Source organism: Podarcis raffonei, chromosome 5 (assembly GCF_027172205.1).
Source record: "Podarcis raffonei isolate rPodRaf1 chromosome 5, rPodRaf1.pri, whole genome shotgun sequence".
NCBI lineage: Eukaryota > Metazoa > Chordata > Lepidosauria > Squamata > Lacertidae > Podarcis > Podarcis raffonei.
This window is the reverse complement of record NC_070606.1, coordinates 75,803,211-75,929,791: the sequence shown is the minus strand read 5'-3', so window position 1 is coordinate 75,929,791 and position 126,581 is coordinate 75,803,211. Positions and strand designations below refer to the sequence as shown.

The following is a 126,581-nucleotide window of genomic DNA, read 5'->3' as shown; positions in this document are numbered from 1 at the left end:
TAACTAATGGGGCCTCCCGCTGCTACTTTGCCGCTGCCGCACGATTTCTGTTCTCATCCTGAGGTGAAGTTCTTAACCCGAGGTACTACTTCCGGGTTAGCGGAGTCTGTAACCCGAAGTGTTTGTAACCCAAGGTACCACTGTGCCTTACATTTACAGAGCAAAATAACCTCTTGAATTATATACCCAGCACATGGAACCTTACAAAAGGTCAAAATGAGTGGACTCTCGGTGCCCTTACCACAGCAAAAAGACTGATACTGATGAACTGGAAAAATAAAAACGAGGCTCCCTTCTACGATCAGATTGAAGACTTATACAAACTCGCAACATATGAACAACTTGCATATAAACACAGACTTGCCATGGACAAATTCAATGATATGTGGAATTCCATTATTACAAATACTGTAATAGGTTAAGATCTGGTGAAGTACAATAACAACTTTGTAAAATATACAGTTTTGGGTCATCCCCCCCCCATATTTTCCCTTCTCTTTTTCTCTTTTATTTACATCTCACCATGTTTAGTGCACATATAATTAGGAACTTTTTGAATTTTCAATAAAGATGCTAAATAATAATAATAGCCTTATGTCTGTTTCGACCAGGAATGGTTGATTCTATCACCATGCTTTTAATTTTATTTTTTGCTAGAGCTGTCATCTGGACAAAGCTAAGGTTGCAATACTCTACACACACATCTGAAGTCCAAATGATTGATTGATTGATTTTTTTTGGCCTATATTACCCTTCATCCAAGCAGCACAGGGAGGTTTACAATATAAAACACCAAGATGCATAACATAGTAGATCACAGAACCAAAGAGTTGGAAAGGGACCACAAGGATCATCTAGTCCAACCCCCTGCAATGCAGGAATCTTTTGCCCAATGTGGGGCTCAAACCCATGGCCCTGAGATTAAGTCTCATGCTCTGCCAACTGTAACAAGGAAAAACAGCAGCCTGCTAGAGACCTCCAGGAAACCTATAAGCAGGGCATGAAGATAGGGGCTCCTCGCTTCTGTTCACTTTGCCTGAAATTGGTATTCACTGGCCTACCATCTCTGAGCAAGGAGGTTCTATTTAGTTTCCAAGGCTGATAGAGTTTTTTTGCAGGTTTTTCGTATTCTGACAGCTATATTAACTATTCCATGTTGGACAACACATCTGCCATTGTGTAATCATGTGGCAGGGAGCCATAGCAATCTTGGCCCCATGGTGCTTGGGGCAGTATGATGCACAGAGCCAAAAACCTCTGCCATGTGCACATGTTATGGTTTTGTATTTAATCTGATACAATTATGCAAAATAAGCATTTATATCGAAAGATGCTGCCAGAAAGCAAAGCACAGCTTCTTTTCATGCCCACCAGCCAAATTCTGCAATGGTTTATATTCTGGAGGAGCAATAGTCGTCCTGATGTGGGAAAGCAAGAGAAGAAGGAGAAAGAAAAGCATGCAATGTGTTTATTCTTTTAAAATAGACAATAAGGTTCTGGACATTGTGCACCATGCCATAACCTATTAGGACACCAGTGCTTGTTTTGAGAGAAAACAACAACAAAATAAAACTCTGGGCTGCATTCTGAAATCAGTTAAATAAATGTCATCATCACATCATTCAGAAGCACAAAATTAATACAATTATATGTCACAATGAAAAGCAGATGGAAGCTAAACAGAAGCAGTTGCATTCAGATGTAAAGCCTACATTGTAAAAACAATACAAAAAGCCAACAGCAACCACCAGCCTTAATTTGTGTTGGATTTTTATGAAATTTTCCAAGATGCCACGAAGCAAATTTCAGACTATATATTGTGTAAATATTTTTGCACTATGAAATATTTAACATAAAGTAATGTATATCATGGGGACGTGGCAAGCAGACACAGGTGATTAATATCATTTTTCACAAGTAACATTAACCAAAAAATAAATAAATTCTGGAATGCGCTGCTCTATAGATGAACAGTTTTACAAATGAGCACTGTGGCAGCCTATCTTGTTATATGTATGGCACCGTATTTTTCACTCCATAAGACACTTTTTTCCACAGTTCAATCTCTCAATATCTTTCACTTCCACAAAAAGTCATTTTTATTAGGGCCATGGCACAAGGAGAGACTGTTTAACCCTTCCCCCTTGGATCATTTGCTCCATTTAAGTCCTAGCTCAATGTTGCTATTACCAGAGGGCCATAATATGGTACCCCAGTCTCTGTCTCTCTCTCTCTCTCTCTCTCTCTCTCTCACACACACACACACACACACACACACACACAGGCTCTGGCGCACTGAGTGGGACAATAGGGGGTCCAACAACTGATCATGAAGGTGGTTTCTGCATGTGCTGTAGAGGGAAGTGAGGGGTAGATGGGGCTTGTCAACTTGGGAAGGGAGCCCATCTAGGAGAAGGAAAACTCTGATCCTAAACCACCACTGTCTTGCAGGATATATTTGTTAGAAGAAAAGGCTAAATAGCAAACCATTCACAAATCTGCAGTGGAGTCCCTAAGACAGTTGGGTGGCGCCTTGTACACCTCATGCGGGCAACTCCAGCAGCCAAGCTGGTGCCAAACATATTGCTCTGCTTTCCTTTGACAGAGCAAGACTGAGAGTGGGGTCCTGTTGTCTGGGCAGCCCAGGACCTCCATATACACTACCCAAGTTTCCACCATGGGGAGGTCACTTCAGTGCTGCAAACACGGCCGTTTGGATTTCCCCCCAGAAGCACACTCCATTGTCTCCTAATACCAGGCTTCCTCAAACTCGACCCTCCAGAGGTTTTTGGCCTACAACTCCCATGATCCCTAGCTAGCAGGACCAGTGGTCAGGGATGATGGGAATTGTAGTCTCAAAAACATCTGGAGGGCCGAGTCTCAGGAAGCCTGCTCAAGACAGACAGATGTCAAAAACAGAGGGGGAATCTATGTCTCCTATCCAAATCAGGAGCCCCACATTTGCTTTGAGTGGTCATAGATTTCTCATGCCATGTGAAAACAGTAAACATGTGATTCACTGCTGAACAGAATAGGAGTGAGTAATTTGAAGTCATTTGTACAGTTTTATTCAGGTACAATTGCACATGGGCTCTGCCCTGGGGATTTTACTGAAGGACATCGTAAAAAGTGATCCCTCAAATAAGCAAATTAACGCACAAGACAAACTTACCGCACAAAAAAACTCAAGTATGCCCCACAGTCCCAGTTCAGCTTTATTGAGAAAGCTAGCCAAAGGCTTGCAAATTCAGACACCGCTATTCACACTATGAGAATGTGTGTTCTACCCAACAGGTTTTCATTCCATTTTCAGATATGGAAAATGCAAAAAAGCATACAAGCAAACAGAAACTGCCCTGAGCATCACTTGTAAAATGGGATTAATGTTGGAAGTGGCTGTTCTGTGGAGTGCTAGGCTGTAAGAATTTTCTGAAATTGAGGGACTGTGCACAGATATCATAATGTTTGGATTTGCAAGCCTTTGGTAAACTGTAACTGCTTTTAAATGTTTTAATTATACATGTTTTTAGAATGTTTCAACTGTTTTGGAATGTTTTTAAATTCTGGCGGAAGGGCGGGGTATCAACCCGACAAATAAATAAATGCATTGGCAACAGTAACAATTAACGCCAGGAAATCCCTAAACAAATATTGAAACTCTTTACAGGAAGAGACTTGGGGGTGGTATCTAAAACCCCGTGTACACTGTACATTTAAAGCACACCCCCTACGCCAAAAGAATTCTTGGAATTCACAGAGCTACTATTCCCAGCACCCTTAAACTACAGTTCCCAGGATTCTAGTGTGTGCTTTAAATGTATAATGCATGGTGTGCACACAGGTCATACTGTATTAGAACCAATGAAACCAACGCACTGATTTCAATGGGTCTACTCTTAGTATTTTTGAATTATGGTGCTGGAGGAGACTCTTGAGAGTCCCATGGACTGCAAAAAGATCAAACCTATCCATTCTTAAGGAAATCAGCCCTGAGTGCTCACTGGAAGGACAGGTCCTGAAGCTGAGACTCCAATACCTCATGAGAAGAGAAGATTCCCTGGAAAAGACCCTGATGTTGGGAAAGATGGAGGGCATAAGGAGAAGGAGACGACAGAGGACGAGATGGTTGGACAGTGTTCTCAAAGCTACCAGCATGAGTTTGACCAAACTGCGTGAGGCAGTGGAAGACAGGAGTGTCTGGTGTGCTCTGGTCCATGGGGTCACGAAGAGTTGGACATGACTAAACGACAACAACTCTTAGTATGACTAACGTTGGAGATCTTTGGCACTGTTAGAAGTGGGGGGGGGGGGAGGCAACAATAACTAGTAACAACTGCTTATCATTTGCAACACATTTTACATGAATAGTATTATTCTGCAACGCAGGCACATCCTACTCGGATAGCTCATTTGGTTAGAGCATGGTGTTGATAATGCCAAGGTTGCGGGTTCGATTCTCCTACGGGGCAACCGCAAATTCCTGCATTGCACTAGATTATCCTCAGGGTCCCTTCCAATTCTGCAATTCTATTATTCTACTCCACGCGCTACTTTGCCCCTCTAAAGTAACACCAACGTAACTGCATCAACCGACGGTTAAAGCATCCCACGACAACCAGTTCCGTCCCAACGCCGTCCTAGGCAGCAGCTGTCACGTGTTAGCTCGCCGCCATTCGTGTCCCCTTAAAGCTGCAGAGCCCGAGAGGAGCACCTCTTAGGATGCGGAAAGCAGCCCGGCGCCAGAGGACAGGGTCTGGGCAAGGGCTTCACGTCTCTACCGAGCATGTGCGGAGGCTTCCCATTTGCTCCTGCGAGGGCGCCAGAGGATATCCTCGCACCGGCAGGGTCCAGGCGCGCCTGGGGGACGCGCAAGGCGGGAGACACCCCTTTCCCCACCCCACCCACCCCTCGGGCTTGCTCCCCCTCCCCTGCCAGCCCCCCGGCCAATAGCTGGGAGGACCCGGCAGCACTTTGGGTAGAAGCTCTCCTCTGGCCGCGCCCGGGGCTCCCCGACGGCCACCCCTCCCGCCCGCCTTATAAAGGCTCCAGCGCGCACCGACGGCTCCCTTTGCCTGGTGCCCTTAAGCGAGGGCCAGACGGCGGCGGGATCCGCGGCGCTGCCTCCACCTGATCGCATCTTCCGGAACGCTTCCCCGCTGCTCCTTCGGCGAGTGGATCGAGCGGATCTTTTTCTTTATTTCCCCTCCCGGCCCTTTTTCATTACGACCCTTCTTCTGGAGGATCTCCACCCCCGCGAAGCAATTCCCTTCTGGAGTTCACGGCGGCCCCACGCGCTTCGAACAAGGGAACGGAGAAGCCGGCCGGCCGAGCGCCTCGCAGGACTCTTGTCGCGGGTAGGAGAAGGGAAAGAGCCACTCCGGGTCTTCTGCTTGGCTCTGCTTCGTTTCCCGGCTTGGCTGGAGCGCCGAAGATGGCCAGCAGCGGCAGCAGCAGCGCTGGACCCCTCGCCCTCCTCTTGGCTTTCGCTATCCATCTCCTGCAGCCGACCCACCCCGCCGAGCCCGAGGCCGAGAGATCGCCCATTCCCACCGGTAACTTGACGCACCCGCTCCTGCTTCCCCGACGCCCCCACGTTTTCATTTGAGCCGGGCCTCCTCCATTTTTTTTTGCGAAGCTTAACCTTAGCGCGCGTGCGGTGAGCAGGGCAGAAGGCGAGAGGGTTCCTTGCCATGTGCAGAGTTGTTGCATAGACCAAGCTGATTTCACTTCTAGAAGAGAGGGGCTGGGGTATGGATTTGCGCCCTGGTACTTTTATATGAAATCCACCCTTCCCCCCCCCCAAAACCCCCCCACACTTTAACATTTGATTAGGTCCACGTTATGACCGAGTAAATGAATGGATTGCTGGTGAAAATCCTTATTTTCTTACATTAAAATTAAAAGGTGACGCTACCCCCACCCCTTTAATCTGAAAGTGGATTCTCTTCAGCTTGGGTTCGTGAAGAAGAGGGGAAATAAGTTTCTTTTGCTGCAAGGCGGGTTTTGCCAGTCCGTTACTTTCTGAGAGACGGGGAGTGAGACCCTGTCCCCCCCCCCCCCGAAAAAAATACCTTCTCATTCAGACCCCGCTTCGGGATCTTCAGACAAAAGCCCCGTTGTTCAAACTGCAGCTGATTTCTCCAGCTCTCAGGCGGGTCTGGCTTGCCTCTTGAGTGCTGAATTTGTTGCACATGCTTTGTGTGTGTTTCTTTCTTTCCCTTCTCCCTGTCACTTTCCTTGTAACATTCATGTGGAACATAAACGTCTGGCGAAGGTTTTCTTGGCCGCCCACCCAGACACAAGCTACAGGCAGCAAGCAGCGTTCCACGTTGGGAAGCTGAGTCTTTTAAAAGGAGTCAGTTTGAGATACAGTAACGTCAAAAACAAAGTTTCCAAGTTTCAAGAGGAAAACAGTTTCTCCGAGATGCTTAGGTCCATTTTCACTAGGTGTGCATTCTCATGTAGGTTGGCAATTTCCTTAACATGGAAAATGCAGAGAGAGTTAGCAAAGGGAGATGGGTGAGGTTTGCGCTCCTCATTTCTTTCTTTGCAGCATTCACACACAATGCTGTTGCCATCAGAATTCCAGCTTGTACCCCCTTAATTTAATCCGAATTTACTGGAGGTGGGCGGGCGATAAGCTTGAAAAACCTGTTCCCAACAATCCTTGTGATATCTCAACAATCCTTTAAAAGAGTCCTTACTTCTAAGCACCTTGTAACCTTATGAGCCGTCTTTTCCTGGCTGTGGTGAAGAGTTGAATCATGACTTTCATACTGGCGATGATCAATATTTAGGATGCATTTGAGAAGGCAAGCGATATAGAAATGCAAATTCTGAGCTGGGCATCGCGGGGAAACGTCTATTTCCCCGCTAAGCCTTAAATACAATCATGATTGTTTGCCCTACAAGAAACTTCTCTCATTTCCAGTACAGTGGTACCTCAGGTTACATACGCTTCAGGTTACATACTCCGCTTACCCAGAAATATTACCTCGGGTTAAGAACTTTGCTTCAGGAAGAGAACAGAAATTGTGCGGCGATATCGCGGTGGCAGTGGGGGGCCCCATTAGCTAAAGTGGTGCTTCAGGTTAAGAACAGTTTCAGGTTAAGAACGGACCTCCGGAACAAATTTAAGTACTTAACCTGAGGTACCACTGTATTTTACTGTGCAATCTTGTGCATGTTTCCCCGAAGTAAATCCCACTGTGTGTAATGGAGTTTACACCATAGGGACACCATTGCCTATTTGCCCCATCGAACATAGCAAGGTTTTACTCCTGAGTAGACAATATACAGCTGCACTGTTAGTCATGATGCTTGGCGGAAGAGACCTGGCACCTGGAAGACATGATTATTCCATTTGATAGTCTCTCAAACATGAAAGGTGTTACTTTGTGTCCCTGCCCCCTCCCCCCCTTTTTTTCTGGCCAGATTTTCAACCAGTTTCCTTCCCAGCCTTGTTCACATTCTGCTCCTTGGGTCGTGTAAAGTGCTTGTTCCAGGGAGCTGGAAGGCAGAAAGAAATTCAATCCTCAATGTGCAAAACAGAAGAGGAAGACATGCATAAAATCTGTTTAAAGAAAAGGGCCCGTAATGTGTTCTAGTGCTTCCAGTCAAAAGAGACAATTGGTTTTAAATACACATCATGTTGCTTGCCATACACTGCTTCTTGCTTGGATCCTGAGCAGGCCTTTGATTGCGTTCCCAGCTCTCGCTCGCATCAGTCCTGGGAAATCAACCATAATCTGTGATTTATAATTTTCACATGGTAATAAAAAGAGCTCAGAGTTTTGATTCACACCTTTGAGGTAGTAAATGGCTCGCTTCAAAACTCTGCCGTGATTGTTTTGCCACACAGAAGGAACATAGTTGCTTCTTTCAGTTTTTCATTTTTTCCCAATCTTAACTTTACATTTCCACATCAGTTTGTGGGTTGTTTTTTTTTTAAGTCTTCATGAAAATTCATCAGTATTTTTGTGCACATTATCTCCTATTCTACTCATGTTGATATGCAGTTTTGCCTAATATACCCATTTTTTGCAAAACAATTTCTCCTAATATGATGCATTTTCAAAATTTTATTTTCACCAGTATATGACTTTTTTGGCACACTTTACTTCAGCATATGCATTTTTTGTACCCATTGCTTGGTTGAAGAAGCTCTTCCCAATGCAACATTTGCACTCAAGGCTGTGCTGCTCTGCATGGCGCCTCCCAATGCTGTGTTGCCTGGGGTGATTTTCACCAGGCTGTGCTGCACCTCCTGATGATATACGGCATGGGACGACTTCCCACCAGGTCTCCTCTGTGCCCCCAAGATTGGGACTGAGCCCCATCCCTGTGGAATTGGGGGGTGGGGGCTGTAGAGGCCCCATCCCCATAGAATTGGTGTGCCTGATTGCATGTAATGTAGTTTGTCTGATTCCTCACTTATTGGTTAGTGTCTTATAAGGAATAATAGCACTTGTAAGCTTTATTTCTTCTTCTTTAAAATACTTTTAGGGCAATCACTTCTCTGCTCAACTACATAACTTGTATAAGGGCTTATATAAGTACAGTGGTACCCTGGTTCTCAAACGCCTTGGTACTCAAACAACTTGGAACCCAAACACTGCATACCTGGAGGTAAATGTTCTGGTTTGTGAACTTTTTTTGGAAGCTGAACGTGCTCTGTTTTGTGTGTTATGCTTCCGATTTGAGTGCCACACTTCCGTTTTGAGTGCTACACTGAGGTCTGTCTGTTTTTGCTATTTATTTAGCGGTTTTTGTTTTTGCGGCTTTTTTGTTTTGTTTTTTGCAGCTTTTTTGTGTGAGACTGTGTGGAACCCAGTTCAACTACTGATTGATTGATTGATTGATTGTGTGACTGCAGTACATTATTGCTTTCATTTTATGGATCAATGGTCTTGTTAGATAGTAAAATTCATGTTAAATTGCTGTTTTAGGGGTTGTTTTTAAAAGTCTGGAACAGATTAATCCATTTTGCATTACTTTCTATGGGAAAGCGCACCTTGGTTTTGGAACGCTTTGGTTTTGGAACGGACTTCTGGAACGGATTAAATTTGAGAACCAAGGTACCCGCATATCATAAAAGCCACATCACATCACTTCCTCAACTTGAAATGTGACCCTTAGTGAAAACTTATTGGTTCACACAGTCCCCTTTGTGGAAGACAATACAGAACAGTGACTCTTGTGCGCAGCTTCTATCTCCTTATCTCTGCAGGCACAGATGTGCAACATGGCTTGCAATCTGCCTTCTATGTGCAGATATCCAGATGTCTCATGGATGCATCATTTGCCCATTCCCTTTACTGAAGTTTACAGATTTTAGGGCTGTACACATATACAGGCAGATTCTGTATGTGGGGGGAGTTGTGCATGAGATTTGTTAATACCCCCCCCCCCGCAAACACATGTCCCCCCCATGGCAGAAGGAACTGTTGTGTGAACAGGACATTGTTTTGTAACTCCCTGGAGTCCATCCCAGGCTAATAAACAGAACAGGAGTAAAAAACTTAATCCCAAATAAGTTTATTATTTGTAAATTATTATGGAATAGCACTGTTCAAGCCAACTTAATGAAGAGACAATGGTCTAGAATGCTGAAGCAGTGCTAATAAAATGCATGTTACAGAGTAAAAATAATAATAGTGGATTCTGGTTAACATAAACAGTAAGAAAATCTTCACTGATGTATAGCAGACTCTCCTGATGTGCAAACTCCACTTCTGCCAGGACCCCAGACATTGCAGGGATTGTTAACAACAGACTCCAGTTTTAATCCTTGTTTAATTTTCTGAGTTGTTTTACATACACTTCTTTGCCATTGATCAGACGTTTCAAAATCTAATGAGACTGACATTGATGTAGGTTCTGTTTTATTCTGCATAATTTATATCCTATTCATACTTAATAAAATGCCTCTAAGTCTGATTTGAGCAGCGTTTAAGCTACAAAGAACTTTCCTTATACACCCCCCCTAATTGTATGGTTGAGGAGAAACGCATTGTGAGGTGAATCCCAAATTGACAAGGTCCTTCAATGTTGATAACCATAATAATAAAGGTTTCTGTCCAAGCCATCTTATAGCAATTAAAACAATTGAGCATGTTTGATTGATGTGAAAACCTACAGGAAGTGTGTTATTCATTAAAAAGAGATACGTAACATTCAGGGATTACTGTGTAACTTTTGATTTATGTGACAAATGTTCTATTGAGTCTATGAAAGCTAGAGTTTGTTAGAAGAGACCTTATTGGTCCTGAAAAGCTACTCAGAAACAGAGCAAAAACTGAGTTACAAAGTCTCCTTTGTAAACTTCACATCTATTTCTGACATGGAATAATTTGTGGTTATTGATAAAACCGCACTTATATGCATAGCTACACCTCCTTCTCTCTTGCTGTCTCTTATACCTGTCTCTCGACATGATCAAAATTGAGTGGAACTTGAAAGCTGGTGTGTCTTCAGTAGATTTGCATTCTGCCTCTTTGAAATGGCAAAATTCAGTCATCTATTCTAGTTGCTTGCACAAGTGCCAATCTGACCCACAAAAAGTTTTGCTGAAGCATGTGAACCTAAACTAACAGTCCTATTATATTCCAGAGACTTAGATTCTTGACTGGATGCACACCAGGCTCTTAGTTTTCCTTCTTCTTCCAGAAAACTATAATTGCCACTTCTATAAAATACCTACATTGGTTTTTTGTGTTCATTGCATTTTAAATGGATTTGAATATTCATAATAGAGTTGGAACAAGTATAGAATATGTGTGCAGCTCTCTCTTTTTTAAAAAAGTAGAATTTGTTAGGTAAATGTTTAATACTGGACACTTTAAAAGTCAGCAGAACATGAGCCAATTTAATATGACTAAGAATGTCTTATTTTGTTTTGCAACTGTGGGTAATGTGGCAGTTTGTAACTGAAAACAGCCCATTTTCATTTAGATAACTATTAATTAAAGTATTTTGTAGCTTACTTTGTTAGGATATTTCCGTTCCACCTTAAAAGGGAGCAGGATGTTTGTGTCACAGTCTGCGTATTTCCTGTTCACAGGATGTTTATGTTTTCTATTGCTTTCATTTTCTCTAAACCTGTACTCAAGGTGGCTAACAACAACAGTGAGACAATATACCAAAATATAAGCAAAGAGCACAGCATACAATTAAACCATGTAGATTCACCAGAACTTTGACAATATGAGTGGCATGAATAAGTCATAGGAAGGGCCTATTGCCCTACAAATGGCAGTAGTTGGCAGACAGATTGGTTAGTGTGATTTTATTATTTTACATCTATACCTTAACTTTCCTCCAAGTAGCTGTCTCTCTCCCTTTTATATTTACAACAACTCTGTGAGGTAGGTTTGGCTGATAGACAGTGATTGGTCCAAGCTTCATAGATGAGTGGGGTTTTGAACTCTGGTCCAAAAGCATGTACAAAGAGCATGGATGGCATGGATTGGGCCATAACACATTGCCAATCCCACTTACGTAGGTGTTTTATTAATGCACATTTGTGAATGTTATACCACAGTATTTTAATTGTTAGATGCAGATTTTGCGGAGTGACTTTATCGTACTGAACCTTTTGGAATTTTGTCTATATGCCAATAAAGGTTTGAAATTGAGATTGAATTAATATATAACACTCCTGGAGCTCAGAAGTGGTTTCCAAGCTGCAGGGAGCATGCAAGAAGAGACCCCTTTTATGTCATCTACTATAGGAAGAAAAAACCTTTGCACTTCTAATACACCACCGACACACTGTAGTGCTTTTGTATTCTTCAAAAGTTACTGCTTCCATAGATCTGCATCTATAATAACTCAGTGGTAGGTCCCGGGTTCTCCAGGGGAAAGACTCCTGAAACTGTGAAGGGGTGCTGCCAGTCTGTGTAGACAATACTGGGCTCAATGGATCAATGTTCTGACTAAGGTCTGAGGTGGCTTCTTATGCATCTGGTTGCTGCATGATTCTGTGAGTGCTCCATTCATATCTTAACTATGATTTAGCCAATATGTGTGACATTAGAGTGAAGTGAGAGCGACGAGGAAGAGAGTGAAAAGGAAAAAGTCTGGCTGGGTGAGTGATCAAGTATCAATGTGAAAGCAGACAAAAATACTCCCGGTCAAAAGTCAATAAACTGGATGCTAAAAGAGTAATTTGAAGTGTTCTGGGGATCTTGCTTCACAGCTGCTGTTTAAACAGCTGGCCCTGTAAAAAGGAGAAGAAAATACCTTGAGGGCACGAAGCTTTCTGTGCCAGTAAACTCTTCTCACTTTGTAAAAGTGATGCCAGTTGCTGAAACTGTAGTCATATTGATTGTTTAAAAAACAAACACAGAACAATATGTTAAACTAAGAATGCAGCAGCGATGTTAGTCTTGTTCTGTTGGCTTCTGAGCAGAGGCGGCAAAGTTGAAGTCAAGGTCTTTGTACCTCACTAGGCCAAACAAACCATGTGTTGGTACTGGAACCAGTTGTCTGACAGTTTCAGTCTTATCCACCCCCTCCAGACCCGAACAGACACTTGGGCCAAACCAGTAATTTCCTGGTGGTTCATTTTTCTGTGCTTGGAAATGTTACTGAAATATCTGGCTTCGGATTTAGTTATGGGAGCTCACAAGGTAAAATATAAGGCTTGCATGTAGAAGGTCACAGGTCCAGTCCTGGCATCTTCAGTTAAAAGGAGCACTTATTCACAGAGCTTAGTCCTTGGAAACCCACTGCCAGTCAGGGCACCCAACACTGGCTAGATGGGTCAGTAGTCTGACTCCATATAACAGCCTTACATTCGTATGGTATTTTTGCGACTTTACGGATGTAGCTTTCGAAAGCACAAAAGGTTATGAAAACACGCATTTGGCTATTGCATACATGGATTTATTCAATTTCCTGTCGGGGTAGTATGTACCCGGCTTATGATGCAATATATGTGGGCTCTAAATTGCCAGTGTGTAATTGCAGTGTTCACCAGAGAACTGTAGCTTATTTACTTTAACTCAGCACCATGACTTCAGCATGCCTAAGCGGGGAAAGGGAAGGCAAGACGTGGTTTGGCAAGGCCTCTCGCTCCTTTTGGAGCTATTTGTCTCCAATTCTAGCTGCAGAATATAATTGATGCTAAGTGCCTGACACTGATAATTTTGGGTGTTTCCGGTCATGCTTCTGATCAATGCAGAGCCAATACAAAGAACTGTTGTGCCAATGCTGGCATGTGCGTGGTATTTGAGCTAGCTTTGGAAGCTATATCAGGGATAACCATTAATCATATCAACCCACATTTCAAGGATGTTCACCACTTACACTGTAACTAAAAGGTGGGAAACCTTTTTCAGCCGGAGGTCTCCATTTCCTCGTGGCAAACTTTGCGGTCGTGGCAGTGGTAGCAGGACAGTGGTCAGCAAACCCAGAGGCAGAAGTGGGTGGCACAACAGATGTGCCTCATTACCTCTTTTCTTTTTCTAGTAGGCTACATTACAGCCACACAAAAGTCAAACTGAATTTTCAGGCATCCAGGAAAATAAGAGGCATGATCTCAGTTCAAAGACTTATTCCAGCTAGGGAAAAGCATTCAAAAAGAGCGCAGAGCAAGGCTGGAAAAGGATGTGACATGGGGAGAGTTCCAAGGGCCAGATAATGATTTTTGGAGGGCCACTTTCAGCACCCGGGATTGAACTTTCTCAGCCGTACAGTAGATGTTTCATTGATACAATGTGGAGCTGCAACTGCATAAGCAGTAGCAGCAAATGACGTACTTACCTAAAATTATCTGTCGCCTCAGACATTGCACCCTAGAAGAATTAAGATTAGTGCTTGAGCATATGTGTAATTGAGGGTTATTCCAGGCATAGCTTGTAATGCTGGTGCTGCCTTGGCCCTGAGTAGAGCAGAAGCTGTTTGATTGGTTTCTTGAAATGTTCATTGTGTGTGAAGACCCCCCAAGACCTCCCAAAGAAAGACACAGTTGTCACCAATATTAGTTTAAGGTTATTGGCATAATTTTGGCCACAACTTTATTGATTACAGAATGTGAGTGGTTTGCTGAGGCATTGGTTCGACTAGCTGCACCTACACCTTCAGCAGAGCAGCACTGACAACTGGACACTGGCAGAAGTCAGTAAGGGTAAACATACTGGGGGAGCATTGGTCCTACCACAGACACAACCTCACCCCAAAATGCTCCCAGGTGCTCTGGCGTGGCCCTAACCCCTGGAAGGGGATCGGACAAAAGCATGGTGAGCACCTGGATTCCTTTAACGGAATACCCTATCACACATTGGGAGTGGCAGGTGTGACAACCTCCCCTCCACCACACCTTGAACCAATGTCTAACCACCAAACCTTACAAAGTTGTGACAGTTTGCTCCACAGCAGGAGAAACCCAAGTGGCACCAGCCAATCAACCAAATGGGAAAATTTCTACCGGGCCGCTGCCCCAAAATCAGATGACCCACAACGGCATAGCAAGATCATAGCAAGACCCTAAATATAGGGAGGGTGGGCAGGTGATCCGATGCACGAGGCGCTAAGAGGCAACATGCAGCGGTATAAGTAGATCCCCCAGCTGCAAATTCTCTCAACCCCATTGGCCAGAATTACCTCAGCAACCGAGGGACCCAATTGGGTTGTTGTGGCTATCCAAACGATCCCACCCACACAAACGGTGAGGTCAGTCTTGGTGATCTCACTGCAACACGTGCCCTCCATGATGAGGACATGATTTGTCCTCTAGGTATGCAAATGGAATGAGTTCTTAGCATTGCTTTACAGATGTAAACGCATGCCCCACAGACGTTTCTCTTTTGGATGGCAGTTCACATGCACAATACTATGGCCTTTTAAATGTGTCTGTGCAGTGTATTGGCTTGTATTTTTTGTTTTGTTGTTATGTAGTTTGTGTTTGTGATCTTTGGATGCAGGCCGATCTATAAATGTGATAAATAAATAAACAATTTCTGGCAGAGGATCTGCATTGCATGGAAATGGTATGGGTGTGCATGTGCCTTGACTATTATATTTGCTTAGGTCTAATTCATAAAATCCCCGCTTTTCCCCAAATAGGCTTTAGTGTCTATGATTGTGGTCCCTGCATCACATCTTGCTTGCTTTGAAAAGGGCGAAGGAACTGTTCCTTCAATTCTTATCCTAGATCTGGGCCCCAGCAAAATACACGAACTGGGTAGGAGTGTGTTTATTCTGTATGTTACTTATTATTAATGATCAAAGGTTGTATCCATTGGTTGTACAATTGGAAGCCAACTCATTCAATCCATCTTTTTCTTCCTCCTGTACCCCTTCCCAAAAGAAAACCTGTCTGAGGTGGGAGAGAGGAATCACCTGAATATGGTTGAAAGGATTTTGCTGCAAACCTCTCCAGTCAATTGTCCCCTTCCATTGACACAACCCATTATTCTCAGGGGGAACCGCTCATCAACCCTCTGAAGATCTTGGGATAGTGCCATGGTGATAGGGAGAGACGGGGAAAAGAGAAATCAGTTGTGTGAGCTGTATCCCATGCACACAACCCATTGGGTACAAACCCAAATGAATTTCTTGCCCACCTTTTTGGACTCACTCTTCACAAGGCAGTTCTGTAAACATGGGAGTGGGTAGGAAACTGAAGGTCATATTTTAATATTTGGAATGCAGCTGTATGCCAGCAATTTATTTCCAACCCAGTAAGCTGCTAAAATGTACATTTTTCAGATAATATGCTCCTTGTTAAGCTGGCTTGATTTAAAATCCTGAAAGATTTAAAGCTTGTCTAACGTCAGTGATCCACATGTTTAACACGAAACAAAATAGTTAAATCATTGTACTGCAGAGACGTGGCCTTCCTTGTGTAAATCTAAGAAAGACTAACTTAGAGGTCTCCCACAACTGAGGCCATCTGTGCACCATAAGTTTAAAGCACTGTGGCACCAGTCATGGCTCCCCACAAAAAATTAAAAGGAACTGCAGTTTGTTAAGAATGCTGGGAGTTTTTAGGAGACCCCTACTTTCCTCACGGAGCTACTGTTTCCACAGTTTCCTGGGAAGAGGAATTGATTGTTAAACCAGGAACTGTAGCTCTGTGAATGGGATAGGGGTCGCCAAACAACTCCCAGCACTCTGAACATCCCAGGATTATTTTGTGGCAAGCTCTGTTTGTTCAAAGTGGTATAATGGTGCTTTAAATGCAAGATAGACCTAGTGGTCACTATAATTCTGTCCTAAAATAAAACACAGCCACATTTTATGTTATGTTATAACAAATTTGAATTGTAATGTAATATTCATTCATTTTTACAATACAGTGGTACCTCGGGTTACATACGCTTCAGGTTACAGACTCCACTAACCCAGAAATAGTGCTTCAGGTTAAGAACTTTGCTTCAGGATAAGAACAGAAATTGTGCTCTGGCGGTACGGCAGCAGCAGGAGGCCCCATTAGCTAAAGTGGTGCTTCAGGTTATGAACAGACCTCTGGAACGAATTAAATACTTAACCCGAGGTACCACTGTATATCCCACTTTTCCTCAAAGAAGCTCAAGGTAATGAACCTGATTTCCCCTTTCCATTTTATCTATATGTTGGATTCCAAGGCATTATAAACAGCCTTGTCTCTTTTCTAATGTATTCATATCCAAAGGTATAGTCCTGAATAAGCTATCACCACTCCATACTAGATATGTGGGATGAGTTATAGGATTCTAGGCAGGTTTCAGGACAGAGAAGGAAGAAGGCACCATATTTGGCCGTTGATAACTTAGGAGCATAAATATATACACCGTTGGCTTCAGATTCCTGCCAGGGAAAGAATATGTTCTGGTAGAGTGTTTTTCGATGCTCAGCCTTATGAGCCCTGCATTTGATTTGAACATTTTCTGTTTCATTTGTTAGTCAGTGCAGAAGTAGCTCACATTCATCAGTCTTGCTATATACGCGTAGACAGATCTGAGTAAACAACTTGCATGTTTATGAACACATAAACCCATGATAGTACTGACTGCAGAATGACCATGTAAGGTCTGTTTTGCATTCCTTCCCATTTTCTCCAGTAAAAGACATGGCGTGTCTGTTGGTTCTTAATAGGTGTGTGCACTTTTGGGCAAATCCGTAAGCACCTTGCTCAGTATGTGATTTGCAAAAATTACCCAAATTTAGGCTTGCTCTGCATTGGTGGCTGGAACCCCTTTTCAACGGGAGCCTCATTATCTTCCAGTGTGGCCTCATGCCAGAGGTGCATAGTGGGTTACTTTGCATCCATACAAATGCCTGGTGTTTCCACACACACACACCTGCATACACAAAACTCTCACTCTGAGCAGCTTCCAACAAAATATTAAAAACAGAATAAAACATCAAACATTAAAAGCTTCCCTAAACAGGGCTGCCTTCAGATGTCTTCTAAAAGTCAGATAGTTGTTTATTTCTTTGACATCTGATGGGAGGGCGTTCCACAGGGCGGGCGCCACTACCTAGATGGCCCTCTGCCTGGTTCCCTGTAACTTTGCTTCTTGCAGTGAGGGAACCACCAGAAGGCCCTCAGTGCTGGACCTCAGTGTCCGGGCAGAACGATGGGGGTGGAGACACTTCTTCATGTATACTGGGCCAAGGCCATTTAGGGCTTTAAAGGTCAGCACCAACACTTTGAATTGTGCTCAGAAACATACTGGGAGCCAATGTAGGCACTCAAGGAGGGCACAGAGCTGGCCATTGAGGACTGTGGCCTGGAGAGTGGCATGGCAGAAGTGCCAAATCGTGTCACGCAGACGCAGTGCTGCAGGTTACGAACGCTGCGGGTTGTGGACGTGCTTCCGTCACAAATTATATCCGCAACCTAAGGTTCCACTGTACAAATATGTAACAGATATTCCATGAAATGCACAGGCAAAGGTGAACCTAGATGGGATTCATGTTAAAGAAAAAGCAAATCTTCACTCCCCACCCCCTTTAAATAGTAAGAAAAGCAATACCCAGGATATATTAAATCTGTCCTTTATTAAAATCCTGATTATTTAGCTTGATATATATGAAATACCATGAGGCATATTGGCTTTCCTGGTTGCGTTCCAAAAAGTGACCTCACATTGCATGCAGATATGGAGTGTGATCCTAACTTATGAACTTTAAATTCAGTTTAGCCGCTGCACCATTCAAGAATCAGTACTTGGTTGCCTGCCAGAATTGCTCTGGATTTAACGGCACATAAAATTAAAATCCTGAGCCAGACTTGAAGCGGAATCCTCTCTTTGCATCCACAGAGGAATGTAGAAAGATATATTTCACAGCTCTGCTACCAGAGGGCCTTTTAACTGGAAATGGCAGGGAATGAAACAAAGACTTTATGCAAGCCAGACCATGCAGTGTATGCATTGCTGTTAAACCATTAGCCTTCCCCTGCTACAGATGAATTTATGGCCATCTTTTAGGCCTGGTTAAGCCTTTAGGAGCAGCATCTGGGCAGAAATTGCTTAAATGTCCAGGAAAATCCAGACCTATGGCAACCCATAGCTCAGCAACTTTTGTGTCTGGATTTTCACTTTCTGAAATATGGCAACTTTCCTCCTCTTCTGGTCATTCTGCTGTTACACTGTCCTGCACTAAACCATAGCTTGACTTAGCACGCTGCCTGAACCTATGGTTTGCAGTTCATGGTTTGTCTGGGAGAGCTGCATTCTGAAGACTTGCTAAATCAAACCATGGTTTAGCACCTCACAGCAGCAGAATGGCCTGAGAATAATAATAATAATAATAATAATAATAATAATAATAATAATAATAAAAATAATAATAATTTATACCCTGCCCATCTGGCTGGGCTTCCTCAGCCATTCTGGGCGGCTTCCAAAAAAATATTAAAATACCATAATACATCAATCATTAAACGCTTCCCTAAACAGGGCTGCCTTCAGATGCCTTCTAAAAGTCTGGTTGTTGTTGTTCTCTTTGACGTTTGGTGGGAGGGCATTCCACAGGGAGGGCGCCACTACTGAGAAGGCCCTCTGCCTGGTTCCCTGTAACTTGGCTTCTCGCAGTGAGGGAACCGCCAGAAGGCCCTCGGTGCTGGACCTCAGTGTCTGGGTAGAATGATGGAGGTGGAGACGCTCCTTCAGGTATACTGGACCGAGGCAAAGCAGCAACGATTTCTTCTTCCAGAGCTTGTGAGGGCATGTTAAGCCATAGTTTGATTTAGTGTGATGTGTCAACCAGGCTTAATCTGTATGAACCAAATTTTAATGATAGGGTGCACCCAAGTTTCAAGCTAAGTACAATTGAACCTTCAGAGCTGAGAAAGATGTCGTGTAATTTGTGATCATACTGCTTTGTGGATGGGGTAAAGCTAAAAGACCCCTGGATGGTTAAGTCCAGTCAAAGACAACTATGGGGTGTGGCGCTCATCTCACTTTCAGGCTGAAGGAGCCAGCGTTTGTCCGCAGACAGCTTTCCGGGGCATGTGGCCAGCATGACTAAACTGCTTCTGGCACATGGAACACCATGACTGAAGCCAGAGCACACAGAAATGCCATTTATCTTCCTGCCGCAAGGGTACCTATTTATTTACTTGCACTGGTATACTTTTGAACTGCTAGGTTGGCAGAAGCTGGGACAGAGCAATGGGAACTCACCCGGATTCGAACTGCCGACCTTCTGATCAGCAAGCCCAAGAGGCTCGGTGGTTTAGACCACAGTGCTACCTGCGTCCCTTTTGTGGGTGGGACTGAAATACAAACAGCATACCAGGCTCAAAGGATCTTTTAGGCAGAAATGAATGCAACAGACCAGAACAATCTGCAAATTCAAGCAGCACCTCAGTGAAATAAATCAAGCAAATAAGGCATAGTACAAAGGAAAATTAAATCAATAGTACAATGAACATGAATCCTTGGGGTTGTCAGTTCCTTCCTACCTCAAGCATTTAAATCCGCAGCAGTGAATTCAAATGAGCAGTAAATACATATGGATATAGTACAACCATTACAGACATGTGTCATCTCAGAGTGCAAGTGTGTTTCCCTGGGAGAGATGCTTTTCCATGACAATATCAGTCTTCCTGTTTCTAGAAAGTGAATATGTTGGGGGGTAGGGAATGCAAAAGCAAAGCCTCTGGCTAATCTTCTCTCATCCCTAAATCTGCAGTAGGGAGAGCTTTGTAATTCGAAGTTCTGTGGGCACACAAATTGCCGGTTCTAAACAGAATAAATGAGTCACATCTTGTATTTATTTCAGGGGCATGCTTCTGCTTTCAGCTTCCATGTCAGTGGAAATGTCATCAAAGGGACGGATAAAGGTCTTCCTTTGAACAAGCCATAATTAAGGAAAATGTTGCCAGTTGTCTGTCTGTCTTAAATAAAATGAAAATTAGATTGGAATAAATCAGTCAGATTTTATCATTGTTTTTTCCATTTAGATTATCATTTTTTAAAAAAATGGATTTGGGATGCCAATGTACAGAACCACATAAAACTTCTTTAAACATTTTGAGAAATGGACTATTAGGGAAGAATCTGTTTTCTTTAGAATTTGGCTGTGTCTGGGGGAAGCCCTTACAGGGGTCACCAATGTGGTGCCCACCAGTACCAGTCTACAGCACCTGTGAAAGGCCTAAGTACCGTATTTTTCGCTCTATAAGACGCACCAGACCACAAGACGCATCTAGTTTTTGGAGGAGGAAAACAAGAAAAAAAATATTCTGAATCTCAGAAGCCAGAACAGCAAGAGGGGTCGCTGTGCAGTGAAAGCAGCAATCCCTCTTGCTGTTCTGGCTTCTGGGATAGCTGCGCAGCCTGCATTCGCTCCATAAGACACACAGACATTTCCCCTTACTTTTTAGGAGGGAAAAAGTGAGTCTTATAGAGCAAAAAATACGGTAAATATGCCTTAAAAATGCACAATATGTGAGAGATTGCTTGATAATCCTCTCATCTTCTCTCCTTTTTCTCTGGATTCTCAGCACCTGCATGAAATTAGGCCAATGGTCTCATGCAACCTTCACCCATAGGCTCCCCATCTCTCCCTTATGTGATGGAAGAGTGTTGCATATGGAACAATGCTTTGTTAGCCCCAAGGACCGTGTGGTGGTACATTAGAATCAAATGTTGGAAGAGCCTTGTTTTCGTTAGGCACAGAAGCAGGAGTTTTTTCAGTAAAGGTATAGAGTTTTGCTGTGCCCAAATCAGGCAAAATGGTTGATTATTTGTTAAATTATGGCTCTTCTGCTTGGTATAGTTCCTGTCTACACACACATGGTAAATATTTGGAAAAAGCTACAGGGATGCCATTGTGATTTATCAAATTCCAGGCTGGGAGAAAACTGTAAATATCAGCTTGCTTCCATATTTGTAAAGAAAAGCACACTCTATATTTTGCTCTGCCTTTAATGGTATTAGTTGCAGTTAGAATTGTGTGCTGGAAAATCAGTATGAAAGTAAAGGAAGTCCATGGATGAGGAACATGAAATTTGCAAAGTGTTTTTTCTACAGCTTATTTGGAGAACCAGTTCCCTGTTTCAGAGAGTCAGTAATGCACTCTGGGGGAGAGAATGTAACTGCAACTTAATTCTTTATTACAGTGTTATTCCAGACACATAATAGACGGGATGACGGCATTTTCTGTCTGCTCTGTATCTGTCTAAGGAGAGAGTTCCTGTAAACTCATTCAGTTTTTAAGCACCCTCAGAATAATTTCTTCCAAAGTTTAGAACTGTGTATTCATGAACATTCTCTGCTACTTAATAGAGCTGATCGATGACAGCTGAAGTACTGTAACACAAACATTTTATTAGTTTTAAAGCTGAAATGAACCTACTGAGAGGTAATAACCTTCACACAAATATGAAATTGTACAAAATGCCTTCCTTCTGATGCGAGATTCCTTGGGTTTTGTGAGCTTTCCATAACCATGAAGAGATGAATTCTATCACTAAGCACCAGTGATCTCTCAGAAAGATTTGTTAAAATGTTATATTTTAAAATTGTCTGGTTTCACAACGTGCCTTCAAAATGCAGATTGTATATACAGCAGGTCATGGGAGTGACCCTTGAACTTGTAAATAATCCCTCACTGCACGGTTTCTGGGATGAACTAGGTCTCATGTGAGGGTGTGTCTGATTCTGTCCATCTAGCAATACAGTGGTACCTCGGGTTACATACGCTGCAGGTTACATACGCTTCAGGTTACACACTCCGCTAACCCAGAAATAGTGCTTCAGGTTAAGAACTTTGCTTCAGGATAAGAACAGAAATCGGGGTCTGGCGGCGCTGTGGCAGCAGGAGGCTCCATTAGCTAAAGTGGTGCTTCAGGTTAAGAACAGTTTCAGGTTAAGAACGAACCTCCAGAACGAATTAAGTACTTAACCCAAGGTACCACTGTATCTGGAAGGCCACAGTTTCCCCATCTCTGTCACAAGAGGTGCCTACTGAGTGTTTATGTGTTGGCTGCTATGCCTCTGATCGTTTCCTTTGGAGTGATTATAAAGTGTCTTGACATTTGTTCCAACTTGCTGGCAAGTGTAGCTGTAAAATACGGTATAGCTTCCCAAATCCAAACCTGAAATTGCTCTCAAATCAAAATAGTTCACACAGGGAAATGTAATAAGGAATTCATTTGGCTCACTTAGTCTTCTATGATCACATTTTCCAGTATACTCTATGGCTGGTGCTTTCTTTCCAAAAGCTCCATAAATCAAAGTAGGGTGGTGGTCTGGTTGCAAGTTTGTTTCTCATAGTTGCTACTTTTTTTTTGCTCAGCCTTCTCAGAGCCAAGAGGACAAGGGAAAGATAGGGGGAAACTGCCAATATCTGCTTTGTAACTTCCAGCCATACCTGTTAGACAGAATACCGATTTTTCTTATCATGTTTATAGGATGCTGTTGTGAACCTAATTTGTTCCTGCTGCTGAAATATACCCACTATTAGTAGCAATCCTATTTTAAAATACTGCTTGAAAACAGAGATGCATTTTTAACCAACTAATCCCCAATAATGTTCAAGCTGGTGACATAAGAGCTTGAAACAACAGACTTTTATTGCACAAACTGGATTTTCTTTTTTGCACTATAAAATCTAGCTTATTGAAAATGTATAATATTCTATGAGTTTGAAGGGTTTCCAAATGGCTTCATTTCCAAGTCTTTATGTCAGTAGTGGCACATTAGGGATAGCAAATTAATGATTTTGGCCTGGGGTTGTGACTCCTTGCATCCTGAATAATAGGACACAGACATTCATTTAGGCAACTTTATTTCCAAAACCATCATTCAGGGGCCTCAGGGCCTCTTCTTGCCATGTGATTTTGACAACTTGCTTTTCAGTACAGTATTTAAAGGGAAAGTTGTTCATGAGCTTGAATGGTTGCACTTTCTCTTGTGAGCTGTTGAAATGCTTAGTTCTATTGTATCCAGTTTGAATCAAAGAGAAAGTACGGTAAATGGTGTAACACAGAGCCAATGTGGTGCAGTGGTTAGTAGGCAATTCAATTTCAAACTCCTGTTCAGCTGAGCTTCCTGAGTGGCCAAGGGTTTATCTGTCAGCCTAACCTACCACACAAGGTGGTAGTGATTAGGTTTCTGCACTGCTCTGAGCTCCCCAGTGAATTTCCCTCTATAATTCCTAGTGTTTATATGCCACTTTACAGGGCAAAAGAAAGACACAAGCTTGGCTTCCTCGACTGCTTTGAATAGGTTTAATTTGGAACACAGAAAGCTACCTTATCCCAAATCAGATTGTTGCCCCAAGTAGCTCAGTGCTGCCTACACTGACTGGCAGCAGCTGTCCGGAGTTTCAGGCAGGGAACTCTCAGCGCCACCTGCGGATGCCAGGGATTGAACATGGTACTTTCTGCAAAGCCAGATAGTGTACCACAGGGTTGCGGCCGTTCTCACAAAATGGAAATATGGTAGTCACTGGTAAATAGCTACCTTGCTCATTGCCTATGGCAATAACTGCCTCCAGGTGAGAAGGGAAGATTTATTTATTTATTTATTTGTAAATCAGAAGAAAATTAGCTCTACTTTTTATGCATGCCATATGCATGCCATGTATGAAGCTGCCGTATATTGAATTGGGCAGTCCAATGTTTCCAATATGTCATATCCTAATAAGGCAGGCTAGAAATCCATTAATTGTTGTTGTTGTTATTTCATCTGTGAAGAACTCACACCTCTCTCTCTCTCTCTTTCCCCCTTTTTTTCTAGATAAGCTACTAATTCTAACTGTTGCAACAAAGGAAACGGATGGCTTTCACAGATTCATGCAATCAGCAAAGCATTTCAACTACACTGTAAAGGTATTGTGTACCCTCCTCCTCTTTCAAAATATGGAAAATAGTTTCTCTCTGTGTGTGAATTCACACACACACACACACACACACACACTCATAAAATAAACCACTGTAGAATGAAGTCATGGAAAATACCACTTCGGTCATTTGCTGCATACCTTTGCCAATTCAGAATTATTCCCTACTGTAGGCTTAGTAATCTTTCACCTAGTCTAGCTCTTAATATTCCAGATGGTGGAGTTTTCTACTTAGCTCAGGAGGCTATTCCACAGGCATATAGATTTAAGGGCTGGCAAGGTTTTATCCACAGTCTGTGTAAATATTATCTCTTTTCCTTTCCAGTTAACTTATGCTTATGCTTGGTAACTATTTTCATCCGAAAGCATCTCCCTAATATTCTGCATCTTCAGAATAAAATGCATCCATTTCTTGGAATTTATATCTCCTCCTTATTTTTGGCCTTATCCCAACTGCTGCTTTAAAAAAGTTACTTCTGCGAGGAATGTGTGCTCCTCCACTTGGTTCTGTAGGAAAACACTGATAACTGAAATAGGCTGTAAAGGACTTAGCACTTCAACTTTAAAGGGAATTTCCTATCAGAGAGGTACAGAGCAATGGAGGTCAATAAAAAATATTTTGCTTCGCGGATTCCCACAGGCCTGACTGCAAGGCATAGAGATATGACATGTACTGAGTCAGATTACTGGCTAATCTAAGTTTAGTTTTGCTACACTGACCAGTAGCAGCTCTCAGGGGTTTTGGACAGGAGATTTTCTCACTCCTACTTGGAGACATTAGTGACTGAACTTTGAACTTTCTGCATGCAATGCCTGTACTCTGCCAGTGAATGTAGGAAATTTAGGAAACTGCATTTCACCGTGTCAGTCCTATGGTCCATCTAATTCAATGCAGTCTACACTGACTGGCAACAGCTATAGGATTTTAATCCCAGCCCAACCAGAGATTTAACCTGGGACTTATTGTACCACTGAGCTATGGCCCTGCCTCCTTTTAAAAGCCCTTTTTAAAACCATCAGTATTTGCTTGCTACTTAATATGTGACAAAGAAGCTGGGTCATGCCTGCCATCACAATCAGGCTCCGCATGCTGTTTTGTGAGCAGGGCTAAGAACTTTTGTGTATGTAAGGTCTTTCCACATAATCAGGATTCAGCAACCCCCAAAAAGGTAATTTCCAGTTGTGTGGACATTTCCTATACATGCACAATTTATTTTGTGCTTGGAAGGAAGAGGCTGGTGTAGGCAACACGCAGTTCTCTTAATTCAGTTCTCAGAGCCTTTATCCCTTTTCTTCAGCTAAAATAGATTAAAAAGAAATCCCGGCCAACCAACTAAACAAATACTATTCCATCCTGAATGCACCATCTGTTCTGGCACCTCAACACTATGAAGGTGCTTTAGCTGTGATAGCATGAATGTTTATCCCACTGTGATGGCCAGGAATGAAACACAAGCAGTGCAGGATTCCTTTTTGCAAATGAGGCAAAACTTTACAATTACCACTGCCTAATGAAACTCCTCCAACATGTGGATTAGTGGTGTTTGTCTCCATTGTCCACAGTGTCCTAGTCCAGTTGTGCTTTATCCTTGGAAATACTCTACTTACCTAGTTTAAGAATCAAAAGCTTTCCCCTCTCTTTCTCAGCAAGTTGGTGCTTTGAGCGACTTATGTGGTGGAAAGTAATTGCTGGGTTACTGTTTGGTTAGGAATCGCCTCTCATATTTCTAGAGTGATGTCATAGTGCTCAGGACTGCTTGGGACATGGAAAATTTATGGGCAGTGAAATGCTGTCTTTAATATGCCTAAACTGTTGGAAGGCATGGGAGGTGTGCGTTGAGCTTTGTTGTAACTTGTTTTCAGTCTAAACATTTTCACTTCAAAATAAGTTTCTTTTCTACTCACTGATGTACAGAAAATGCACTGGAAATTAAAATGTGATAGGGAAACAGTGTTTATGCTTTGGAAGTGGATTGAGGATTCCCCACCCCCCCTAATCCACTAGATAGGACAACAGTAATCATATTTAAGAAAAAGTCTGATTCAGAAAGGGTTGAGCATTTGACAGGCCCCATAAGACCTGAGAAACTGGCTGATAAAATGATAGCTGTCTTTTTACTAACCCTCCATAATCCACTTGCAGCTCTGTCTTGTGCAGTTTATTGATTGATTGTGTTTGTACCTCACTCTTTTTCCCAAAGGAGGCCAGGGTGGCAAACAATTCAATTTAAAATAAAAACCCCTATTTAAATCCAATTAAATACCACCTTAAAACATCTAAGGGGGACGCGGGTGGTGCTGTGGTCTAAACCACTGGGCCTCTTGGGCTTGCCCATCGGAAAGTCGGCGGTTCGAATCCCCACGACGGGGTGAGCTCCCATTGCTCAGTCCCAGCTCCTGCCAACCTAGCAGTTAAAAATCACATCAAAGTGCAAGCAGATAAATAGGTACCACTCTGGCGGAAAGGTAAACGGTATTTCCGTGTGCTGCTCTAGTTTCACCAGAAGTGGCTTAGTCATGCTGGCCACATGACCTGGAAAAACTGTCTGCGGACAAATGCCGGCTCCCTCGGCCTGTAAAGCGAGATGAGCACCTCAACCCCAGAGTCGTTCGCGACTGGACTTAACTGTCAGGGGTCCTTTACCTTTAAAAACATCTAAAACACCTAAAAACACTAAAAAGCTACCACAGACCCTCACAGTTACTAATTTAAAGTTCCATCAGCTGTCAAATGCCTGGGTAAACAGGAATGTCTTTATATTTCTCTGGAAAGTTGATAAGGAGGGAGAAAGACATAGCTCACCAGGGAGGCATTCCACCAGTGGTGAACTACCACTAAGAAGACTCATGGGTCAGTGCCAAAAAGGCAGGAGACAGAAGCAACGCCACTAACAGCCTCCTCTGCTGACAGTAGGGCTTGTGGTGATTTACTGCAACCAGTGCCTTTAGTTCCAGCAGCAGGTATTGGTCGTCCCCCCCCGCCAAAGTCAAATCCATTGATGGACAAACAGCCAGTTCACTGGGTGAATGCATTCTCTGGTACCTGTAACAAGCAAGTTGGAGTTATGGACTGCCCTAGTCAGTGGCTTTTGCCATTGACAGTTGTTTGTGTTTTTGCTTGGAGATGTCTGCAGTTGTAGCAGATGTCCATCAGGAGAATACCAGGAGATACCAAGACCTACCGGCAGAGGAAGAAGCCCATCAGAGGACACATTAGCCATTCCCCCTGGAGCTGACACTAATTTATGGGATGAAGACCAAATACTATCTCACTGCTGATCAATAATGGTCCAGGTTGTGACAGCACACTCTGCTCAAGACCCTTCATTATGTATCTTAGGTGCTGGGTAAAGGCGAAGAGTGGAAAGGAGGAGATATTCTAAACTCTATCGGAGGAGGTCAGAAAGTACGCCTGTTGAAGTCTGCATTGGAATTGTATGCTGATCAAGAGGATTTGGTGGTTATGTATGTTGACTGGTAAGATAACTTATTTATTTTGGATCCTGTACTTTGGACTGCGGGGGAAAATCAGTTTTGTTGTGACATGCTGTTGGTTAACATGCATATATTTCCCTGTGTCCTAGTTTTTAAATGGGGAAAGCTAGTGTTTCTTTCCACTTCCAGAGATTTTAGGCTGTATAAGAAGCAGGCTTTGTTTGTTTAACAGATTTACAGATGCAGAAACTGTCAGCGGGGCATGTTGTTTTCCTTGAAGGGAGGAGGGGGGAGTGGATGTTATCTAGCTTCAAGAAGCTGTGAGACACGCAGTCTAAAATAAACATGTGGTCTTTGTGCTACAATGGTGAGTGTGGAAGGGAAAAGTCTGAATCCTGCTTGCTGGCTCACTTATTGCACCAGCCCTTCACATGTTGAAGATGACATTTGCACAAAAGTGTCTAAGCATATACATGTCAGCAGGTGTGGATTCTTAATGATGAATATCCAGTGCTATTTTTCTAGGAAAAGAGGTGCCGGAACTCACCATGAACACCTCCCTTGTTCTCTTAGAATGGCAATGGCACCCACCTGAGAGATGCCAGAAATGAGTTCCTGTGAGTTCCCTCTTCAAAAAAGCCCCTTGCGTAACCTTCATTTTTCAAGTGTGTGACATCGCCTCCAAAGCATGGAGGCTGGGCACCATGAATGAGCCAACCTAGTTGGTAATGCCCTCCCCACCCTGAATATCTAGCTCTATGGGGAATAACTGTCTGGACTCGGCTTCAGTCACTTACACATGGCCTGTGGAAGCCTGCCAATCTAACTTCCTTCCTATGGGAGAAATGGCAGGTCCTCTGGCTGAACTTAACACCACAGCACAGCATTCTCTGCTTCCCACAATTAGCTAGGAGAGCAGCTTCTCCAAGACTTCAAAACAGGTTTTAAGACATTCTCAAGGTGAGACACCCAAATAATAAGGAAGTGGAAGACTTGATGCGCAATGTAATGAGCCGCACATTTCTCCTGAAACTTGCATGCTGTTAAGAGTTTCAATTTCTGTTCATAAGAATTAGATGCATATTCTTACTTTTTAAAAACCTATTTGAGTATTGCTTATATTGTTAGGTACATTCAGGCTAAAGACCTTTATACACCGCAAGCATTTGAATGTTGATATCTGGTGGTTTTTAGCAGCTTTCTGTGTGTGTGTGTGTGTGTGTGTGTGTGTGTGAGAGAGAGAGAGAGAGAGAGAGAGAGAGAGAGAGAGAGAGAGTTGTGGCAGGAAATGTGTACTTTGTGGGGGCTGTTTGCTATAATCATTTTTAGATGTTGTTGTATATTTTCAGTATTTACTATGTATGTCACCTTGAGATCTTTGAGTATAAGGCAACACATGAATTAACAACAACAACAACAACAACAATTTATTATTTATTTTATTTAATAAAATTTATATACCCCTTGATTGTTGAAAAAACCTCAAATGACTTGCAGATTCTCCCAGTAGTTCATGACACAAAAACTATGGCCTGGTAAATTGTGTTTTGCCATGAGACAAATGTTTTCATGATAGGAAAAATACTCACTTTGGCCACTTTGGAACAGGCAGAATTTCAAAGCTATTAAACCCCATGGTTGATATAGCTATTTATAACTGATAACTGATAATCTGGAATTGGAATTTGTAAACATACTTTAAATATTTAAGCCCTTCCACTCTGTCATATGGCTGCTACTGTTACCACTTCAAAAGTTGTCTGAATGCCTTAATATGCTGCCACTCTGGGACACAGAAAAGGAAAGGAATAACATGAGGTCATTCCGTCTTGTGGTGGAAAAATGTTGTCTGGGAGATCATACTCTAGAGAGCATCTGGTTCCTGCCACTGACTGAAAGTTCCTGCTACAACTTTGCAAAAAGGGAAAATGCAGCTCTGAGCCAGGCACCACTTTCTCCACTCAGAGCATCCCCTGTTTCACTCTGTGCTTTAGGTCCAACTCTGGGGTTAGCCAGCTTGAATGGAGGGTTGTCTGGAGCACAAGCCAGCCATTTTCATTTATTCATTTTATATTTTTTGTTGAGAGCTGGAGAAACTCCAAGGCACACTTTTCACATTTCTTCTGCCAAACTTTGGGGAAAAGCAAAACAGTGGGAGTCTTCATGAACCCACTGGGTAACATTATACAGCTTACTTAATAGGCTTCCTTCCCTGCAAAGTTCCTAAATACCTGCCGTTCCGCTTGGAGCAAAAGACGAGCTTTTGCCTTTCCCCCCTTACCCCTTGTTAATCAGCAGCTTTCTGTTCCAGCTTTCTTTTGCAGCGAGATTATCTGCCTCTACGAAAAACACAGCGTGTCAGTCAACCTTACCTGTGTAATAGCTACCTATTTTCCCATGTGTTTAAGCTTTCTGAGATCTACATGAGAGACCATTTCCCCAGCCATTATATAAGAGTGGGGGAGGTAGTTACAAGGGAAAGGACCTTTTCCTTGATTGTGCCTCCACTCTAGAACATATTCTCCAGAGAGGCTCACTTGGCACCCACCTGCCAATTTATATTCTTTCTTGTGCTTTATTTTCTGTTCTGTTTTTAAGCAAGAGATGCTATTTTAAGTATATTTTGGAGCAACCAAAGGCAGGGTATACATTATAATAAATCAATGGATCAATTATTTCTGACTTTGATTCTGAAGCAAATAATCAATGTAGCCTTGTATACTTGATTGATGGGATGTCAGCTTCCTTGCTATAGAGACAGAAATAACACTTCACTTCTGAATTCTCTCTCTCTCTATAGAATTATGTATGTAATTCTGTATATGTATATATGTATATGTAATTCTGTATATGTATATGCATAAATATATATGTATGTGTCCCAAATCTCAAATCAGCATTCTTTTTTCTTTTTAATTTTTATTTTCAAATTTTCAAACAACATTTTTTTACACACACAGACACTTGTTTACATTAAAACCATAATGCATGTCAATACATTTATGGGATTCTCTGAACCCCTGTACTTCTTTCTACCCCTCCCATAGCTCCCATAATTTTCCTTCTTTTTTTGCCGCATCTAATTGCATTTATCTAACTTATTACATTTCCATTTTTATCCTTTATCGTTTTAAATCACAAGTGCTATATCAATCCTGCTAATGTTTTTAAATGTTTATAGTGATCTTTAATATATTCTATAAAGTTATGCCATTCTGTGCTGAATTTATTGTGCTCTTGGTGCCTCAAATCCGCTGATTTGAGGCACCAAGAGCACAATAAATTCAGCAAAGAATGGCATAACTTTATACCACGTTCTGGATCAATCCAATGTGTGCAGATGCAGTGCAAAAGTCAGTGTCCTCTGTCTTGAACATACCTTCTCCTTCAGAGAAGGCATTGTTGTTGTTGTTTTTCTGTGAAAAATAGCTTGCTATGGTTTCCAGCAGGGATGGGTAACCTGTTGGACTCCAGATATTGTGGACTCCAGTTCCCATCAGCCAGGAAAGCAAAAGGTCAAGGGCAATGGGAGTTGAAGTGCAATAACATTTTGAGGCACCAATCTAGACAAGACTTTTCAATACCAGGTGCTGAATTCCTCATCCCTGATTCACAGCATTTAAAACCTAAGTGTGGAGATGGTTGCTGTTGTTGTTGTTCACCTCTATAATTGTTTCAAGGTGATATATAATAAAATAGCAGGGAAAACCGTTAAAAGCTTTATCTTTCTATGTAAAAGGCTTCTGTGCATTTTCACACAGGTTTCAGTCCTCTCAGGGAAATGGAGACCGGCTACAGCAATAATTTATTTCACTACAGTAGTGAATTCTGACAGTATGGCTCTGTATAAAGGACTTCAAGTACACCATTTCAGAAACGTGTTCCTGAGTTTGCAGATGACACCAGTATCGCAGCTGAAGGAAGGATAGATTTTCAAACTAAAATATCATGCTTCAAGTCTATGAGTGAAATGAATATTGTTTTGCTAGCTAAGCTTCCCTCTTCTCCTACCAACAAAGGATTTCTTTTTTAAAAAAGAAAGCGTAAAGCCCAGAAAATACATTGCCAAATCATAACTTCTGAGCAAGGCATTCCTTTGGCAGTGGAACTTTACCATGGCCAGTGTGGCTTTTTTATATGATCCGCTACTGTCATGCTGCCAGTGGTTTTAATTCAGATTAGGTAACCCTGAAAAACTTTTCTTCACACATTGCTCTTACAGGGCTTCATTATACAGTACTTCTTTGACCTGATTGGAATGAATTTTTGGTTTCCCCCACCCTTCAGGAAATACCTTGCATTTACAGTACAGTGGTGCCTCGGGTTACAAACACTTCGGGTTACAGACTCCGCTAACCCGGAGGTAGTACCTCGGGTTAAGAACTTTACCTCAGGATAAGAACAGAAACCACACGGCAGCAGCAGGAGGCCCCATTAGCTAAAGTGGTACCTCAGGTTTAGAACGGTTTCAGGTTAAGAACGGACCTCCATAATGAATTAACTTCGTAACCAGAGGAACCACTGTATTCCATTTCTTTATATCTTTCAACTCTTCAGAGAATGCTAATGCTCCTTGGGACATTTTTTTAGGTCTGCTATGTTTTGCTAAGCATTTATCTGCTTCAACAGTTGTAAACCTTCTGAAGGATCATATTATACATTTCCTACAGGCCCAATTCTGCACCTGACTATCAGATTTTTATCCCAGTTTTCTCCAAAAGCAGAAGGCTGCATGCTTGGGTACCTTCACCCACTTCAAAACTACCTTGTTAGACAGGTTAGGGGGAAAAAATAGTGACTTGCCCAAGTTAGACTTTGTGGTTGAGTAGCCATTCAAATGAGGAAGGGACGCGGGTGGCGCTGTGGGGTAAACCACAGAGCCTAGGACTTGCCGATCAGAAGGTCGGTGGTTCGAATCCCTGCGACGGGGTGAGCTCCCATTGCTCGGTCCCTGCTCCTGCCAACCTAGCAGTTCGAAAGCACGTCAAAGTGCAAGTAGATAAATAGGTACCGCTCTGGCGGGAAGGTAAATGGCGTTTCCGTGTGCTGCTCTGGTTCGCCAGAAGCGGCTTAGTCACGCTGGCCACATGACCCGGAAGCTGTCTGCGGACAAACGCCGGCTCCCTCAGCCAATAAAGCGAGATAAGCGCCGCAACCCCAGAGTCGGTCACGACTGGACCTAATGGTCAGGGGTCCATTTACCTTTACTAGCCATTCAAATGAGGGTTTCCTTGGGTCTAGTCTGACACCCCTGCCCACATCACATTGCTTTTCTTTGTTCTTTTCAGGCCACATTAGACTTTCGGGGGAGCCATGACTGTCACAGTGGTATAATAGTCCTTTAAATGTAAGGCACAGATGTTCAGACATAGGCCCCTTGTTCTGTGATCCAAGGTCCCCCCTCCTCTTTTGAACCCATCACCATCTGATTCTATAGTAAGCAGATTTACTGCCTTGCTGTCTTGCATTGGTTCTGTCTCCTTGAATGCTCTGCTCACTTAGATGTTGTTGGACTTGTTAGATCAGCACTGTGTTAATGGCCCTCAGGTGCTGTAGCATTGCCAAGGAGAAGTAGGGCCCTTACTTTCTTAAGTGCTGCTGGAGTGTTTCTATTCCTCCAGTGGCAGTTCAATGTCCCCCACCCCCCGCCCCCAGGAGAGAGAGCTTGGCCAGAACTAGACAGAATCAGAATAACATGCAGTTGTAGCCAAAGGACAAACATAACTTGCATATGTAGCTCACAGATGTCTGAAATGTAACTCTACCTACTTTGGTACAGTGACATCATCCTTTTATGCAGCTGGGCAATGCTTCCAGCTTAAACATAAAAGGAGTTAACAAAAAGTAAGAGGACTTCATAATTTAAAAAAGCAATCTGGTAGTATGAGGAGAAAAAATAATATTTTGCAATGCAAAGTTCTGCCTGACGCTGCTGTAAAGCTTCTGTCACTGAAATGCAGCCAGACCATGATCCTGTGCCTGCTGTTTTTCACATAACCTGTCTTTAAACATAATGTGACATGCTCATTTCAAATCCTTTTCTTGCTCAGTCCTCCACTCCTGTTCTTGGGAAAGCCCCATTGAAGAGGCATTGTTTTCCTTTGTGATGCCTAGAATGTCCCATTTCCTGGAGAAATGCTTCCTGGCTCCTTCTCTACCATCAGAGCTGGTTGTGGATTCCACAAACATTGCCAGCACTTTTATATAATTTTATAATGAATTGATTTTAGAATGCTGTATTATTTTACTGAGCCCGGCTTTGGCTGGGGAGGGTGGGATATAAATGAATTATTATTATTATTATTATTATTATTATTAGTTGCTGTCCTAGAAAGTATAGGTCTCTCCCTCTCTAGGCTGAGTTGGCCCCATGGATGAGGTTTCCTTCTCTTGCCTCTGTTGGACTAGCTGTCTGGGAAGTCTATATAGAAGAAAGCAAAAAAGGAAAGCTCACCTTGTGTCCTTCAGATGTTTTGGTTTCCAACTCTCATAGTCTGTAACCAGTGGCCATGCTGACTGGGGCTGATGGGAGTTGCAGTGCAAAACATCTGGCAAGCACCAGGCTGATGATGGAGGAAACCAAGGTGTGGCAGCAGCAAGAAAATATAGGGTTGTGGAGAAGATGACAAGCAGAACATAAAATGAAGAATAGTGTACAGTGGTACCTCAGTTTTCTAAAGTCTCTGTTGATGAACATTTCAGAACTCGAACACCAAAAACCCAGAAGTAAATGTTTCCGTTTTCGAATGCGTCTTGGAAGTCGAACGGGCATTGTATTTTTCTCAGTTTTCTCTGTAAATTTGCAGACTGTCCTTTGTGCCTCGGTTTTCAAATGTTTCAGAAGTCGAATGGTCTTCTGGAACAGATTACGTTTGAAAGTTTAGTAGAGAGGAAACCTGTTTGAGTGCACATTTCATGACTGCAAAAAGAACGAAAAGAACAAGGCCTTCTTTTTCTTCCCCTCATGTGGTTTAAAACTGCCAAATGACAAGGACCTCTACAGCTTATGCATTTGTGGTAGTCACTCTCTGGAGAGAGACTGGAGGAGAAAGGGAGCTGGGGAGTCAAGGAGGGGAAGGATAGAGGCAGCCAAGATCTTGGACTGCTGAATTACCAGATGCAGGGGAATACAGTTTGGCAAGCTTGTGGTCGGGGAGAGGAAAATGAAAGGAGGCATAAGTCTTCTTTATTCCCTGGTAATGGATCCGTGTGTCCAGAAAATATTTGAAGTGCTGCATAGGGAGAACTAGAGACAACCTGGAACGATTTTTTTTTTGGAGGGGGGGCCCTGTAATAAGAGACTGCAGATGCACACATGTAACACCAAGCTGTAAAACAGTGTTATTGAAATCCAAAAGAGCAATTCTGTTCTCTTAAGCTTTCCAAAGGCCATTAAAATAGGTGCAGCTGAACATGTAATCCAGTAGCATTGGATGTAATGACTGAGCTAAGTAACTTTCAGAGAGGCAAGTAGTCTGTGTTTTATTGACTAGTCAGTTTTATTAACTGTGTTTGCAAAGAAGGTAGGCATTGGATGAAAAGGGCATGGTGATGGCTGAATAGAGATTTGCCTGAGTGGAATCAAGTCAATAATTGCTCCGGTTCCTAGACAAAGGCCTCCTTGAGTTAATGAATTTGCAGTGCAATGATTCCAACAGGGGCTCATTCATTGTTAGCCCTTTTCATGGTTTTATACAGAAAGCAGGGGTTTCTTTTTGCAAACCGTGTGTGTTGTGACAGAGCCCTGTGTCTTAAGACCTGCGGTAGCTTCTATAATAACCTTGTTCTACTGAAAGTTGGCATGCCAAAGCCAACATATCGGTTTTCTTCCAGAGAACATGCGTTGGCAAAGGAAGAACACAACAAGTGATTGTTATAAACCACCTTAATGAAAGCAGCCCATTTTGCACTCTGCTGCCCTTTTGTATTGGTATCACTCCTTGTCAAAGGACCATAGTAATGCTTTGTATATACTGAATGCTGCACTGCTAAAACATTGCTTCTCAAATATATGTCTCCAGTTAGTTGTAAAATCTCAGCAGCATCAGCAAAAATACCATAGTTTGTGATATCATGCGGTACAACATTCAGCATGTTACATCCTAAACAATCTATTTCTGCAGAGGAATCAGCAGTGAGCCTCAGTCTCTGAAAAACTGTTTGTGAACTGGTATTGCCAGCTGTGGATATTATCACTGATGTTTGGAACTGGTGTGTAAAAGTACAACCATGATAGAGCAGACAGATTTGGGAATTTGTAATCACTCACAAGGCAGTGGTGTTTTATGCAGGCACTTAAAGAGCAAGCAATCTGATACAAAAAACAAAACAAAAACCCAAACACTAGCCCAGGCTTCCTCAGCCTTGGCCCTCCAGATGTTTTGGGACTACAATTCCCATCATCCCTGGCCACTGGGCCTGCTAGCTAGGGATCATGGGAGTTGTAGGCCAAAAACATCTCAAGGTCCGAGGTTGAGGAAGCCTGCACTAGCCCCTTTCAGGCACCTCATTTGTGTACAAAACACACACGAGAGCAGGAATGAGCCTGATAAACTCTACACACTCTATCGCCATCCCCATTCAGAAGTTGGAGGGTGAATGTATGAAGGGCCCTCTTATACAGTGGTACCTCAGGTTACATATGCTTCAGGTTACATATGCTTCAGGTTACAGACTCCGGTAACCCAGAAATATTACCTCGGGTTAAGAACTTTGCTTCAGGATGAGAACAGAAATCGCACAGTGGCAGCGCGGTGGCAGCGGGAGGCCCCATTAGCTAAAGTGGTGCTTCAGGTGAAGAACAGTTTCAGGTTAAGAACAGACCTCCAGAACAAATTAAGTTCTTAACCAGAGGTACCACTGTATTAATAAAATCAACCTAGCAGCTATTGCTTTAAGACAGGGGTGGGGAACCTGAAGTCCTGAGGCTTTGCATAATTTCAATAGCTCTCTGCAAGTGATTAGTTTCAACCTCTGACCAGAATAGTTTGTACTTTCCTTGACAAGGAAGGAAGGTGGAAGAGTGGGAGGGAGCGAGACAAGGAAGGGAGAGAAGTGGCTGTTAGAAAGAAAATGGGGGGAAGTGGCAGGGGGCAGAGAAGGAGAAAGAGTGGACCTGCCCACTTCCGACTCTGGCCTCACCCACTACTGGCTTTGGCCTTTTCTGTTGAGGGCCACATTGCCTTAGCAGAAAGAAGATGCTGCCCTCAACAGAAAATAATGCTTTCCCACTCCTGAATTTAAGACAAATATGTAAAAACAAAACAATATCGTTAAATGGATGGAAAAGTTTGGTGCTAAGCTTAATCACATTAGTGACTGTTATGCTGACTCCTGAGGTTAAAATTATTGTGAAAGAACATTCTGTTAGAATGATTTTGCTTATCGGTTCTTAAAAGTTCCTTCATAAAATTTGGAAAGAGGCACACAGGGATGGCTCTCCTAAATTTGTTGCAGCTGCCTATTGCCGTCTTCTAGATTTACAAGGCATTCTTACAAGAAAACAAATGTTTTAAAATAATAATTAAAAAAACCTTACTGTTTCTGAGACAAGACCACAAATGTTTCTCAGGACTTGTCAAGTACAGGTGTGGAGAACACAGATAATTTGGCCTATTTTTATTTTTCCACTTCACCATATCTTTTGAATAGAAACCAGTTTCTAGAGTACAAAGCTCACTTAATTTAAAACAAACTTCGAAGAAGAAAAATGGCTTCTAATTGGTTCTTTCTGGCTGTCCCTGTGATTGTCCTAAATCTCATCTAGAGGACTGAGGTAATAGTTGGCTGTTACTTTTTAGGGCATAGACAAACAGCTGGTGTTCTCCACATGTTGTTGTGCTACAACTTCCAAGGACCCTGACTATTGGTGAAGCTGGCAAGGGTTAATGAGAGAGAGAGAGAGAGAGAGCGAGAGAGAGAGAGCGAGCGCACCACATTGGCTATTCCTGGTGTAGTGTATAGGTAGTAGTAGCAATAATAATTTTATTATTTATATCCCAGTATGTTGCTTCTTGTGGAGGCTCATCTGTGCTCACTGCAGGAAACTAGATTTGCATACTTCAGTGTGCCCTGTGTAAGTCGAAGCAAACTGGTTTTGTTGTGTGGTGGTGAAAGGAAGAGCTGAAAAAAGGGCATCCAGTGAGGGTATTCTGGGAAGTGATACATGACGAGAAAATTAGTTTTCTGGAAGTACATTTTATGTTGTGTGAAAAGCTCAAATATAATGCACGAAATAACATGTCAAGAAAATGGAATAAACTGCAGTATGAATGCAGCCCAAGTGAATGGTATGGTGACAATTAGCCAGATTTTCGGAGTAAATGAATTGTATGCATCTCTTTGAGGTTGCATGCATCATCTTTTCTAAATAATAAAATATGCACATGAAACAACTTTTTGAAAATGAGATTTATTCTAAGTCTCTCTCTCTCTCTCTCTCTCTCTCTCTCTCTCTCTGTGTGTGTGTGTGTATACACACTCACTCACTCCTGTTTTGAATGTCTATGTTAAGCCTAGAAATGCCCTTAATGCTCATCTTTTTATTCCTCCAAACTTCAGCTATGATGTTATATTTGCTGGGGGACCTGAAGAGTTGTTAAAGAAGTTCCAGCAAGCTAATCACAAGGTAGTGTTTGCAGCAGATGGATTGATATGGCCTGATAAACGACTAGCAGACAAGTACCCTGTTGTTCGCAGTGGAAAACGGTACCTTAATGCAGGAGGTAGGTTCGTAAAAACTGTTTGATTTATTTCACAATATTTATTTAATGCTTGATCATAATGAAACTTCAAAAACGGTTGACAAAACATCTTCTTTAGTGCTGATGGCGTTCCTACTGTTTCTGGAGAGTCTGTGGCAGCTGCCCAGCCCAGAGTTCAGTTGGTAGAGCATGAGGCTCTGGGTCATGGGTTTGAATCCCACATTGGGCAAAAAGATTCCTGCATTGCAGGAGGTTGGACTAGATGTTCTTTGTGTACCTTCCAGCTCTACAATTCTGTGATTCTATATTCCAGATATGCACCCACTTTGAAAACTAGATGTTTTCTATTTCTCCAGGGCAGGACTTATCTAGCAGCTAATGAACTCTGACTTACTCTCACACTTTGATGCCATTCTTAAAGCTCTCCATGTCATGTTGGACTAGAACTCACATCACTCCTGACTCCATGGGACATGCTGGCTGGACATAATGGGAGTTGAAGCCTAACATTATCTGGAAGACCACATATTCCACACCACTTCTTCTTTTTCTTCTTCTTTTTAATTTATTTATATTTTCAAATTTATATATTTCATTAATTTTACAATCATTTTAACATTTCAAGTTTGACTTCCTTCCCTCTCTTTCTGTGGTTCCTTAAATTATTTTTAAATACCTTCTGCATATCCAACTACATTTAATTTGCTCATTTGATTATCTACTTTAAATGGATACTCTTATGAAACTGCAGGTTATTACATTAATCCTGCCAATATTTTTATCTGCTTGCAGTTTATCTATAAATATTCAATAAACCATTTCCATTCTTTTATAAAAAGTTTGCTATCTGGATTTCTTATTCTACCAGTAAGTTTTGCCATTTCTGCATATTCCATACGTTTTTGTATCCATTCTTCCTTTTCTGGGACTTCTGCTTCTTTCCATTTGGGGCGAGTAGCATTCTTGCCGCTGTAGTAGCACATGTATAGTATGGTAGCATACATATATTTACCGTATTTTTCGCCCTATAGGACGCACCGTCCCATAAGGCACACCTAGTTTTTTGGGGGGGGCAAATAAAGGGGGGGGAAAATTATTTCCCCCCCAGGTGCGGGGCTGGGGCGGGGGAAGCCCGAGCTTCCCCCAACCCCAGTCCCCAGAACAGGCAACTCTCTGCAAGCCGTGGGAGCCCGGCGCCGGGCTCCCACGGCTTGCGGAGAACTCCGCAAAGCTTGAAGCCTGGGCGCACTGAGCTCAGCGCACCCAGGCTTTAGCATGCAGGCAACTCTCCACAAGCTGCGGGAGCCTGGAGCGGGCTCCCATGGCTTGTGGAGAGCTGCGCGAAGCCTGGAGAGCGAGAGGGGTTGGTGCGCACTGACCCCTCTTGCTCTCCAGGCTTCAGCAAAAGCCTGCATTCGCCCCATAGGACGCACACACATTTCCCCTTCATTTTTTTGGGGGAAAAAGTGTGTCCTATAGGGCAAAAAATACAGTAGGTGGTTCTGTCTCTATAGTTCCCAAAAGGAAAGCTTCTGGTGGTAGTGTTTTTTTTACAAAGGTTATTTTGAACATCCTTTTCAATTCATTATATATCATTTCCCAGTATGCTTTAACCTTAGTATAAGACATATGATAAAAAGAACCTTCTTTCTCTTTACATTTCCAACATTTGTTTGGTTTAGATTTATACATTTTTGTTAGGTTACTCAGTGTTAGATACCAATGTTATATCATTTTTATATCATTTACGTGCTGTAAATTTTATATCCATATTCCACAATTGTTCCCATGCTTCCATGTCTATATTATAACTGATATCTATTGCCCAGTGTATCATTGAGGATTTTACTTGCACAGAGATTCAGGGAAATTGTACTAAGACAAGTCTCTGGTCATAAATGGATGGGAAAACTTTATCTAGTTTCATCTACTGGGACTTCCTGAAGTTAGATGTTCGGTGCAGGCAGCTCATTTTAAAGTGGAAACAGTGATGTCTTTATTTAGTTCAATCTATGGTCTCTTTCAGGATTTATTGGATATTCTCCAGCTGTAAACAGTATTGTGAAACAATGGAACCTCCAAGATAACGATGACGATCAGCTTTTTTATACAAAAATCTATATCGACCAATTAAAGAGGGTATGTTGAACCACTTTATGAATCATTTTTATGACTCCTGGAGTACATCAGTTTTGCACACAATTGTGAAAAATTAGTGATGAACCAAGCTAAAATTCTGGCTATGTTTAGGTCACTTGAAAGAATGATTCTATCTTCTATAAATATCCTATATTAGCTCAAATGGCATCTACAAACAAGAGGGTTTGGATGCAGGGTTTTGGAAAATTTTGGAACCCCAAAATTTCAAGATTTTTCATTGGAATGGAATTCTTTTTTCCAGTGATGACTGTGCATGTTCAGTGGCCAGGTGGAATGCGGGCAGATTATGTGGGGGGGTTGCATATGGGAGTATTCTAGAAAAGGACCTGGTCAATAGGAACCTGGACAAGAAGACCCCTCACTGTAACATTTTGTTGTAGGTTCGATGTGTTTAGTTTCATGCTGTCATCCGCCTATATTAGAGGTAGTCTGCCTAAGGACTTTTGGACATCCAGGAAATAAACTCCTGCACAATTCCAGTATTACATGGGTGTTGTATTGATTTTAGTGGAGATTTTAGCAGATCTTTGGGTGAGAATTCTATTGCAGTGGTCCCTTTGAAGAACATGGTTTGCTGCTCGTTCTCTTTTTTCAAAGCAAGGCACAAACAAGAAAGTCAATATGTATAGCAGCAACAGCTGAAGTCACCCAAATTGTTCTGTATATATCCTGGTATATTTCCGAATTTTCTTTATTTCAAGCTGTTAATGTATTAGTGTCAATTGGCAGCTCTTCTCCTATACCGCTGACTCATCATTCTTTGAGAAGTCATGAACTTAATTTGCTTGGCTTACAAAACAGAAAGCAAGCCTTTGTTTGTAGGATGATAGAAACCATTGGCTAAATGAATTGTATGTTCTTGACGAGGGACAGATCTGTATGACACGCTGAACTATGAAGATATATGAGGAATTGGGAAACATCTGGCATAAGAATTAAGGATATTAAAATGAATTGTCAGCGAAAACATCCAGTCATGTTTGCAGATAGTTTACATTTGTCAAGATGGTTAGAATTCTGTTTGTAGAGTGGTACCTTGGGTTGCATACGCTTCAGGTTACAGACTCCGTTAACCCAGAAATATTGCTTCAGGTTAAGAACTTTGCTTCAGGATGAGAACAGAAATTGTGCTCCGGCAGCATGGCAGCAGCAGGAAGCCCCATTAGCTAAAGTGGTGCTTCAGGTTAAGAACAGTTTCAGGTTAAGTACGGACCTCCAGAACGAATTGAGTACTTAACCTGAGGTACCACTGTACTGCCCTTGATTTTATAATGCCTCATTTAGCATATTTTATATACTTACATTTTAGGAACACATTAATATCACGTTGGATCACAAGTGCAACATTTTCCAGACTCTCAATGGAGCAGTTGGTATGTATTCTGAAGTGTCTATTGAGTGATGAAGGATATGCCTCTCAGATTTCTTCCTTGCCATTTCTGCTTTACCTATTATATAATACAATACATCCAAGGGGCTTTCTGTACATTTATACTTCATATGGAATTAACATCAAGTGGAGATTGGTTACAGGCCCCCTGGCTTATGTAGTCTTTCATTGGCTTCCCAGTGGGAGAACTGATTGACCAACTGGAAGATCATGTAGTTATTTGAACATTGGATCACTCCTCATCCCAGAAAAATAAAACCTAGAAAGATATCCCAGCCTTTTTCTCCCCACAATAGAAGTAGGCAAAGGAGAGGGAGAGAGGTGGCAGAAGAAAGTCTGCCTCCACTGTTTCCAGAACAGCCCTGAGGGGGAAAGATTGTATCTGGACAGGCCCTGACTTACAACAAGTGTTGGGAAATAGTCACCCAGTTCTTCTGAGGAAGCAGGAGGTCCCATTGTCATAAATATGATCTTGGGATAGGAATAATAATGATATTTAAAACAAACAAACAAAATATTGTGGTTCTTATTTGGCTACTGGAAATGTTCCTAGTGAACGTAGAAATTAACAGCCTGTGGGTCGTAGGCTGAAATGACAGGAAATATGGAGATTTTTTTTTTTAAAAAAATGGATGCTCAGGGAAATGCAAAGAATGCTGTGAGAGTCTTGTTTGAGTAAACTATAGATGATGTATCTTTAACTTCCTGGTGGGCTGCAGATGAAGTGCTCCTGAAATTTGAAGATGGAAGAGCCAGAGTGAGAAATTCACTGTATGACACTTTGCCAGTCACTCTCCATGGAAACGGCCCAACCAAAGTGAGTGACGGTGACTTTGTTTCAGCTAAGTTTTTTATTTATTTAATGATACTGGGATACTAGCAGCCTACTGAGGATTAGTTGACAGTGGCAGTAGGGCAGAATTATCGCATTCTGTTTCACCCCTGGTTTCCACTCATTTAAGTTGAGTGAGCACGACAGCAGAGCCTTGTGGAACTGGCCTTTAATTGAAAGGTACAGAAACAAGATTTTATTATACTGCCAAATTAATTAGGGCTGTTTTTTCCCCCCACCTCCCAATTGTAGCTTAATCTCAATTACTTTGGAAATTATATCCCTAATGGCTGGACCCGTGAAACTGGATGTGGTGCCTGTGATGCAGATTTATTAGACTTCGCCACACTTGAGGTAAGTATCTGTTGCATGCGGCTGAATTCTTTCAATGTTGAGCTACATATTGATCGTCATGGCATTGTCTATCTCCTTGTGCACCTGGACTGTTGCTCCAGCTTCTCCCTCCTTGCTTTTATCAACCTTTCCCATCCTGCTACCACCTACCTTTCCCTCATCTTCACAGTTTTCTTCCAGGCCCTTCATGCCCATATTTAGTTTTGGTCTGAATCACTTAATGCTTCACAGTTTCCAGATGTTTATATAAAGTGTCTGGTACAGCGGTAGAAACATATTTTTTTTGTCTTTTTGGCACACGTTTGTGCAGGTTACAGTACATTCTTCGTCTTCATTGATTCAGATAATATACGAAATGTTTTTCCTGGCACTGACAGCTAGTCATGATTCAAAGTATCATTTTGGGGGGGAAATAGCTGACAAAGCTTTTTTGCACTCACTCAAAGAGAAACAACTGCCATCTGACATTTCATAGACATCATCAAATCTTACACTACATATGCAACCGTCAGGATTCTTACTGGCTAATTGGATTGTTAAGCTTATTGGCTATGCGTTTGCAGTCCACTGTAATTTCTGGCAGCAGTTCTTCCATCAGTGTCAGGGGTAAGATAACTCCTGAATGCCATCTGGGTCAGCTACTTTGGCAGGCTACCATAGTCTTCAGGGGAAAAAACCTGATCCCATAAGAACTTTAGAACTCCAGGAAACTACTTCCATTGTTCAAAATTCTCAGTGAGTTTTCCCACCCCATCCTTCACACTCTACCCCTTAGTTATTATATTATATATTCTGATTACATCATTAATACACTTATATACAGCCTGAGAAGGGCCATAGTTCAGTGGTAGAAAATCTGCTTGTTTTCAGGAATATGGGTATAGGAATGCAGCATAGAATTTACTAATTTCTCAGAAAGCATTTTGCTCACTTATTTCAGGAGGAATTTAATTGATTCTTATTGTATCATTTTATTTTAGCTATTAGTGTCTCAAAACAGCAATTAAAAGTGTATTCAGAGTTATAACTTGTGTAAAACTGGAGGTTATTTCCCAAGATATATAATATGGATCATTTTGGTTAAATGTAAGATTGTTCATACTGTTTTAAACTTTAAAGTAAAAGCTTTTCATGGTTTCTTTTATTTTTGTGCACTTTTTTTCTTAGGAGACTCCAACAGTAACAATTGGTGTTTTCATTGAACAACCAACTCCTTTCCTGCCTAAGTTTCTAGACAGATTGTTGACTCTGGACTATGCAAAGGAAAAAATTACCCTCTTCATTCACAATAATGTAAGTACTTTAGGTGGTAATTGAACAGTTACATTTGTAAATTAGTTAATGAAGTTGGTCTAGTTATGTAGATTGAGAACAAAGCTAAGTTCTTTAACATTAAAATGGATCTTTTATTACAGAAAAATAATGTTTGTGTACATATATGTATGTACATGCACACACAAGTTCAGAATACAATTTCATCAAAAGCATGTTAACTTCTCCATTCTTCCTCAATGCAGTACTGTTTATAAGACATGCAGCTATGCCACCATGACTTAAACTACTTGTTCTTTTGGTTTTTGAAAGTGGTGGCATTACACCATCTACCAATAAATATTAAATAGCTCCTCCAAATAATTTTTAAGGGCAGCTCTTAAAGCTCCTGTGTTCTGGCATCTATAAGTATAAGCAGGGAGGGGGGGGAATGTTGGTGTGTGTTGGGGGTATAGCTCCTCACTTGTGAAAGAGCATTTTATCTGGTCTGCTCCTTGTGTGGCCTCTAGATGCTTTTTCTCCAGTTTATTTTCCAGTATACCTTCAGATCTGAAAGTTTCCCTCTTTCTTTCTCTCTTCTGTGCCCCTCTTCTTTTTATACCATGGATGGGGAACCAATGGCCCACAGACCTAATTTCCCATGAGGCCATTTCCCACAAACCATGCCCACCTCTTCAACCCTTGATGTCCAGTGGGAAGGAGGTAAAGGCACAACCTTCACTTTGAAGTCCATTTCCAATTGTTTTCAGTAGAAGACAAGGATCTTTGCCCAATGGGTTAAAAAGGTTCCTCATCTCTTGCTTATCCCTTCCATTTAACTTCACTGTCACCTATTCCTCATAGAAAGTATACACAGCTCAGGCCACTGCCTCTGAATACCAGTTGTTGGAGACTACAGGAGGGGAGAATGCTCTTGTGATCAGATCGTGCTAGCAGGTTCCCTCAGACATCTACTGAGAGAACAGGATGCTGGACTAGATGGGCTATTGGCCTGGTCCAACAGGCGCATCTTACATTTTTTGCTTATTTTGTCCGAATAAGTTTAGGGTAGTCAATATTGAGAGGGGAGCAAGCAATGACTGGTGAGGCAGTTCACAATGTGATATCTGGTGGCAACTGCATGGCAATAGAGAGGGAGAAGAATTCTATTAACTTTATACAGTGGTACCTTGGGTTACATACGCTTCAGGTTATATACGCTTCAGGTTACACACTCCGCTAACCCAGAAATATTACCTCAGGTTAAGAACTTTGCTTCAGGATGAGAACAGAAATCATGCTCTGGCGGCGTAGCGGCAGCAGGAGGCCCCATTAGCTAAAGTGGTGCTTCAGGTTAAGAACAGACCTCCGGAATGAATTAAGTACTTAACCTGAGGTACTACTGTAATTGCTGAGAAGTAAAGAAATGGGTTGCTGCAGCTGCACCATTCAAGTGTATGGCTGGATAGTCACATCTGATGACTTCTGGCACCTGCACCCATGCTGGGGCAGTTTATCCACCCGGCAACAGCACATTTACATAGGGTTGACCTCAGCAATGTTCACCACCACACCCTGATGAGCAGTTAGTTCTGTGGAATTGATGTTTGCGTGCTCCCACACCTAAAAAAAGGTTGGTCCAATGAAAGACCTTGCTTAGGTTATATCCCAATTTATTCATGAGCAAATAATGAATTATGGAGAACCGTTGCTATTCATTTTTACAAATGCAAACAATTCTATATATACTGAGGCTTGCAACTCAAATAGAGTCACAAAACTGAAAACAAAGTTTTATAAATTTATGCCTGGCACAATTTCACATATTTTTTATTGGCTAACTAGTATGGATTTAGTGGTTCAGGGAAGATACTGAAATAGTTTTACACCCCCCCCCAAAAAAACCCCTAGATTTTAGAGCTTATCCAATGAAACTGAATTTCCACAAGCAATGGGTCCACCCCTTTATCGCTTTTTAACTACTCTGATTGATGTGTAAAAAGATAAGATCTCTCTAGGAATAATAAATCCCAGTTAGGGAATATTTAATATGTAGTGTCACTCTATAGTATAGAAGGTAATGCCATTGGCAAAAGATCACAACCATATATTCTACATTAATTAACAAAAACTGGTTACAACCTTCCATTTCCACCCAGCTTCTTTTAAGAGTAAGAAAATCCAATACATTAACAGCTTAATGTTAGGCATGTCTACTCAGATTTACTCCCACTGTGTTCAATGGGGCATACACCCAGGTTGAACTTTATAGGATTGAAGCCTAAGGAGTTAACGCATCTGTAAAATAGCAGGAGTGACCTAAAATAGTAGTTGATCTTGGGCTTGTTTATTCTGCTGCTAAATTTCCAGTGTTATTTTTTACTGTGACGGTTCCTGCTGGTTATCATAATATTTTTAGTAAGTGCTAACATCCAAGTTCAAAGTGGAACTTATTTGAGGCGAAATAATATTTAAAGAGGAACTCTGTAAAGGTGGACTGACTTTTTAGAATGATTGTTGCTCTTCTTATTTTTTCGCCATCATTATAAAAATGAGTAACTATATAAAATCACTTGTCAGAGATTTAGTTGTGTTATAGGCGCGTTGCAGCTAAAACAAAGTATTTTAAAATGTTATTTCCTCTAGCACCTTCTTTTTTCAGGTCTGGTATTTTCCTGTCGCTGGTCTGTGTGTTCTTCTGATTCTTTTTTTGCTTGCTAAACAAAATACCATATTTTTTCGTGTATAAGACTAGGTTGTTTTTTTTACCAAAAAGTTAGGTTTGAAATTGGGGCTCGTCTTATACACGGGTAGTGCTAACAGGTGTTTTCTTAATTTGGAGTCCCCAAAAATTATACATGGAAAAATACGGTATATCTTCCTTTCCTCTGGGTCTCTTTCTCTTACTATTCCTGATTTCTGGTGTCCCTGGTGGAAACAAGCATGTGTATGGGGAGGGGAGGCATTCCTGCCTGGGGCTCCACCACCAATCTGTGTGCAACTGTTTCAGTGTCTGAAGCAAGTTTATGCAACTAGCCTTCCTTTGGACCTTGAAACAAATGTCTGTAGGTCAAGGATGCCCTTCTGCAGGAGGTATAGTGAAGGCACCTGCTACACCACTATGGAGAACTTATACCACAGGCTAGTACTGGACTGCTCTGTTGCATGTTTAATTTTTACACGGTATTACCAATTTCTCATTTATTTATTATTTCATTACCTTTTCAGGAAGTTCACCATGAAAGACATATCAAGACATTTTGGGAAAAAGCCAAGCACATGTTCAAAATGATACAAATTGTGGGGCCTGAAGAATATCTGAGTCAAGCTGATGCCAGGAACATGGGAATGTAATTTTATTTTTAACAATTTATCTCCTCAGATCTATATATGGACAGCAATGAAATGTGTAGATTTAGATGGGAAGATGTCTAATTAAAATGAACACACAACCAAATCATTGATGCAGTGGCCCCAACAATGTATTGTGTTTATGAGCAATTCCTTCTGCTATCTTGTAGGGCTGTTGCTTGTTGGCAAAGATTTAATGATCCATCATTGAGACTTCCAACATATGTTTTTAGAGTGCTAAGACTAATAGTTCATGTTGAAACTCAGCAGATGTTGTAGATTATTCACCAGCCCCTCTGTTAAGATCATTATTTTATTTTTAGGTGTTTTTTAAAAAGAAGGTTGGCTAACTTCTTTTAAAATTCAACATCTAGCATTTACATTCAAGTAATGTAAAATAGTAATAGTAATAAAGCAATTGTAAAAGCCATTTAAAAAGCAGAAAGACTAGCAATAAAAATAGGGAAACAGCAGGTATAAAATAAATCATCCACTAGAAGTTCAGGATGATAAAACTGTCTTGATCTGGCATCAAGAAGCTAACAACGTAGGCACCAGCTGTGTGCCTCTAGGGCAGGCACCCCCAAACTCGGCCCTCCAACTGCTTTGGGACTACAGTTCCCATCATCCCTGACCTCTGGTCCTGTTAGCTAGGACGATGGGAGTGTCGGCATCTCAGTTACGACCGAGCTGATAAAGCTCATCTTCCGGAATCGCCCTCCGACGTGATTAATGACCTGAGCCTTTGATGAGGCCTCAGGCACATTCCCATCTAGCAGAGAATCAAAGCAGCACTCGGAAGGATGAGATAGTATGAGCTACATGCTATGCTTTATTTTCTAGCTACGCAGACAGCAAAGAAAAATACATCCTCTCTCTATGAAAGCAGAAAGCAACTGAAAACAAAGGAACAGGAAACCATTAACGTCATATCCGTCTCCCGTGAGACTTCCAACAGTATGGAATGTGTGGAATGTAAACAGAGTCTTGTGACTCCAAAGCACTGCTCAGTGGCAAACAGAAACTAACAGGGAGTTGTAGTCCCAAAACAACTGGAGGGCTGAGTTTTGGGATGCTTGCTCTAGGGAAACTGGTCCAGAACTGGTCCGCACCACCAACCCCCCTCCCCAAACTACTGTCTCCAATCTCTACCCATCTCTAACAGTGTTATGTGGGCTGCCCTGCTCAGATGTTCATAAGTAAGGCACCTGTTACCATGCTTGTGAGCTGTGGTTTTCTTCTTTCCAAGCATTCACTGGCCTGCACACCTTGATCCTGTGAATTCTCGCTGCCTCTCCCAAGCCCCAGACACTTCCCCTGGGACGTGAGAAACTTGTTGCAATTCTAGCAGAGGTGGACGCTGCCACAGCTCAACAGAGTGTCTTTTTGCTGTGGAGGGGGGCTGCGTCCTGGAAAAAAAATATCCCTGTGGCTTTCACTCTCAAACAACCTTTCCACTGAACAGAATAGCTCCCTCATCATTGTATGACCTGCAACATATGTTTGGGATGATAACATACAGCTGGTTCCTCTTTCATTGAAAGGTTGCACCACAGGAAAAAAAAGATGCAGCTGTTATAAATTATGAAAGTTCTGGGAGCGAAAATGTTCATAGCCTTCAAAATGATCTATGTTCCATAGCTTTTATAATCAGATCCTGGTATCACATCTCTTTGTCTCGCATACATGTGCACTGGATTGGCCATTTACTTTAACAGTGCAGCACAGCAGTTTAATATCACATTTTATTTTCCAACAGAATTCCCTGGTATTAAACCAGCCAACTATCTACGTCAGTATTTTGTTAACATCCACAGCTTAACTGCAATAGGGTCATTTAGTCTAATCCCCTGCAATTCAGGAATCATTTTGCACAAAGTGGGGCTCAAGTCCATGGCCTTCCCAACTGAGCTATTGGGTGAGGCTCCAGTCCAATAGTAAAACAGTAAACTAGGGTTATGTTTACCACTTACCTACCTGTCTGTTATGTGGGGGATAATATTGTGATCAGAAATTAGAGCTGTACATAGAGGACAATGGTTGTATTAATATGTAATTTATATTTGTGATCATGTATTCAGGAATAGGTATGAAATAGGTATGGTGGGTATCCTTAAATTGCTATTGTATCGTCAGATTTAATTTTCAACATAAAGGTGTATACTTGGATTAATTGATGGCATTGTTATTAAGAACTTTTTTTTCATTTACTGGGAAGGGACAAGTTAATGACAGTGAATGTGAATTTAGAAAATATCTGGGGTTTTGAAAATATTGGGAATACAGCTCTCCAAATCTGGGGGAAATAGAGGAATTTCACTATGCAAATCTTCCAGAAGATGGACAAATTTCCCCAAATTGGTAGTAACATCACCTTCAAAAATCCAAGACACCTGTGCAAAGAGTGAGACTGATATTTTGAAAAACTTCCTTCTGGTGGATAGATAAATCAAGCGAAACCCAGATTGTATTATTAGCCATAAAACTTGTTACTTTCAACTACTAACAGTTGCTTTAAGTAGACTTGTTTCAGGAGTCGAGTTGCCAATTCAGGTAGCTATTAAGCAAAGGAACTTCTTAAATGCACACTGCAGCTGTATGCTTAAAACTATTATCATCTCTTTGGAATGGAACATGTTTGCAATGTTAATGCCTTGTGTGTCTCTTCCTTTTCAAGGGACATCTGTCGGCAGAATGAAGGATGCGACTATTATTTCAGCATAGATGCGGATGTTGTTTTAACGAACCCCAGGACTTTAAAACTCTTGATAGAACAGAATCGGTACGCTTATGGCAGGAGGGGTTGGGGAACTTATCAATTCTAGGTTCTTTTATTGGTTTCAGTGACTACTACAGGTTTGGTTAGTAATTCCTTGAAATAGATTTCTCATGAAAGAAGACATACCGGGTGGCATCCAGTGGTGTTCATCTGCCGGTGGAGTAGATTTCCATTTGCGCAGTGGTGTTTCCCATTACTATCTCTGTACCTAAGAACTGTGGAGAGCTGCAGTGGGGGAGGAGAGGAAAATTACTTCTGCATCACTGGATATCGCCATTATGTCCGGGCAGAGGAGAATATTAATGCACTCCTTTATGTGAAAACTAGCCTTCCACTATGATTTAGGGGGCTCTTTCTTAAAAAAATAATAATACATATTTTATTGGATTTTTACAGTTTTATATTCAATCAAACAACACAATATAACATTTGTCATATAAAAGAAAAAGAAATCCCGCTCCCTCCCCGTGACTTCCCTCAACTTCCCCTTCTGGTTCTTTAAATATTTACTACTTCTGAGTATTTATTAACTTATTTTTATAATCTTATACCTTAATACTTGTATTTTCTTATCAGTTTTATATCAAATTTTCTTTCATGATTACATCTTACAGTCAATTTCATTCCATGTTGTCCTTACTTAACCGTTGATATTATTTTCTTACTTGTAAGTGTTTAATCAAACCCTGCTAGTGAGTCCATATCTTTACAGTATTTCTATAAATACATGATAAAAGGTTCCCAGTCTTTTTTAAAATTCTGATTTAGGGGGCTCTTCTTAATCATGTGAATGCTCTGTCATTGGTGGATATGTGCTGCCGGGATGGAGACCCTCTCCCCCATGCTTCTCTGCACATATTGCAGTAAAGGCACTTCCTTCAGCATGTTTGCTTTTTGATCACGTCAACTTTCTTGACTTTGACGACAGTGTGTCTACAAGAGAGACTCAGTTTCACTATGTGTCAGTTAAGGCTTTAAAGAGCTATTTTATCATTCACACCGTTAATCTATTTTATCCTGATTGGCAGCCCCTTTCCTAGACATCAGGCAGAGATCTTTCATTGCTATTCTAGCAGAAGCCTTTCAGTGGGAATGCGAATGATGGAATATAAGACTTTATGCATGCATGCATAACATATACTCTTCGCTGAGCTATGGCCCTTGAAATTTCACATTGCAGTTGTTGCTTTACAAATTCAGAATTCAGAAAGACTGGGTTTTTCTCGCTATCCCAGAGGCAGTGACTGGAGGCAAAGAGGCCTATTTAGAATAAGTGACAGCTATTAACATCCGTCTCTTCCCCAGTTATAGAGCTCCTTGTGATTGCCTCACATTTCAATCTTTTTGTTAACTTTCAATGCAATCATGTTTTTAAAACAGAAAGATGATTGCCCCTCTTGTACTGCGCCATGGGAAGCTTTGGTCAAACTTTTGGGGGGCACTGAGCCCTGATGGATATTATGCTCGATCTGAAGACTACGTGGATATTGTCCAAGGAAACAGAGTGTAAGTTAACTGTTTGCTCTTTTGCATAGGTGCCGAATATGTGGGGCCCTGGGTGCCCGGGCAGCCACAAATTTTAAATGAAGGGGCTGCTACCCCCCTCCGATTTGACTTGCTGGCATGCGCACACTCTGGAGCATGTTGATGTCACATTGACACACCCCGTGTGATGTGCAGGAGTGACATTGGCCCACCGCGAGTGTGCCAGAGTTGCACATGAGCACACCCCAGGCACATGCAATTCCACATACAGACATCATCCAACAGCTATCCCAATAGTAGTTGTTGAAAAACCACCTTGTTCATACTTTTTTTGATTTGGCACGTATGTAAGTATTGATCATGTCTATACAGTGGTACCTCTGGTTACGAACCTAATTTGTTCCGGAGGTCCGTTCTCAACCTAAAACCATTCTTAATCTGAGGTACTTTAGCTAATGGGGCCTCCTGCTGCTGCCACACGATTTCTGTTCTCATCCTGAGGTAAAGTTCTTAACCCAAGGTACTGCTTCCGGGTTAGTGGAGTCTATAACCTGGAGTGTTTGTAACCTGAGGTGTTTGTAACCTGAGGTACCACTGTATTCCAGCTTTGCTCCAAGGAGCTGCTTCGTGGCTGAGCAGAGAACTCACTGGGTAACCTTTGGCCAGTCGTAGTCCACCAAACCTACCTCACGTGGTGGTTGTGAGGATGAAATGGGGAGGAAGAGAACCATGTATGTCACCTTGAGTTTTTTGGAGGAATGGTGGGGTATAAAACATACATAACATGCCACATCAACGTATGTGTTAAATAAATTGGTTCTGGGGGACGGATGGACACAATTGTGGTGGCTGTATTGAGTATTGCTTCAGTGAACATTTCTTAAAGTGAGTTATTTTTAAGACACAGTCAGCTGTGAGTGGCTTTCAGCCCTTTTTCGGCTAACTAATCCCTGTAACGTGTTGAAATATCCTGTGGATATCCTCAAAACCCGTCTCCATGCATGCCCCACAGTCAAAGTAAAAAATAAAAACCAAAGAAGAATCCGGTAAGAAGGACTTTATTTAACGCTTGCAAAGTTCTGCATAACCCTGGGTTGTAACTTACTTTGAATTGCTTGCATTGACTGTGTATTAAATTCCTTCGGCATACCCCCAAACAATTTACTTTCCCCATACTTCCCACATGTTTCAGTTCTGGCTTTTTCCTCAGCCAGAAACCATAAAAGAAGGAATTAACTGATATTGTTATGAGCTGGCTATTATTGGGGGAATATTGGAAAACTAATAAAAATTTATTTGAAAAAAACAACCATAAAAGAAGTGACATATAAAGACGTTAGTTATTGGAAAGGCTGCTTTTTATTCTGTTTCCTTGTAATTGCCATATATTTTAATTTATAAGCTGATTTTGAAGAATATGTGCTCTGTCAATAGCTTTAATTGAATAAAAAATGGAAGGGAGATTTAAAAGTGAATGTTCTCAATTCAGCTATTTTCTGATTTTATTCTTGTATATGGGTCTGCGAGCGAGAAACCTGACCTGAAAAACAAGCAAAAAATTATTGATTTTGCTTGTTTATTGTTTGTCCAGCTTTAGAAACCTGCCACAGGGTCAAGTAGCGTTCAGGGACATGCGGTTTCTACAGCTGGGTGTTAAATATAATTTTAGAATGGTTCAGTTTGTGCCATTCTCCATGTGGTTGCATTACCAAATATTCCACAGTAACTTATTGGTCTCCTTAGTCTTGTTTACAAATGGATAATGTTCTCTCTGTTCTGTATAGTGGAGCTTTGTGGAGCTTTTCCGCAACAAGAGTACAAATGATTAAAAAAAAGAATTATGCTCCATAGTATTTTCATCCTGTTTCATGAATGGAAAATTCTCACCATAGGAAACAAATGATGAAAAAATGATGAAACTTGAATGAAATTCATCCAAGTGTATTTTACACCCAACTCATTTTACCATTTTCCCCCAGGGGTGTATGGAACATCCCTTATGTGGCTAACATATATTTGATCAAAGGACAAACCCTCAGATCTGAGATGAAAGAGAGAAATTATTTTGCAAGGGACAGATTGGATCCTGATATGGCCCTCTGCAGGAATGCCAGGGAAATGGTGAGTTGCATGAGCTTTGAAAATGTCTCGCTACACTTTGGTTGTTCTTTCTTTCCAATTTAAAGTACTAGCCAATTTTTTTGTGAGTTACAATCACTTTTCTGACTCTTTGTTACCTGTTCACAATGCCAGCAGTTAAACCAATTCACATCACAACTTTTTGGCTTTGAGTATAGTTAACACTCATAAATATTGTGTGCTGCCTGTTTCTGAATGCAAAATTACTTGTGAACTTAATCAATACCTATTTCAAATGGTAATTGTAGCTCAGCACTGATTTTCTATTTTTTCTAAATTTTGTTCTTGAGTTAATAAACCATCGCAAATGCTATATATTGTATGAAGGATACAATAGAACTTATGTCACATTATTGCATTTTAGAATTGTCTTTTTCAAGGGCAGGAATGATTGATCTTGTTATTTCAAGGCAGATTAAATTTTGCTAAACAGGACCAATGCTCCTTGTCGTTATTAGTGTTTAATGGATGCTAGCATTATGGGAACATATATGAATATCATTGCAATACAAATGTAAATCTGTATCTGTACTGATATCTACACTAGTTCCAGAGCAGAATCAAATGACAGCTATTTCCAGGCAATGTAGCATTGAAAAATAATTTTGCTGAATTGAACAAGAAAAGTTGGCAAGTATTGAAGTTTATTCCCTCCTTTAACAAGGCATGATTTTCTTTTGTTTGTACTCGTTCTGCAGAATAGTCCAATCAACATTCTCTTGTTCTCAACCTTTCCTGCATCAGTTATTGCAATCTGTGCTTACCATGTGCTCACGTTCAACTAATCTGACTTGGTGGCTCATCAGAAAAAGTCTTCTTTTTCTCATTCTTATGCTGTGAAGCAGCCTGGTACGAGCTTGTCTCTGTGTGTATGTTTTTAAAAATACATATACATATATTTGTATATATTTGTTGCAGCAGATAAGAGGCTGAGAGTTCAAGCTTTTAACCCGTATGTTTTAAGCTTTGCTTAGAGCTGCATGATGTCCGTAAATGGTATTTCAGAATACCAGCTTTTGATTAAAGGATCTTGTTTATCTAACATGGAAGCAGAAAGCGAATGCAGCTCTAACAGTGCGAAAGAGAGCAATGAAAGGTCAACTGATGTGGTCCTTCTCCTTCGTTTTAGACCTTACAAAGGGAAAAAGGCTCCCCTTCTGCGGAAACATTCCATATGCTCAGACCCCCAAAGGTTTTTCTTTCTTTTCATTTTTTTACTCATTTATTACAATGCGGTTTTACTCTCCTAGAGGGAGGTATCTCCTTCCGTTCCCTGTACCCCAGTGATAACTGGGCATTGTTTTGTCTTGAGCTTTTAGCCCCATGGATACAACTTTTGCAAAAACCAATCTGTTGGTTGGTTTTCAAAAGATTAAATCACGAATGGAAGGAAAACAGCTGTCAGTGCTGCCCCACACAAACCTATGTACAAGAATTCACACAGGGATATGTTGAGTAGGTTCTATAGATGGCGGTCAATTGGCTGCCGGTATTTACCTGACCTCCTGTCACCCACATCGCTACAGTGTATTAGGAAAGGAAAGGCTGTTGTAATGCAGACGTACTGGCAAAGCCAATCTAGCACTCTCTGCCTGGTTGGTGTGCACCAAACCAACTTCACCTCTGCCTTGTCCCTACTCTGTGGCATGCCCCAGCAATGGGGCTGTCAGGAGGTCAGGTAAGCGACCACTGCTGATCAACAGTTTTCATTATTATGCTTGCATAGGAGGTTGCCCAAGGCTTTATGAAGCCTTTTGTCCAAATGGAAGGACATACTTTTTGCTTCTTCTGTGTTCCACATAAAATAGTGAGAGAAGATGCCTTTGGCATGCAGGAGGGCAAGTTTCAGCCCAAACAGTAGCACGTTTTCCACATTGTTGAGTTTGTAAACCAATATGCTAGTGTACTTAAACATACACCCAAAATTCTGATGTGGCATAAATAATCGCCAAAAATCAACCTATCCTCATTCTTTTAATGCAAATCATTCTTGTGCTACAAGTCCCCGCTTCCTAGTTATATACATGTGAGAATCACAAATTTTGTGGTATCGTCTTAAGTAACAACACATTTTAGCATTGACCATTGCTTCTAAGATTCAGTCTCCATTAATTTCATTGCGGACATCTGCTCATGTTCCATTGAGACTAATGGAGATTGAGGATTTCATTTTTGAACTTTCTTTGTCTTTCATTTAGCTATGTCACTTTCACTTGTTTTGGATGTCAAAAGGCTGCATCCAATGGGTTTCACTCAGCTGACAGTAAAGCTTCTGCTGGCAGAATGGAGAGGGAATGGATTTTTGGAAATTCCCTTCGCACGCTGTCCCACTTTCCAAAAACCCCAGAGGGACTCTTAACCCAGATTTAGAGGGGAAGTGAGGCTGCAGGGAGAGGAATAATTGTAGGAAACTCTTTCATTCCCTGAAGCCCTTACAATCAGCTTGTAGAACCTAAATTATGTGACCCTATTAATTAATAAATGAATGAATCTATGATTGGGGCCACTCCACATCATTCGAGAGGTAGTCCCACCGTTAGCAAACAGAAGAAGCCACAGCTGTTAGCAGCATAATAAAGTCAAATTTCAGAATGAATTTTTTTATGGAAGAGTAGAAAAAATAATGAAATATAATGCCAAAATAGTCTTGAAGTCAAGAACCGAACAGTCATTCGTAAACTGCATACAGTTGCATACAAATTAATGGGCTCTTTCTAGTTAAAACTGGATGTAATTCAATGGCTTTTTGTTGTTGCTGAGACAAAGCTACCCACACTCTGTTATCTATTGTAGCTGTAGGAACCAGAAAATCCATTGCTTAATAAGGGTTGCTTGCTGTTCCCTGTTCCCCTAATGCACATTTTTCAATTTCTTGTTATGATTAAAACTGAAGCTCGCCCATGCTGTAAAAACAGAACATACTGTGGTTTCCCTACACTTCTCATGAGAAATTATGTCTTTAACGCAATGACATGGTTTTCAATACACCCACTGGCAAAAGCATGCTTTATCACTGTATTTCTACAGTTCTATGCTGACGCAACTCCATTGGAAGTAATGGAGCATAAAACTGGACAGTGGTGTGGTGTATTTTTGTAGCAGAGGGAAGTGTTACATAATCATCACTTAACTTTTTGGCAGAGCTTTTTTGATTCAGCTTTTCATATTTATTGTTTAATAAGAGCCATGGGTTGAGTACATGTTTATTATGTTCGTGTTTTAAAAAAGAACATTGCAACATTAAAAAAAAAATCCCCCCAAAAGACTTAAACCCAACCCTTATGTACTTGAGATAGTGTATCTGCCTCACTACTTATACAACATGGTCTGCGACAGAATTTGTTATGTCTACCTGGTAGCCTTCAGACGTTTTGGAATGCCAATCCCAGCAGCTCCAGGTTTGAAAGGCTGCCCTATCCTGATCACTGAGGAAACTCATAGACATCTGCTTCCTTAGAGACGGTAGCCACAGACCCAGAAGCAAACCAGGAAGTACCTCATTATAGGATAGGCCTGTATTGCCATGTAGGTTTGAAGTCACTGTCACATATTTTGTTCAGTTGGTGCTGCCCCTGGCAAGTTCTACTAGCCTGCTTGGACAGAGATCATCATCAACATGAGGACTGGTGTGGCTGATGTCTGGCTTGTAGGTGACCAGCATGCTGGCCATTCACAAAACCACAAGTGTCAGAAACAGCAAATGTCTTGAAGCACCATTATTCAAAATGGCAAGCGATTGGGCTGTGACAAACGCAACAGTATCTTTGATCAGTTTGAAAACGTGGGCCTGTTTATATTGAAAAGGAAAACAACATACCTTCCCAATTTACTTAATTTGATTTGTTCAATTTAATATGAAGTTAATTGGTCCTACAAGGATCATGTGGCTTTTGCTACTGTTCCAGTTCATTTTGCTTTTCACCCTTCTTCAAGCATTGCACAGTGGTTTGTTGTTTTCATCATATTCATCAAAATAACTATTTGAAGGGGAACATTTTCATTACAGGTCAACTCGTCAAAGGATCTGGTAGGAAATGGGCTGAAATTGGCACTCTATAGAGCTCTGACACTTGCTTCTCTATTCATGTCGTTACCTGAATTCAACAGATCAATATTAGTTAAATATTTAGGACATAAGACAACTACATAAAAATCTATAGAAGGAAATATACCCACTTTTCCTTCATAAAATTAATCTGGTCACTCATCATCAGTTATATAAATGTATAGATATTAAGAACATAACAGAGATTGCTGTGTGTGGGTCTCTGATACAGGAATAGATTGCCTTACGTTCAGGGCTTCTCCTCCCTACATTTTCATGAATTGGGAATGCTCTGTATGCATGGACTGCATACAGAAAAGAAACAAATTGCCTCAGCCCATATCAGAATCCATGCTTTGTTTACTGACTATATCTGGTCAGTTGGCAGTGCAGCTTCTTTAAATACCCCAAAGAGTGCAACATACATAGTTAGAATTTCAGATAAAGAAGACTGTAGTTTGTATATTCAGAATGGTGATGATAGTGAGTTTGGGTGATGAGTATTAATATAGACTGGATAATATAGCTTCTTCTGTATTTCTAAATATTAAATGTAAACTAACATAAGGATGTCTTTTGTCTGGTGGTAGGGTGTCTTTATGTACATCACTAACAGACATGAATTTGGAAGACTTCTATCAACTGCCAACTACAATATATCTCACTACAACAATGATCTTTGGCAGATCTTTGAAAATCCAGTGGTATGTATCAAAGAATGCAATATAATTATTTTCCTCTCTTTTAAACCCCCCCCCCAAATAACCTCTTTCTTTTGTGAGCAAACAAATCACAAAATGCTTTCTTGCATGGGGATCTTAATCCATTTAATTTTTCAACATTAACCTTCATTGCTCAATTTGAAAAAAAATAATCCTATGGGTTGTATCCAGCTAAGCCCTACTCAGACCCAACCCACTAAAATGGAACAAAGTTTGTCATGTTCATCAATTTTAGCTTTGAGTAGGACTATCCTTTGCTGAAACCCTACATTCTAAGCACTTCTGTGTGGGTTGTTCTCTCTCTCTATTTTTAATCTAACAAACAAATCTTTGTTCTCAGGATTGGAAGGAAACCTACATAAACCCCAACTATTCAAAAATTTTCACTGAGCACATAGTAGAACAGGTAAGGAAAGCCGCTATTTGGGGACTCACAAAGGGACTGAACTTCATTGATGAGCTGAACTAAAATACAAATGGGTTTTAACTTGGATTGGAGTGAGCTAATTATTTACGGGCTCTGTATGTGTTTCTGTAACTCCCACACCCACCTGAAACTTGGCAGCAGCACCACTAATAATGGAAACCACCTGGGGTTGGGGTGGCCCAATACTTCTCTGCTTTGACACTGAAAAACCATTTCTTCTTCAACAGACTTGGCTTTCCATGCCATGCTAATTTGTGCTCTCTCTCTCATGTGTATGTGGGAAGAATCAGCAGGTTAGCATCAAGAGTCCCATAAGCTTGGAGAAATGGGGTTGCTGGAAGCCTGGGCAGCTGTTCTTCACTACATTGTAGTGCCAGTCCTGCTAGGGAAACCAAATTACCACAGCCGAAAATGTTCCTTTCCTCAAATATGGGAACACTGGGTAGATCAGTACAAATGTAACCTTCTGCTGTGGGTATTTGTGGGCACATGAGAGGAAACTGCTCTACAGTGACTGACCCAAGCAGCCACTGAAATGGTTTCTCCTTTCAGATAATTAGAGATTTTGCTGTGTTTTCTCTTACGTAGCTGGCCAAGTGCATGATGCAGAGCAACTGCTGCATAACTCTTGTATCCACAACCTAAAAGACAAGAAATGACATTTAAGAAACAAAACAAAATCAAAGGGGTGAAACTAGTTGCTGTAGTGATGGACCAAGTATTCCTGCAGCCCTCCTCCTTAGATTCAGAGATGTAAAGCATAAGCTATGCAACAGCTTTATCTGGCACACAAAGGAGCACAAAATGCTAACACACAGGTTTATGTTTCCCACCTATAGCCATGTCCGGATGTGTTTTGGTTCCCCATATTTTCTGAGACAGCCTGTGATGAACTGGTCCAGGAGATGGAACATTATGGACGTTGGTCAGGTGGAAAACACCATGTAAGCATAATAGATGGAAACTTCTTTTAATTTATTTTTTATATGGGTGTTTTTGAAAATAAAGCATGGACCACTGACAAAAGGTGAGCACAATGCACATGTAGATGTCCCCTGTGGGAGGCACCCATAGGACTGTCATTGCAGGTACACACATACACTCATCTAAGGGGGAGTTCGTTGGGACAGGATTGTGCCCAATGTTTCCATCAGGACTGAAAAATTTAATTTTAGATTGGCAAATGAAGCTTAGGGCTCATTTTAATCAGTGATATTAAGAGTTTTGGGCCACCTTATAAAAAAACACTTTTGCTTTTATGTCACTATTTTTATTTATGGAAAAAATACCAAGCACAATGCAATGATGACAGTATTATAGAAATAATGGAGATACAGTTTTATTTTTGTTACAAGTCCATTTATAATACATCTACCTCAAAGTACACAATTAGTTTTAGATCTAAATCCATATGACAGTTTGACTTTGTAAATTTGATAAAGGGTTAGATTGTGATTTTTTTATTTATTCGGTTTCTTACTTAGAGTTTCTTACTCTTCAGCATGAGGTCCCAGGGTGGGTCTAGTTATGTTACTATAAAAGGTAAAGGTACCCCTGCCCGTACGGGCCAGTCTTGACAGACTCTAGGGTTGTGCGCCCATCTCACTCAAGAGGCCAGGGGCCAGCGCTGTCCGGAGACACTTCCGGGTCACGTGGCCAGCGTGACAAGCTGCATCTGGCGAGCCAGAGCCGCACACGGAAACGCCGTTTACCTTCCCGCTAATAAGCGGTCCCTATTTATCTACTTGCACCCGGGGGTGCTTTCGAACTGCTAGGTTGGCAGGCGCTGGGACCGAACAACAGGAGCGCACCCCGCCGCGGGGATTCGAACCACCGACCTTTCGATCGGCAAACCCTAGGCGCTGACGCTTTTACCCACAGCGCCACCCGCGTCCCTGCTTACTATAACAAATGATAAAAGAAAGGACATCTTTACTATTTTCTTCAACATTGTAAGGCAGTTTACACTTTCTGTATATTAAAAAGCTCCTTTTCATTAATCTAAGATGGTTTTAATAATCAGCTGTAGTTTCAAGTGCTGTTTTTTTTAAATGAAACATCTATTGATGCATTCAGCCACTACTGAATTATCTGGTGAACAAAACAATGTATTGTTGTACCAATTCCTTACACAATACATTTGATGGAAGAAGAGATTGCCATTTTGGTCCCATAAACTAAGCCGTACGACGAGTATATTTGTTCACTGGGATGTGTCTCAAGGTACCGGAGTATGAAAGCTTTAGAATTAGACAGACATGTGCTACTTTACAAAGTGTCCCATATGATTTGAAAACATAACCTTATGCCCTATGTATCTGAACATCTCTGTGATGTCTTGTTTTAGGACAGCCGCATTTCTGGAGGATATGAAAATGTTCCAACTGATGACATTCACATGAAACAAATTGGGCTGGAAAGCGTGTGGCTACATTTCATTAGAGAATACATAGCACCTGTAACACTAAAAGTGTTTGCCGGCTACTATACAAAGGTAGGTTAAAATGGTTATTAAAAAGTAAGACTTAAAGGCTCAAGCACAGGTGCAGTACCCAAACACAGAGTAGTCATGACAGACCCAGTATGTCCACCCCACAGGTCTTTCTGCCAATGTGGATGCACCAAGAACATGCAAGCAACATGAGGGGGCATTGCAGAGACTAGGAGAGCTATTCATGCCTCTCCTATCCCTACTTCAGCTTCTGCACCATGCAAATTATTTAATTTCTGAAAAGCACAGGAGACGAGAGTACTCTTTTGCTTGAGTCCTGTGTGCAGGTTTCACACAGGCATCAGGTTAGCGGCTGTGAAAAAAGGATGCTGGACTAGGATGAACTGTTGGCCTGATCCAGTAGGCTCTTCTTATGTTCTCATGCTCAGGAGCCAAAATTAGACGGCAAGTATTATTTATTCCATTTATCAGTAGTTTCCTATGAAGTATGTGCTAGGTGAACTCTGTGTCTGCAGGCTCAGAATCTTTAAAAAAGGAAGAGAGAGACAAAAGTTGAGGACATCTGGAAGTGAAGGAGTTATTATAAACAGTGGGTGGGAGGAGATCCATGACAGTAAATCACAGATATTTATCATCACAGGGAGTAGGCTTGAGGGATTCCCATGAGCTATCCTTTCTTAACTGTCCTGTTATTTCTTTATAGGGCCATGCCTTGCTGAATTTTGTTGTGAAATACACTACTGAGAGACAACGTTCCCTCAGACCTCATCACGACTCCTCAACATTTACTATCAACATAGCTCTCAACAAAGTGGGAAGAGATTTTGAAGTATGTTTGGAGCAAATCTGTTTATTCCAGCAATGGCTTTCAACTTCTCTGACTCATTTCCCACTAAGCTTGCTTAGAAGTCCCAAATAAGAAAATGACACCACAATGATAATTCTTGGTTCTTTTAAAGTATTAGAACAGCATTTCTTTCAGTGACAGTATAATTGCATCAAGCTGCGGTGATACGGCAGTTTAAGCAGACAGCTGTATTCAGTATTGAAATCAGTGATAGGATTATTTTGTATGGCTGGTGAAATATTTTCCTCTGAGGAGTGTCTTGTTGGAGGAGGAGATGGAGCAGATCCCTCACCAAAAAAATTGCTTTCTTGAAGGATCATGTTACAAATAGTTTAAGACAGTGGCCAGCAGAAGGTAGATTGCAGAATGATTTGCAGTAGCTGGCACATGGCAGCAGTAAAAACAAAGTAGATACCACATCCCTCAGTTTTGCACAGGGTGGTTTAAGGAATAGAGGCAAAGTTCCCTTGTCTCTCCAAGTGGTATGACTTGTTGCCTTGGAAACCACCCCCTCCAATCTTTTTCCTCTAGGTTGTTACCTGATTTCAGATACAGCATTTGAAGGGATGGAGTAGGCCTAGCGACCTCCCACTACTGATGCCTAGACTAGAAAAGCTATTGACCTGGTTGGCATGTAACGCTAAACCAAACAATGGCTTAGCACAGGCTTCCTCAGCCTCGGCCCTCCAGATGTTTTGAGATTACAATTCCCATCATCCCTGACCACTGGTCCTGCTAGCTAGGGATCATGGGAGTTGTAGGCCAAAAACATCTGGAGGACTGAGGTTGAGGAAGCCTGGCTTAGCATAAACAAGCACATGTGTTGATTCTTGGCATGCAGATCACAGCTGCTGCTGCTGCTGCTGTGCTATCCAGCACTAAGTCATAGTTTGTGTTAGTGCTACATCCAAAGCCGGGCTCATGATTTGTTTCACTCCGGACAAACCATGAGTTGTAACCCAAGTTTGTTCTTGGTTAACTGCTTGTGGGTTTTCTGGGATAGATAAACTACACACCCAGGTTTGAATACAACACTAAGCCAAACCATGGCTCATGCCTGGGTGGAACAACTTCAGGATCAGGTGAGTAGTAGTAGCTGCAACCTTTGCTCCTGGAACACAGATGTTAAGGCATGGTTTGACTTAGTATTTGATGCAAAGAGGGCCAGTATCATCTATCATGCAATTTCCACAATGAGGTTGACCTATATATGAATTAGAATGGGGAAATGCTAAGGTGTGTTATTGTTCAAATGCAGTATATTCCTGGTGTAAATTAATACACTTGGGATTGATTGTACTTCTGATTATTGTCTTGGGCTTTATACCAAAAAACCCTCCCAGTGTCTATCGATTTCTGCCAGATGGTGATTTAAAGACTTTTGTTTCTGATTTTTTATAGGGAGGTGGATGCAAATTTCTGAGGTACAACTGCTCCATAGAATCACCCAGGAAAGGATGGAGTTTCATGCATCCAGGAAGACTTACCCATTTACATGAAGGACTTCCCATTTTGAAAGGAACAAGATACATCGCAGTATCATTTATTGACCCTTAATCTTATTTCCCTGGCCTGTTACAGACAACGTTTGGCAATCTATGACAAACTCTTATTTATAGTTCTACTCCCAGAAGATGGTGACAAAAGAAACTTCTTCTAGATTGCTGCTTTGCTTTGGGCTAAAAGAATGAGCAGGAAAAGAAACCCAAACTGTTAAAAAATAATATAAACCTTCAAGCATCTGATCTGAGCCTTGAGTTGCAAAGTTAAATAATTATAATTTCGCTCCCTTGTGAAAAGGGAGTCTAAAAGGAAAGGGGAAAATCATTGATGCCAATGATCTATAAAACTTTTCACGTGGGTTTTCCATCCATTACAATAACTATGAATATGTCTTTTGTACATATCTTGATTAAAGAAAGAAATATTTGCATATCCAGCTATCTATGAATGTTCTTCTAAGAAAGAAGTGAATGATAGATAAATGCAAAGCATTGGCAAAAATACACATATGGGTACTTTTTTTAAAAAAAGCCTTTAAAAGAAGAAATCCTCAACTTGGAAATCTTTTCTTCTCACCAAGTGTCCTTTGATCAGGCTGGGAACTATTCTGCAACTTTCTTTTCATCAGTTCAGTGCTGGAAATCCAAGCTCTCTTTTTGCAAACTTCCTAATACCAAGATGTCTTGGGAAACCAAATTTGTCTACTCTTACTTGAATTTTGTATCAGGAGATCAAGAAGTTGAAGTTGCACTTTTATAAAACGTGCAGGGTTTTGACTTGCCTTTGTTTTTTAAGGGATCAGTTTAAAATTATTCCTGCTGTGCCTACTGTTTGTAATTTAAAGGTTACACTTGAAAAAAAAAGAATGTTGAAGCATGAAACCTGAGGTGCTAAAATGCACAGATTTTCTAAGTTTTATGGAAAATAAAGAAGTCTTAAATTAAGAAAAGTTTTTGGTGTGTCTGCTTTTAAAAATATGCAGTGTTTGGTTTCTGTTTTATAAGCAGAGTATGATAGCTTTTATTACATTTTGGAGTGTGTTCGGTAAATTGACAAATGTTTTACATCTTAACAAACGTTTTACTTTTCAGAAAAGCTGTTTGTCTTGCATCCCCCCCATCAACAGCCACCACTGTGGAAAATATGCAGTAGTCTAGCTTGCTGAAATCTACAGTAAGAAGAAACCTAACCTACTTTTCAGGGCAGCTTGGTTGTTTCCTAGTTTACAATTTCCTAGTTTACAGACTGCAAAAGAGTGCTGGTTTAGTGGATTCTCAGCTCTGGCCAGATTCCTTTAAATGTGAACTCTACCAAATGACTGGCCTCTTTTAATAAGCTTTATGCTGCAAGTTATGAAACTCAAACATCTCTGTGTGATCGTGAAAGTGATCTTTGTTTTCATGAGGTTATTTTTGGCATTACACTGTGATCTGTTGGGGTAGCGCAGCACTCTGTGGTGGCCCACCTAGCTGAGCTACCATAAAAGAACTGTATTTATTAAAACAATCTCTACTGAACTCCAGGCAAAGTGCTTCAGACTGTTTGAGCAGGCCCTAATGATTAACTGTTGGAGCTCCCAAATTAAAATGAACAATTTTATTTACATTGCACACCCCCCCCCCAGTATGAGTGATTTATGATGTATACTTTTGCTTCTGCATTTAGTCATTCAAAATACATTTGTTTTTATAATAATGGTTCCAAAGTTCAGAGCCCTATGGTCTGCATAGCCACCAAACAGCCATTTAGTCAGTACAGTGGTACCTCGGGTTAAGTACTTAATTCGTTCCAGAGGTCCATTCTTAACCTGAAACTGTTCTTAACCTGAAGCACCACTTTAGCTAATGGGGCCTCCTGCTGCCGCCGTCCCGCTGGAGCATGATTTCTGTTCTCATCCTGAAGCAAAGTTCTTAACCTGAAGCACTATTTCTGGGTTAACGGAGTCTGTAACCTGAAGCGTAGGTAACCCGAGGTACCACTGTATTATCATTTAATAATTTATTCCCTACCTTTTTCCCTGACAGGGACTCAGTCACCACTGCCAATCACCATTCCAGGCAGGGCTCCAATATATTATGTTCCACAGGTGTTATTTTGTTTTGCTCAAGAAAAATAAATGAACATTAGAACATAAGAACTTGCTGGATCAGCTTAGGTACCTTTAGTTACCATGTGAAAATGTTTCTCTATAACCAGGCCTTTGGCTGATTAACATTCTATGGCATTTTAAATGTGTTTGTGAGAGGAGGGTTTATTGGTTTTGCTTTGTTTTATCATGTATTTTGTGTTCTCATTTTGTATTTTTATGCTGTAAACCTGTACTCACAGTGACCACTCAGATTCTTGAGGGGAAGCCTCAAGAAGGACTCAAGGACAAGAATACTCCCCTCTCCTGTGGTTTCCAGCATTACTGGTATTCAGAAGCATTACTTTGGTGGAGTACAGGGTCAGGTTTAAGGTGCTGGTTTTGACCTTTAAAGCCCTATGCAGACTAGAACCCTCATACCTACGGGACTGCCTCTCCTGGTATGCCCCGCGGAGGACCTTAAGGTCCATAAATAGCAACACTTTGGAGGTCCCAAGCTTCAAGGAGTTTCAACTAGGGCCCAGGGCCTTTTCAGCACTGGCCCCGACATGGTGGAATGCTCTGTCACAAGAGACTAGGGCCCTGTGGGACATCTTTCTGCAGGGCCTGCAAGACGGAGCTGTTCCACCTGGCTTGGACTCACTCTGACCCCTTATATGGGATTTGGTATATAAATTTTCCCTTGGCTTTTTTGCTGGCCCATGTAGGACCAGCATGGATAGCTGGCTCGGGTGAATATCTGATGTTTCCTCCCTTTATGGTCTTTATTTATGGGCTACTACTAAAATGAGGCTGCATTTTAAGCTGTATTTTAATTAACTGTTTTTGTTTGTTTGTTTGTTTTCCTATTACATTTTATTGTAATTTATTTTTGGTGTTAGCCACCCTGGCCAGGGAGGGCACGATATAAATAAAAAAAAATATTATTATTATTACTGCCTCTGACCACAGTAGCAGAGCATAGCCATCATGGCAAGTAGCGATTTATAGGCCTATCCTCCATGAATTTGCCCAATCCTCTTTCAAATCCATCCAAGTTGATGTCGTTGACTGCCTCCTGTGGGACCAAGTGCCTGGGTTTAACTATGCACTGTACAGAAATCCCCCAATGTAGTCAAAAGGCGGAACTATTGGCCTGCCTGGCATCACTTCCTCACAAATGACTTTGAGGGTGCAATCTTAATACTTGGTGGGGAGGCTCAAGGCTTGGCAGAATGGCTGATCTGCTGCCACATCCAGATCCCTGCTGCTTGCACTGGCTTAGGATGGAAGGTGAGGAGCAGGAAAAGTCTTCATGTTTTCCTGGCACAGATGCCTTAGGTCTGCCACTTTTCTGGCCTTGACTCCAAATGGATGCTGTGAACCTGATTTAAAAAAATTAAAAATAAAATAAAAACAAAGTTGTAATTCCATGGTCACCACATATGACATTTTAACCTGCAGTCCTCAAGTCAAATTTATTCTGCAGCAAGCTCCTTAGAAAACCTCTTTATCTGGTCTAATCTGTTCCACAGCTTCTAGGTAAGTAGCAAACAGAAAAAGAGGGGCAGGGAGGATGGGGAATGGCTAAGCTGACCTCCTTGCTGGCTTCCAGTCCTTCATATCATTACTCAAGTCTGTGCAACTGCACCAAAACCATGCTCTAGAAAGGTTCCAGATGCAAGGATCATGGATGCCTCCACTCTCTAAACTCAAGACTTTTGTCAGTGGTGGACCTTGGCACCTCAAATTTCAGTGATGTCCTACACAAGGCCAAAATCCATTGCCCCCTGCCTCTCACCGTCCAGTGAACTTTGTAGTTGCAGCACTCGCTGCAGCACCCCAGAAGCGCTGTGCCTGATGCAACCAAACTGGTTGTGTTCCCCTAGATCAGCCTTTGCTTCTGTACTTCTTCCAGACATGATGAAAGACAAGAGGGAAACAGTGGTCAGGGATGATGGAAGTTGTAGTTCAACAACATTTGGAGGGCCACAGGTTCCCCATGGCTTATGTGAAAAATTCATTTTAATGACTGCAGTTATATTCCTAGTACATATTTATGTTTGGTACATTTCGTTTCTATTTAAATATGAGTATGTATAAAAATATGAGCAGACATTACACCTATACAGAGTTTTAAAAATATAGAGGTTGAGTTTACACAGTGTTGGTTTATCTGAGCTTTAGGAATAGGGTGAGCAAAATAAATTCTTGAATTTTTTTGTGAACTAAAAGCAAATCATTCCTCTGTATTTATTTTAAATCTAAAAGGAACCAAGCCACAGCATTGGGGAGGTGGGGCAGAATGCATTTCTATTTAGGGCTCCTGAGGAGAAGAAAATCAGAATCCTCCCATAACTTCAAAGAAGTTATTTTCTGATCCAATATGAAAGTTTCATAGTTTCCACAGGAACAGATGAATGGAACTATTGCATGACCAAATGCCCAGAAAAGGTACGGAAGGAATATAGTTGAAGAACCACATCAATTTTGCAAGGTTTATTTTTGCTACCTGCCTATTCCTGCTTGGTTTATTTTGAACAAATTCAGGGGCATGGTCCACCCACAGTAAGGGAGTTTTCAGCTCCATTGGTTTTTCAGTCTGAGAAAGTTAAATACACACTTAACTCTCTCATAAAATCAATAGTATTTAAAAGTGTGTGCCTTTGTCTGCATTGTGGTGAAGTTTTCTAAGTAAACAAGCTTAAACTTAATAGCAAGGAGTCAGGTGTTCAACCCAATAACTACAAAAAAAAAAGCTTTTCCAAACCATTTTTCCATATTTTTGTTATATTTCATGGCTTTACTGTACTGTCTGTTAAAAAGTCAGTTTTGAAAAGGGGTTTGGAAGTCTCCTTCGTTTTCAGCAGGGTTAAGAAATGTCAGACATGATGTGAAGGTAAAGTAGAACAATTTTTCAAGAAGGAACACACAACTCTACAACCTGCTACAGATTAAACCTTAATGTCTGCATTAGGATTTAGTTTTACTTACACAGCACATCCCACTTGGGCTAAGACTTGCCTTTTAATTGTTTCCAACATAATAAGCATCACTGGGTGCATCTATAACAAGTAAAACTTTTTTTATTTTTATTATTTCAAAGTGTTGTATATCACAAACAGGTCAGCTTTCCTCTTGCTGAAAATCATTCACATGCCTTTTCTTCTTTGCACAACCAGGGTCATACTTCACTTCCTCCAATTAAATCAAACTTTATTTTTAAGGAAATTGTCTAGCAATGCAAGTACAATGTTGTAAAATGCAAGTACAGGAGGAGATGAAAACCGACTGACCTTCAATTTACTGATGATCAACAAAAACAAAATCTCCAAATAAGGATTAGCTGAGGCCAGGGATCTTATGAGTTGGAAGTTGGCTGTGAAATCCAAAAAGTTGACCAATGGGATGCTCTGTTTTGTCATGCAGCTCACACACAACAAGCAACAAACTTCCTTGTTGGAGTGTGTGCTTTTTTAAATGTCAACTGTATGAAACTGGCTGCAAATATCAAACATAAATAAATGAATGAATGGCTTTGACATCTAGAAGAAGAGATACATGTAAATCAAGTCCTGTCAGCTAGTCTCTATCTTATCCTCAATATATATTTCTTGGGCATAGAGTTTCTTCATAGGCTGCCGAATTTTGCCACCGCAAAGTTCCATTGACCCCTTTCCTATATTAGACTTTTTCTTGAGAGAGCTTTCCAAGAGCAAGATTATTTATATAGGACATATTTGTATTGAAAATATTTGCCAGTTTCCCCACAGGAGAGTAATGAGTATCTGTTACTCAAATTTCTGGAGACACAAACTGGCCTCCAGTTTAAATTTCTGCATGGTCTGACTCTAAAGAAAACAATCGATGATCATATTTGTATATCCTACACTTCTTCAAGAGAAGTTATGTGAGAAAAGTTATTTTCCTTTTTTAAAAAACCAAACTCATCCTTCTGAAGGGGATTAATGGGTAACAGGTGACTCTGTGAGCTTTATGGCTGAGTGTATATTTGAATCTAGGCCTCTGCAGATCCAGTCCAACACCCTATTCCCTAAAACAAAAATTTTTTTTCCTTCCAGTAGCACCTTAAAGACCAACTAAGTTAGTTCTTGGTATGAGCTTTCGTGTGCATGCACACTTCTTCAGATACACTGTATCTGATACCCTATTCCCTGTACAACATTGCCTGTCCCTATCCAAGTAAGGCAGTGCAATTATTGAACAAAGGCACTACAAACAGCACCTCAATTTTGAAAACACCCATGAAATAAGTTGACCTCTTCTAAAATAACTGAACAGGCTGTTCATTGCATGTTCTTCCATTGTAAGATCTTCCCATGCTGCTGGCCATGTGCTGAGGAGAAGGAAAGTGTTCTTGAGGTTGCTCCTATTCCTGTTGATATTGTCAGAACTAACACTGACCTCTTTGTTTCCTCAGCAAGATAGCTGTGAAGTACCCTTCCCATGTTTCTGCATAAGTCTGGGCCTTAGCCTATATCGGTACAGACCAGAAGCACCAAACTTTTCTCTAGGTCTTCACCAAGCCTTGCCAACAAGAAGCCACTCTGTGCAAGCAATTGGCTCCAGGGACAGGGACAGGTTCATAGAATGTCCATAAAGCAGATTTGACCAGACCATCATGAAACTGCACTGAGAGGACACAATTCAGGAGGTGTGGTAAGTGGAAGTTTCTTTTTTCTTTCTTCTTTCACTCAGCAATTTTCCCTTTTATGGAACTGCATTCAGCGAGAATCCAGTCTACGTGTATTGATCACTCTTGCTGGATAGGGTGATTGGGCAAAGTTTGTAGTCATCTGAAAAGATTTCCTTCCAATAATTAACCGTACAAATGATTTTAGTGGAGAGAATATATTAAAATTCAATTGAGACTTGGCATGGCTTCCTAAGCCTGGAGGGGGAAAGCACAATATTGAAATTGCAATCAATTTTTTCTACATATTTAAAGATTTTCTCTGCATGTTGATTTGCAGTAATTAAAATCCTGTAGTAAAATGCAGTGCTCGGTGTAATGAGAATTTTTTTCAGCTCATTATTACAGAGGATAGATCCAGAGAACCAAATAATTAAATGCATGATTCTTATTCATTTTGCTGAATCTATTAGTAGGAGTGAAACTTTCCTTCCTGATGCTGTTTCTGTGGAGGAGGCAGCGCTGTAACCCTTTCTAGGGATGTAGGAAAAGTTACACAAACATTTTCAGTTTGCAAATAGATCAGTGCAACATGTATGACAAACTATTTTAACAAGCCACACACTAAATATAAACATGAGTGCTAAATGTAACTGGAGCATTAGCAAGAACATGACTATATCATGAATGTAACCATAAATGACTATTGAGGGACGCAGGTTCAACCATCTTTCTGTTCCATCTGAAGCAAGTGAGGTGCTAGACCAGGGTTTGGGGGCAGTGAAGGGCTGGCTGTGGGTCAATTAACTGAAGCTGAATCCTGAAAAGCAGAGGTGCTATGTGTTCTCAGGTCTATGAGGTGGGAACACAAGTCTGTTTTGGATAGTGTAGTACTATCCTTGAATGTGAAGGTCTGTTGCTTGTGGGTGCTCCCGGATCCAGCACAGACCTGGAGACCAAAGTGTCCTAAGTAGTTGGGAGTGCCTATTTTCAGCTATGCCTGGTTCACCAGCTAGAGTCCCCTTTGGACAGAGGTGACTTGTCCACTGTACTCCTTGTGCTCCACATTGCATTATAGCGACACACTCTATAAAGGGCTGACCTTGAAGACAGCTCGGAAACATCAACTGATCCAAATTGCAGCAGCCAGATTACTGGCTAGGGTTCCATTTAGAACTAAGTAACTGCTCTCATTCTGAATACAACACGCTGTATTTTCAGTCTAGTTGCATTTCGGTTCACTTGCTAAATTTGTTAACCGTTTGAGAAATTTCTTTGTTAATCTCATTTTCCCAGGCTTATTGCCAGCAACTCCTTCTCCCCAGGCTTGAGCACACTTCTTCGGATTTGTCATTGATGCTTAAAATCAACTCCACTGGAATTTCTCTTTCATTTGCTTTCTGTTTGATAATCTTATTTCATTGACTGCAGTATTTAACAGGCATTAGTCTTTTTTATACGTTAGGCCCGCTGCTTTCAATTGCTCTGCATGTTGGGTTGACAAGAGTAACCCTCTGTCCACTTCAGATCTGCAGATAATTGTCAGGGGTTTTTTCTTTTAACATTTGATGATGGGTTGTTCCTTTAACCCAGATCTTTGCCCAATAGACCATCTAGTCTAACCATCTGCTTCAAAGCACAGCATTCTGTATGACCCCAGCAAATCTTTTCCCAACTATTCTTTGTGAAACACCTCCAAAAGACAAACTCTACATTCACCAGTTTAGGGCAGCTGGCTATTTAACAACCTTTAGGATACGAAAGCTTTGACAAGGCATTTTTTTAAAGCATGTGCCCGGAGATGCTCAAATCAAGGAAATGGTAGCTTCTGGATTAAAGGTTAAGATGCATCAAAATAAACCATGAGAAGGTCTTATTCCATGAGGATAAAACTATTTCAGATATTAATATTGTGTAGCTTGAAGCAATTGGATGAATAAAAGCTGACTCCTCTTGGAACAAAAATTGCCCAGATCCATAAATATGTTCCAAAAGCTTTACTCACAGAACTTTCTTCAAAATAGAACATAAAACAAATAATGACCAAATAGTTGTGTGATATCATGTGCATGTCCAGCACAGGTAAAAATTGAAATAGCTCTAAACCTTGGCAACTGTAGTTCGTGAAAGATCTCTCAACAACTCTTAGCACCCTTAACAAACTACAGATTCTTTGGGAGAAGTTTTGGCTATTAAAGTGATATAAGAGTTAAATGTATAGTGTAGATGTGACCAGAATCTGAGGAAAAGAAGAGTCCTTCCTCATCACTGGACATGTGTGCTACCACTGTCTTCTTGACCTAGAAGTCTTCTAACCAGTGTTCCATAGGGAAAGTCCATCTAATTTTCCAAAGAAAATGCCTGGGTCTTTCTTCAGTGACTTCCCAACACTGTTTATTTGTCTTTTTAAGCACAAATGCAAAGAAGTGCACATTAATATTCTGTTGAACTGATTTTTTTCTTGAAAAATTTCCCTTTGTAGCTGTTCTGGATTTTATAGTCAAAATTATGCTCACTAAGCCCTTGGACATGCCAAAAGTTGTGTGTGTGTGTGTGTGTGTGTGTGTGTGTGTGTGTGTGTGTGTGGCCACTGTTAATGTGAATCACTTTAACAGTGGGAATAAATATATCAAAGTTCTTTTTATCAAACTGAGCTGTGTAATAAAATAAAATAAATGTTGGTACACCTTTGGGTTAGCTTGATCTTGCCGTCAAGAATGCAAACTGGGTACAACTGTCAAGCAAAACATGCTACAATAATAGTCTTAATTTAATTCATTTAGTGGTTGCTAAAAAAATTACCATGGCAAGCATTGAAAAGCTCTGTTAAGTGTAAAATAAACAACTAGTAATTGTAGCCTGTCCACAACAAAGATAATATGCTCAATGTAAAACAAATAATAGTATCAGTTTTGGGGTCATGCCTGGAAATTGCTGTTAACAGTGGATCATCTGATTTCCATTACCTTTTTAAAATTCTTTGACTGGAGCCATAAAACATGATTTCAAAAACAGCACATTAGAAAGCTCTTTCCTTCATCTTGATAACTGCAATTGGCAAGCTGTTTTTTTTTTTTAAAAAAAGCTTCTGTTGGCAGAGGAACCCCATCAAGCTATGTTCTGAGGTTGGGATTCCAGATGCATACAATTCTAAATTGGGAAAGGACCTCAAAGATCATGTAGTCCTGTGGTTCCCAAATGTCCCCACAGACCACTTGTAAATTGCTGGGGGTCTTGGTGGATCTCCTAATGATTTTTTTTCTGCCTGTTGTAAAAAATAAATAAATAGGGAAGTTTTTAATGCTTGATGTTTTACTATGCTTTTATATTTGTTGGAAGCTGCCCAGAGTGGCTGAGGCTGTCGTGGTTTTGCTCCATAACAATCCAGAGCAAGTCACAACACTTATTTAGCAGAGTAAATATGGTGCAGGGTTCCAAAAAATAATTCAGAGGCAATCAGCTTCATCCAGTATTATTTACTGAAGGCAAATGAGCATACTAGTCACAAATCAGATGGGTGGGGTACAAATAATAAAAATTGTTGTTGTTGTTGTTACAGTTTCAGTACCCGGTGTTAGATGCTGTATGGTTTTTAATTGTATTTTTATTGCTTTTTAAAAAATGTTGTTGTTGTTGTTTAGTTGTTTAGTCGTGTCCGACTCTTCGTGACCCCATGGACCAGAGCACCCCAGGCACTCCTGTCTTCCACTGCCTCCCACAGTTTGACCAAACTCATGCTGGTAGCTTCGCGAACACTATCCAACCATCTCATCCTCTGTCATCCCCTTCTCCTTGTGCCCTCTATCTTTCCCAACATCAGGGTCTTTTCCAGGGAGTCTTCTCTTCTCATGAGGTGGCCAAAGTATTGGAGTCTCAGCTTCAGGATCTGTCCTTCCAGGTAGCACTCAGGGCTAATTTCCTTAAGAATGGATAGGTTTGATCTTCTTGCAGTCCATTTTTAAAAAATACTTCCACGTATTAAGAAATTGCATTCACTGTTGCATTCATATCCCAGTTTCAGTCTTCCCACAAGCATCATTTTGGCCACAGTGAGAACAGGATGCTGGCATTATCTCCCAGAACCTACCTGGAGATGCCAGGGATTGAATCCAGGATCTTTTGCATGGAAAACTGGTACTCTACCACCGAACTACAGCCTTCCTTGAGTATTAGTGGGAGGAAAAAGTGGTGGTGATGGAAGAAGAGGCAAACAGACCATCAGTTCTAGGGCGAACTAGGTGTGCTTTTATTCCTATTGTCTGGCCTTGCATGGCTGATGTTTTCATTTTCAACAAATATCTAGCAAGGATGCCTTCCAGTTCAAAATCATGACATGAAGGATGGAGTCTTGAACTCTTTGCTCCTGTCCCAATCCAAGTCAGAGACTCCGTGCAACTGTTCTTCTCAATGAGTGGATTGTACCAGTGGGAGCCTTCTTCCCTTCCTTAATCCAGAGAAGACACAGAGAGCCCCAGTTTTGACTCAGGGCAAAAGGTTCACTCTCCCTTCATCTCTCTTGGCCATGGAAGGCTGAACTACATGAATAAAATTCATGTCTTTGACGCACATTTAGCTTTGGGAAATAACAGAAGCCTTGATATATTGAGAAGACTGCCTTAGTAGACATTGTACATCGTCTGTCCAATGCTGGGCTTTCTCGTTTTAGGAGGTGCCAGAATTTTCACAATATATCAGCAACAGCAGAACAAACCATCATGGCCATGTCTTCTTGTCAGTGACACTTTTGCAAATTACAACCTGGCTGATATAAAGAATTTTTCTCCAGGAATTTCACCAGTCAACTGGAGAATATTCAGTTGGAGGCTGTTGCTCATTTCATTGTACATGCCTGCATCAATTGAACTGTTGCTCAAACAGAATTTCTGTTTTACTGGGATTGTTTTTGGCATGTTTCCCAATTCATCCCTGCTGAACTTTTTAAAAGAAAAAAGAGTCAGGAATTAAGTGAGTAGTGCTGCCACAATATATATATTTGAAAGAGTGCAGAAAAGGTCCCTTATAAAACAAAACTGGAGTGTTTTGTATTTCACTCCATACCATACCATGCAATCCCTGGCTATTTTGTATCAGCAGGAGAGATGGAGGTCATAGGCTAGATCTGGTTTTTCGATCTATTGTACTCATCAGTTCTCTTTCTCCTGACAAGTACATTGCCCAACTGAAATGTTGGGTCAAGGAAAGTCTTGCTTACAGAGAAGGACTTAACAATGTTGATATTAGTTTTTTAAGGTTAGAGTGGTTTCTCCATTGCATTTTCCTGCAGTGTGTGTGTGTGTGTGTGTGACAAAATTGTAGAGTTGGAAGGGACTGAGAGGGTCATCTAGTTTGACCCATCCTCTAAAAGAGTGGGTGAGCACTTAATTGCCTCAACCTCATAGATATAATTCGTGGGTTGCCATCTGATTTCATTCTGATCTTAACTTGATTTTAAGCTGTATTTTAATTGATTGTTTGACTTTATGTTTTAATGTATTATATACTTTGATGTTAGCTGCCCTGAGCCCAGTCCTGACTGGGGAGGGCGGGATATAAATAAAATTATTATTATTATTATTATTATTATTATTATTATTATTATTATTATTCAAGCATTCTTTTTATGTGATAGAGAGAGATCAGAGAAGAAGAGGGTGGCTGCACCCCCTTCCATTACATTGTCATCTCTGGCCCCCATTGGGTATGGCAGTTCACCATGCAATTTAAAACCATGTGTGGAACATGAGCACCAAAACAGCCAGCCTGTCCTTTCTCTCCTTCATGCAATTCTAATTACGGGGGGGGGGGGGGACTGAATGTCTGGAATTGTTATTGATGCCACAGTTTCAATCTGAAACTATAGCACAATCTTTTTTAAAAATAGGATTCTTAGAAATTTGAGGGATAGATTGGATCCAGTGCTGGAAACCAATTTCTGTGGTTCGTGGTGCAATTGGAATAAGCCATTGTCTCCGTGCCATTTGATTATGTTTCTGTGGGGTATATACATTCCTCTGTGTGAAATACGGATTCTGCGCAAAATTGGCTAAGGACTTTTTGTTTATAGGCATTGTTGGGCTGCCAGATGTGTTCTTGATCAGGGAAATTTACACTGTTGGCTGTAAATTATGGCAAGGCTGCCTTCAGGTGCAAATTATGCGTATACAGACACTTGGTTTGCAGGCATCACAAAGTGTCTGGAAAACTGGCGTGAATTTCGAAACTTGGAGTGGTGCTGGAGCTTCCCAGTTCTGCTTCTGAGTCATTAGCTTTGTCTACTGTGTGGAATTTGCTCCACAGGCTGGAGGCCCCCAAAGATTTTTCTGTTTACATTCAAGCAAAAAATGAAAAAGAAATATCAGGTGGTCAGTTTTGTGCATCTTGTTATTCAGAGTTCTTTCACACTTTCTTTTGCTATTCCCTTGGTATGAGATTCTTAGCCTTATTAAAGAGTCTAATACTGTCCCTGTTTAAAAGAGCTTATTTGTCTAGAATACAAGTGAAGTCAGAAATCTCCTATCTTAAGGCAACTGACTAAAGACACCTCTAGTATTATAATAAGTTTCGGAACAGAACTACCGTTCCTAATAAGGCTCAGTATCATCTCCACCACCGCAATAACATAACATCACCCTATACTATGAGTGTGTTCACAGAGTCAGTTCACAAACATCTTCTGAATGATGCAAGAGCGTGTATGGAAATAACCAGAAGGATATTGTGATAATGTAATATCCAGCAATTATCTCTTTAAGGCTTTATTTAGGGGCTGTGAAAGACCTTGAATCTGCTTACCGTAATAGTCATGTTGGACCTTTTAGGTGGCATCATTTAAGGGGTTAATTATAACAGTGTATAAAGTGCCGTATAATGGAAAGCGAGCTTATTTTTAAAGATAAGGTGGTGGCATAACCTGAATTATTAGTACATGAGGTCAGTCTGGGATGAATGCCAAGACTGATGATTAATTCATGGGTTTGCAGGATCAAGCCCATGGGAATGACAGGAGCCAGTGATTTCCATGCTGATAGTGGGGAGGGCAGCTTGCCAAGCCTTTGAGGTACCTGGGATGATGCCATTGGTACTTGCCCTGGCTGACCACAGGGAGATGGCTGCCTGCCAAATTCTCATGCCCAAATAATATAAATTCAGGAGACTGGAGCACCGAAGCGATCAGAGACCTGTGATGATTTCATCCTAGATGGAAGTCCTGACAAAATCTTGTGATAGAACTTTTGACAGGAGATGGAACCTACAAATGAAATAGTCTGGGTTATGATCCAATAAACGTTTAGCAGTTTGCCTTAGTTATTGTGTATGAACATTTTATGTCCAGTATTTGCTGTGTAGCTAATAGAACTTGTAAAACTTTGCCGCAAAGTGTGCTTATTACCTCCAGATGCATAAGGACAACTCCCCTTGGCAGAACAGAGTGATTTGCACATTAGCCTATTCAGATATGGGGTTAGTATTCAACTAAGTTGTATTCATAATAGATTTGTTCAAATTTAGTAAGTTAGTAATGCCCACTGATTTCAATATGCGCACTATGGATGCACACTAAAGGAGAAATCCTAAGAATGGGAAACTAATATAAATTAAAGGTAAAGGGAGCCCTGACCATTAGGTCCAGAAGTGACTGACTCTGGGGTTGCAGCGCTCATCTCGCTTTATTGGCCAAGGGAGCCGGCGTACAGCTTCCGGGTCATGTGGCCAGCATGACTAAGCTGCTTCTGGCGAACCAGAGCAGCGCACGGAAACGCCGTTTACCTTCCCACCAGAGTGGTACCTATTTATCTACTTGCACTTTGACGTGCTTTCAAACTGCTAGGTTGGCAGGAGCAGGGACCGAGCAATGGGAGCTCACCCCATCACGGGGATTCGAACCGCCGACCTTCTGATCGGCAAGTCCTAGGCTCTGTGGTTTAACCCACAGTGCCACCCACGTCCCTTGAAACATAAATTATGCTGCCTTAAATTAAGCTAGGGTAAAGCACACCAGTTCAGGCTGAGCCAGATTATTTTAAAATAGAGTTTGAGGTACATATTGTCCCTTTTTCTAGCTTAATTTACACCTGGTTGCCAGGTTATGTGACCAAGCTGAATTGGTTTAGGATACTGACTAAGTCACCAATCACATAAAAAGCAAAGACAGCAACAGTGTTAATATCCAATTTTCAGTATTTTTAAAATGTTTTTTTTTTAAAGTCTCAGACTACATGTGAACAAAGAACAATATTTCTGCAGTGAATGTATCCTGTGCTTCTTGTTATAGATAGTAAAGGGAATCAGCTGAGGTTGTTTTTCCAACAGAGTGGTGGGGGGTGGCTGTGGTGGGGGCAGGGAGAGAGAGATTTAGGCTGCATGTTGAAAATCCTGCTGTGGTTGTAAATTTGAATATATTAAGCAGTTTTACCAGCAAGGATTGGAAAGGTTTTCCTGTGGGGAGCTGAGCTAGCTTTTCCATTTCTGGAAATGCAAAATGAAACCGGCATGGCTGATCCTTCAGACAGTGTCATAAGAGGACAGAAAATGCAGCCTTTTGCCGTTCAGCAATTTTGTAGCTGTGGGAGAAACCACTTTTTTTGTGATGACAACGACAACAACGAAAAGCTGCTTTTGGAATCCACACTAATGGAAAGCAGGATTCCACGTAGTCATTAGTTCCTGAGTGGCGATTAGCTGGTTTACACACCCTTCTTAAAACGGCAGGTTAGATGCATCCAGCAGATTAATGTATCTCATGACAGAGAATTGATTTAGCATGTCTTATGTAACAAATCTAAACAAAGCCTGGGGAGGAATGAGCCAACAGATACATTTTCAGTGAAAGTGAAGCACTAGTTTTGACACTAAGCCCTGGCAAAAAGGAAGAGCTGTAAACAAATACACACTGTCTGGTTGTCTGTTTCTTCTCATTTTTTGCCAGTTCTCTGTTACCCATCTTCCACCCCCAATGTTTGGAGAAAATGGACAGTCTTGTCTTTTCACAGTGGCTGGAGACACCCAACCAGATGGACAGTGTATAAATAACATTATTATTATTATTATTATTATTATTATTATTATTATTATTATTATATTTTCATCTTTTTCTTTTCTTTGTGACGTGTCTGTCTACCCCAGCTTTCCTCACCCTTTGATCCCAAGGTGTTCTGAGCATCACCTTCCAGGCATCAGACCCCAGCAAGCATGGACAATGGTCAGGAAGGGTGGTTGCTGTCAGCATCGCCCTTGAGCCAGTGCCACCGACTGGACTCATACACTTCAGCCCCGACTGGGCTAGGCGAGCTGGGTAGCACTTCCAGAGACCACCTTCTGCACAGGAACAGGTCAAAGTGCTGTGGACTCACAGCTTAGAGTTGTGAGCACCGGATTCACTCCAACAAGAAGACAGTCATCGCACAGCAGAGTATAGCAGAGTATAGCAGAGCATAAACAACTTGGAGAGCAGCTCTGTAGAATATCTTCTTTTATTCTATCTACAACAATAATACACAACTATGTACAGAGCTAAATGAGGTCTAAACGAAAAGGCTGAACTGCACTGAGTGTCTGCAGCTGCTCTTAGCCGCAACCTTATCTATACACACGATCTCTCTCTAACACTCAGTCTCTCTCTCTCTCTCTCTTTGATGTGAGGCTGGAGCGGAATAAGTAGAGAGCAGAAACCGCCCCCTCCTTTCTGGAGAATCAGCAGAGAACATCAGCAGATTCTTGGATATGGGAGGGGTGAAATCTCCTCAGTTGCACCCAGAGCCAGCCCAAGACATTTTGCCACCTGAGGCAAATCAGAAAATGGCATCCTACCCTGAGAATCATAGTTTGTGTTAAGATATAACTGGTGCTTCACATTTATGCTATCACCTCCATAGATTTGCTCTCAGAAATCATGATTTTGTAGCTTTATAGCTTCAAAAAAAAATTCTACAGTGAATTTCATTTAAATGGGAACATTTATGCCAGTTCAAGAAGGGAAAGAAAAGGAAGAAAAAATGGCAAGATAATAATTACTAGCTTTGGCCAGCCTGATAAAGATGAAGCAAGCCTTTCTCAACAGATGTGGGAAAAAAAAGAATAGAACTACTTTGTCAACTAAACTCTGCTGCTATCTTTCTTTCTTTTCTTTTTTTGCTTTGGAGTATACAGAACTTCTAAATTACCAGATTTCTTGAAAATGTTATACAAGGGGCCTCTCGTGAACCGTATAGTAATGATCCCTGGTGCATTTGAAGTATACATAATTGCGTCTTTGACTTCAGAATCTACAGCTGGCCTCTTTTGTGCAAGCTGATATATCATCTGTTCCCTACAAAGCTTAAGAATACTGGCACATGAACAAATTGTGAAGGAAGATCATCAGACTCAAGGTGCCGGTTATAGAAATCATTTGTCTCTTTCATCACATCTCGTTTTTTAAACCTTCTGTATGGACTAAAAAGGGCTTCGCTCCACCCACTATGGAATTTTAAAAGCTTCTTCTGTGTGCCAAATATGCTACTCTGGTGACTTTGAGATGGTTCTGCAATTGTGCTCAGGAACTTTTTCAACATGTTTGTTGCAGCATCAGAGTTCACACACCCCTCAAGGGGAGGGAAAGTTTGCCAATGGACGGCACCTACGAGTGTGGGCTTTTCATGCTGCTTTCTAGGAAAGAAAGACCCATCTTCTGAGATAGAGATACAGGTGATTCCATATGATGATCCTCATATTTAATTAAGACATCCTGTCCCAGACAAACTGCAGCCTAAATGATGCATCTCCCCAGGGCCGGATTTAGGTTTGATGAGGCCCTAAGCTACTGAAGGTAATGGGACCCTTTATATGTCCAGCTTGTCAACAACAAATTGTCGCTGTTTTTGTATGTGTTGAATATATGCTATATGGTAATTTATGGTATCTAAAGCCATTTGCACGTAACAAAATATGTATTTTATCAAACTAACTGTTGAACTGAAATACAATTAGGAAGAAGTATATTAATAGTGAAATACTCTTAATTTGGAGGGGAGGGCAAGAGAGTGGGGCATTAAACTATAGCTTCTTTAGCTTATATGTAAATCCGGCCCCCACTCCCACTAGTTCTTTTCCAATGCCCTTTTTAAAGCAGCTGTGCACACATTTGCTGGGAGAAGGCTGTCTTTCTTTGGCGACACAACTGTATTAGTTACAAAATCCTCCTTTTGTGATGGAAGGAGGAAATTCTCTTACTGTTAACATTGTTTTCATCCTTGGCAACCAAGCACTTGGCCTTGTCTTATGATTTTCTCTTCAGTGTCCTTCCTTACTACTTCCAGATGTTTCCCCTGGATGGTTCCCCTATGACCCTGTTTGCACTGGGCTATTCGCTGGATTTTTAACACCCATCTTCCTCAAAGGAAAGTCTTTAGAAACACATTTCCAAGTCCCTAATTTCATATCTATGCTTCTCCCAAAATTTAAAATCCATGGGAATGAGGTTTGGCTTTACATATTGCGGTAAAATTTGGATGTGGATGCAGATGTAAACTTCAACAATGCTCAAAGTGATTCACACTCTTGGTTTAGTATTTTTGTTCTCTCTTTTCCACAATCCGGGGGTGGGGGGTGGGGGGGTTAAAGATTTCAGCTCTATTTTTGTTCTCATTGACATTCCTTCATACCAAATTGTTCATTGTCACTGGAAGGGAGAGCATAACTATTCTCTTAATGAGTGTGTGGATTGATCTGCAGATGTTCACAAGTTCTCAAATGCCTAAGAATTTGCATTTGGAACATGGTGCTCAGTGAAACACTGTGTGAATTTTTGCATATCACAAGATGACTGTCAGCATTCAGGCTTGGTTCAAAGGCCTGTTTTGAAGTTTATTACACTACCTTAGCTTAACATGAGAGTGCCTGATTATGGCACACACAGGAGTTACTGCAAAGTCATCACTGCAATTCATCTTTTACTATGGAGTTAACATTTGCAATGGGATTAACATATTAGGGATTCCTGACAAATTCTATTTTTGTCAGTTCCAATTTTAAATTCCCTGATCTGAACCTCCTGGAGTAATGTGATAATGTGATTTTGCACTTTTCTGAATTTTGTAATACTGTTTGGAGCTCAAAAAAGTATCAAAATGTATTGGGATAAAATATGCTTTGAAATGCATATATTGTAATAGAGTGTGGAATCCAATATAATGCTAACTCCCTTGTCCCTATTCTCCTCACCCCACTCCCAAGTCTGTTCTGGGGGTTCTACCAACCTTAGAAGATAGAATCAGGATTCAGAATGACCTTAATAGACTGGGGAACTGGGCCAAAACTAACAAAATGAATTTCAATAGGGGCAATTGTCAGGTTCTGCACTTAAGCAGGAAGAGCCAGCAGCATAAATATAAGATTGCCAGTAATACATGTGAAAAGGATCTAGGGGTCTTAGTTAAAGCACACACTTCTCATGAGTCAACAGTGTGATGCAGCAGCAAAAAAAGGGTTAATGCTGTTCTAGGCTTCATCAAGGGAACTCATAGTACCACTCTATTCTGCCTTGGTCAGACCACACCTGGAATACTGTATCCAATTCTGAGCACCACAATTTAAGACGGATATTGAACGTGTGCAGAGAAGGGCAACCAAGATAATCAATGTTCTGGAAACCAAGCCTTGCAAGGAATGTTTGAGGGAGCTGCGTCTTTTAGCCTGCAGAAGAGAAGACTGAAAGCTAATATGATAGCTATCTTCAAATATCTGAAAGACTGTCACAAAGAAGATGTCTCCAGCTTTTTTATGCCAATTCAACAGTAGGACCTGAACCAATTGATTAAAATTCCTTTGAAGGAGACTCCAACTAAACATTAGGAAGAACTTTCAGGTAGTAAGAATTGTTCAACAGTGGAACAGACTACCTCAGAGATTCTCCTTCATTGGAGGTTTTTAAACAGAAATTGAATGGCCACCTGTCAGGGATTCTTTAGCTGTGATTGCTGCATTGCCGGGGGTTCGACTAGATTATCCTTTGGGTACAATTCTAAACTTCTGAGTCAAATTTGGGGAGGGTGCAGGGTGGACACAGGCAGAGAAGAGGGGAGGTTCTGCTGCACAAGACGAATCCTTGCACTGATGGGATGAGGGAGTTGTATAGCATTCAAAATATGCATCTGCATATATTCTTGTGCTATTTAAATATGTATTTTCATGTAGATTCTTTAAAAAAATAAAAATAAACCCACAGATTAGGCAGAAATGAAATGGATTTATATGTGAACTCATGTGAATTTGGCAAACACCAGAAGTAATTTGACATGTTCATCCTTACTAAGAGCTTCCTTTAGAATATCAGCTAATTTCATTAAATGCAGGTCTGTCACAGAATATCACCTATCAAATCTGGGGGTTTAAAGGTGGATGTCTGGAGAAAAGTTTACATACACCCTTGTTTTTGATTTTGATACACTGGACACCAACTGCTCACAGCTGCTGCTTTCCCCAATCAATACTTAGTTGAAACAAGGACTTCCTTCTAAGATTATCTCAAACAATTATGGATCACCATGATGATGTTACAATATCACAGAACCAGTTAATTTGGCCACATAGTGACATAAAGCCAAAACAAAAGAAATCATTCTTGATGACTCCACAAAATCTACCAGATTGGACCATGCGACAATGTCACAAACCAGGACTCAGCTAGACAGCTTTACCTGCAGCAATTGCATGTTGATTGCCCTCTTAAAAGACAAAGTCCAGCAACTGGAGGAACGTGTAGCTACGCTCCAAAGAATTAGAGAGCTGGAGCTCTTCTTGGAAGCAACAGAGCACACCGTCTCCACCAAGGAGGAGACAGGGGACTCCCCTGAGAAGGAGGCTAGTTCACCAACACAGGAGCCAGATATATGGAGAAACGTGACTCAAAGAAGTAGGAGGCCCAGGGTTCGCTCTGATTGTTTAGAAATATGCAATCGCTTTGAGGTCCTTTCCCCTAGCATGGAAGACGAAGAGCAGACTCCATTTGAGGATCTCTCCCTCATTACAGTCGATCAGGAATATGAAGACGAGCAGCAAAGGCAGTCCTCAGGGAATGTGCAGGCGACCTTGGAACGGACAGCTCACGGAAGAACCCCGACCAGACCTAAGAAGAGGCGTGTAGTGGTGATAGGGGATTCCCTACTGAGGGGAACAGAAGCAGTGATCTGTGGGCCTGACAAGATGTCTCGGGAAGTGTGCTGTCTCCCCGGGGCTAAGATCCAAGATGTAACTGAACGACTGCAAGGAATCATAAAACCCACTGACAAATACCCCTTCCTCTTGGTTCATGTGGGAACCAATGACACTGCAAGCAATAGCCTCCAGAAGATCAAAAGAGATTACGAGGCTCTGGGCAGGAAATTGAAGCAATTAAATGCACAAATTGTCATCTCATCTGTCCTCCCAGTTGAACGACGTGGCCCAGGGAGAGAGGGAAAAATAGTGGAAGTGAACAACTGGCTTCGCAAATGGTGTAAACAGGAACGGTTTGGATTCTTAGATCACGGAATGCAGTTTCTTGAAGATGGACTTCTGGCAAGCGATGGGCTGCACCTCACAACGGTTGGGAGGAATGTTTTTGCAAAAAATCTCAGAAACCTCATCAGGAGGGCTTTAAACTGACTAATGTGGGGGAGGGAGACAGTGCTCCTGAAGGTAGGAGTCTATCAATTGATGAAGATGATCATCCAAATGTCATAGACCGAATGGAGCAAACAGCACGCAGACCTAGTGGTGGGAGGAAAAAATCCTTAAATAAGAGACACGGGGGAATGATTAATGGACTTCAATGTCTGTACACTAATGCGCAAAGTATGGGAAATAAACAAGACGAGCTTGACCTCTTGGTACAGCAAACTAAATATGACATAATAGGAATCACTGAAACCTGGTGGGATAAGTCCCACGATTGGAATGTAATAATGGAGGGATACAATCTATTTCAGAGAAACAGACCAGACAAGAAAGGAGGAGGAGTGGCGTTATATGTCAGGGATGTGTATACCTGTGAAGAGATCCAAGATTTAGAACCTCAAAGCCAAAGTGAGAGCATTTGGGTCAAAATTAAGGGAGAGAAGAATAACAGTGACCTCATTGTGGGAGTTTACTATAGATCCCCAAGCCAAACGGAGGACATAGATGATGCCTTCCTGGAACAGATGGCCAAGCATGCAAAAGGAAGGGAGATAGTAGTAATGGGGGACTTCAATTACCCGGATATTTGTTGGATGTCAAACTCAGCCAAGAGCATAAGGTCAAACAGATTCCTCACTGGCCTTGCAGACAACTTCATTGTCCAGAAAGTGGGAGAAGCAACAAGAGGAACAGCCATTTTAGATCTGGTCCTAACCAATGTTGATGACCTGGTTAGTGGGGTAGAAGTGGAAGGATCATTAGGCGCGAGTGATCATGCTCTTCTGAAGTTTACTATACAGCGGAAAGGAGCAGCCAAGCATACTAGGACTCAATTTCTCGACTTTAAGAAAGCCGACTTCATAAAACTTAGGGAAGTGCTTGGTGAGATCCCATGGACAGTAATACTAAAAGGAAAGGGAGTTCATGATGGCTGGGAGTTTGTTAAGAGGGAGATAGTAAAAGCACAACTTCAGGCAATACCAATGAGACGGAAACATGGAAGGTGCCTAAAGAAGCCAGGGTGGCTATCTAAAGAACTTTTAACTGAGTTAAGATTAAAAAAGGATGTGTACAAAAAATGGAAAAGGGGGGAAACCACCAAAGAGGAATTCAAACAAATAGCCAACACGTGTAGACACAAAGTCAGAAAAGCTAAAGCACAGAATGAACTCAGGCTTGCTAGAGAGGTTAAAAGCAACAAAAAAGGCTTTTATGGGTATGTTCGTAGCAAAAGGAAGAACAAAGAAACAGTGGGGTCACTCAGAGGAGAAGATGGTGAAATGCAAACAGGGGACACAGAAAGGGCTGAACTCCTCAATGCCTTCTTTGCCTCAGTCTTCTCCGATAAAGAAAACAATGCCCGACCTGAAGAATTTGGAGCAAATGATTCAGCAGAGGAAACACAGCCCAGAATAACTAAGGAGATAGTACAAGAATACTTGGCTAGTCTAGATGTATTCAAGTCTCCAGGGCCAGATGAACTGCATCCAAGAGTATTAAAAGAACTGGCAGATGTGATTTCAGAACCACTGGCAGTCATCTTTGAGAATTCCTGGAGAACAGGCGAAGTCCCGGCAGACTGGAGGAGGGCAAATGTTGTCCCTATTTTCAAAAAGGGGAAAAGAGAGGACCCAAATAATTACCGCCCAGTCAGTCTGACATCAATACCAGGGAAGATTCTGGAGCAGATCATTAAGCAAACAGTCTGTGAGCACCTAGAAAGGAATGCTGTGATCACCAATAGTCAGCATGGATTTCTGAAAAATAAGTCATGTCAGACTAACCTGATCTCGTTTTTTGACAGAATTACAAGCCTGGTAGATGAAGGGAACGCAGTGGATGTAGCCTACCTTGATTTCAGCAAGGCATTTGACAAGGTGCCCCATGATATTCTTGTAAAGAAGCTGGTAAAATGCGGTCTTGACTTTGCTACCACTCAGTGGATTTGTAACTGGCTGACTCACCGAACCCAAAGGGTGCTCATCAATGGTTCCTCTTCATCCTGGAGAAGAGTGACTAGTGGGGTGCCACAGGGTTCTGTCTTGGGCCCGGTCTTATTCAACATCTTTATCAACGACTTGGATGATGGACTCAAGGGCATCCTGATCAAATTTGCAGATGACACCAAACTGGGAGGGGTGGCTAACACCCCAGAGGACAGGATCACACTTCAAAACGACCTTGACAGATTAGAGAACTGGGCCAAAACAAACAAGATGAATTTTAACAGGGAGAAATGTAAAGTATTGCACTTGGGCAAAAAAAATGAGAGGCACAAATACAAGATGGGTGACACCTGGCTTGAGAGCACTACATGTGAAAAGGATCTAGGAGTCTTGGTTGACCACAAACTTGACATGAGCCAACAGTGTGACGCGGCAGCTAAAAAAGCCAATGCAATTCTGGGCTGCATCAATAGGAGTATAGCATCTAGATCAAGGGAAGTAATAGTGCCACTGTATTCTGCTCTGGTCAGACCTCACCTGGAGTACTGTGTCCAGTTCTGGGCACCACAGTTCAAGAAGGACATTGACAAACTGGAACGTGTCCAGAGGAGGGCAACCAAAATGGTCAAAGGCCTGGAAACGATGCCTTATGAGGAACGGCTAAGGGAGCTGGGCATGTTTAGCCTGGAGAAGAGGAGGTTAAGGGGTGATATGATAGCCATGTTCAAATATATAAAAGGATGTCACATAGAGGAGGGAGAAAGGTTGTTTTCTGCTGCTCCAGAGAAGCGGACACGGAGCAATGGATCCAAACTACAAGAAAGAAGATTCCACCTAAACATTAGGAAGAACTTCCTGACAGTAAGAGCTGTTCGACAGTGGAATTTGCTGCCAAGGAGTGTGGTGGAGTCTCCTTCTTTGGAGGTCTTTAAGCAGAGGCTTGACAACCATATGTCAGGAGTGCTCTGATGGTGTTTCCTGCTTGGCAGGGGGTTGGACTCGATGGCCCTTGTGGTCTCTTCCAACTCTATGATTCTATGATTCTATGATTCTATGATTCTATGATTCTAGACTGGTAAAGAAAAAGCGATGGATATGTGTTGTATGTGCGATACAACATTGTGTCACCAGGTGGTGACATGGAGTCCTGTTTTTCTCTACCTGTTTTTCCTGTTTAAATTTACAACACTTTAAACTGAAACACTTCTTTAATGTGTCGAGATCCAGCATGGGAGCAATATTCTTGCCTGTAGGCTAAATGGAAACATTTTAACCAACAATTTCTCAGTTTGAGGAGAGGGTGGATTTCATGAAGGACACTCCTTCAACTTTGTTTCTATCTTATCTATTAATTATATTGTTATGGATGTGACATTTTACCATCCAAGGTACAGTGGTACCTCGGGTTACAGACGCTTCAGGTTACAGATGCTTCAGGTTACAGACTCCGCTAACCCAGAAATAGTACTTCAGGTTAAGAACTTTGCTTCAGGATGAGAACAGAAATCATGCTCCGGTGGCACGGCAGCAGTGGGAGGCCCCATTAGCTAAAGTGGTGCTTCAGGTTAAGAACAGTTTCAGGTTAAGAACGGACCTCCGGAACGAATTAAGTACTTAACCCGAGGTACCACTGTACAGTCCCTTGCTCTAAGTTATTTTAGGGCCATGATTGCTGGAAATAGTGAGCAATTGTGAGGTATGAATCCTTGAGTTTGACCACCACCACAACACCTGTTTGATTTGGCTTTATTATTATTATTATTATTATTATTAATAGCAACAATTTATTTATACCCCACCCATCTGGCTGGGTCTCCCCATTAGTTCCTTCAAATGTAGCTGAATTCACAATCACCACAGAATGTTATGTGCTTCCAATTATGTGCCATTAGCCACCACAGAAAATGTTTTTTTTAAAGCAATCCACAAATATAAGAAGCTCTTCTGTATTGAATATGTAATGGAATTAAAAGAAATAATAGATTTGAACAAATGGATTAAAGTAATTTGATTACTGTAATCACAGTATCTCTGAAGCTATTGTGTCACAAACACAAATTACAAGCTACACACATTTACAATTTAAATTAAGGTTTAAAAGGGTTTGAACATTCTAGTTATTCCTTCTGTCAATCCAGAAGAGGGCAACATTGAACTACAGTTGAAAGCTGACAAAGCCTTTGTCGAGTTAGGTGTAGACTGATTAATTTAAAAATTAATGATTGGAAACAAAAGAGTTAAATATAAAACATTTCACTTTCTTTATAGATATTCAATACCATGCCAGTCGGCATCCAGGCCGACTTCCTGTGTTGGTATCTATTTAGACTTAATATCTCAATTATTCCAAATTACCTTTGTCAATAAGAAATAGCAAATTGCACGTTGTAGAGAGTCAAATAAAGCTAAATGTCTAGCAAAAGTTCAATTATTTCATTGTAAGGGGTGGGGACAAAATATATTTTGTAGGGAGAGATGCTGAATGAAACATAAACAGCAAAAAAAAGAGATTGCTATTGCTTATCTTATTTGTTATATTTTATTTATTTAAACATTATTTATAAGCTGCCTTCTTAGGCATGGCGCATCCAAGGTGGCTCACAAAATTATAGTAGTGCAATAAACAGAATGTTCCAAAATAATCAAAATTGAATAAGGCAGCCACATTAGCTGTATTTTGCAATACAACTCTGTGGAAAAAGCCTTTTGGAAAAGAAGAATTTAAAAAAACCTTCCAAAAATCTCTACAGAAGAGGCCATACACACCTCTGAAGGAAAACGAGCCACAACAGATTGAAAAAAACACCTTAGTATAGTTAGTTTCTTTCCTGTCCTTTTAAGTTTGAACAACATGCAACACTGCAAGTCCCACAGGTAGGAATTGAGTAGTTGGAGAAAGACTTTTCACAAATGTTTTCTAAGTGTCATTGGATGCATAGCAGCATGGAGAAGGAAGCTGGTAGATGCTAGCTCTCATCCTCTCTGACAAACCAGCTGTGGGCATCTGTTGTTACATTCAGGATTCAGTTGTCAGCATCCGTGAGCAAATTCTTGAATAGCAAAGTACGGGCACGTAGATGAAATGGGAAGTAGTTTAATGGCAAATTTTGAAGTGTTGGAGCTCATTGCTGCCCCACCACAGAGAGTCTAAATTGCAGACAACTGTGTGTGTTGCTCCATATATACACATCTATGCTTGAGAGCCAGTGTGGTGTAGTGGTAGACTCGTAATCTGGTGAACTGGGTTCGCGTCCCCGCTCCTCCACATGCAGCTGCTGGGTGACCTTGGGCTAGTCACACTTCTCTGAAGTTTCTCAGCCTCACTCACCTCACAGAGTGTTTGTTGTAGGGGAGGAAGGGAAAGGAGAATGTTAGCCGCTTTGAGACTCCTTAAAGGTAGTTGTTATGGCTATTGCGTGGTTGCTCGAGAGCGATCAGACAAGATCCCTCACTGATCTTTTCAAAAGCTTTATTATCGGTGCAAAAACCTTTACAATGCAGAACGCCTCTATTCCATGTCTTGCCCACTCACTAGCAGAATCTGAGAGTGGGCAGGCCTTAAAGTTTCCCCAGCAAAGTAGTTTCTTGACCCCCAGTCTGCGCCTCCCCTCTCTGTGCGGAAGCTTACTGCGCAAGGAAGGCTTGGGTAAAGGGGGACCTCCCACCTCCCTGCTTTGCTCAGGCAAGGTGTCCTGGCACTGCCTTGCATCCTCCAAGCCCTGCAGCACTTCCCCACTAGAGGCGTGGCTTCCTTCCTCCGCGGAGGAAGTGCTGCTTCCCACGATTTTTGGAGGCTCTCTGTAATCCATCTGCCCTTCCCCCTCTCGCCTCTGAGCCGATGGCAGTTCCCTGACAGTAGTGATAAAGCGGGATAACAAATCCAAACTCTTCTTCTTCTTGAACCCACCAAGAGCAGCAGTATGTAGCATAATGCCAAGTCACACCATAAAGCATGGTGACACTACTTTAAACAGTTATGGCTTCGTCCAAAAAATTCTCGGAGCTTTAGCTTGTTAAGGGAGCTGAAAGTTGTTAGGAGACCCTCTATTCACCTCCCAGAGCTAGTATTTCCCTTTCACCCTGTGATGAGAGATGGATTGTTAAACTGTTTTAGGAATCACAGCTCTGGCAGCAGAATAGGGTTCTCCTAACAACTCTCAGATCCCTTAACAAACTACAGCTCCTAAAAATCTTAGGGAGGAGCCATTACTGTTTAAAGCAGTATCATCGTCCCTTAAATGCATGGTGTGAATGTGGCCCCGAGGATCAGATGACTGCCATGGAATAGATATGTACAGAATTCTCAATGAATTTCTGTCAGTGCATGGAGCAGGAGTCAAGTAAGTGAGACTCCCTAGAATGGTAAGCCAGTAAGGTAGCTGCAAGGTGGGATAGCTCAGTTGGCAGAGCATGAGACTCATGATGTCAGGGTCGTGGGTTTGAGCCCCATGTTGGGCAAAAGATTCCTGCATTGCAGGGGGTTAGACTAGATAATCCTTGGGGTCCTGTCCAGTTCTACTGTACTATGCTTCCAAGGCAATGGTAGTGCATTGCCTTTGCATGCAGAAGGTCTTGGGTTCAATTCCTGACAGTCTCCAGGTGGGGTTGCAAATATCCCCAGTTTGAAATGCTGGAGAGCTACTGCTATCTGTACAGATGGAAGATAGATGGAAGTATGGTCTGACACTGTAAGACAGCTTCCTGGGCGGTTTCTTTTCTATACATTTCTATGGAATCTATGAATTTTCTGCAACTAAAGCTAAAGGCCAGAAATGCAAAACTCTACCCAGCTTCCCAAAAGATCAGCAGTTCTTAATTATGTTAAGTTCTTGACGTTCTTAAAGCTTGGCGGTATATGTTATATGAGATATGCTATATGAAATGTGTCATATCATATAAGAGATTGTTAATAAAGAAAAAGAAGAAGAAGTTGTTGTGTGGCGAGTTCCCGCTCCTACCCCAGTGGAAATAAAACCACATGACACAATAATTTAAGGTTAATGGGCTAAATATGGCCACAACTTTATTGGTTACAGGGGATGAGCGGTATTGGCTTAGGCATTGATCCTAACCGACTATCTGGCTTCAGCCATCCGCCTGACATCTGGGAAGGGTTAACCACCAGTAGGGGGAGTCTTGATGATGCACATCAACTAGGAACTCCCCCAGGGTCACCGCTCGGGGGCGTGCCTTAGGCCCTCACCTCCATAGGCTTTGGACAGGGCCACGCCCCCCCAGAATCCTTTATCGGATTACCCTTCAATATGCGGGGCAGGTGATGGGCACTTCATCCCCTCTTCCATCTACATAACAATACCAATATCAATGCCTAACCGCCAATACTAAGAAAGTTGTGACGATTTGCTACGAGGTAGGCGAAAAACCAAGTGGCTCGTGCCAATTTGCCAAGTGGAAAAAATTCCTACCAGGCCCCTCAACGGCGACCAACTGAAGTCCATAGCAAGGTCAAGGACGAAAACCTTAAAGGGCGGGAGGGTGGGAAACCGGAACAGCTGAAGGCGGCAAAAGAGGGAGATTCCCGGCTGAGCCAGCGATAAATAGGGCTGGCCACGCCCCCTGAGCCAGCTGATTGGCTGTCCAGGGGGTGACGTGGCCAGGGATTCCCTCAATCGCGCAGAGGCTGAGAGCCAGCCGCTGCGCGCGTGGTGGGGGCGTGTAGCCCGCAATACCACCTCCTTTGTAGGCAGAAGTGGCTTTCTTAAAGCTTGTCATTAAATTCCACTATCTCCTTCTTGTCTTACCATAGTTACCATTATTCTAAAAGTGGTGGAGACAGAAAACACAGCAATGTATTGGCAAAGCTATGGCACTGATGACCGTATCCCAGCGAGGAAAGAATCAGTTCTAATAAAATATTGAGATTAGAATAAAGATTCATAGATTTCATTTTACCTTCTTTCAGCTCTCATCCAGGCCTAGATTGCAGATTTAGGGACAGATTGTCTCCAGTATAAAAGGCTGCACGAATAAAAGAAAGATAATGAATTTCTGAAATTCTAATGATTCAGATGCTTTCAGAAACCTCTTCTAAATAGCTCCACTAAATGGGCAATTATGAAGTGGAATATTTTCTGGTTAAAATATTAACATAGTTGCAAGCACATAATAAAAAAGATTCAGGTTAAATTTCCTTTAACACAGAATGAAATGGAGAGCAGGCTCATTTTCTGAGAAACCAGACTGTTAACGAGGAAGCGAGGACAGGCGCTCTTCTTCCTTTTATTAAAAAATAAAATGTTATTACCGGAAAAGGACTCATAAATGGAGCAGGAGACAAATAATTTTAACATATATAAACTAGAGGCCTGCAGACAAGGATCCAGCAGTTTCTTTGAAATATAGCATTTCTCAGCATTTCTGGGCAACAACACACAAAGCCTTTCCTATCCCACAAGGCAGCATCTAACCCTATAAATACAGTATATCGTATCAGAATGGAGAAGACCATGGCAAGACAACCTGTGTGTCTACTCAGATTGCTGTCCAGGTGAGAACTATTGATGGGAAGCTTCAAGTCTCCTACTCTCCCTTCTTATGGTCTTCATCATCAAACTGGACATGGACCAGATTGCCCTTCAAAAGGAGGACCAGTAGCAAGCTGTTATGAAACTGACAGCTGGAATACAGTGGCCCATTTTGGATATGACAATAGCCATACTTTATTGTCACCTGGATGAGCAAGAGAAAGCATCCTCTGATTCTCCCTTCCCTCTTTTCCAATGTGGTCATGGGGAGGAATTCAGCAATGTTCACTTCCTTTTTAAAGCTAACTAGACTGAGTTACTCACCACATCCAAACAGGAAAAACCCTTAATTTCCTTCAACTATTCGTTAACCAGCTAGGTTTGGGTGCACCAGCCAGAAATCCTCCTACATCAGAGCTTTTGATTGTTATTTTTTTATCTTTCTTTTTTCAGTGTCAAAAGGGAACTGACTTCAAAACTCCTTGTTTTCTCTCTATGCTAGATGTAGTGTTTCCTTTTTCTTTTAAAGGACTTTGGTTTTTGCACTAAAGGGACCTCATGGTTGTGATCTTTGGCCATCAAAGCCTCTAGCTTTAATTAAAAATCTCTTTTTTTTCATATTAGCAAGCTAATCAGTAAAAGGCCAGTCTCGCAGCATTCTCTGCTGCTCTTGCATTCTCTTGGAATGAATGTTTAGCCATACGTGGCTGACTCTGGGTAGTCCTAACTTCTCTTGCAGAACTTATTTCGAGATGCTGCTACCTGTGGTTTTTAAAATGAACCAGATTTCTGAGGTTCAGCAGCTTCTCACTGGTTCAAGTCAAATGGTACATTCAATAGAAGACTCTTTTGCAACTCTAGTGCACTGATATGACCATAGGAAGCTGCCTTGAACAAAGTTTTGGTTCGTCTAGCTTAGTATCTGACTTTTAGAAGACATCTGAAGGTAGCCCTGTGTAGGGAAGTTTTTAATGTTTGAAGTTTTATTGTGTTTTTAATATTCTGTTGGGAGCTGCCCAGAGTGCCTGGGGGAACCCAGCCAGATAGGCGGGGTATAAATATTTACTTACTTACTTACTTACTTACTTACTTACTTACTTACTTACTTACTTACTTGTGGGGTTCCCTAGACATTTGGTTTGCCACTGTGAGAACAGGTTCTGGACTAGAATGGCCTTCGGGCTTTTCCAGCAGGGCTCTTGTGTTCTCATGTTGATTTTCTTATACAGAGAGAGCACAGGTTGGTGGTATAAAGTTGGTTGGTATCTGGCAAGTTTACCAATGGCGTGATGGGTTGACAGTTCAGGTGGGAAGTTACAGTCTGTATGAAAGTGAGTCACTCATCCCTAAATCTGTTTTACACATAGTAAGTAATATTTACTTACTTACTTACTTACTTACTTACTTACTTACTTACTTACACTCTCTCTCTCTCACACACACACACACTAACTGGCAGCAGGGTTTCAGATAGACTTTTCTAGCCCTAGCTGGAGATGACCAATAGCTGCTGTTTAGGGCTCCATAGGGATGACTGTTTTGCCGACTTAGCGACCCAATACCATGCTGGTTGCTGAGAGAGGGAAAGGGAGGAGAAGGCAGAAGGGAGCTCAGTGCAATGCGGGTGCAGCATTGCATACCCCTCAATGCTCCCAAAACAAACAGGACACCCCATTTTTCCCTCACGAGAGCACAATTTAGCACTGCAATTTTGGCCCTTAAAAAACACTTTTCGGGACTGTGATCTCACAGGGGTCATGTGCCTTGCCTGGGAGTGTGGACCCCAGAAATTGGCATCCCAGTTTTTCATCGTGACAGGCTGGAGGGTATGGCATTGGAGGGTGAAAGAAGGAAGAATGAAAGTCGAGGACTTTCTTTTAAATGACTCTCTTCAATATCTGTCTCTGGAGATCATGTGATAAGAAACTAAGCTTTAAGTCTTTGCAAGACACGCAACTCACTTGTTGCTTTCCCAGGAAAATGACTTTTTCTTTCTCTGCTCTTTATTTCCGACTGTTCTGCACAATAATAATGCTATAACTGTGCAGGTGCCTGCATGCATAGTCTAGCTGATCAGATGGAAGTCTCAGGCTTGAATGTGGGAGACTTGCAGCTGTATCTTATACTCTTCTTTACAATGGCAGTGAAATAGGTGACAGGTTCCTTATACCGATACTTAACATTGCAGAGGTAGAGACATGAGGGACTTTGAGTTTCATTAGCTGGAGCTAGCAACACAACTCTGTGTGTGTCTACTCACAGTTAAGCAATGCGAAATTAAATGGAACCAGCTCCCAGTCTAGTGTGTCTAGGACTGCAGCCTAACCTCTGATGCTATTCTCTACCACATGCACAACCCTATTCCTTTAGGCACAAAGATAACAGAAAATTTCTGAGTGCCTAATAACAGTGAAAAGGTTAAAACTGTAGCTTATATTGAATGTATGCCAGGGAAACAGAATCACATGCTATGTAGAAGCCACCCCTTCTTGTACACTTTCTGCTGAATGCACAGAGACTGAGGCTGAGGTCAGTAGATGCAATCCTGCTCCTTTTCACATGTTCAAGTGAAGGTGCGAAAAGGTCTTATGTCTCAAATCCAGCCTGGCATATTCTCAAATGCTTTCATGACTCACTCGTCTTACAGAAACCAATGAAGGCAAATTAGATCTGTAAATTTCAAATAAGGTGTATATTTGTGTTATGTACTGAAGTTCTCACCCTGAGCCAGCAGGGGATACTGTAGATAGTTTTCACTCAGGTCCACATATGCAAATAAGGGATTGAAAGTGATATTCAGTGATTGGAAAGTTACAGAAAGTTGTTACAGTTGCGTTGTAGTGGAGCTCAATATAAGCAGGCTGGCTGAACCCTTCAGTTCAGTTCTGTTCTGGCCTGTGAATAAGCAAGAGCTGTTTGAAGAATCGCTGTGTCGTCTGATATGTTCACCCACAACTTACCAATTTGCACATGCATAAATGTTAAGATGTTGCTGAAGTGAGACTGGTACACTGTTCAAATATGTTTGCCTTTATTTCTGGTTCACTCATCCTGCTTGTGGGGTTCCCTAGACATTTGGTTTGCCACTGTGAGAACAGGTTCTGGACTAGAATGGCCTTCGGGCTTTTCCAGCAGGGCTCTTGTGTTCTCATGTTGATTTTCTTATACAGAGAGAGCACAGGTTGGTGGTATAAAGTTGGTTGGTATCTGGCAAGTTTACCAATGGCGTGATGGGTTGACAGTTCAGGTGGGAAGTTACAGTCTGTATGAAAGTGAGTCACTCATCCCTAAATCTGTTTTACACATATGACAGCCAGAGACTTTAGCTTTTATTTTTAGTAGTGTAACTGCTTGGCTTCAGGCTGCACAAAGTAAACCCTTTCTGAAAGCACATTTTCCATACGAAAATCACCCAGTGGCTCCAGATCCCCTCTAAGCAAGTGTGCAGATGTTTTAAAACCAGTAATTAATATGTAACCTGAAAACAAAAGCTTATAAAGTCTATACTTTTTACTTTGGGTATTACCATAGACTAATGTGTAATTTTCAGCAGCAGCCTCCTGTTTGTGCAATGCTCTCCCCAGAGAAATACACCAGGTGTCATCATTGTCAGTTTTTAGGTGCCAGGCTAAACCATTTTACTAATTTACCTCTGCTGGTTAAGTAAGCCTCTACTACAGCTTTCCACTTTCATTGGAGTGGGGTGCAACCTGCCCTTCTTGTGTTGTTGGATGAGCGTTTATGGAATTTTGAATTCTTTGTTGCTTTAAAATCTTCTGGCTTTTAATTGATTTAATCAATTTGTGTTTTATCTTTGCTTTGAGACTTTTTTTGTATCAATCAATTAACATATGCAATTGTTGTTGTTGACAATGATTTCAGACTCCTAACAGACTGAATTTAACAAAAGCAGGTTAGGTGGCACACACACATTCCTGAAAAATTAGGAATCATACATTTGCACATATATGATTTCACTGGCTTACAGTGCAAGCTTAACCATGTCAGCTCAGAAGTAAGTCCTATTGAATTTCATGGAATTTACTCCCACATAAGTGGGATTAGGATTTGCAGCCTTATTGTTGTTGGCATCTGTCTGTCTCAGGAGGCAATGGAGGAGTGTGCCTTCGGGGGTGAAGTCAAACTATTGGAAGGTTGCAGCAACTGCTGTGTCTGGAGAGATAGATATAAGAAAGCTTGGGTTGGGGGTCTCTGTCTGTCTGGAATCCTCACCCTGGTTGTCCATTGAGACCTTGCCAGTTTGGATTGCACCTTGACAGGGTTGAACAGTGGCCAACGCCCATGGAACAGGTTTGGCACTGTCCAGCCCCAGCAGATCACATTCCACCAGCATGAGATGAGCGGAATGATGAACTGATCCTGCTCCTACTGCTAGGCCAGTTCTTATTCTGCCTGTTGCCAACAATGAAGATTTGGCCTGATTTCATCCCAACACTTGTTGTCCTGTCTGGTCATTTGTTGCTCTTCTTGGTCACAGAATGTGCCTGCTGGAACAAGCCCACCTTTCTCATCCCCTCAATGCTTTTTTAATTATTTAAATGAATATTTGACAACAACCCTTGAATGGAAAATACATTTGTTACATTTGCCTTGCTGTGGGACTTGAGGGAAAGGTTAGTGGGCAGGAAGTTCCGCCAAGAGTCGGGTAGTCATGTGCCCTACTTTGCAGAGGACAATCTTTTGTTTATAAGGCTGTCAGGGGACAATCCCAAGTCAAGTATAAGGATAAACTGCCAGATGAAGGAACAGCAGGACTCTTTGGAGTGGCCCTGCAAACTGAGAAGGAACACAGGACAGGTCACCTTGTCACAGTCTTCCCCATTTAAAGTAAGATGTATTCCATTCTAATTAACTTATTGTCATGAAATTCTACTCAGTATTGATCCAGAGCAGATTCCAGCGTATAGTTAGCAGAGTAACAACTTAAACACGTTGCAGGATTCCCAAAAAATAGACCAGAGGCAATTAATATTTCATCCAGCAGAGCTTTATTGCGACTGAAGGCAAATGAGCTTAATGGTCACAATTCCAATACATTCAGAATTGGCACTGTCCTGTCAATGCCACCATTTTCCGGAGTGGGTGCTTTGTGAGTTTTTTGGAATACAAGGCTGGCCTTTTTTAGCATGGCTTTTGCTTTGAAAACAAGATTGTGCATGCCATGGGCAAAAGGGGCAGCTCATCTGGTAGTCATGTCTTTCCTCTCCCCCTTTTGCACATATTAATACAATGAGGTAAATTACTGCTAAACAAATCACGGCTGCTGCAAGTCACAGTAAGTTGTCAGCATCAGCCTAAGTGCTAAGCAAGCTGTTTCTTCCCGAATTAGTGCACGATAAATGCTTCCTTCACAATGGAAAATGTTCTGCAGAAGGCTTTCCCTACCTCTATGTAATGGGAATTGGGGGTTGCTCATGCGTAAGTTGCCGCCACTCTCGGCGAGGTTGCCTGGATAAACCTTCCCCTGGCTGGACAGTCCTGATTCCGCGTCTGTCTCAGTCACTGGCAGGATCCGTCAGTGGGCGTTTCCTGAACTTCTTCCAACATAAAAGTTCCTTGACGGATAGTCTCCGCCTAGCCTCCCTGCGTGGAAGTCTTCTGTGCAGGGTGGGTGTGGGCAGTGGAGGACCCGTGCTCTCCCCGCTGGTCTCTGGCGAAGAGTCCTGGAGCCATCTCTCCGAAGCCCGCCTCTGCCCGCCCTTTTCCCTGGTGTAACGCTGATTTCCTTCCCTGGTCGCTGAGTCCCCTCTTTTCCTGCTGGGACCCTCTCCGGCATCGCTTGGGAGTCCTTCCTCCACTCCTGGCTGCGATGGCAGTTCCCTGACACTCTACACAGATTTTGGTCCTCTTTCCTGAGTGACAGGGTGAGGCCGCATCACAGTTCTGCCTTGCGATGGAACCAGTGCAACTCAGTGGGTGGTCAGACTAGGCCAGATGGCTTTTCCCTCCAACGGGTGTAAGATCTATGTTCTGAAGCCAAGTTGCAGGAACGAAAGCCCAGAAAAAACAGATGCAAGCCATTATCTTTGGTTGCCGCAACTGTTTAAATGCTCAGTTTCCCCCCCTCAGGTAATTTTTCCAATATGACATGTGCCACTTAATATATTATACCCAGGACTGAACCTTTTTTACTGTTAAGAGTGCGGAGGAATTATACATCATAACCAAAAAATGTGCGCGCTGCCATAGAAATGGGCAAACCTGTCAATTTCAGTTTCTGTTAGGAAAGTTCAGCTCACATTTCCACATCATTTTTTAAAGACCTTATGAAAATTCATCAGCATTTTAGTGCCAGTTTCTCTTAATATACATGTCTCCGTGTGATTTTTCTTAACATATGTACATGTTTTTGCATTGTAATGCAATTTCCCTAACAGAATACATTTTTGTATGCTGTTTTTACTAATTATGTTTGGGGTTTTTTGTACACTTTGCCTCAGGATATGCATTTTTGTACACTTTTATATGGCTGGCGAACTGCATTGCAAAATCCAGAAAAATGCAGCTTTTCAAGGATTGCTGTGTTTCAGTTCCTGCATTGTTCTAGAACATGTGAATTAGGTAGGTTTTGCCTTTAAATGTGAACTAAACTGAAATATTCCCCTATGGGTGTGTCAGGACTCTCTTATTCTCCAGCTGTTTTTAGCTTGGATTGTCCTGGAATTGTAATTCTGCATTCAAACCCGCAAGAAATCATTTGTGGGTTAAAATTCGCATGAAGGCAATGTGTTACCATTTAAATGATGGACACTATTTTGAAATTTGTACAAATGTATATAGGCAATATCAGGTTTCGGGGAATTCTATCCCTCCTCCGGTGGCAGCAAGGAGCAGAGAAAAGCAAGGAAGAGTTCTTACTAATAAGTTTATTCAATCATCACAGTGAGGGACAAAGGAATGCAGTCTACCTCCTGTTAATGGCGTTGCTCTAACTGAGCTCCTCCCTTCTCCCTTCCTAGCAACATCACTTCCCCTTAAGGTGGCTGCCAGTGGCTAATTGTCTCTTAGTCCTTTGCTCTTGCACTCTCAATGAACGCCGTGTTTTGGGAGAAAGGAGGGAGGGTCAGAAATACTCTCCAGTGATAATGTGTCAGCTGGCTGCTCTTGCTCTGTGTCCACCCTCCCTTCACCCAACACCTCCCAACTCTTCTGTTCGCCTGTCTCTGAGCTGTGACATTCCTCAAACCACTGCAATAGTTTAATATCACCTTCTTTTCTCTGGAAGCTTCAGGAGAAAGGGGGGGCATCTCCACCATTCCTTCTCAACTTTGTTCCCTTCAATCCAGTCAATTATTATGAAAATTTGCGTAATATTTTCTTTTCCCTTTTGGTGATGCATTTCCTTTGGGGAAGGTGATGTGTAAGTGGTCAACCTTACAGAAGGTGGACTTTCTCATGCACTTTGCAGCTTAACAGTTTCTTGAAGCAAAATGTTTTCTTAAAAAAACAACAACAAACTTTTCCCTTTTACATTGTCCAGATTGATTGTTTGTTGACTGAAGGAGATAAGAGGGTTGGGTTTTTGGCTGCAGGATACTCACTCAGAATTATCCAAATAATCACAAAGTTCAGTTAATGACCTTGGGCCTCACTTTTCTCACTGGTGAAATGAGTGATGAAGACAGATGCTGTGAAAAGATACTAGGATAGAAGGGAAAGACTTCTAATGAATTACAGTAGTTGAATTTTTTTTTAAAGCAAGCCCATACAATGCAGCCAAATGCAGCCAGGGACTCTGGAAGCTATTTTAAAAGGTTGGGGTGTTGGGGCTCAGTTCAATTAATTATGTGTAGCAGTAGCTGCATGAAACATGGATGAGCTTGTAGAACTTCAGAATACAGCTTGTGAAAATATTGCATTAAGGAAAAACACCTTTATGACATGACAGCTGCTGAAATGTTTCTATGTGCTGGAAGTTGGAGCATTTATTACAGTCCTCTGAAATTATGCTTTCCTCTTTCTCAGCAGTGCTTTTTAATAAGTGCAGTACAGGTAACAAAGAAATATACAGAAAGATATTAGAATAAAACATACTTATTGGGTATATGTGATACTAGATGTTCTCTTTTCTCCATTCCACAATTCTAAGTTTAGGAATCTGTTAGGTTAATGAACCTTTTTGTCCCTGCCCTATGACATGCAAACATCCGGAAGAACTTTCTGACAGCAAGAGCTGTTTGACAGTGGAATAGACTCCCTTGGGAGATGGTGGACTCTCTTTCATTGGAGGCTTTTAAGCAGAGGTTGGATGGCCATCTGTCATGGATGCTTCAGTTGAGATTCCTGCATTGCAGGGTTGGATGTGAGGGCAATCTGGCTGTGACATCTGTCACCCCATTGATTGCCAGGGTTAATTCAGCTGATCTGGCTGGCTAGGCGGGTGTCCCCTTCCTCCCTCACCGCTCCATGTGCGTCCCTCCCGAAGCTGCGCGCTCGGTGGAAGAGGACGACCATCCCAGATAGAAGGAGTGTACCGTTCTTCGGTCAAGGGTATACGATAGCTGCATTGCAGGGTGTTGGACTAGATGGTCCTCAGGGTCCCACCCAATTCTACAATTGTATGAAATCTGAGATCCATAGCAAGATTTGATAGTAGTACTTAGAAGTATATTTTGAAAAGTTTCCCTGGCATATGCAAACAATAAATGTGTGCCAAACCATACAGACATGATCTGGAATGCCTTGATCTTGAATTACGTACAGTTGATGTGTTGAAACAGAAGCCCTAATAAACTCAAAGCTCAAATATCAGTTCACAGTACTGCTCCTGATTTTGGAGGTTCCAAGATGCTGCCATCTTCATAAATAGCTCCTTGAAACTTCTGACTCTTTCAAGTTGCTTGCTCTCTAGAAAAAACCATAGCTCAATTGTAGTGCCTGCCTTGCATACATAAGGTCCCAGGTTCAATCCATGAAATAGCTCAGTAGGGTCTGAAATCCTGGAGAGCTACTATCAAGTCAGCATAGAAAATACTGAGGTAGACAAACTAATGGTCTGAATCAATATAAGGCAGCTTCCTGTGTTCTTCCTTTGTGCACAATGCACCCCATGGACCAGAAAGAGACAGCAAAGCAAGTGGAGGCTGTCATCCTTCTCCTTGGAGACAGCAGATGAATGGACACAAATAGCAAGGAGAAGGAGCTGAAGCACAGAGAGCCATGTGGAGAGTGTTAAGCATTGGGCTCCCTGCTGAGGTGTGGGCCTTGGCAAATGGCCAGTGAGGCCAATCTCTGAAACTAGCCCAGTAGCACTCCAACATCTTTCTCCATAGCCTGGTTTATCCCATGCTGGTGGTGAACCAGGCCATCTGGATGGTTTGCTACAGATGAAGTTCCACGCACCAGTTTGCCTGCTTTAGGAAGGTCTATTCTGGCATGCAAAAATGACGGTTTGTTTTTATAATGAATGACTCTGCTGATCCATTTTCCATGTGCACTGGGCAATGCAGCAAGAGAGAAAAAGTGCCCATGCATAGTGTAGTTTGTGACTCATCCTCCTGCATGGATGGAATACAATAGCAACATCCAAAGAGCCAAGAGAATTAAAGCCAAGCCTTTGAAGTGGGGTTTCTTTTATAGCTACCCATAAAGTTTGTTTTCAATCTGATATATATATATCAACAACTATGATTTTAGTGGGGAAATTCCAATGAAATAGAAGCAACATGTCTGATATTTATTGGGGGAGACTTTGCAAAACTGATTTTTTATGCATCAATGGAATATATATATATAATGAAACAAAAAGCCTTCTTTAAAACAAAATGCAAAAAAATGAGCAAATGGATGATCGCAACGAAACTCCTGTGGCTACCAGTGTTGGCATTGGCTTGAACCTTGGAATGAATTATGTTTTGTCTTTTTACTTCAAAAGTATGAAGTATCTAATCCAGCAACCTGTTACCACTGTATGCTTTCAAAAGTTTATCTGCAGATGTGAGAAACGTAACTAGCAATCTGCTAATCACAGTGCAATTGATTTCAATGAGGCTATCCTTTCATAAGCTCTTTGAAGCTTGCAACTGTAGCTGTTTTGCATAAGCAAATGGCTGGGCTGGTATTTCAAATGCAATACACAGTTTGTTAAAGTCTGTGCTTGGGCTAAGTTTTCTGGCGTACACAGTAATTATTCTACAAGCAGAAAGATTCAAAATATTTTAACAACATGCAAATCTTTGAATTGCAATGTATACATTAGCAGAAAGACATTCATTTTCAGCATTTCTGCAGCTGCACTTTTTTCCTTTAGTATACAACAGATGTCTTCAAAGAACTTATCACCCATATGGCCCTAAATGTTTTATCCATGGTTCCGTGATTATTTGAGAAGAGCTTGGTGTTTAGGTAGGGTCATATTTTCATTTATTTACTTGCAAAACTTTTAAACAACCCCGGAACTTTTCTACACATGAAATTTAGAGCAAATTTCATAAGACAAAGTCAGATATCATAGCCAGATCTCTGAGACCAGGTGTATTTTGTCATTATCTAATATTGTCTAGTATCCAAGCAGTATTTATATATTTGCAGTATTTATAGCCTGCTGTTCATTAATCATTTTCAATCTGAAAATGGAGAACAAAGTCATAAAAATAAACAACTATGGACAAAAAATTCCATTGCTCATTATCTGAAGGGGTCATTAACCCTATTCAGCCATTCCTCCTCATGTGAGTCCATTTGCATGAGGTAGATATCAGCAGAGCCTGATCCATTAGAATGAATAAAACACTGGCCAACCAATCACAGATTGCCCTCAGTCACCCCCACCCATGTGCTTTCTTACTTACAAGCAGTCTAGGCAGTTGCAAGCTGTCCTCCTTAGTCTCACTGTTGCCTGAGTAGAACTCAACGGAGAGAAGGAGGATGGGTCGAAAACCAGAATAAGTTGACTCTGGTTCCATCTACTGTTGGTCTCCCTGCTTCCCACCCCACCAGTCTCAATGGACAACAGACACCACTGGGTGTACCCAATATCTGCACCCCCAGGGCGGCTGCCTACCAGCATCATCTGGCTGAGACTCTACCTGCCCGTGCACTGTCTTGCCAGAGTGGTACATGCTCTGACTATCTCCCGCTTGGACTACTGCAATGTGCTCTTCGTGGGGCTACCTTTGAAGGTGACTTGGAAACTGCAACCAACCCAGAACGTGGCAGGGTTCTAAATTGTATTGGGAACCAAGACATCCAGAGCAGGCTGCCCTGCTGCAGAATTTTGGCTCCGAAAGATTGTGGCCGAAGTGTAGGCCTTTGGGAGCACAGCACAAGGGGTGGGACCAGTCAGTGCACTCCCACACTGCCCCCTCCTGTGAATGGCATCGTAGGAGGGTGGGTGGGACAATTGAATCTAGCCAGTCTAAAGCGACAAATGGCAAGTAGAAAGTGGAGTTTTACAAATCAAGACACAGCTGTGCAACTGGAAAGGAAATTCTAGCCAGGATAAAGCTGACCTGACCTGAAAGTTTACATACGACCTCCATCCAAGAAATCAGGAAGAAGGCCAGAGTTGAAGAATGTGTAAGACTTTCCCTCCATGCTGAAGCCCTTATTCATATTGCTTTCTTAAAACTGCATGGAGGAGAAAGTATGCCACCAATGGGGGCCAGGAGATTTAGCGCACACAATTATTAACAGAGTTTCAACATAAATATGTAGTTTTGATCATAGGATAGCAAGTTTAGCTCGACAACAGTACTGTCACTTGAGTGGATCCCTTTTATTCGTCATGTTTGGCTGTTTCCTATATCTATAGAAAAATAAAAATAAAATAAAAATAAAAATAAAAATAAAATTCAGTACCAGTAAAGTCAATGGTACAGTCAGTGCTGGATTTACGTATAAGCTTAACAAGCTATACCTTAGGGCCCCAAGAGAGTGGGCCCCCCCAAAAAAAAAACAAAGAAAAAAACTGGATGTAAATTTCCAAAATATAAGATTAAAAAACAAACAAATTTGATAAAATACATATTTTGTTATGTGCAAATGGCTTTAGATACCTTTTAGGTCCATAAATTACCATATAGTATATATTCAACACACAAAAAAAGTGACAATTTGTTGTTGACAAAGGACAGCTGGACATATAAAGGGCCCCATCACCCTCAGTAGCTTAGGGCCTCATCAAACCTAAATCCCGCCCTGGTTACAGTAGGACTAAAATATGTTCACTCTCACCATTCTCATAATAACAGTGGGCTTTTCTCTACCAAGTTAACATTGTGTCATATTAGAAGCATTTAGGATTGTGTCCTCTTGTAGCCTCTAGGTCACCTTAGAATAAATATTACCAATCTTGCAGGGTCAGGGTGACCATGGCAATAGGCAAGGAATAACCCAGGCAAGATTTTCATTTCAAATAGATAAATTTGTCATAATTGTTACAAGCCAGTTTTTCCAGACTTTGTTCACTTCAGCCAGAAGAATTTCCGGTAATATCCTTTATAACTTGGCTGTTGTTAGCCAAAAAACACCAGCATGTTTACTTTGAAATAAATATCTTGTGCCCTGAAAGGCAAAAAGAGTCTAAACAGAAACCCGAAGACATTTCAACTTTTTCATTTCACCAGGCCAGTTCATTACCAGTATGACTCCAAATAATAAATTGATTTTTTTCCCCATTGTAAAAAAAATGACCCCCAGCTTCTTCCTGCTTATACAATTTGATGGAACATCTTTGATACCAGGCATTTTATTCTTTGATACAGTTTGGAACTGTAAAGCCATAGCTCTGTGGTGGAGCAAGTGTTTTGTATGCAGAAGGTTACAAGTTCCATCCCTTGCATCTCCAGGCAGTTGAGGAATATGGCCCTCGGGTCTTTCCACCTGGCCCTCAGAACTCTCCTCACTAGTGTTGCTTTGCATTCTGAGTGTTTTTGCCTGGATGGACTGTCTCCTTCAGCTCTGATCATGCCTCTTGCATGTCTGGATAGAGAATAGAAATGGGTCTGTGTGTGTGTGTGTGTGTGTGTGTGTGTGTGTGTGCAGAAACCAGTCAAGTGGGCAAATATAAACATTTCATTTGTTGCCCCACCCACTTTTGTGCCAAAGAACAGCCTACTGGAATGTGAGTAATATTTCTACATGTGTCTTGATTATCTTCAATAAATCTATGTATGACAGCTTTTTGAAGTTTTGTTGAATACTATCCAGACTGAAAAGAGAAGTCTCAGGACGGAATACCTGGCATGTGGCCCTCAGAAATTTGCCCAGAGGGGAAATCAGTTGAAAAAGTTTGGGTTGGAAAAGTTCCCCATCTGTGATATAGAGAAATACTCAGCTACATGGGCCACAGCTTCCTACGATTCCAACTGTACATTCCATCTGAAGAGCCCAACACGTTTTATCAGATGAGATTATCCACATTTCAATAATAGGTTTGACACACAAACTGATGGTTCAGGGCATGCCAGGCACCATTTATGCAGAGAGAAGAAGCCCAACATATATTTAGGATTTCTTTCTCTGGGCTGTAATAACCCCCTTCTGCTACTTACACTGGGTGCTGCCCAAGTTAGTGACAGAAAACAACAACCCTCTGGTTTGATGTGTATTAAGCTGTAAACTTCATTTCAGTTATTTCTGTTGTGACTTCTGTTTGAGGTTAGACTCCTTCCTTGATCTTTGCATATACTAGAAACCTAGTCTCCATTTTCTTCCAATTGTTCCCTCCTAAAGTCAGTGAACTGCCCAGATTTAGGTTACAGCCACACACCATAAATTCAAAGCACATGGCTTCTCCAAAGAATTATTGGAATTGTAGTTTGTTAAGGTTATTGGAAATTGTAGCTCTGTGAGGGGCTGTTTTGGGCCCGGGGGTAACTCATGAAATGCAGTCCAGGACCGGTCCAGAATCCAAAGGTTCCGCTAGGAGTCAGTCCGACAGGGCCAAGGCAGGGCACAAGGCAGGAAACCAAGCAAGGACAGGTACAGGATCTCAGGCAGAATCTAGCATACAGCAATGTTGCTCCCGCAACCTGGGGCGGGGTCCAACAGCCTTTTATCTTTTTTGGGGTAGCGGCCGGTCCTGATCCCCCAGCAAGTCACCTCCCTGTTTCACCCGAAGGCGAACACTCCTCCTGCGAGTACTAAGGTCTCTCCTTCTCTCAGACCTTAGTCTCTGCAGCTTGGGAGACGTCGGTGGGTTACTAGACCCAGGGGACGCCTCAGCCTCCCCTGACCAAACCAGTAGTGGAGCAGCTGTAAGTGATGGCCCAGCTGAAGGCATCGAGGTAATCCCTGCATCTGGAGCCAGGGCAGGCTCAGGCTGATGTTTGTTGCAGGGGAACCTGTGCAGACTGGGACTCTTCAGGATCAGGCCCCAGACTTGATTCAGGTGATGCCTGAGGCAAAGGATCCGGTGCAGACTGAGTTTCCTCTAGTTCTGAGTCCAAGCCCGAGTCCTAGGCCATCACAGGGGCATACTACAGTTCCCAGAATTCCTTAAGGGAAACCATGGCAGCTACAGTGGTTTAAATGTGCTTTCAATGTATGGCATGGCCATCACTTTAATAAACCAGTCTTTTGTTGCACAGCCCTCTTACAGAGAGCAAACATCCCCCTGGAGATGTGCCATCTAGTCTTCACTTCTTAGCTGTGATTAACTAACTTGTTGATGTGGTCAGAAAGGACTGGATGAGAGCCAATAAATTGAAGCTTGCTACTGGCATGGGTGGCACTGTGGGATAAACCACAGAGCCTAGGACTTGCCAATCAGAAGGTCGTTGGTTTAAATCCCCACCACAGGGTGAGCTCCTATTGCTCGGTCCCTGCTCCTGCCAATCTAGCAGTTTGAAAGCACGTCAAAGTGCAAGTAGATAAATAGGTACTGCTCTGGCGGGAAGGTAAACGGCGTTTCCGTGTGTTGCTCTGGTTCGCCAGAAGCGGCTTAGTCATGCTGGCCACATGATCCAGAAGCTGTACACTGGCTCCCTCGCCCAATAAAGCGAGATGAGCGCCGCAACCCCAGAGTCGGCCACGACTGGACCTAAGGTTCAGGGGTCCCTTTACCTTTACTGGCATGATGGAGTTATGGTGAGTGGGGTTCATCTGACCAGGGAGGTGGCTAATAAATAAGGGATCCCGGGGTTTTATGGGCCAGTTTCTAGCCTGTTATGACTTAAAGTGTGCGCAGCAGGTTAAAGTGGGTAAATCTAACAGCAGGGTGACTCTTGCTTCTAGTTGCTGCTGCTTATTACATATGAAGCTATCCTCACAACCCAACTCCAGTATTCTGTATATTCAGAATACCTGGCTCTCGCAGTTGTTATTACCACTAGGCAACCATCTTTTCATCTGAAGAACCTTATTTTTTTCATGAAAAATTCCTGCAGAATGGTGTGTTTGCATTCAATATAAGTAAGCTTGAAGGTCACCCTACTCCCTCACCCCAACACACTTCCATGTGAAAGCCAGAGTAAAAGAACAGGGTCAGTTTACAGTTGGGGTTTGGTAAATATGTGTTAGCTAAAGAGCTGATGAATGGTATGTGGAATATAACTAAAACGATTCACAAAAAAGCCAGTTATTCAGCTCCCATAACAAATATTTGAATTTTGAACCCTCTCTGAACCTTGCCCTATACAAAGCGATGTTAAGTTATTTGCTTAGCTCACATTTATTTAACATCATTTACAAATTGGCTTTCATATTGTATTTGACATCTGCTTTACCTACAATCTGAACTGCAGCTGATATACTCAGGAGTTTCTGCTGTTCTTGGAATTTCCTTTCACAGTCAGCCAGAAGCTAGGAAAAAGTGGCACAAGAGCCTCTTGTGGGCTGGGCATTTCTTATGTTCTTAAGAGACAAAACGAGTCCTACAGGATCAGATCAAAAGCCCATCTAGTCCATCATGCTGTTCTCACAGTGGCCAACCAGGTGCCCATGGAAGCCATGAGCACTACAGTACTGTCTCCACCTGCTATTCCCTGCAACTGGCTGTGGTGTTTGCCCGTTCTTTTGGAAATGTCTGTACAGGGGGAGAGAAAGGGTTAATAGGTAGACCAATAGAAAAGCCAGAGGTGGAGCCTACCTGTTTTTAAAAAGTCTTAGCCAGAGCTTTAGACAGTTGGGAAAAGCAGTTGGGGGAAAAGCAATTGGGAAAGCAGTTGGAAGACACTTGGAAATAGAGAGACAGTTAGTGTAGTTGGTTCTTGTGTGAGGGGAGGTAGAAGAGTTAGAGACAGGATAAAACAAGAGAGTAAAGGGTAACAGCGTTTCTAATGCATTCAAAGTTTATTTGTGTTTGCAATAAACTACAATCTTTGTTGTTAACTTGAGAACCCGACTGAGACTAAGTGATTTACCGGGGAGAACCTGGTTTGTGGCAGAGGATTAGTGGTGTACGGGTCAATAGTCCTTGAGACGACCGGGGGCTCTGTATGAATGCCACACTGGCATTCAAAGGCATGCTACCTCTGACTGTGGCTGTAGAACATAGTCATATTTCCTATATGTATCTTGTTGGGCAGGACCTGCAGCCACCCAGAAGTTGCTGGGCTTCAACTCTCATTATCCCTGACCATTTGTGCACTCCTTGCAAATGCAACTGGTATTCATCACCTGATACTGAAGGTGGTACATTCTTTCTCACTTTCTTTTGGGTGTTCCACTTAGGGTCCCCAGCCCCTCAGTATCTTTTTGTACTTCAGCAGTTCTTGCAGACATGGCGATGCCTCCCTTTCTTGCATGGATGGCATCGTTTGGCTACACAAGGACCTGTGTTCCGATAATGAGTTTGCTATTAGTATGGAGGATTGACAGTTAAGGAGTCCATGACATTTTCACAAAGGAAAATGAAGGAATCAGAATGATATGATGATCTAGCATTGTGGAATGAAGGAGCGTGGCATTTCATTGCTAGAGGGCTTGCGTTTTTGATATAATGGGCATAACACATCATAAACATTACCAGAATATCTCTTTTCAGCGAGCTGTTATCTATGGCAAGCAACAGAGGTTTTTGAAGTACTAAGATCATAATGCTCATCCTACAAAGCTGACGTCTAAATTGATTTTTAAAAAGGAAACTACTGACAGAAACACAATTCTTTCTTTTTTTCCAATAAAGAGAAGTATAGCATACACTGAAAAGATATATGCTGTGCAGAGCATTGTGTCTTACTCTGACACAAATATATATTCTTTGACTTTCAGCAGTCTCTGCTTGCAAACCATCCTTATCATGATCCTGGAAGGTTAGTTCTCCCAACCAGGTTACATCTTTAGATGTAGTTTAGATGCAGTTGACCCCACCAAATAAAGTAAAATCAGTTAACTAACTAACCAATCACATCACAGATAGTTTGGTTCTGCCTCATCCACAACAAAAGTCCTGCCCTCTCCTAATATAAATCCTGGCCATTCCCATGTTTTAGACACAGATATGTATGCCCCTTGTAAAATTGAAGATCCATTCTGTTTTATATTTTGTTCTTATAAAGAGGACTGAATAGCCTTCTAATCAGTGGAAACAACAACCATGATTTCATTGGATGAATCTTTTGAAAATGATTGCAGATTTATACCTGCTACTTAACGGTACAATGCATTTCTACTTAGAACCAAGCAGTGATGCCTTGGACCCTAAGATGGGTTAATTTAAGAAAATTCTCCAAAAATGGTCTCCCATCATCTCTTCTGCCCTTCAGAGAGGCTTTTCAGGGCTGCAAGGAAGATGAGGGGACAGGAAACCTTCCCTCTTCAGACTTCCTTAACTTAACATGGTTAGGGCCCAAGTCTTCCATTCAATGGGACTTATTCCCAAGTAAGACTAAGGCTGCAATTCTGTGCACACATCCCTGGAGGCTACATTAAACTCAGTCAAATGGACCTCTGAGAAGATATGAAAAGGATTGTGTTATATCGCTATCACATGTATGCACCCATGTACCATGATTTACAGTAGTGGAATAGAAAAGTGTTTCTCCCTCTATACATTATTAGAGAACATTAAAAGACAATTTCAGTAGGCGAACTCAGTGAAATAGCACAGCAAGTTGCATGAGGAAAATGTACAAAGGGAAAAGTAAGTTCTGTTTTTCTTTTATCAATGAAAGTTTCAGTTCTTCAGAAAATTCATTCTCTTTAATCCTCAGTACGCTATGGTTGATGTAAAAGGAGAGCCTTGCTTGATTTTCCCTTTTGATTTATTCGTTTTGGAGAACTTCAGCCCTTATTCATGGATTGACAATAATAGAAAATACCAGTATTCCAAAGCTTGAAGCATATGGTTTTCAAATCCAATATGCTTGATGAAGTAAGGTTGCAGAGTGTAATTTCTATTTTCAGTCACTCAGAATGAGCTTCCAAACCGCTGACATACAGTATAATGAGCAATAACGTAACTACCATTCCCCCCCCTGTGAAAATCAGCAAGTTTGCTTTTTTTAACCCAATTTATTTTGAGGCATGCTGGGATGAAACTCAATTAAATGAACGAGTGTTTCTGCATTGAAAGATCTAATTAGGGTATTCCATGTAAACCCATGATTTCTGTGTTTAACCCTGAAAACCATATTATTGTGTGCTCTGCCTAGTTTTCTTTAACTTGTCACAAAACTAAAACTCTGACTGCATCTGATTCTTTTGCCTCTAAAGGTTATTATCATATTAAGGACCAGTCTTAGTCTGTTAATAGCGAGGATTGGGGAGAAATTCAGTTTGATTTGCATTTTCATATGAATATACCTAATATTCATTGCTGAGTCTAAACAATATGTGATCCGAAAGACAGCTATCCTTCAAAATTCGCAATTCTCCAGATTTTGTGATGAGATCCTCCAGTCAAGCAATGAACAGATTTTGGGAAGTTAAGCATTAAAAGCATTCACTGGTGAAAAATTGAATTGTGCCAGGGAAAATTGTGTTAAAAATTAGGCAAAGTTCCACACACAAATCTTTTTATTAGGGAAATTCACTCTAAAAATTACAAACTGATGTGGATTGGAAAAATGAGAAACTGAAAGAAACTGAAATGGTGAGATTTGTCTATCCTGAACCATGAAACTTTGATCCCTGAAAAAGACAGAACATTACTGGGTATGTAGAGGAGCACCACTGTCAACCTGGGAGCAACTGAGCTTCTTACTGGCTAGGGAGAAAATAGTTCCCCCTGCTAACCAAGTCAATTCAGGAGACAAAAGATACAGATTTATGCTATACAGTTTTAAACAGCTATCAATAAGCAGGAAAAAAACACACCCAGATACCAATAAAGGTTACAAAATAGTCTAGCTGTTCTGTATCTTCTTGGATCATTTTCATAAGCTTAGTTCTTTTCATAGTTACAGAAGTGCTCATTCATTCTGTCTTGGAAAATTAAATGCAGGACCATTATTGATATGGGTTTGCAGAAATAAGTTATTTTACATAAATGATGTGTTTAATCATGCAAAATAGCTCCCTACCAGGCAAGATGCTGTCCAGATCCTGGTTAAAAGGGAGAGAGAATGAATCCCCTTTTCATTCTGGTAAGCAAAAAAGAAGAGAGAAATCAATTCTCTCTCCCCCGCCCCACCCACAGCTTTCTGCAGGCCCCCTGTTTCTTTTGGCCATCAGAAACAAAAGGAAAAAAGGACACCCTCCCCACGTTCTTACCAGACAGTGAAGAAGGATATTCTCCCATTTTCTAGCATTTATTGAAAACCTCTTATAGAAGTTTGGGCATGCTGCCCAACACTCTAGGTGGGGGTTGGTGCTGAGTTTCTGAGGCAGCTGATTTTCATTTTGCACTTTTTAAAAAAAAACACTTTAAAGTCAAGGGTTCCTGCTGCTTAAGGTAAAGGTAAAGGGACCCATGAATGACTCTGGGGTTGGGGTGCTCATCTCGCTTTACTGGCTGAGGGAGCCAGCATACAGCTTCCGGGTCATGTGGCCAGCATGACTAAGCCACTTATGGCGAACCAAAGCAGTGCACGGAAACACTGCTTACCTTCCCGCCAGAGCGGTACCTATTTATCTACTTGCACTTTGACATGCTTTCAAACTGCTAGGTGGGCAGGAGCAGGGACCGAGCAACAGGAGCTCACCCTGACGCGGGGATCTGAACCGCCGACCTTCTGATCGGCAAGTCCTAGGTTCTGTCATTTAACCCACAGTGCCACCCATGTCCCTCCTGCTGCTTACAGTGGCACAAGTCCCTCTATTCCCACTCCTTCTACTTCAATGGCCTCAGACTACTGTGTAGTTCCAGGAAGTGTGGCAGGAAGAAAGCAGCCAATCACACTTCCGGAATGGCTCCACAGTGGCATGGTGCCATATTGAATCTTGTGGCTCTGAGGTCCTTCTAGAAAATGTAATTGTGGAAACACATCTAGAGGGTGTTTGTGCTGCCGACTCCAAAAATATACGGAGGGCACCACATCCTCAAACTACTACTTCTGTAAGGGTTCAAATGGACATTGGAGGATGGTTGCCAGGTCTGAGAATACTGCTTTTGAAATGGCACATCCACAGTGTTTCTTGGATGGGCCAGACAGAATATTCACAAACCTGACACTTCCTCGAGTAGTTATGAGTGAGATTTTCCCCTGTTCACTTTGAAATTCCATTTCCTCTGAGATTTCATAGAGGATGCTTGAAGAAAATATATCTGGCCTTTGCCGGTTTTTTCTGAGAAAGACAAATGGGTGATGTGCTCCACTTTTCTTCCAGTACCTGACTAGTTTCCCCAGCAGAAAAAAACAACCAAAAACACTTGAGAAGTGTGAGATTGTCATCAGCAACTGGAAGGGGCTGCTAGAGTCAGGAGATTTCTTGCTGCTTTCTTGTTTGCAGGAATTAATGGTCCTGAGCATTCTCAGTAGTCATAGCTTTCAGCTAGATACCATGGGTTTTTATTTTTATTTTGTGTTCTGAATTGAGCTTACTGATGGAGGGAACTACAGTCCCAAAATCCCCAGCTGCTCCTGTAGTATACGCAGTAGTATTGTTTTCAGCTAAGAATGAAGCCCTTAAACAGGTCTCACTTGCCTGTGATAATCTCTCCCTAGCACCACTTACCTGCTTCTTTTCCGAAAGCAAAGATTTTTTATTCTTCTTGTGCTCATAGAATCATAGAATTGTAGAACTGAAAGGGACCCTGAGGATCCTGTAGCCCGATCCCCTGCAATGCAGGAATATCTCCCATATGGGGATCAAACCTGCAACCTTGGTTTTATCAGCACCATGCTCCAACCTAGGAGAGCCTGTAGAGGTGGTGTAGAGTGTAGATGGGGGGTGGGAATCTTACTATGAACAAGTCTGTCCCAAGGCTTTTCAAACTGGAAGACCTCACATGCTGATATTCCTGAATTCGTGCCTATCACTACGCTTGAGAACCTGGGGCAATATTTCAGGTGAAGCATGACCTCATGCTTGCAAACATCACCCACCCATCAGCCTGGATGTGTGGAATTACAGTACTGAAATAACCCATGAGACAAACCATTACTGAAGCAATCTTACTGAGAGCCAGTGTGGTGTAGTGGTTAAGAGTGGTAGACTCGTAATCTGGTGAACTGGGTTCGCGTCCCCGCTCCTCCACATGCAGCTGCTGGGTGACCTTGGGCTAGTCACACTTCTCTGAAGTCTCTCAGCCCCACTCACCTCACAGAGTGTTTGTTGTGGGGGAGGAAGGGAAAGGAGAATGTTAGCCTCTTTGAGACTCCTTAGGGTAGTGATAAAGTGGAATATCAAATCCAAACTCCTCCTCCTCCTCCTCCTCCTCCTCCTCCTCCTCCTCTTCTTCTTCTTCCTCCTCCTCCTCCACCCACAAGCCAAGCAATACCTTGAGAAATTATACAAATTAATCCAAATACAAAGAATTCTTAATTATATAAACCAGAGTGGTAATACTCTCCCCAATGCACAGGTATAATGGCAGCTCACGTCTTTTCTTCGAAACAAACTATGTGACTTTTATGCCATTGTGGGGGGGGGGGAATGTGTGCAGCTGAATGTAAAAGAAGACGTTGTTGTGTCTGATGGCATTGTTGCAAAATCGCTGGAGTCCCATTCAGTGTCACTAAACAGTTTTATAAATAGAGGATTTATGGCGCTCTTTCCTTTTGTTTTGCTTTCCTAACAGCTTTTGTTAGAAAAGCCTTGAGCTTGACAATATATCAAGCGAGTTTCATGTTAACAAGTTTATTGTCTGGTTTTATTTTTCTAAAAATTGCAATGTATACGTTAGCACCTCTGAAATCCTAAAACATCTAGAGAATAGTCACTGGAATCTTTTACCGCACAGACCATATTTGAAGGACTTGTAGTGGAACAGAGCCTTTTTCGAACCGCTTGTGGTGCTCATCTGCAACCATGTTAGAGCTGTAGTGATCGGACATATGGAGAGCTATGTGATTCTTTAAAGAGGTGCAAATATCATTTTAGTCCCTTTGATGAATTGATCAAAAAGTGTGCTAGTCAAAGGTATAAAAGTATTGGATGGTTTTGAGGGTTACATTTTGATCATGGGAAATGTCACCATATGTTGATTTATACCCACTAAGCACAGAGGCTGTTGAAATAACTCTGCAGCTCCTTTCCGCACCTTCTTGCACTATTATATCTTGTAATTTCTTCTCTGTTAGAAACAATATATCATCTTTCCCATAAAACACTGATGGGAAAGCATTATACCCAGAACAATGGTTCATATGGCTCATATTGCATACACTGACTTGCAGTGACACTCCAGGGTTCAGACAGGGGTCTTTTCAAGCTGGACTGGAGATGACAAAAAATGAAACAGGGATTTTCTACATGCAAGGAATGTGCTCTACCACTGCCTTATGGACCCTCCTCTAAGCATTATGGGCTGGTGTTGCAAAAACCTGCACAGAGACTTGGGAGCCTTCATAAGAGAGCTGCTCCAGAGGAAGAACTCTGAGGGGAGAGAGACTTTCTGTTCATCAGGCAATGAACAGAAAGTAGTAGTAGTAGTACAGTGGTACCTTGGTTCTTGAATTTAATCCATTCTGGGAGTTTGTTCGACTCACGGAACGCTTCAAAAAGCAAGGCAAGGCTTCCGATTGGCTGCAGGAGCTTCCTGCACTCAATCAGAAGCCACGTCGGATGTTCGGCTTCCAAAAAACGTTTGCAAATCAGAACACTCACTTCCGGTTTGAAATGTCCGGGAGCCAATTTGTTCGACAACTAAGCCGTTTGACTACCAAGATACCACTGTATTTCGTATTTTGTGCAAAAGGTGAACTTTGATTTGGATCCACACAGCCGAAAAAATATTCTCTCTACCCATTGCTTATCTATTTTGGCTTGCATCCATTGCTACGAGAGCATAAATAAAGATGCGCAGAGCTGTAGCAGCATATTTTGTGGGCAATGGAATGTCTAAAGCTATTGGCAGGCCTCCCCTTTGCTATTTATCAGAAGGCTAATTTGATCAATCATGCAGCAGTTGGGCGCCTGGGGCTTCTCCAGAGGATTTCAAACATGCTGTTTTGGCACAAAAGAGACTAAATCTGCAGTCAGTGTTCAAACTCAAGCTACAAGATACAGGAATATGGAAAAAATAGGCATGTTATATTATTGCTTTATCTCTGCAATCTTTCTCTCTGTCTCAGTCTCTCCGGGATAAAGTTTTAGTAGCGGTAGGGCAACAACTAAGCTGAAAATATACTATAAAGAGCCAGTGCAGGCAGATATGAAATATCCCATCGCTTCCCCTTTGGTTTGAGGTGGCATTTATTGACACTTATTGAGACTGCCACATGAAACAGCTGAATTAGAATTCATCAGTATGTTCAGTCCTATCTCCTGTTATTTGAATTATCTATCATCTATCATCTATCTATCATCTATCTATCATCTATCTATCTATCTATCATCTATCTATCTATCATCATCATTATCTATCTATCTATCTATCATCTATCTACTATCTATCTATCTATCATCTATCTATATCTATCATCTATCTATCTATCTATCTATCATCTATCATCATCTATCTATCTATCTATCATCTATCTATCTATCTATCATCATCTATCTATCTATCTATCTATCTATCTATCATCTACAGTGGTACCTAGGGTTACAGACGCTTCAGGTTACAGACTCCGCTAACCCAGAAATAGTACCTCAGGTTAAGAACTTTGCTTCAGGATGAGAACAGAAATCGTGCTCCAGCGGCGTGGTGGCAGCGGGAGGCCTCATTAGCTAAAGTGGTGCTTCAGGTTAAGAACAGTTTCAGGTTAAGAACAGACCTCTGGAACGAATTAAGTTCTTAACCCGAGGTACCACTCTATCTATCATCTATCTATCTATCATCTATCTATCTATCTATCTATCTATCATCTATCTATCTATCTATCTATATCTATATCTATCTATCTATCATCTATCTATCTATCTATCATCTATCTATCTATCTATCTATCTATCTATCTATCTATCTATCATCTATCTATCTATCTATCATCTATCTCTATCTATCTATCTATCTATCTATCTATCTATCTATCATCTATCATCTATCTATCTATCTATCTATCTATCTATCTACTCCTTAAAGGGAGTGAAAGGCGGGATATCAAATCCAAATTCTTCTATTCTTCTTCTATCTATCTCTATCCACACACTGCAAGTGTCAATACAGTATATACTGTACAGTACAGTACCAGTACAGTATATACAGTATGTACCAGTACAGTATATACTGGTAACTCAGGATAATGATTCATGCATCTGGTGAAGGGGAAGGCAATCAATCAATGCTCATACTATAATAAATGTGGTAGTCTTTAAGGTGACACAGGACTCTTCTGTTCTTATTGATGCTGCCATTATATTTAAGGACTATGGACCAAGTGAGCATCTGCTAATGCACAGAATATCCTATTTTGGTTCTATTTCTAGACTCACCTTAAGTCTATTTCTAACTTGCCTTTCCATCCTAGAATTGCAGAGCTGGAAAGAACCTTGAGGATCATCTAGTCCAAGGTGGAAGGTTTCTGAGATAATAAAAAAAACACTACCCATTATAACTTGATTCTAAGGAGAATCTTTTCAAAAGGTTTGGACACTTCAGTTTATTGCAGTATATCCCTTTCAAATTACATTACACAAATTATGTTCATATAAACTGGTGTTCCCACACTCTTAAATTATATTCCGGCGGTATGGGGACTAACAGATGAACAAGTGAGTCTGTGAGACCTTATGGACGCTAAGAGTCTTTTACTACAAGGTTGTAAGGACAAATATCCACCATCTGTCACCCGGTGATTTGAAGATCTTGCTGTCCTTTCTACATTTGAATGCATTTGAATGCATGGAACCCCACCCTTATGTTCATGTCTTTGGAAACGATGGACTATCAATTTGGAAGGAAAATAAAAAGATTGGAGGCAACCTCATGCGCAGTAGCTGGTAAGTTAAGTACAGATAATTCAGAGGGCACTCCATGATGTATTCAGCTTGGTCAGGAAACTTACCTCAGCTATGACATTTTGTGACTCACCCAGAGAGGAAATAATTCTGAGGTCAGTGTACAATCCAAAAAGCGGCACCCAGCGATTACTGACTTCCAGCAGCGTTTGATCCACAAATGTGTATGTGGCAACTTGTTCCACCCAAAATGTCATCTTTGTCCAGAGTGCAGAAGAAGTTTCCATTTCAGATGAATAGTTCATGCTTTGGAACCCAACACCACAACATCAGGCCTTCAGTGAGAAAGGACAGCTGGGCTGGCTTAGATATTACAGTGTACAATATGTATTGTCCACATTTGGCTGGCTTTAAAAAAGGTTTAGACAAATTCATGGAAGATAAGGCTATCAGTGACTACTAGCAGGGATGACTATGCTCTGCCTCCACTGTCAGAGACAGTCTGAATGCCTGTTGCTGGGAATCACAAGATGAGGAGAGGGCTGTTAAACTCAGGCCATGTTTGCAGTCTTCCTGCAGTCATTTATTTGGCCAGTGTGAGAACATGATGCTGAACTCAATGAGTCATTTGAACTGACCCATCAGGTTCTTCCTATGTTCTTAATGATTCAGTGTTCAACTCACACATTTAAGTGTATGTTAAGATGAGTTGAAATAATTGAAAGAGTATGAGCTTCATTTAAGGAAGGAGCTGCACACTGAGGTCAATGAGATTTACTTCTAAGGTAAAAAAAAGGTAAAGGTAAAGGACCCCTAAGTTGGCAGGAGCTGGGAAAGAGCAACAGGAGCTCACCCCTTCACAGGGATTCTAACAGCCGGCTTTCTGATTGGCAAGCCCAAGAGGCTCAGTGGTTTAGACCACAGCGCCACCTGCGTCCCATGTCCACTTCTAAGTAGAAATGTGTGAGACTGCACTCTGGGTGTGTGAGGGAGGGAGGGAGAGCTCCCTACTGGAGTTTTAGAGAGAGTGTGTGTTTCTTCTGGCAATAGAATGAGAAGATATGGAACTCAGTTGAATAGCATGTTTGTTGTTACTTGAGAATGACATTGGGACTAGCAAACCTTCTGTTTAGTATAATGAAACTTGTGGCCTTAGCTGCTCTCAAGATAAGTTTACCAATTTAACTGCTTGACCCACATTTACCTATAGTACCTAAGCTGGAAGAGCACCATGGAAACTGATGGGCTACACCAGGGGTGTCAAACTCAAATTCATCGGGGGCCGCATCAGCAGTTTGGTCACCCTCAAAGGGCCGGTTGTATCTGTAAAAACAAGTGGAGGTTTCCTGAATGCATGTAAAGTGGAGGTTTCCTGTGTAGAACGGCCGGTGCCGCTAGAGGGCAGACGTTCTCTGGCTTGTAGGCTGCCGCGCATGCGCTGAAGAGGTGGCTTTCTTGTGTCAAAAAAAAAAAGCGAGAATAAAAGGTGAAGGCTGGCGGCCGGCGGCGGCTACACGGGCCACATGATGAGGTCTGGCGGGCCGGATTCGGCCCACGGGCCTTGTGTTTGACACCCGTGGGCTACACGTATTTTTACTTCACTCAAGGGGAGGTTAAAGAATGTCATCTGTCAACCCTCTAACTGGTATATGTTTCCCACTTGATGCTTCTGAAATCCAACATTTCAGAATGATCTGATGTATGTATAAATGATCTAATCTTTGCTTAGGGAAAACAGCTAACCTTGCCAAAAATGTGTAAAATACCAGCCAATTGCATTATACCATATAAGGCTATTAGTCATAATGCCAAAAGACAAGCTCTCAAGGCTAAGCATAGCTTCAATCCAAAGTTAAAGGAAGAAAAATTTAAGGAGGTGAACTTCTACCCCTACCCAACTTCTTTATCCCTATCAAGTTCAGGGGATTATGCATGTGACCAAATCTGAGTGAAACAGATTCCACCGCAACTCCCATTTCTCCTTTCTAAGAAGAATAATGAAGGCAATACAGCTACATAAAATGAAGATTCAAATTAATATAGATTTGGAACTAGAAGAGAAATAATTTTTATTATTTAATGAGGCATTGACAGTCCTACTCAGATCTGGAAATATATTCATTATGAGGAATCACTGTGCTACACTTAATGATGGTGAAGCATGTCTCAAAACTGTATATGGAGAGTTTGTCTCTGAATACCATTTCCTAGGGATCATGGGAAGGGAGAGGACTAGAACACTCAGGTCCTGCCTATGACTTCCTGCAGACACCTTGTCGGTCATGGTGACATGTTGGACCTTTGTTCTGATGCACCAGAGCTCATTTCATGTCCTTATGCTTCTTGGATATCAAATTGTCATTCGAGATTTAGAAATAGGAATGTGAGCTCAAATTAAAAAACTAAACTAAGCTAAACTAAAAGAGGCCACAAGAGGGCAATGTTTCAAGAGGGCAATGAAACAATCGTTGAGACGGCTAGAGTGAGGTGGCGGATAACTCATTCCGAATCTGACCGGACACAGGTTAGAGCTCAATGTCGAGCCTACCAAGTGGCGATAGCGACGGCGAAGAAGAATTTCTTCACCGCCTCTATTGCATCTGCAGAAAACAGCAACAGGAGACTTTTTCAGGTGGTTCACAATTTAGCGGAACCACCTGCAACACTGGGGCCCAGTACGGGCCACATGTTCTCCTGCAATGATTTTGCAAAGTTTTTTGCAGATAAAATCACTACGGGAAGAAGTAGACTCCACCGTGGGAGCAGGGCCGGGGCGGGAGAGTGCTAGAGTTCTGTCTAGTCAAGTTGAGTGGGATCAATTCCAATCTGTTACCTCCGAGGATGTGGACAGGCTGCTTGGACGAGTGAAACCAACCACCTGTCTCCTGGATCCTTGCCCATCCTGGCTTATAAAAGCTAGCTGGGAAGGACTGGGCGATGGGCTTCATGGGGTGGTGAATGCTTCCCTCCGTGAGGGAGCCTTCCCAGACCCGCTGAAAGAGGCGGTTATTAAACCGCTTCTTAAAAAACCCTCTTTAGATGCGGCCACGATGACCAACTATCGCCCAGTCTCAAATCTTCCATTCTTGGGCAAGGTGATTGAGCGAGCGGTTGCCGAACAACTCCAGGCACGCCTGGAAGAAGCAGACCATTTGGATCCCTTCCAGTCGGGATTCAGGCCTCATCATGGGACTGAAACTGCCTTGGTCGCACTGGTTGATGATCTCCGGCGGGCTAGGGACAAAGGTGAGAGCTGTTTCCTAGTTCTGCTGGATCTCTCAGCGGCGTTTGATACCATCGACCATAACATCCTTCTGGACCGTCTTGAGGGGCTGGGAGCTGGAGGCACTGTCATACAGTGGTTCCGCTCCTTCCTCCTGGGCCGTGTTCAGAAAGTGGTGTGGGGGATGAGTGTTCAGACCCCTGGGCTCTCACTTGCGGGGTGCCTCAGGGTTCTGTCCTCTCCCCCATGCTTTTCAACATTTACATGCAGCCGCTGGGAGAGATCATCAGGAGGTTTGGGCTGGGTGTTCATCAGTATGCGGATGATACCCAGCTCTACCTCTCTTTTAAATCAGAACCAGTGAGGGCGGTGAAGGTCCTGTGTGAGTGTCTGGAGGCGGTTGGAGGATGGATGGTGGCTAACAGATTGAGGTTGAATCCTGACAAGACAGAAGTACTGTTTTTGGGGGACAGGAGGCGGGCAGGTTTGGAGGATTCCCTGGTCCTGAATGGGGTAACTGTGCCCCTGAAGGACCAGGTGTGCAGCCTGGGAGTCATTTTGGACTCACAGCTGTCCATGGAGGCACAGGTCAAATCTGTGTCCAGGGCAGCTGTTTACCAGCTCCATCTGGTACGTAGGCTGAGACCCTACCTGCCTGCGGACTGTCTTGCCAGAGTGGTGCATGCTCTGGTTATCTCCCGCTTGGACTACTGCAATGCACTCTACGTGGGGCTACCTTTGAAGGTGACTCGGAAACTACAACTAATCCAGAATGCGGCAGCTAGACTGGTGACTGGGGGCGGCCGCCGAGACCATATAACACCGGTCTTGAAAGACCTACATTGGCTCCCAGTACGTTTCCGAGCACAATTCAAAGTGTTGGTGCTGACCTTTAAAGCCCTAAACGGCCTCGGTCCAGTATACCTGAAGGAGCATCTCCACCCCCATCATTCTGCCCGGACGCTGAGGTCCAGCGCCGAGGGCCTTCTGGCGGTTCCCTCATTGCGAGAAGCAAAGCTACAGGGAACCAGGCAGAGGGCCTTCTCGGTAGTGGCGCCCGCCCTGTGGAACGCCCTTCCAGCAGATGTCAAAGCGATAAACAACTACCTGACATTCAGAAGACATCTTAAGGCAGCCCTGTTCAGGGAAGTTTTTAACGTGTGATATTTTACTGTATTTTTGGTTTCTATGGAAGCCGCCCAGAGTGGCTGGGGAGGCCCAGCCAGATGGGCGGGGTATAAATAATAAATTATTATTATTATTATTATTATTATTATTATTATTATTACTAGGTATTCCACATAATACAAAAACATAATAACACCACAGCTAGACCAGATGGAAGGGTCCATTTAAACCTGAAGTCCTGTACCCACTTACCTAGAAGTAAGCACCACTGAACCCAGCGAGACCTTCCTTGGGAATCTACTTGGCCACTGTGAGAACAGAGTGCTGGTTTAGATAGGCCTTTGGCCTAATCCAGCAGCCTTTTCTTATGCTCTTATTGGTCCATCTACTTCAGCTTTGCCTACTCTGCATAGCTCAGCTGGTTGGAGCCAAGGCTGCAGGTTCAGTCCCCATAAGGAACAGCTGCATATTCCTACATTGCAGGGGGTTGGACTAGATCAGGGTTTCTCAAACATGGGTCTCCAGCTGTTTGTGAACTACAACTCCCATCATCCCTAGCTAGCAGGACCAATGGTCAGGGATGATGGAAGTTGTAGTCCAAAACTACAGCTGGAGACTCAAGTTTGGGAAGCACCGGACTAGATGATCCTCAGAGTCCCTTCCAATGCTATGATTCTATGACTGTCAGCAGCTGTCCAAGGTGTCATGCAGGAACTTTTCCCAGCCTTACCTGGCAGCACCAGAGGTTGAAGTTTGGACCTTCTTCATGCAAAGCAGATGCCCTAGCATTAAGCCCATTGAGCTATGGTCCTTCTAAACCATTTGGATGGGAAGAATGATGTGCAGTTACATTAAGCCAAGGGTATTGCACCTTAACTTAGGGGTTTTCCCTAGTATTTTCCCCAATATATATATATATATATATATATATATATATATATATATATATACTTTACCTGTAAAAGTATAAAAGCTATTTATTTATTAAATTTGTACTAAATATAACAATGTGTTCTAACCAGTGTACATCATAACAATAAAAACACAACAATAACAGCTAGCTGTTAATGATGTAGCAAGCTCTGGATTCGCTATGTCACCCTGGCTATCAACCCGCCCCGCCCCCCCGGCATATGTCTTCCCTTTTGCAAATTACCTACCATCACTGGTCATCTCAGCATCTCATTCTCCCAGAGAGACTTCAATGTTTTTAGGGTTTTTGTTTTTTTGCACCAGATAATGACTCTGCCACCCCAGTCTTTTAACTTCTCTACTACCTCTTTAATATCATTGCTATTATTTTATTATCTGTAGAATAATGTTAATTTGGGAAGTTTTTAGCTTTTGTAGGTGGGCTGTGTTTTGTTGGATTGGTTGCTGGTGTTTTGATTTGTGTCTGCCTGTTGGATTTTATGGCTGATTTTATGGCTGCTGAATAGGGTTTTATTGATTTATGGCTTTATTGAGTTGTATGGTATGTTTTAATTTTCTCTATTTTACAGTATATGCCACCTAGAGAATTTTGTTTTTAATGCTACGACTCATCAACTGAGCCAAGCTCAATGAAGGGAAAATCTGAGAGAGAGACAGAGAGAGACAGTGAGAGAGAGAGATGTTATTAAGTTTTCAGTTTTATATCTCAAATTAAACATCATTCAATATACCATACATTCAGTGACTTCCCTCCTTCCCCTTCCATGGTTCATTTAGTTTACCCACCATTCCTGCATATTTTACTATAACCATCTAATTCAGTTCCCCTATCTTACATCACTCCAACATTTATTTTACTGTTGAATTAATACTGCCAGCATTTTCAACTGTACACAATCATATTCCATATACTCAGCAAAAAACTTCCACTCCTCTTTAAATACCTGTTCTTCTTGCTCTCTTATTCTATTCGTTAGACCAGCTAACTCTGTATATTCTATCATCTTAAGTTGCAAATCCTCCTTACCTGGGCTAACAAAATCTGAGCCGCCGTTGTTGTATACATAAATAAGTTTTTCTGACACCTGGGGACCTCTGTCTGAACAATTCCTAACAAAAATGTCTCTGGTTCTTCTTTTTCTGGAAGGTTGTTTTAAACAATTTTTTATCTCATTATATATCATTTCCCAATATTCTTTAACCTTTTTACATGCTCACCACATATGAAAAGAGTTCCTTCCATTTCTTTACATTTTCAACACAAATCTGATTCTACTTTATACCTCTTAGCCAATCTGCTCGGGGTTAAGTATCATCTATGAATCATTTTCATGTTGTTCTCTTTCAAAGTGTAGCAAACAGTAAATTTCAAATCATTCTGCCAAAGTTTCTCCCAGAGGTATAGTTCTATATTATGCCCTATGTCCATTGCCCAGTGGTTCATTGAAGCTTTAACCAGCTTGTCCTTTGTTTCACATTCCAATAATAACACTGGTCAACAACAAATTTGTTGTCTGCATTTTTTCAGTTGATTTAGGACGAATCTGGTGCGCTGAATCCAAAAATCACATTGGTCAAGTTTTTGAGCTATGGCCACATGTCATTTTTTTACGTTTTTGTTCACATGTACGCTTGTGTCGAGCATTTTAGAAGAAGTTGGTGGGGGTAAAATGCCATGTCGAATAATTGTTTTGATTGGAAATGATTATTTTAATGACAAGAAGTATTCAGGTCCGATAGTTCTGGGTGATTATGTCGAAAAGGGATCAGTTTGAAGTCATAAAACCTCGAAATCTTCCATAAATTGGTGCGGCTGGGATCAACAGAAAGAACCGGAGCAGCCTCAAGTATCCTGATCTTCAATCAGCACGTCGTCCTGTAGCTCATTGTGATGAAATTCCAGTGCCTATCTTCAGAGAACTTCCTGACATTAGTGACGAAGATGCCTCCAGTGTTGAAGGACATGAAGAAGAAGTGGTTCTTGAAGATGATGCTCCACATCC

The 126,581-nt window shown here is 41.7% G+C and overlaps 1 protein-coding gene across 2 annotated transcripts; it reads left to right on the top strand.

Annotated features, from left to right (window-relative positions):
• Positions 1–5,358: 5,358 nt before the first annotated feature.
• On the top strand, positions 5,359–64,682 carry PLOD2 (procollagen-lysine,2-oxoglutarate 5-dioxygenase 2). Of its 2 annotated transcripts, XM_053390195.1 has the most exons (20): positions 5,359–5,552; positions 24,186–24,277; positions 27,629–27,765; positions 38,284–38,447; positions 40,453–40,565; positions 41,896–41,959; positions 42,696–42,793; positions 43,061–43,162; positions 44,330–44,455; positions 47,642–47,763; positions 50,442–50,546; positions 51,924–52,049; positions 54,008–54,149; positions 55,297–55,359; positions 58,803–58,916; positions 59,275–59,340; positions 60,201–60,305; positions 61,709–61,855; positions 62,517–62,642; positions 64,062–64,682. In XM_053390195.1, the coding sequence occupies exons 1-20, from the start codon at positions 5,432–5,434 to the stop codon at positions 64,215–64,217; spliced, it is 2,289 nt and encodes a 762-aa protein (XP_053246170.1). In that variant the 5' UTR covers positions 5,359–5,431; the 3' UTR covers positions 64,218–64,682. The 2 variants fall into 2 exon arrangements, with proteins under 2 accessions (XP_053246170.1, XP_053246171.1); XM_053390196.1 differs by lacking the exon at positions 55,297–55,359.
• The last annotated feature ends 61,899 nt before the right edge of the window (positions 64,683–126,581 follow it).

Excerpts from the sequence above, each read along its gene's own strand:
- PLOD2 (XM_053390195.1), top strand. The coding sequence starts at position 5,432 with ATGGCCAGCAGCGGCAGCAGCAGCGCTGGACCCCTCGCCCTCCTCTTG. Across the intron at positions 50,547-51,923 it reads CTCTTGATAGAACAGAATCG|AAAGATGATTGCCCCTCTTG; the intron begins GTACGCTTATGG and ends TTTTTAAAACAG. Across the intron at positions 52,050-54,007 it reads ATTGTCCAAGGAAACAGAGT|GGGTGTATGGAACATCCCTT; the intron begins GTAAGTTAACTG and ends ATTTTCCCCCAG.